Source organism: Taudactylus pleione, unplaced genomic scaffold, assembly GCF_031769625.1.
Source record: "Taudactylus pleione unplaced genomic scaffold, aTauple2 ptg000336l, whole genome shotgun sequence".
Classification (NCBI taxonomy): domain Eukaryota; kingdom Metazoa; phylum Chordata; class Amphibia; order Anura; family Myobatrachidae; genus Taudactylus; species Taudactylus pleione.
The window spans coordinates 282,954-427,132 of NW_028284737.1; the positions used below are offsets into that span (position 1 = coordinate 282,954).

The 144,179-nt window shown below is 44.3% G+C and overlaps 1 protein-coding gene across 1 annotated transcript; it reads left to right on the plus strand.

The window, feature by feature from the left end:
* Nucleotides 1-2,281: 2,281 nt before the first annotated feature.
* On the plus strand, nucleotides 2,282-66,825 carry SMDT1 (single-pass membrane protein with aspartate rich tail 1). The gene is made up of 3 exons (XM_088443901.1): nucleotides 2,282-2,636; nucleotides 44,360-44,500; nucleotides 63,302-66,825. The coding sequence occupies exons 1-2, from the start codon at nucleotides 2,481-2,483 to the stop codon at nucleotides 44,495-44,497; spliced, it is 294 nt and encodes a 97-aa protein (XP_088300027.1). The 5' UTR covers nucleotides 2,282-2,480; the 3' UTR covers nucleotides 44,498-44,500; nucleotides 63,302-66,825.
* Nucleotides 66,826-144,179: the final 77,354 nt, after the last annotated feature.

A 144,179-nucleotide genomic window follows, 5' to 3' on the forward strand; every position in this document is an offset into this window, starting at 1 on the left:
GCCACTGTAGTCCTCCTGTAGTGCCTGTTAATGCCCCTGTAGTGCCACACACACACAAAAAAAATACTTACCTTAACCCCGCTCCTGTGACCGCCGCCGTCAGGTCCGCCCGGCTGCTCTTCGGAACTATGTCATGACGTCTCTCCTATAGTGCCTGTGGGGAGAGCCGGAAGCTGGAGTTCAGGAGAGAACTCCAGCCTCCGGCTAACGCGGCGCTGCAGAGAAGGAGCCGGGCGCCCGCTGGTAATAACATCTCAGCGGGCGTCCGGCTTGGTGTCTTCCTGTGGCGCCGGGCTGGAGGTCACCGGCGCCGGGTGCAGCGGCACATCCGCTGCACGTGCACCTCCAGCCCCCCCCCCCTAGTTGCGGCCCTCGACTAATTAGCTCCACCTGTTTTAAAATGTGTCAGTGAGTAATAACTACACCTGTGCTCCTGCTGGCTGACCTGAAAAACATGACCTGTGTGAGATCCTGAGGACCGAGTTTGAGAGCCACTGATTTAGGTAATCCTCAGACACACCTGTTTTCAGTATAAACAACTAACTGGGTACATAAGACAGCCATACTGCCAACACGCTACTACATGTTTTTGAAGAAGTTGTGGGTTGTTTAAACAAGAGCAACTACATTGGATTCTTTAGGATTACCCTCAACACCCATCCATACCAGTCACACATGTGGACAGGGCCGCCGACAGCCGCTCCGGGCCCAGGTGACAAGGGGCGTGGCCTAATCGCGTTACAACCACGCCCCCTTAGAAATATATTTTTTTTGGAGCTGCGCGCTGGAGAGGAGGCCGCAGTGTGCCGTTCAGCCCGATGCACAGCCTATGCGTGACCGGTCCTCACATAGGCATAGGAGACTGCTCCTGCTGCTGCTTTAGCATTCGTACCCGCCCCCCCTCCTCTCAGCGCCCCTGCATGTGGATGTCCTATTTCAGCCGGCATTCACTGTCAGCCATCTACACTGACGGTACAGACTCATACTTCTCAACAAGCTGGTAACATTTACTGATGTCAATGGGCCTGTTTCAGCAAGGATCGCAATAGCAAAGCTGTACGCAGGCAGCTTTACAATTGCAATCCTTGCAGACAAGGCCAGCTCCAGGGGTCGGAGCACCCTGTGCCACCCTCACCAGTGTGCTCTATCTTCGCGCGTGGACGAAAATGGAGACATGGCCTAATTACCATAGGCCATGCCTCCTACATGACGTTATTAGGAGGCGTGCTCGTCTCCAAATAATGTCAGGCTGGGGGGAGCCTCACTAGCTGGGCTTGCCCCAGCCCCTCTCCAATCACTGAATGGGTGTTGCACGCAGCATCCATTCAGAGTCTCCAGGGTCCGGCACCGACGCACAGCTGCGGCGGTGGGGGTCCCCAACCTCCCGATTTGACCACCCGAGTGCCACTTCGGCCCACGGGTAGAACAGCGGTACTGTCCCGCTGAAATCGGGATGTTGCTGAGGTGTGCGCCCTCTATGAGTGGCGCCCCTGTGCGACCACACAGGTCGAACACCCCTAGAGCCGGCCCTGCTTGCAGATATGGTAATGAGATCCTGGTCTCTTCCCTCCACCCCAACGGCGGCGACATGCCTCCGTTTAGAAAAATGGAGGCCATTGCCGCCGACTCCCCACCCACAAACGGCAGCAGACTATCGTGCACTGCTGAATAAGGCCCAATATCCGGATAACTATTGCTTATGTACACATAATAGAATATTTATGGTATCTACAATGTTCATAGTTTATTGTCAATTATAAGAGGTATCACCTTTTTTTTATAAGTATCCATTTGGGCAATAATTACTATGTCCAGGTTATTTACTTTTTAACAATTATTTTTTCCTGTATTATCTAACATTTTATTTGTGTTTATGTCCCTTTTTTTTATTAAAGTGTATTTTATATTCAACCAATTAGGATTTTTTCTGATAATTGGTTTATTTAATGTTTTATTACCACACTAGCAGTGTTCACTAGTTTCTTTGTATCTGAGAGTGACACACTCCATTTTAACAGCTGCATCATTAATTTGGTCACCTTTCTGTACATTCTCTCTACAGGTTGTGCTTTAAAATTACACCTCTTTGCTCTGTTGAAAAGGGTGTGTCGAAATTTACTATACTGCATTTAAACACGGACAGACTCGGTCAAGTCACAGGCAGCAATTAGTACTGTAATTGCAGGTTGCAGCAAGTGGGGAGGAGACAAGGAAAACGCTTGGTGGGAAAGGCCGCTTCCTGTTAAGTCACCTGACTATGATGATGTCATCAAAACCTCCGCTTGATTAGGAAGGAATCAGCTGCCGACTGTTTGGTTACCATGACGCAGATATGTTAATGGCATTTGTGGAAGGGGACGACCGGAAGTATTAGTGTCACAGGGTTACCATTGAAAATCCGGAAGGTTCTACGGTAGTTTTGTCTGTGTTCCTTAGCTTGCAGCCACGCCTTGTTTTTGGCCTATGTCTGGCTGTACACAATGGCTGCTTCAGTTCTTTCACTGCTAAGAGTCCGGGCAGCAGCTGGGGCAAGAGGGTTCCTGAGAACGGCGGATAAGCCCTCAACAACCAACACTGGCCCCCGCCGGACTGCCATTACCTCTAGCACAGGCGCCATTTACCCTAAGCCGGAAAAAGTAAGCCTCGGATTTTTCCATAATAACACTCGCATGTCCGTATTATTGGCTATGACCGTGTCAATAGTAGCGATGCTTTTTTTCACTTATTTAGATGTCTGGTCTAAACTTTAGCAGAGGGTTGGCTCTTTATATAACTGATCCTGGGAAAAGACGTGTAACATACGTTGCAATGTCAAAACATGGCTGTCTCTGCGTATTCACGAGAGGTGCTATTACATAAGAACCCTGCTTTCTTGTCATTTTCAAAGACTCTACATTATCACTCCCTACTTTAACCATTTGCTGCAGGCGAGAAGCTTACTGATGAATTAATTTACAAAAAATGTTTTTCTTTGACAATGACCGATAAGAACAGTGGTGTGGATTTGATGTCTCTCCTGGATACAGTGGGTAGTAGAAATGCTTCTTATTTATAGGTTGTACTAAAAGGATGATCACAGGAAGGAATGATTGCCAGCAGTTCACCTCCAAGACATTAGATGACAGTATTTTTAACGAAAAAACACGGGATGTAGTTAATATACCGATGTTGGAATCCCGCTACTTGGGGAAAATGTCGACGCTGATATCCCGAAGAAGGGTTAGAACCCAGGTAAGTATTACAGTTTCCCTGGGGATGGTAGGGGTTCACTCCTGGGGGGAAATTATTGTTAGGTACCACTGGGGGGAGGTTAGGCACTATGCTTAACGCCACTGTCGGAATCTTCACTGATCGGGCTTCCGACGTCTGGATTTCAACCGTCAGCTGTTCAGTGGTTGGCATTTCATACCCAACCCAAAAATTATATATGACATCAAATTATATATGTGACTTATAATATCACATATTTATTATATATTAAACAATATATAACTATATAGTTTATATAGGGCTCTATTTATTAACATTATTTTTACTAAAAGAATGTGAAAAAGGGTGTTTTCACACCCTTTCCACATTATTTTAGTATCACCTACAGTTACTAAAGGGCAATTGGAGTAGAATTTGTAAAATTATCACTTATTTTTAGTAAGCAGATCACATTTCCCATTACAATTATGGGAAATGCGATCTGGCCAAAGTTACTAAAAATAAAATGTGAAAAAAATACCTGGGAAGGCCCTGTGATAATAACGCCACCTGGAGGTGGCTTTATCCAGGGACTCCCTCGGTTACCGGACTCCTGCTACGCTATAACGGGCAGAGCCCAGAGCCAGCCCCAGTAATCAGCTGTGTGGTCTAAACAGACCACACGCTGATTCACTGTAAAAAAAGACCCAAATTTACCTGAGTCCAGGGACCGGAGTTCGGGGCTCCGGTGATGTCCTCCCTCCGGTCAGCTGGTCTCCGATGGTGCACTGGGGCATGGTCGTCACCTGACAGGGTCCCAGTGAAGTATGGGATGTCAGCTGACCGGAGTGACAGAGTGACTGGAGGCCCGATAACTGCAGGTAAGTGTAATTAAGGAAGGGGGGGGGCTTAGCGACAGGGGCAGGGCTTGGGGGGTAGCAGCGGCCAGTCGGCGCATGCGCGGAGCACTTGTCACAGTATTTGTTGTGAAAATACCGTGGTAAGGCTCCGGAGACGATTCGCAGGGACAGCGCTTTATCGCAAGCTCTGTCCCTGCAAACGGTTTGTGGCAAATAGCTGTGATATTGCCTAAATTCGCAATGCAAATTCAGTCGGTAATATCGCACTACAATCTGCATTACAAATGTGGATTGTAGTAAATAGAGCCCATAGGGTGAAATAGAACACTGTAGTCATATATTCTGTTTTGGAAGTTGTATAAAAATCTATTTAAATTTTATGTTGGATGATCGTGTTTTAGGCACATTTATGTATACCTGGGACTGTTTTCTATATGTTTCCAGTGGTAAGATGGCTATAGACAGAATGTAATGGGGTCCAAGTTCTAAAGATTTCTGAGTTTAGCAGTAAACTCCCAAAGTTTCAGAATTCGGATAATGTAGAAAGAAGGCGAGACCGTGCTATATCACATGTTTCTGGCATTCCCACAACTCGCAATGGCATAACACGCATCCAGATGTTTTGCCATTGTGAACATACAACTCTCCCTATGTAATAGGGTCCAAGTTGTAAAGACTCACAAAATGTGTGCAGCAATACACAGAAAAAAATAGACCTGTTTCAGGCTAGTGAGTCTAGCCCAGTGGTTCCCAAACTGTGTGCCATGGCTCCCTGGGGTGCCTTAGAACACTTGCAGGGGTGCCTCAGGTTGGTGGTCCAGGACCAAACCAAATTTATTTATGGTTAATGTAAATTAAATATGTGGACAAACTGAAGCACAAACCTGTCCACCACCACATAACTGACCCTAAGGATGACGGGTAATCACAATTTACTTCATTTTTACTACAGTACTTTAAAAAAAAATTCTGAGTTTCAATAACAGACTTTTGGCTTAGGGGTGCCGCGAAAACAATTCTGATACTCTAGGGTGCCGTGGTTCAAAAAAGTTTGGGATCCACTGGTCTAGCCTGAGCAGGTGCATGCCTTCACAAAACAGTGTGATCCATGAAGGTTTCTGTTTGTAAAAGCAATTTAATAGTTTATAGAAAGGGGAAAAAAAAAGATGCGCCACCCCCTTACACACAAGTATAACCAGCCCTGGGCTCTGTTGAGCCTGTCCTGGTTCTTAAAATACAGGGGGGAAAATGCGTAGCGTTCCCCCTGTATTTTAAAAAACAGGTATAGATATTTACGCTTAAAATGTGATCATCCTACATAAATAAAAAATATATAGCCATCTTCCCTCTGGAAACATATAGAAAACAGTACCAGGTCCACATATGTGCGCCTAAAACATGATCATCCCACATAAATAAAAAAATACAGCCATCTTCCCACTGGAAACATAGAAATCAGTGCCTGGACTCAATATTGATATTAGGATACTGGTTTCCTTATTTAATTATATAGTCTTGTGGATATAAACCAGTGCTATATAAATGTTATAACTGTTTTACTTATAAATATGCTATTTAAAATCTTTGTGCTTGCTATAGTTCGTTAGTTCTCAGATGAAGTTAAAAAATATAGTGGCATCTAGAGCTGTGAATGAGAACTGCAGGCAATCATCCCGATAATCCCTTTTTGTGATTTCCTTTTTAGTACATCAATTTTTTTTTTTTTTTTATTTATTACCAGTTATTTATATAGCACACACATTCCACAGTGCTTTACAGAGAATATTTAGCCATTCCCATCAGTCCCTGCCCCAATGAAACTTAAAATCTATATTCCCTATCACATGCGCACACACACGCATTCACACACACGTTCATTTTGTTGGGAGCCAATTAACCTACCAATATATTTTTGATGTTTGTGGGAGGAAACCGGAGTACCCGGAGGAAACCCATGCAAGCACAAGGATCATATACAAACTCCACACAGTTAAGGCCGATAATGAGTTGAGTGTGATGGGGAGTCAGGTACTTGTATATTGTGATTAGGGTTAACTGAACCATGTATAGAAAATGCGAACAAAACACAAAGGGGGGGTGATTGAATAGTTTTTTTGTTTTTTTTTAGCCGCTGTAATTAATGGGCGCCCAATGTACCAATTCAATTGTTTATAGGCACCCATCAATTGTCACGCCCAATTTCATAGGGCTTACCCGAGTAAAACGGCTAAACCCGTCTAAAGTCCTGGTTAGAGCGCCCAAACTACGGACTTAATGCACATTTCTGCTGGCCACCTCAGGCAAATTCAAGCAGAAGTGACGGAACCAGAGACTATCATGCCCGAACAGAGCAACAATCTGATTGCTCAGACTCCCATCACTGACAGCCACCGGCGCAAACAATTTAATACTTCCTTACAATTTAATGAATATATTTTGATTACTTGCACCTCATAAATATTTATACATCTGCATGTGGTTTGTAGCCAGCCACTGTGACTACCTATGTAAGGTTTAAGTGACTGGACAAACTAAAAATAGTATGTTTCACATAGTGATCAATCATTATTGTGAAGTCCATTTAACCCCTATGCTTCTGAGTTTTCTCACCCTGTAGCTGCTATTTCAGTGTTTCACATTGCAACATCAGTGTCCCTGATTTTTATATATAGTATTTAACCACCACACTTATATCATTTGTGGTTTTAGCTGCGGCATTAATCCACATTTCTTCAGTCATTGTTTAGTAATCGCAATGACAATAACTACTAGGAGGTTACATCGTTAGAAAGAGGTGACTCTCCTTTTTCAAACAAAGGTGCTCAAGTTTGTGCCGGCATTCATGGGGGAAGGAAGGGTACACTGTGCCCTTCTTATCTATGGAAAATCTCATGTAGAGTTAATCAGACAATAGCTGCTAAAGGGCCAAATCACTTGAAAGAAGGGACACCCCTCTTTCAATGTGTGTGCACCCAAATGTGCAGGTCTCATTGTGGGGGAGATAGGGTACTATGGAAAACAGGTTTTCCGTAGTCCAAGGTAATATTGTCTGGTGAGGACCAGACTATAGGTGGTGACGGGGGATTTCGTTTGAAAGAATACTCCCCTTTTCCAATTGACACTGCCCAAACGTGTTTAGACAGGGCTTATAATGTGTATTCCCCCATCTATGAAAAACAAATGTTTTCTGCAGTGCCAGATAACCTATCTACTGGGGAACCACAGCATTTGAAAGCATTCTGATGTCCATTGATATCCCTGAATTTATGTGAGTCAGGTTGGAGAATATAATCACTAATTCCTGGACTCCTGTATTTTTCTTTAATGTACTGTTACTTTAAGAGACTCTCCTCTTTAAAACAAGGGTTGCCCCCCTCTTTCTAGTTGCCAGGTTTGGGGAGATGGAGAAAAAAATTATTAAATGACAGAATTTTAAGACCCTCTTTCATCCATTAAGGGACACTGGAGCTCAAGACACTGGGGTATATATAGATGGTGGTAGAGTAGAGCCTGGTACTTTAAATAAGGCAGAAATTTAACTGGCTCCTCCCCATCTATGTCCCATCAGCCCTCCATGTCCAAACAGCCCCAGTGTAGAAATTGTGCCCAAGGGAGCCGGTGCACAGTGGGGCTGTCTCCAAGCCCCTTAATTTTTTTTTAATTTATTTTTACTTTACAGAGCAGCCAAGTCTTCCTAGAATAGGGACCCTTCACCACCTCTGCAAAGGTTGGGGTCCGGGTCTGTGGCATCCTGACACAGTCAGACCTAACGGAGTGCACAGGGCTTCTTTTAAAAAGCCTCTGACAGCTCCCATACGCAGCTGCAAGAAGACACTCACTTACTATCTCTGTGAGGCCCGTCACAGCTGGAAAAGGCTTGTGTCAGAGTTCCTCACCAGCCCAGCATCTCTGTCGCAGCAGTATTGTAAGTGTACCACCGCTCCTCAGTAGCAAGAGCGGTGGAGTAAGACTGGTTTCAGTGACAGCGTGCTGTGATGTAGCTGTCACACAGGGTGACCACAGCTACCTCCCAATACATCCTTCCACTCTATAGTAACGGGTGGAAGAGTTAGTCGGTAAAGGATTGTTTAATAAGGTAGCTGGACTTGGCAGCCGGGTCCGTCACAATGGAAAGGTACATGTGGGGGGGAGGGGGGTTAGTTGATGATATCTTCCACTGTAAGCGGTTAAACTGGGGTTTTTTTTTGTGAAGTTTACTTTTACACTTTATGCCGGCTTTCCTCCTATTTATGAGAGGGAGACCCGCTGCTCCCACTCCTCCTAAGCAAAGATGGTGAATGACTCTAAGCAGCACAGGGTGTTACTGAGCGTGCTCTGTCCTACAGTGTGGCTCCACCATTTTGTAGATCCTGTTATCTAGAGGAGGGTAATGGCCCTGGCATACGCCTCCACCTCCCGAAATGTGCACTTACAACTTCTCCCTGTCTCCTCTGCCTTCCACGAACACTCGGCAGGGAGCCAAGTGTTTTTATAAGCGGGCCGGTGTGGCGCTGGTCTCTGATTCACCAACCCAGTAAGCTCCCTTACAAAGCAGCCCCACCATTTCCTTGTGTAGGGGGTCACTGCATGCTGACACGTAGCAGCGCTATTAGCTGGGATGAGAGATCCTTCTCGCCACTCTGAGCACTTATGGGGGAGGGGTCTCACTCCATAGAGCTCCCTAAGTGCTGGTCACCTTGACCTTTCCTATACATTGGCGCAGCATAGGCGTGCTCACATGTTTCACGCGGCCCACTGTATCTAGCTATCTGCAAAAGGGCATCTGGTATGTGTGATATATATATAATCACTGGTAAAGTGGTCTGTGACGGGGACATTTATCCCAGATTCCTGTCTTATGTGTTTTAAAATCCCCAGGAGAAAGTCTGCAGTGTAGCAGGCTTGAGTTTCGGCTTTTTGAAAAGCCGGTTTGGTTTGTGGGTGAGAGGAGAGGGAGGGCTCCACCCACGGCCACTCCAGGTTTTGGTTCTCTTAGCCTGGTAACAGGCTTGTTAGGGTTTCCACCTGAGAGTGGCCAATATAAGCCTAGTGTGTTGAGGGCTGATTGTCTCACCTGGGAGAGCAGACAGGGTGTTTGCTCAGAGACACTGGAAAAACCTAACTGAGTGTTGTGCTGTGCCTTGGTTGCTGGTGAGGGCATTAGGCCCTGCCAGGTTCTGGTAGTGAGGGAACTACCTGTAAAGTTAGTGCCCCGACAGGGCTAGGATTTATGTTTGTTTTCTTTGTTATTTCTGACATTGTACAATAAAGACTGGCGCCGACCAGCTTGTACTCGCATCCAGACTGGTGTGCTGCTGTGTGTGTGTGTGTGTGTAAGGAAGGAGTCCTCTACCCAGGAGAGGGACCTCCTAATCTGACTGTGTCACAAAAAAAAAAAATATATATATATTTATTGTGCTCTCTTCAGCAGCACATATACTAAATGGTATTATCCTATATTAGGAGTTTTGCATATCTCTTTGTATGTATAAATATTTATTATATGCTCTCTTGGCAGCACATACAATGATTATGGGAACGGGAGCTCCCCAAATGTGCTAGCCATCCCTTTTGCCCAGAATTAGAGGCTGGGACGCCCACAACTTTAGTGCTGTACTAAATTACAGTCAGCATAACCCTGCTTGGAGTGGAAGGGTGGGGGTCTTGTGCTGCGGAGCTCCCTGCTGGAAAGGTCCCTTTTATAAGATGGGACTCTCTGTCTGTCAGTATTTAGAAGCTTACAAATTCAGCGTTTTGTGCAGTTTACCCCACGCACAGTATTTTCAGAGTGCTATTAGTGTACACATACCTTTTTAGCGTACGATATTACAGCCTAGGGGCTAATAGATCAGACTTTATTAAAGCTAGATTTTAGGGAGCAGTACGTCTCCCATAAGAGTGTTTATTTTGGTACAACTTCTGCAGCGAGTGTATGTGTGTACACTACCGTTCAAAAGTTTGGGGTCACCCAGATCATTTCATGTTTCACATGAAAACTGACTCTTATTTATCAAATGAGTTGCAAAATTAATAGAACATATAGTCCAGGCATTGACAAGGTTAGAAATAATGATTTTTATTTTAAATAAAAATTTTGTCCTTCAAACTTTTGCTTTCATCAAAGAATGGTCCTTTTGCAGCAATTACAGCATTGCAGACCTTTGGCATTCTAGCTGTTAATTTGTTAAAGTAATCTGAAGAAATTTCACCGCACGGTTCCGGAAGCACCTCCCATAAGTTGGATTGGCTTGATGGGCACTTCTTGCGTACCATACGGTCAAGCTGCTCCCACAACAGCTCAATGGAGTTGAGATCTAGTGACTGCGCTGGCCACTCCATTACAGACAGAATACCAGCTGTCTGCTTCTTCCCTAAATAGTTCTTGCATCATTTGGAGATGTGCTTTGGGTCATTGTCCTGTTGGAGGTGGAAATTGGCTCCAATCAAGCGCTGTCCACAGGGTATGGCATGGCGTTGCAAAATGGAGTGATAGCCTTCTTTATTCAAAATCCTTGTACAAATCTCCCACTTTACCAGCACCAAAGCAGCTCCAGACCATCACATTACCTCCACCATGCTTGACAGATGGCGTCAAGCACTCTTCCAGCATCTTTTCACTTTTTTCTGCGTCTCACAAATGTTCTCCTGTTCACCTCAAACTTCGATTCGTCTGTCCATAACGCTTTTTTCCTATCTTCCTCTGTCCAATGTCTGTATTCTTTTGCCCATATATTGGCCAGTCTCAGATATGGCTTTTTCTTTGCCACTCTGCCTAGAAGGCCAGCATCCCGGAGTCTCCTCTTCACTGTAGACGTTGACACTGGCGTTTTGCGGGTACCATTTAATGAAACTGCCAGTTGAGGACTTGAGGCTTCTATTTTTCAAATTAGAGGCTCTAATGTACTTGTCGTCTTGCACAGTTGTGCATAGGGGCCTCCCACTTCTCTTTCTACTCTGGTTAGAGCCTGTTTGTGCTGTTCTCTTAAGGGAGTAGTGCACACCGTTGTAGGAAATGTTCAGTTTCTTGGCAAATTCTCGCATGGAATAGCCTTCATCTCTAAGAACAAGAATAGACTGTCGCGTTTCACATGAAAGTTCTCTTTCTGGCCATTTGGAGAGTATAATCGAACACTCAAATGTGATGCTTCAGATACTCAACTAGCTCAAAAGGCGGCCAGTTTTATAGCTTCTGTAACGAGCCAACCCCTTTTCAGCTGTGCTAATTACATAATTGCATAAGGGTTTTCTAATCATCCATTAGTCTTCAAACGCGCTTAGCAAACACAATGTACCATTAGAACATTGGAGTGATGGTTGCTATACACCTATGTAGATATTCCTTTAAAAACGAGAAGGAGATCGAGAGATCAGAATATTGAGAATCCAGGTTCTATTCAATCCTTAGGGATTAATTGGTTAAATTACAACAGACAGTTATAGCTACTATGTCTGAGGGCCACCCGCCAAGAGGTTAAGCAGGGTCAGGCCTGGGTAGTATTATATTGGTGGGCATCAAGTAAATCCTTGATCCTGCAGTTCAATTTTATTGTTTGTTTTCGATATCCCTCTAGTTGTGGCCACTATAAATGTCAAGGGTCACTGGTGGGGATCCATTGTGAAATATCTGATGACCGGTACAAGGTCTTAGTTGATATTTTATACTATCCTGTGATGCTGCCTCTTTGGCTGTATACGCACTTCACCCTTAAGTGTTAATATACTGATACTTACACTAGCAGAACATTTTTTGGGATATATGTATTTTTTTCTATATGAATACACAATGCTCTCCGGTAAAGTCATTAGATGTGGCCCTGTAGTATGGCCTACATGTCCCCACTAACAATTCTGCTAGTTTCTACAGATTGTCTCCTGCAACATCTCCTGGCTGTACCTGACAAGGTGGATTTCCTGTGAGATGGAAAAGTTCAGTGTGACACACTACATGGTGTCCAGAGGGCCTCTGGCCACTCACAGATAAGCGGGTTTACCCCACTAATGCCTCAGAAGCTGCTCCTGTCAATACAACCTGACATTACACAACTGTTCTTATCCCTTACGCATCCTTGTTACTTTCCTAGCAGACATTTGTCCTTTTATGGTACCTGTTCTTGTCAGTTGCCGCTACACCTTACGTGTGGGTTCATAATTTCAGTATCGAGATTGCGACTCTTTGACTAGAATCTGTTGGTTATGCTACTTTCTGGTCAGAAGTGCATTTATGAGCTAGAGCACATATTTACATTTAAGTGTGCAAGGTTCCAAGCAGGAGCCCTTGTTGGTTTAACTGATCAATATCTGTTGAGTCTTTCATTACACTGACAGGGATTTTCATGGTTATTCTATGCTTTAGCCTCATTGTATAGGATGCATCCCTGTGTTGGTAGCTTGCTATCCTGGGGTGGCTTTTACTTCCGTTATTCTTAACTGCTTGGGTATTCCGGTTGTTTCCATATTATATTCTGACCAATAGCTGGTACTGACTACTCACTTCCATCAGGTTGGGACGTCTTCTGTGTTTGGGGTTTTTATTTTCCGCTGTTATCAGAGATTGGTTGTTTTTTGTTTTGTTTTTTTTTCCAGGCGAGGTGGACACTGGCCTTCACCTGGGCTCGCTGAAGAGTTTCAATGGCTCTTATCTCTCTATTTCCAGACTGGGTTGTCCAGCTGTCTGATTCTTTGTACGGAGTTGTCTCAATACTCTCGAAGCCGCCTCTGCCTCATGCCCGGGGGGATCTCCGCTTGTAGGAGACTGTGCAGTGGTGTCCCCCCCAACCATTCACCACGTGGCGCCGTCACCCCCAGCCAATCGCTGTGCAGTGGGATCTTCCTAGCCAATCGCCCTGCCTTTTCAGTCCTAACACTTCTTTCCCTCCCAAGTGCGCTCTCTAGAGTCCAGACTTTTCAATCAGCAATGGGGGAGTAAATAGAGAAGTGGGGTAGCTAGCAGCAGAGAGGAGCGCGGTTCCTGCAGGCTGGGTAGGCAGTAGTAGAGGCAGATGGTGCAGGTCCCTGATGAAGTACAGTGGCATCACCTGCACAGAAGTCCGTGGGTGATTTTGTCTGCAGCAGCATTGTCGTTGGTGTCGGGACCCTCTAACAGCCGGCGCTCCTTCAGCCAGCTGAGCTGTACGCAGGAGGTGGACAGCGCATTGGGCAGAAGGGAGCTGCAGACGGACAACAGTGATCCGGCCAAGGGCTCCCAGCAGAAGCAAAAGAGGTAACCACTGCCCCAAGTTTTATCTACCCTAACCCCCTCCCTACCACCAGCACTGCCCCCGGTATTGCTTGCCCCCCCCAGTACTGCCCTAACTGCTGTCTACCTTACCCCCAGTACTGCCTGCCCTAACCTCTTTCTCTGCCCCAGCTGCTGTCTACACTTGCCCCCTCCCTACCCCCAGTGCTGCCCCAGCTCCTATCCTTACCGCCGACCTCCCCCAGCACTGCCCCTAACACTCCCCTTGCCCCCAGTACTGCTCCAGCTGTTATTTAGCCATGCCCCCTACCTACCCCCTGTACTGCCCCAGATGCTATCTACACTTGCCCCCCCTACCCTCAGTGCTGCCCCAGCTCCTATCCTGACCCTCTATCCCCAGCACTGCCCCTAACACCTCTTACCCCCCAGTATTGCCCTAGCTGCTGTCTACCCTTACCCCCTCGCTACCCCCAGTACTTCCTGCCCTTGACCCCCAGTACTGTTCCAGTTGCTATCTAACCTTGCCCCCTCTCTACCCGCAGCACTGCCTGCACCACGCCCCCTCCTTGCCCCCCAGCTCTGTCGCAACTGCTCTGTCCTCACCCCCCTTAATATGTGATCGGACTCGGAAACAGTTGACCCAAATATTTTAAAGTGAGGGGTCCCTGGGACCCACAATATTTTTACTGTCAGTGACTGTTGCATCTTCCGGTGCTAAACTCTGGTATGGTTTTTCTCGAGTTTTGTTTGTGTTGCTGCCCTTCGCCTATGGCTTCTTGTTGGGCTCTCTGCTACCAACAGTCTGGGTTGGTCTGATTTCAGATGATTTTATGTTGTCCTGACATTTCTCATCTGCTGTTGTCCGATCGATAGCTGTTTTTCCTGTACCAGTCTACTTCTGCTGTATGTTGTGGAATTTTTTTTTTTCTGTGACTGTTAAGCAAGGAGTTCTGATTATCTCCTGTGCTTTACGAAGATTGGTCCTCAGTTCTTGCTTTTCTATTGGGCCTATGGTTTTCTGGCGCGCCCTGTATGGCTTTAGCTGCAGGGTCGGCAGGTTCTCAGCGTTTCCCCCCCAGGAGGTTAACTTTGGGATGTCCCTAGTGTCTTGAGCTCCACTGTCCCCTAGTGGATGAAGGAGATAACAGGATTTTGGTACTTACCATTTCTCCGATTCCACAGAGGACACGGGAAAGCAGCGCTGGGCGGGCATCCAGTTGTTTTTTATTTGGTTCCTTATATGGTTGTGTGCCTGCATGTGTTGTCTGCTGTGGGTTCCTGTGATCATCTTCTCTTCATTTGCCTGTTGTCCTCCGTCTATTCTCTGGCTCAGTTTCTAAACTGGGGCTGTTGGGACATGGAGGTCTGTTGGGGCATAGAGGGGGCGGAGCCAGTCACACTTCTGAATTATTTAAAGTGCCAGGTTCTACTCTACCACCGTCTATACCCCAGTGTCTTGAGCTCCAGTGTCCCCTGTGGAAGCGGAGAAATGGATTTACCGGTAAGTAACAAAATTCTGTTTTCTTAAAAAAAATTGCTGACATCAACCCAGCTACTCAAATACTGTCCAGTCATAAAGACCAGTGGGAAAGGCAAATATTATTATTGTTGCTCCAGGCCCTCTTGGAAGCAGACTATGAATGGGTCCTGTTGTCTGCAGTGCTAATGTATATGCTAATGATGATTCCCACTCGTCACCCATAGTGAGTTGAACTGTATTAGGCTTTTAACTCCTGGCATAGCAGTAAATGGCAGTAACACTGCATGTAAGAGGCAATTGTGTTTGACTTTTGTTACTTTTGACCGCAAGTAAAATATTAGTTGGTTTTTAGCTGGTTTAGATTTTTAGTTTGTCAATAAATGCTCCATGAGTGAATGTGAAATCGCTTAAGATTATTTTAAGGAAAAATTATAATAGTTTGACCACTGTTAATATGTCATAACTGTAATTCAAAGGAGGGAATTCAATTTGGAATGATGTGCTCCCTTCACATCACAGAAGTGTTTGCCATTTATTTATAGTAGGTAATCTTAGCTAGTTTTCCCAAAGATCTCTATGGGATGCAGGAAAATGTAGTTAAGATACTAGTTATGAAGGCCATCGCAAGAAATTGAAAATGCAATGGGATTTTGGAATTAAATTGGAAATGCAATTTGTGGGGAAAACTTGCTGTGAAAACAGCTTGCAGTAACCAGCTCGCTCCTAACTGTCAAATTCAATGTTATTTGATACATTTTTAACGCTTGTTACTGGCCGATTAACAGTGATTAAAATTGAAATCTTAATAGGGTAGTATCCAGCAATTGCAATAAGTAAATGAGTAAAAATATTCAAAAAAGTTTGAGACCATATTGAGTTTTTGTTTTCTTTAACTACTTAACTTGCTAATATTTTTTCCAAAAACAGTTTAGAAATTGTCTTTTTATGATTCGATTAGGTCAATAACATCAAGGACCTTTTTATTAAAACTTAACCAACACGATTTTAACTCCAACAATCGATACAGAATATTTTGTAAAAGTCAGACACCGATGGACCATCGATGACCGGTCTATTGTGACCATCGCAGCTATGCATTGGGGATGCTAAGGGCTGCTCCTTCCTGCAGCAGATAGGCAGGCAGCGCTGGCTTCCCCGTCTGCTGCTGCTCTTTGCAGGCATCGGATATAGTAGGGACAGAGCTGTGTCTACCGGCGGCTGCTTCTCTCAGCAGCCGACTGCTATCTTCATGGGTACACCCTTCACCGGCAGCTGCTGATCTCTGCAGCCATCTGATAGCTTAAAGGGGGGCATGCTTCACAGACGGCTGCTGCTCTCTGGGTATAAATTGTTGGCAGATATGGATTTACGTCTGGGAATGGAGTGCCGCTGGGCTGCCCAGTCACTGCTGGCTACAGTGATTGAGACACACTAGGGATTGAGGATCCAAGGGTGCAGAGAGACCTGGAGATCTCTGAGAGGTGTCTAGTGGGCATTTCTGACATGGTCACATCGCACGTGACCAAGTCGGGTAAAGCCCAGTCTGGCATGCCAGGCAAGTGATTAAGACATGGCGTAGATAGATGTTTCTATCTGGATATTCCTCTATACTAGTGCTGATACATCAGAGCACTGTAGACAATCTGGTCAAAGATGTGGGTAAACTGGCTGCTGCTAGTTCAAACAGTTCAAACAGCTTAAACAACATACCTGCAGATACATGAAATTAATAGAATGAATATATTCACTGTGTATTACAGCTTAAAGAGGCTTAAGTAACATAATGGGGAACAGATCTTGCAGTTAGTAATGATTTGAGCCATTGGTCCCATTTTAGAGTAACTAACATCAGGTAGGTTAAAGCAGCAGGCCTGATGCGTTTCCGAAAGACAAATCATTTAAACAACGCTGAGTGTAGCTGTAGTGGAATCAGAGGTTAGGTCGAGAATCCCTAGGATCGGGTTTACGTTGGCTTGTAAGTGTTGGAAAGGCACTGCTTAATTTAAGCGTAAAATATTTTTAGTAAATTTAATGTGTTTCCAGAAATAAAGGCAGACTGTAACAAAAAAAAGAAAGGTACAAATACACTGAAATATATAGTAATCCCTGTAAATATCGAGGAGAGACCATATCAATGATTAGACCTTCAAAAAATTTAGAAACCTGTGTATCCCTTATTTTTTCATTGTAAATCGACTTATGTCATTTCTCCCCCCTCTATATAATAAGAAAAAGAACAAGTAAAAAGGGAGAGATCATTCCAAAGTCTATGGCATATGCTAGCGACGTCCAGTACCTGTATATTGAAATAGATGGGAACATTGTTATAATAGAGGTGTACTAATCAACACCCAGGTGGGCCGCACTCCCATGAAACCTGCGACGGCCCACCAATTTTCGTGGGGGGTGTGGGCAAGAATGCTTTTGAAGTCCGCAGAGTTCTTGAAGTCTATACAGCGAAACCAGGTATCTCCTGAAGGTCATATAGCCTCCATCAGCAGAATACAGTATATAATCCATTTCCATGAAAACATGTATCCTTTTAAACCAATCCAAAGTTGTCGGAGCAAAAGAGGAGCAACATCTTAAGGGGCCTATCCATTAGCAGATAAATAGAACGATATATCGTCCAATTTATCTGCTATGGTTAAGCCCTGAACGATGACAGATGCGCACTCCTGCGGCCGATAAATTGAATCTTTCATCTCTCCAACATGTTGGTCAATTATCGCATATCGCTGCCAGATTTTAGAAATATCTGGCAGTTTATATGCGGTAAACGACGAACGATATCGGCAGCAGCTACAGAGCGCTGCGGAGAAAAAATTCCACTCCCTGAATGTCATGTGATATCGTTTGACGTTTGCCAAAATCTGTCATGTAGATGACAGATATCGTTCAGCACAGCCACCGGAATTTTCAAGGGATATATTTTGTCTTTCATCGCTCAGAAAAACATCTGCTAATTGATAGGGCCCTTTACTGGAATCGCTGATTTAGCAGCATTAGTTAAATGGCATGGTAGGGATTTCTTCTGTTTTGACATGGGTCTGGAAGACAGGTGAAACAGTCAAAACATAGGGTCCAGTGGGACTGGTTCCCCTAACATTTTTGCAGCGGCTAAGCACCTCCTTCCATAAGGGTTGAAGTATAGGGCATTGCAACCAGATGTGGAAAAGGGGTGCCCAGGGCATTGGAACAGCGCCAACAAATGTTCAGCACACCGTTCCTCATCATAGAGGGACTATCTGGGCATCTGTGCCAACGGGACAATAACTTCGGTCTCTACCACACAGACACTAGAGGAGCAGGCATGAGCTAATTGGACATTTTCTACTACAGGGTCCTTTGGGTCCACAGGGATACCTTGGGGTATAGGTGGTTGGGGACCAACACGGGCGCCACGCAGTTAACTTTTGCCTCCCAGGATGCACTGGGCTCCCTTCCTATACCCCGCCCCCCGGCCAAGACACCTTCAGTTTCGTAGGTGCCCGGCCAGGAGTCGGGTGTCCACAACGCAGATTACAACTTAGAGCGGCAGTACGGACAATCCAGCAGACGTCCGCACCACCGCTCCGAGACCCCACTACTGATCTGGGGATCTCGGCGGGCTTCCGGAGTTCTCACTAGCAGGGACCCCGGAGCATCCCTGACTGTGGCTGGGCGTACAGGGACTTGGTAAGTAGCAGGCGTCCGCGGTGGACGTCCACAATCAGTCAGTATTCTTCCCCAGGGCTGGGGGCTCCCTGGGGAAGTGGCCTATGTGGAGGCAGGCACTGAGTCCTGCGCTACCACTAGACCACCAGGGACAGCGGGACCGGAGCTGGCAGCGGAATGGCTTCGGCATCCCTGGGGTTAAACAGGCCAGGGGAGGGCGCCTCACCTGGCAACAGCTGGCTCCTCTCCCTGCTGCAGAGCGCGCCATTCCTAGAGAGCGTGCTCAGCAAAAAAAATGGGGGTCTCAGGGACCCCTCACTTAAAAAATTTGGGGTCCTACGCCATGGTTTCTGGGTCCCATCACACATTATGGGGGATAAGGGCAGGCAGCACTTGGGATAGTGCTGGGATTAGGTAGCATTTGGGGTAGAGGGGTTAAGGGCAAACAGCAGTTGGGGTAGAGCTGGGGGTAAGTGCAGACAGCAGTTGGGAAAGTGCGGAGGGAACAAGTAGGGAGTGAGAGGCAGGTAGTACTGGGTGTAGGGAGGGGTTAAGGGTAGATAGCAGCTGGGGGCAAGGAGGGGTTAGCAGCAGGCACTGCTAGGGAAGGGGGTAAGGGTAGATAGCAGCTAGTGCAGTACTCGGGAGCAAGAAGGGGTTAGGGGCAGTGCTGGGGGTAGGGATGGGGTCAGGATAGAAGCTAGGGCAGTATTGGGGGTAGGGAGGGGGTCAAGGGTAGATAGCAGTTGGGGCAGCGATTACCTCCTTCCTCCTGCTGGGTCACAGTTGTCCGCTAGTTTGTCCCTCAGCAGCCATGTGTAGACCAGCTCCCTCCTGTTCTGGGCAGTGTCCACCTCCCTGACTCATGCATGGACAGCCACAGGTGGACTATAAGTTAGATGGTATCCCCTCACTATATCCCCGTTAGTTCATGGGACATCAATCAGAGGTAAGCAAACTATGTGGAAAGAACGTCATGCTGTTAATTCTGTGACCCGGGATTCAGCACATGATGGGAGGAGGGACACCATGCCGGCAGCCTGAAGCTTGTAGCAGTAGGCAGAGGCCTGTGACGCAGGGGCAGTAACATCACCTGCGCCGAAGTGCTGCTGACCCTGCGCGACCGGACACTGCAGGACCCATTACATGTAGCGGCAGGTCATACTGGATGAGTCCCATGGAGAGGCAGCGAGCCCTGCAGTAATCACCACCGCAGGCAGCCCACGATTATAAGATAGCTGCCTCCTGGGGTTAGGAGGTGGTCGGCAGGACTTGGGCGCCGATCCCAAGCTCTGCTGCCGACTGGGAGTAGTGCAAGTTAAGTGCCCATTGGTCGCACTGGTACAGCCCTGGAGCTGGCCCTGCGCGACCGGACACTGCAGGACAGATTACATGCAGCATCAGGTCACACTGGATGAGTCCCCTTGAGAGGCAACGAGCCCTGCTGCAGTTACCACCCGCAGACAGCCCACGATTATAACCTGGCGCCCGTCGTCGTTAGGAGGCAAAGGGGGAAGGGGGAGGTGGCCAGCAGGACTCGGGCAACGATTGGACAAGGAGGACTGCTGTGATTTGTTAGGGAGATGCTAAGGATGGTTATTGGCTGCTGCGGTGCACCACACAGGTAAGTGACTCACAGCTCGTCCTGCGGGACCCACACATTTTAAAAAAGTGAGTCCCTCACAGCTTGTAGTGCGTAAAAACGTGCTATAGCGCGTATTTTGCAAACACTGTGCAGCTGTCTGGCGCGCTGGCTAGGCTTCTCCTGGCTCCTCCCCGTTCCTGAGCACTGGCGACCATCTTCAAGACTGTCGTGGCGCCAGCAGTGCGCGGAGCCAGGTCCCCCATCATATACCTCTCCAAGATATCTAGGTCAGTGTATGTAGTGCTGGTCCTACCAGGCACAGAGCCTGGGTAGTTGACGGTAAGCGCTAGTAGAGCAGGCTGCTCTGCATTGTATGTGAATTATGGCTTGGATGGGTAAAGCTATGGGCCGCTGGGCAAACTCTTTGGAGGAAGGTCTCGCTTCTGGTGCACACAAGGGTGACTTGGTTACTATGGTTACACATGTGAGAGAGGCAGTTACAGATTCAGGAATTTTAGCTTCTAAAATTTCTTCAGTTGCAGCAAGAAGAGCGCTCTGACTGCACACCTGGAAGGTGGACACAGAATCTTAGAAAGCCCTGGAAGCCCTTCTCTATTCAGGTGATGTCTTGTTTGGTCCAGAACTGGACAAGATAGTGACTATGCTAGCAGCTTCTAGATCTGCTTTCTTACCATCGGTTACCACTCAACATCTCATTCCTTTCGTCCTCAAGGCAAGGCCAGAGGTCAGCCATTTCTCAGAAGCAAAGTTTCTGCTTCTAAAAGCTCCAAGCCCAGAGGTGGTGCACTAGACGTTCAGCTGCCAAGCAGCCAGACAAGCCTGTCGCATGATGGGGTGGGCCTCCTTCCAGGGAACCTCGGAGTGGGAGGCCGGCTTTTCGTTTTTAGTCATCTGTGTTGTGGATGCCGACTACAACACAGATGCTTGGATCAGAGGTGTTGTGTTTCAAGGCTACTCACCTTTTGACAGTGTCCGCCTTCCTGGTTCTTTTCCACCGGCCTGCCAGAAAAAGCAGAAGCTCTCAAGGTGTCTGTTCGCTCTCTTGGCCTTAGGGGTCATCATTTCAATTCCCCCATTCCAGAGAGGGGTAGGCCTTTACGACAATTTTTTTTCTGGTTCAGAAGCAGGACGACTTATCTAGACCCGTCCTCCATTTGAAACATCTGAACAAATTTCTTCGGATTACCAGATTCCACATGGAGTCTTTCCAGTCCATCATTCTAGCCTTGGAACTGAGATATACAGGATGCATATATGCATGTCCCTATATGAGCCAATTGCCAACAATTTCTCAGGTTTGCTATCCAAACCACTCTACCAGTTTCAAGTGTTGCCCTTTTGGTCGGTCCACGGCCCCTCGTGTGTTGACGAAGGTGATGGCAGCACATCTGCGCCGAAGGGGTATCAAAATTTTACCATATTTTGCATCTACTGGCGCAATCTTTGACTGTTCTCAAAGAGCAAATCCTTCTGACTGTAGAGCTCCTACAGTCTCACTGATGGATAATCAATTGAAAAAAGTCCACACTATCTCCATCCCTGGAGATGCTCCACCTACGAGCAATGTTTGATTCCAGACCTCCAGCAAGTATTCCTCCCATCGGAAAACATTTTATTATTTATTATTATTATTATTTATTATTATTTTTTACTTTGGACAGACCAGAATACGTAACTTTTGCAGTCGGGTGTCCGTCCATACACTCGGGCATGCAGTTTCTGGGATCGTCGGCAGTTCCACTCCCGTCCTTTCCAAGGTCTCATTTTGAAACGATGGATCAAATCTCACCCGAACCTCAAGGCTCAGACTCTACTTCTTCCTCAGGAGGTATGTTTCTTCCTGCTGTGGTGGCTCCTGCCATCGCATCTGAACAAGGGATGCCCATTTTGGTTCCAAGAATGGGTTCTTCTCACCACCGATGCCAGTCTTCGAGGGTGGGGTGTGGTAACTCGTCACCTAATGTTTCAGGGACATTGGACACATCGAGAGTTGGCTGTCTTATCAACATTCTGGAACTTTGTGCTGTGTACAGAGCCCTGTGTCAGGCACAACACCTTCTTCGGGGTTGTCCGGTGAAGGTTGTCAGACAATGCCACGGCGGTGGCCTACATAAACCACCAGGGTGGCAATCTAAGTCAGGGAGCCATGCAGGAAGTCTGCTGAATTCATCTTTTGGCAGAGTGTCATCTTCCAACGCTGTCTGCCGTCTTCATCCCTGGCGTTCAAAATTTGGAAGCTGACTTCCGAAGTCATCAGTACGTCCATGCTGGCAAGTGGGTGCTGCATCCACACGTCTTTCAACTATTGGTCAGTTGCTGGAGCCTACCAGACATAGACATGATGGCGTCTCTCTACAACCATCAACTTCCATGTTATTGCTCCTGCACCAGGGTGCCAAGGGCTCCTGGTGGATGCGCTACCGTTTCTTTAGACCCTCCCTCTGATGTTTTTCCCCGATCTCAATGATTCCTCGGGTCCTCCACAAATTCAAGCTGGAAGGAGTCGCTCTGATCCTGGTGGATCTGGATTGGCCTCGACTCGTGTGGTATGCAGATCTTCTGGGCCTCGCCGTAGACACCCCTCTACGACTTCCGCTGCAGCCAGATATGCTGTTTCAGGGTCCATGTTTCCATCCGGAACTGTCCAGGCTCTCTTTGTCGGGGTGGCTCTTAAGACATCCATCCCAAGAGCAAAAGGGATTCTCTTGAAGAGCTGTTGCGACCATGCTGCAGGCTGGAACGCTTTTTTCTGTGCGTGTTTATCACAGGATTCGCGTACCTACTTTTACTTAGTATTTGACCAGGGGTCTTAATCCTAGGTCTTTTCGTCTTTCCCAGATTCTTTTCGTTTCTACAGACTGGTGTGGACTTGGGCTTCTGGCTTTCGACCTTGAAGGTCCAGGTTTCGGCCTTGTCTGTCCACTTCCAAAGGCAGATTGCTCTTCTGCTGAAAGTAAGAACCTTTTTTTCAGGGCGTTCTCATTGTTGAGCCATAGTTTGTGGCTCCTTAGGACTTTTCTTTGGTTCTATGAGCTTTGCAGGCGGCTTCGTTTCAGAGTTAGTTGTGGAAGACTGTTTTTCTATTGCCCATCGCATTTGCCTGGCTGGTGTCTGATTTGAGCGCTCTTGTTGCTCCCAAGTTTTTGGTTTTCCATTCTGACACGGCTGGGCTATGTACTCGCCTGGGTTACATTCCTAAAGTGGTATACCGTTTCCACATTAATCAGGAGTTGTTCCTGCATTCCAGACTACAGATTCTTCTCAACCAGAAGTTTCTACTTCAGGGTCCATAGGGTATCCACAGGATACCTTGGGGGTATAGGTGTGATGTCAGTCATCGGGCACCATAGAGTTAAGCTTTCAGCCTCCCAGGATGCACTAGGGTCCCCCTCCTATACCCCGCCCCCGAGCCAAGGCATCTCAGTTTAGTTTGGTGCCCGGCCGGAGTCTGGTGCACCTTTTGGAGTGGGGGCTAAGAAGAGCCCCTGAAGTTTTCTTCATGCAGCTGTGGCTGCACATCTGGAAGTACAGCATAGACAGTTAGTCCTGACGTTCATGCTGTCTTCCCTACACCCCCGCCGGTACCAGAATGCCGGTACCGATCCGGGGATGCTGGTGAGCATCTGGGGTCACAGCTAGCGGTGACCCCAGATGTTCCGGACCATGGCCGGATTCAAGGGGGACAGCAAGGTAAGCAGCAGGGTCCCTCGGTGGGTCCCCGCTGTTACATGGTCCAGAGTCCCCAGGCAGGGGGCTCCCTGGGGACTGGCTGCAGCGTGGAGCCAGGTATATAACCTGCGCTTCCACTACCCCCCTGGGACAGCGGACTGCAGCAGAGCGGTAGCGCTGCTGCGTCCTGGGGGTTTAATGCATGCCAGGGGAGCGCGCCTTCCCTGTCTCACAGCCGGCGCCTCCCCCGCTGCACACAGCCCTCTCTGCAACACGCCGACTGGCCCTGTTGCAGCGCTCCTCCCCCAGGCCAGCCTCCTCTCTGCTCCTCGGTGGCCATCTTCAAGAACTCATGGTGAACGCTGCTGGAAGTCTGGACGGAGGCATCGTGGTCTGGGTCCCCCCGCATACCTCTCCTCCGCTGTGGTATGCAGCGCTGTGTCCTACCAGACTCTGTCTGTGTAGTTGATTTATCAGCGCTGTTAGTGCAGGAATTGAGTTTCTTTGCATTGTATGTGACTGTGCTAGCGCTGCTGCCTGTACTTTCCATTTCTGTCAGCCTTCTTACTGTCCCTGTTCTTGCTGCTAAAGCCCGTGCGGTGCTGCAGGGAGGTCTCTCGCCTTTTTTAAAAAATTGGTGAGAGGGGTCGCATACTTTCTACCGTCATGTCTGAAAGTGACTTTCCTCTCCAGCTGCAGTGTACTACGTGTAAAGTACCTTTAGCGGAGGGGGAGGGTAACACGGAGGGCCTCTGCCGGCAGTGTTTGTCGTTGGCGCGGCCTATTACGGTTACAGCACCGGTACAGGAGCCGCCCTGGGCTTGTTTCGCTCAGGCGCTTACAACCTTAGTGGGCCAGTTAGCTCTGCAGCCCACGTTTATGCAGATGGGTTTGTCCCAGCAATTAGTGGTGTCGTCACCCATGCAGGGTTTCCCAAGACAATTGGTACCCCGCAGTCTCCCTATTTCCCCTCTCCCGGTTTCTCAGGAGCCGGCGTGGGTTAACTCCCTGACGAGTTCTGTACAGCACTTGTCGGACGTGTTGCAAGGGGAGTCTGTGATGCGGCCACATAAACGGCCGGTGGCGTCTGTCTGCTCCTTATGAGGATGACGAAGGGACGTCTGATGATGGGGAGATTCTGGATCCTTACGATCAGGAACCTCTCCGTATTAAGGAAGTGGACTCCAGGTCCAAGGTGTATATTCCTGGACTTATTCGGGCAGTCCGCACAGCCTTGTTGATTGAGGACGAAGTTCCCCCAGCGGCTAAATCCAAGTATGCCTTTTTTTAAGGATGTGAAGGGTGACGCCACAGTCTTTCCTCTTTCGGGTCAGTTGGTGGACCATTTAGAGGAGGCGTGGAAACAGCCTGGCAAGCAATACCAGCCGCAGAGGCGTCTGGCGGTGGCTTATCTGTTCGCGGATAATTATTTTGCTAAGTGGGAATCCCCTCCACAGGTGGTTTCTCATGTGACACGTCTTGTCCGTAGTGCCACATTACCAATGCTATCCATGTCCTCCCTTAAGGATGCTACAGACCGCAAGCTGGAGATCTGCCTGAAGTCCGCTTATTCCCTTGCGGGGGGGAGCAGCGCGGCCGGCTATGGCCATTTGCTGGGTTGCCAGAGCTATGGAGCGCTGGGCGGATTCGTTGGAGGCGTCCTTCGATTCCGGCTGAGCAGGCGGAGTTGATTGGTAATCTCCGTGATTCGGCCACTTATATCAACGAGGCGGCCTTAGACATTAGTACCCTGGCGTCTCGAATTTCTTCAGCAGCGGTGGCTGCTCGTCGCACCTTGTGGTTGCGATCCTGGAAGGCGGACGCTGATTCCAAAAAGGGTTTGGAGGCGTTGCCCTTTAACGGAGAAGTTCTCTTCGGTCCAGATCTGGACAAGATTGTAGCCACACTGGCGGCAGCCAAATCGGCATGTCTCCCGTCGGCTGCTGTCCCTTCTGGTTCAGGACAATCGTCCTTTCGGTCTTATAGGGCCCAAACCACAGTTTTCCCCGACAGGCTGGCCCCAAACCACAGTCTTTTCCCCGACAGGCTGGCCCCTAGAAATCGGCCAAGCCCCGGAAGCAGACCTGGAGTACCAGACGTCTGCCCCTAAGCCAGATGACAAGCCTGCGGCCTGATTGTCCGAGCCTCCCTTTGGGGGATCCCAAAGTGGGAGGCCGCCTGCTGCAGTTCGCCCGGTGTTGGTCGGTCACCACGACAGACACTTGGGTTCTCGAGGTGGTCTTCCACGGGTATGCCCTCTCCTTCCAGCACTGACCCCCGGCTCGATTTTTCACCACTGGTTTACCATCAGACCAGAACAAGGCCACGGAGCTGCGGAAGGTCTTGCACACTATGCTCCAGGCTGGAGTTATAGTGCCTGTTCCATTCTCCCAGAGGGGCCAGGGTTTCTATTCCAATCTCTTTTTGGTGCAGAAACCCAATGGGTCGTATCGTCCGATTCTCAACCTCAGGGCTCTCAAGTCTTTGCGGGTGCCGAACTTTCGGATGGAGACCCTACGGTCCATCATTCTGGCGCTGGAACCTGGGGACTACATGGTGTCATTGGACATACAGGACGCTTACCTGCATGTCCCTATTCTTTTGCACCATCAGCAGTTCCTCAGGTTTGCAATCCGTAGCAACCACTTTCAGTTGCGGGCGTTACCTTTTGGCCTGGCAACAGCACCACGTGTTTTCACCAAGGTGATGGCGCTCATGGCAGCTTCCCTGCGGCTGCAGGGAGTCTGCATGTTGCCGTACTTGGACGACCTTCTCTTAGTGGCAGGATCTCCGGAGCTCCTTCTGCACCACTTGGACCTGACCATTGCGCTACTGCAACGGCACGGCTGGTTAATAAACTGGCAGAAGTCCACTCTAATCCCGTCTCAGCGGATTCTGCACCTCGGAGCCTTATTGGACTCGGGACAGCAAAGGATCTTTGTGACGGGGGAAAATATCTCTGCTTTACAGTCGAGGGTGCGCAGTTGTCTGCACAGCCGCCGGGTGTCTCTACACTCGGCAATGAGGTTACTGGGCTCCATGGTGTCGGTGTTCGACATGGTGGAATATGCCCAGTTTCACTCCAGACCTCTGCAGCACCTGATCCTGTCCAAGTGGAACGGGCTGCCTCCGTCTCTAAAATCCCAGACGATAGTGATCACCCTGGAGGTTCGCCTGTCCCTTGCCTGGTGGTTGCAGACGACCCATCTCAACAAGGGACGTCCGTTCTGGGTACCGAATTGGGTCCTGTTGACAACGGACGCCAGTCTTCGGGGCTGGGGAGCACTTTCGGGTCCACGCTTGTTCCAGGGCAGGTGGACTCCGACAGAAGCAGAGCTTCCAATAAACATCTTGGAACTCCGAGCGGTTTTCAATGCTCTCCAGCAGGCACATCGGATTCTCCAGGGTCGCCCAGTGCAGGTCCAGTCGGACAACGCTACCACCGTGGCCTACATAAACAGGCAAGGAGGAACCCGAAGTCGGGCGGCTCTCGTAGAGGTGTCACGGATCCTGGTATGGGCGGATCGCAATCTTCCGGCTATATCAGCTGTCTTCATCCCAGGAGTGCTAAATTGGGAGGCGGACTTTCTCAGTCGCCAGGACGTTCATCCGGGGGAATGGTCCCTGCACCCAGACGTTTTTCAACTTCTGGTGGACAAGTGGGGTCTTCCAGAGATCGACCTCATGGCGTCCTGGCACAACAACAAGTTGCCGGTGTACGGGTCTCGCACAAGAGACGAAAAGGCGTCTCTGGTGGATGCTCTGTCCGTCCGGTGTGCGTTCCGGTTCGCTTACCTGTTTCCTCCGGTTTCCCTTCTTCCACGGGTAATCCGGAAATTCAAACAGGAAGGAGGGACGCTCCTGTTGATAGCTCCCGCGTGGCCCAGACGGCACTGGTTCTCAGACCTTCAGGGTCTGTCCGTGGACAGTCCTCTGCGGTTGCCGCTATGACCGGACCTTCTGTCGCAGGGTCCTTGACTTCACCCGGACCTGACTCTGCTCTCTTTGACGGCGTGGCTGTTGAGACGGCCATGTTAAGGTCCAGGGCGTTTTTCAGCTCTGTATTGCATACCATGTTAAGAGCTCGGAAACTTATTTCCGCGAGGATATACCATCGCGTGTGGCATACGTTCTTCCAGTGGTGTCGACCGAGAGGTTATGCACCGCGGGAATTTCGTCTGTCTCGGATACTCGCCTTCCTACAAGCGGGACTAGACCATGGACTTCGCCTTGTTCTTTGAAGGTACAGGTTTCGGCCCTGTCTGTCTGGTTTCACCATAGGATTGCTACAATCCCTAATGTGCGCACCTTTTATGCAGGGCGTTCTGCGAATTCAGCCGCCTTTTGTGGCGCCTTGGGACTTGACTGTGGTCCTGAGGGCTCTCCAAGGACCGCCGTTTGAACCACTGGGCTCAGTGGATCTTAAATGGCTAACAACTAAGACTGTTTTCCTTCTGGCCATAGCTTCGGCCAGACGTGTTTCTGATTTAGGGGCTCTTTCTTGTAGACCCCCCTTTCTTGATTTTTCATGGGAACAGGGCAGTGTTACGCACTCGTCCTGAATTTCTTCCCAAAGTTGTTTCCCAGTTTCATGTTAACGAGGAAATAGTTGTTTCGGCTTTTAACTCATCTGGCCTTTCAGTGGGTGAGGCCACTTTGGATGTTGTGCGGGCCTTGAGGACTTATGTTGACTGCACTTCTTCGTTTAGGAAGTCGGACGCCTTGTTTGTCCTCTATGGCTTCCGTAAAAAGGGTTGGCCTGCTTCAACGCAAACTTTGGCAGCCAGGATCCGTATGGCTATTTCTGAAGCTTATCTTCATGAAGGTCTGCCAGTTCCTCCTTCTGGGAAGGCTCATTCCACTAGGTCTGTGGGTCCTTCGTGGGCAGCTCGACGTGGTGCCTCTGCAGTCCAGATCTGCAAGGCTGCTACGTGGTCCTCTGTCCATACCTTCGTGAGGTATTACAGGTTTGACACATTCGCCTCTCAGGATGCTTCCTTCGGGCGGCGGATTCTCCTTTCAGCACAGGAGCGTCCCCACCCTTGAAGGATACTGCTTTGGGACATCCCCAAGGTATCCTGTGGATACCCTATGGACCCTGAAGTAGAAAATATGATATGGTAAGAACTTACCTTTGTTATCTCTATTTCTACGAAGTCCATAGGGATCCACAGGACTCCCGCCCTGTCGCACCTGTGCTGCAGATGGGCTGTGCTCTGGTCACCGGTTTTTTCCGTCTCCCTCTGGTGAGAATGTGATTCTTGTGTGTATCCAGATCTTTTTTCTCTTCCTTCTCCTCCTCCGGCCTATGGCTTGGTACAAAACTGAGATGCCTTGGCTTGGGGGTGGGGTATAGGAGGGGGACCCTAGTGCATCCTGGGAGGCTGAAAGCTTAACTCTATGGTGCCCGATGACTGACATCACACCTATACCCCCAAGGTATCCTGTGGAACCCTATGGACTTCGTAGAAATAGAGATAACAAAGGTAAGTTCTTACCATATCTCATATTTTTGTTGCATGTGGTAAGGGCTCTCTGGATTTGTCAGAAGGACGAAGCAGATCCATAAGTTAGAAGCTTTGTTCAGTATGATGTTTTTAAGCAGAGCTGGCCAGCTTCTAAGCAAACCTTGCCCCGGTGGCTCCACCTTACCATTCACCATGCTTATTCCCTGGTGAACCGTCCTGCCGTGTTGAGTGCACATTCCACACTGTCAGTTGGAATTTCTTGGGCAGCACGCTGTGGGGCTTCTGTAGAGCTGGTCTGTAAGGCTGCCCCATGGTCATCTGCTCATACCTTCATCAGATTTTATGCATTTGATACTTTTGCGTCCCCGGATGCTGCCTTCGGGTATTCTGTGCTCACTGCAGCTCAGGACCGTCCCTGCTTATAGGTAACTGCTTTGGGATGTCCCAGAGTCATCCCTGTGTCCCCTAGTGGAGGAAGAAGAAAAGGAGACTTATATCTTACCTATTAAGTCTCTTTCCTTGACTCCATAGGGGGCACAGGGCGCCCACCCTGACACACCTGTCTGCCGGGTGCGTGTTTCCTTGCTGTCTGGTTGTACTCTCCATGGTATGGAAGGTTCTGTATGTATGCCAGCCTTCCTTCTCTTCTCTCCCCTCGCTCCTGTCGTGGGCTTGCTAACTAAAAACTGAAGGGCATCTGCCTGGGGGTGGGGTGTAGAGGAAAGGAGCCTGGGCTTTGTGGATATTTTGGATATAGCCTAGTGAGGAGAGTCTGGGCACCAAACCGCTAAATACAGAGTCATCCCTGTTTCCCCTTATGGAGTTGAAGAAAAAGACTTAATAGGTAAGACCTAAGTCTCCTCCTTTTTTCACATACATCATTAAAGGATACAATCCTGCCCCCACTCACCAGCTGTCCAACTCGGAAAAGTCCCACATCCAACCAAGATCGAAAGGCTCTAGGGTCAGTTCTAGGAGGGAATCAATCATTAAATAGAAACAACATGTAGGAGGAAGTTTAATAAGGATATTGAGGGAGACTTTCTAAAGGATTTACAGCAAGTTAGGGTAGGTCCTATAGTAGAGCTGGAGTTTTTTTGAGAAAGGTGGGGAGCCACGAAGCTATAGAAATAGGGATGGCTAGTGCTTGGTTCTCAATCTGTACCCACTGTTTGGTTGCATCTATTCTGGACCATTCTAAAATTCTGTTAAGGTGACAGGCCTGATGGTACCACTGAATATTAGGGAGTCTAAGCCCCCCTATGTTTTTGCCTGAACATTAGGTCTAGCTGCAAGCTGGGTCTATTACTCCCCATATAAAATCCCTGATTAAATACTGAACATCAAGAAACCATCTACAGTATGGGATATCCTAATAGGCAGGGTCTGCAACAAGTAACGAATCTTGGGAAGGGAGTTAATTTGAAGAATACCTAACCTACCAAACCACGGAAAGGGTCTAGCTCTGCAGGACTGTAGGTCCAAACGTATCTTGGCAAAAAGGGGAGGAAAATTAGCCTCAAATAGGCGAGACAGGTCCCTTGTGATAGCAACAAGAGATATGGTAAGAACTTACCTTTGTTATCTGTTTCTACGAAGTCCATAGAGTCCACAGGGTTGACCTTGGAGTATAGGTTGGGAACCAAATCCGGGCACCACGCAGTTAAAGCTTTTAGCTCCCAGGATGCACTTGGGTCCACTCTCCCTATAACCCCACCCCCAAGCCAGAGGCACCTCAGTTTGTAAGTAGCCAAAGGCCGAAGGAGGAGAGAAAAAGAGAGAGAAAAACTGGAACACTCAATAACCATACTCACAGAAATGGGAGACGGAAAACCGGTGACCAGCCACACAGCCCATATGAAGCCAGGTGCGTCAGGGCGGGCGCCCTGTGGACCCTATGGACTTTGTAGAAACAAATAACAAAGGTAAGTTCTTACCATAGCTCTTGTTTTCTACTTCAGGGTCCATAGGGGGTCCACAGGGTTGACCTTGGGGATGTCCCAAAGCAGTTCAACCAAGGGTGGGGACGCTCCTGTGCTGAGAGGAGAATCCGTCGCCAAAAAGGAAGCATTCTGAGAGGCAAAGGAAACCAATGCCTAGAACCTTAAAAGGTGTGGACAGAAGACCACATGGTCACCTAGTAAGGCAAAACAGCCGAGGCGCCACAGCGAGCCGCCCACGAGGGTTACATGGCCTGAGAAAAAACAAACCTCAACGACAGAAAGGCCTACCCATGGGTAGGCCCCTGAGGAAGACATACGAGGCCATCCAGCCAACATTTGGTTATAGGCCTGCCATCCTTTCCCGTGAAAACCAGAAATCGCAGACCACCAATAAGGAGTCCGATTTCCGTAAGGAACTTGAACGGATCACATGAATCCAAAGAGGCCGGACCACAGTCAATGAGACCACACCAGCCGCGAGGACTGGGGACTGAATGGCCGTACCATAAGTTCCAGAATAATATGGAACCTAAAAACCACTTTAAGAAGAAACACAGGGCGAGAGCTACTCACACCCTGACATGATGCCCTCCAGAAGAGGGAGCCACATGAGAACGCTACCAATTCAGACACTCTCCTGGTTTATATAAACACTCTGAGTGAAAGAGAGCCTAAGCAATAGACCATGTAATGGCTATCACCACCAGCGGTTCCATTTACTGTCCCCGGAGGAAACGAAGAACCACTACTAATTCCCAAGGAGTTCCTAGGGAGGACAAATGGAGGCATAATCCAGAAAAACACTCCAAAGGATGAACTGGATACCAGAGTGGAGCAATTACATATCTTAACCATACTGACAGTGTAGAGATCCGCACAGTCAGGAAGGCCAGGCCGAGGGTGAAACCCAAGCCAGCTGGAAAGATTGGCAGAATATCTGGAAATCCTGGACACCGGAGGATCGTATCGACAGGTACAATACCATAAGAATTATGGCTGCCACAGTTTGTGGTAGGTCCCAGCAAAAGCTGATTTATGTGCTCTAATCATTCCAACGATGACAAAGCCAGGGAAGCTGTAAGACCACTGTAGGGACGCAGTCAAAGACAAATGACCCAGGTCCAAGGCAAAACCAAGGACCCTGAGACAACAGATCCGGGCAGTGAAGCATCAGGAACGGAGTATCGATGGAGAGACTCCGAAAATCCAAGTACCCCTGACAACTGGGGCAATCAGGAGCCACCAGCAGGAAAGCATCTCCGTCTCGATTGAAACCCTTCCCTCGAGGAAGAAGGGAGACCGGAGAACACAGGTACGCAAAGTGGAAGGACCACTTCACCGACAGAGTCACTGAAGGTTGCTTCAGAATCCCCAGAGCTGGACTGTAACACCATAGTGTGATAAAGTCAGAAAGCCAGGAGGGTCACCTCAGGGGGGCCCCCCCCTGCTCACCAGGAGATGAAACCTCTCTTGGGGAAGAGACTAGTCCACGGGATGCGCGTCGTGATGGCTGCAGACTCCTGCTTCCCCATGGAGAGCTCCCGAAATGAACACTGCCGAGATGGTCGGGAGGAGACCCTCGGACTATGTCCGAATGTGTGACATACCTGTCATTGCCACCCAACGAACAGTGTTGCTAAAAAGGAAGCCACTGTCCTGACCCTGTTGGACTGAACTTTTTCAGGTCACCGGGAAACAAGGGCTATGCCAAAGTGAAGGCCCAAGACAGGCTAAAGTTCCAACAAGTTAATTGACAGGGTGGAATCGACAGACATCCAATTGCACTGAAATGGATGCGAACCAGACACTGTCCATAGCAAAGAATACCCTGGACGAGATGGCCATAGCCACCCGGAAAGGGACAGACTTGCCTCCGGAGAGAGCATCATCGTTTGAACAGTGATCCGACAGAAAAAACTCGTTCCATCTGGAGATAAGCCAATTATGGAAAGGTCTGGAATGGAACTGAGCCCATTCCACCCTTCCAAAGGCAGACACTGAATAGTTGACCATGCATCCCAGAGTGTAAAGACATATGTCGACTGTGTAGACATCCATGTACTCCTAATGGAAGAGTGGAGATTCCGTCTTACGCCAGAAGAATTCTCAGATTCTGAGAATCCAGCAGGGCTCCTAGATGAAGAATACCCAGATAGGGATGCAGGGAGGACTTTTTCCCCGTTGATTAAATGTCTGCACCCTGAAGAATGCACTGTCATCCTGACCTGGCTGTAAAGTACCCCGATGCTCCTGCTAAGAGCAGGAGGCCGTCCAGGTACAGGAGCATTGGGATATACTGAACAGGAGAACTGTCAGAAAATCCAAAACACTGGTAAACCCCTGTGGGGCTGAGGACAGTCCCAACAGGCAGAGCCCGAAAAATTGTAAGTGTTGCTGTGATACAGCAAACCTCAGTCCATGCTGAGGCAAGGTCTCTGTAAGTGCCCGTAGGCACGCGTCCTGTATATCCAGTGATACTATGTTTGGAACCTGGGGACTTTATGGTATGATGGAGCATAGGGATTGCCTCCTGAGCCCAAGTAGCTTTAGGAACTGGTTCAGGGAATTGAGACAGAGAATAGGCCAAAGAGGACCATTCAGCCACCGCACCAGAAAGAAAGCAGAACAACCAGTCCCTCGCTGAGAAAGTGGGGATGGCCTAATTAGCTCCGCTTATCGCAACAACTGTATAGCTTTCTGGATTTGAAAGGCTCTGTTCGGGTCTGAATAAGGGCCCGCGTACCATCACATGTAAAGAGGCCGCCTGAGCAAAGAGAGGGCGTACCCTCCTACCCACGTAGCCGCGGCAACTTGACACTAGTACCGGGCGAACTGAGAAAATCGCTATCTCCCAGTGCTAGGCCTGTCTCGTCAGGCTGAAGATATAGCCGTAGGTTCAGAAGCAGGATCAGCTGGCAGTCCAGGCCTGCTCGGTACTGGATATGCCGGCCCTTGTAGAGGCCGATAGTCTACGAAGAAACAGACCTTTAGGCTGACCCAGAGGACAAAAAGACTTAACAGACTCCGTCTTAGGCCTTGTAGTGGGCATAGCTGAAGGCGGTAAACTTGTCGTTAGTAATACTGCCAATGTAACTACAATCTTGTCAAGGTCAGGACCAAACAAGATCTACCCTATAGATGGTATCTGCACCTCTGCATTCCCAGAGCGCAGCCATAGAGGTATTACGGAGGATACAGTCGCAGCCGGAACTCTGAAAGATAGGAGACTGTTATCCAATATAGGCATTTCCACCTATGACAACTGCATATATTACGTGAGCGACCAAATACATTTGAACCCCAGATGTGTTGGAAGGGAAAAAACATTACAAATGCATCAGCTCAGTATGCAATAGTATTAACCAACCATGCTATAGCTATGGTAGGATGGGCAACAACCCCTGAAAGCGAGTATACTGACTTCAGGCAGAGTTACCACCTACGGATCCGAAGAATCCGACCACGCAGGAATGGGAGGCGTAGTAACGTCTGTAATCAGACGAGTAACACGCCCATCCACCCCAGGAGGGGCTCGTGATGACCCTCAGGGAATTTGGGACAGGAGGCCAAACACTGTTGTAATACCTCGTATCTGGCAACAGCCATGCGATCCACCCACTAGTCAGCAACAGGGAACCCGAAGGCACATAAGACTGAGGGTGTATGATACAGGTGCAGGTCAACATTCAGTCTAACCAGAATGGACCTGTTACCAGCCCTAAAGCAGGGATAATAATACCTGAAATAGGCTTCCCCCCCCGTGTAAGAGAGAAAGATCCCAAAACAGCATCCAGTTCACGGCAGAGCCAACTGGGAAGTAACCACAGGGAGTCTACCACGCCATTTTGTAGAAAAACCGACATCCACCCAGGGTGGCAGTTGTGGTAATCCCTGCAAGGGGAGTGACAAACCGTTGTGGCACCTGTAAGGAGCCATAGTCTGTGTCACAGGAGTAGAGTGAAAGGAACTGCAAGATACCCTGAGATGAAAAGGGCAGTATGGTGAAGTTACCCCAAGTGAGGTACAACAAATGGGCCCGCCCGGCGATCCGCAATCGAGAGGATCCCAAGAAACAAACCGCCCAAGGGGGTCGTGTAAGGGGCCCGGCACCAGATGGTGCCGCATACATAACCTTTTATGAGTCAAATCCTCCGCACTAACACCTGCAGCACATGACTTGCAGGATAGCAAAAATGGGTGCAGTATCGCGCTCTTTCCCCTTGTCAGACCTATCGGACCAAGGCGGAAATATCAAGCAAAAAAAATCTCCAATTTATTGCATACGAATTACATGCCATTAGTTGACGTTTCGGTCCCCGAAGGACCTTTGTCAAGAAAAGTGAACCACCACAAAGCTACCTTGACCAAAGAAGTGCATAGCCCAATGACCCTCCAATCACCTTAAATAGCCACCCCAATTGGTTAGGCACCACCCCCAACGTAATACCCGGAAGTAGAAACCTATACATAATATAACAAGTCAATTGTGGCTAATGCCAATACTTACAATCAAAAACTACATATTAGCCATCATGTTTAGTCAGTAGTAGCTCACTGACACATAGTATCCTCTCACTCATGTTGTCCCCACATGTAGTAAAACACGTGGTGCCGCGTACCGGAAGTGCCGTGCGTTCCACTGTGTGGAACGCACCCCAACCGGAAGAGACACGGCAAAACACACTTAACATCCAAACAGCATGTCAAAACTCAGTGGCAACCCGCAGGAGCGTCAACAGTAGCCACCCGGAGGAGTGTCAACAACAGCACTCTGGTACATAACTTGGAAGCCCGTTATGCACAGCGCCGCAACCCGGAAGTGTCGTGCGCTCCACAGCGTGGAACGCATCACAACCCGGAAATGACGCGGCTAGCCGTGCACAATTGCTAGGCAGCGCATCAAACAAACGCTGTTGATACATATCAGATGGCAACATCACAGCCACGAATCAGACTGTTGGACACAATACAAATCATAATGCTGATACTGACCCAGTAGGTGAAGCAGGACCAGGATATACCTACTAACGATAGCATACACTAAACGTAATGGTTGTAATAAATAAATAAATATTAACAATAAGGAAAAAATAATTAAATAACTGTGCCAGCATAGCTAAATATTCAATGTGCACACACATATCATAGTAATGCGTGTACATATCGTAAAAAACAAATATGCACGTACATGCCCACAAGGACACATGTACCCACATATACACGCTTTTCACCGCAAAAAAATATTATAGGGGTGATATTCATTTAGGCCTCTTGGTGCCACCGTGTCCAACTTGAATATCCATCTGGCCTCCATTTTCTTCAGGAGAAGCTCCCTATCAGCACCACGTCTCGGCGGTGGTACGTGATCTATTAGCATGCACTTCCGTGAAGCCGTAGAGTGGCCAAGTATCACAAAGTGCTTGGCTACTGTCTTATCAGAGTGCTTTGTTTGTAAAGCCGCCCGAATGGTCGATCGGTGGTTGGCCATACGGTCCCTAAATGGTCTTGTCGTCATCCCGACATAGTAGAGACCACATGGGCACATTAAAATATAAATAACGAAATCCAAAGTGCATATGACGAATATCTATATTTTTCCCACTGTGGGGATGGGAGAAATGAGTCCCCGTGGCCATGGATCGGCACGTAATACAGTCCGGACACCTATAGCAGCCGGGTCGGCGAGTAGATAACCAGTGTGTCTCTGCCACCTTCGGTTGTTGCATAGGGCGCATTAGTAATTGGCGCAAATTGGGACCACGGCGGTATGCCATCATAGGTGGTTGTTTGTTAATGCTCTTAAGAGCTGGATCGGTAGTAATAACGGACCAATGACATCTGATGGCCTTGTTCGTAGCCTTAGCAGCCAAGTCGTAGGTAGCAGGATATATCATTCTTGACGGATCAATATTTCTTTTGGTGGTAATGAGTAAATGGCGCTGGCGTGCCTTTGACAAACATCTGTTTACTACTGTTGGTGAGTACCCTCGTGCGAGGAATCTCTCGCATCTCCAACAATTGCATTTCGGCCATATCCTGGGATGTGTTATTTCTTAAGACACGTATAAATTGTGATATGGGGAGTGACTCCATCAAGTTGCTTACGTATTGGCTAGATGCATGCAGCAATGTATTACGGTCTGTAGATTTGCGATTTAAAGTTGAGCTCACCCCTGTACCATGACGTGAGATGGTCACGTCGAGGAAATTTATAGTATGTTTATTTAAATTAGCGGTGAAGCGTATGGGGCCATCGATTGCATTGAGGGCAGAAACCATCTAAAAAAAATTCAACATCGGTACCCCTCCAAATTAAAAACAGATCGTCAATATACCTTTTATAACAAACAATCTTTGGGCCAAAAGGACCCAAGATATTTCTCTTCATATTGCTGCATGTACAAATTGGCATACGATGGGGCCAAATTGGACTCCATCGCCGTGCCCGATACTTGAATGTAATAATCACCACAGTAGAAAAAATTATTAGACCCAAGTACGAGATCGATCAATTCACAAAGGAACTCAATGGGAGGTCCCACATGTGTACCACTACCCAGACTGGTTCTAACCGCCTCAATACCTTCCTGTTGTGGTGTCACTGTATAAAGGGATGATATATCCAGGGTGGCCAACCACATCTCATAAGTAAGATCATTCAATCCCAAAATTTTGTCAAGGAAATCAGTAGTATCACGTAAATAACTCTCCATTGTAACTACACACGGTTTGAGAAACCCATCAACAAAATTCGCAAGGGGCTGAAGCACAGAGCCTCTGGCGGATATAATGGGACGCCCTGGCGGCTCGACGAATGTCTTGTGTATTTTAGGTAGTAGGTAGATAATGGGGCATATAGGATGTGGAACTGTTAGGCCGCCACACTTTCATCAATCCACCTATTTTGCACTGCCCTACTAACTACCTGGTCAACCATAACTTTGATCTTATACATTGGATTGGTGGCCACCTTGGTGTAAGTATGTATATCACCCAATTGACGACGCACTTCCTGGTCATAGTCATACCAGTCCTGTACAACAACGGCACCACCCTTGTCTGCCTGGCGTATCACCAGTGACTCATCATGTATCAATCCATGTAATGCTTGTCTCTGTACAAAAGACAAGTTGTCATATCTTTTAGAAACATCAGAGCCAGACATATCATGTTCCACTAATCGTAGAAAAGTCTTGATGCTGGCGTTGCTTGACTGGGGATCAAACGAGCTCGGGTTTTTAAATTTACTAATGGTGTTCATTTCACTAGAGTTTGAGAAATATTCACGAAGACTTAATTTACGTCCAAATTTATAATGTTCTATAGACCAATTAAATTTATCGTGCTGTACCGTAGGTACAAAAGAAAGACCGAGTGAGAGAACCTCTGTTTCAGCCTGTGTAAGTGATCTACTAGAAAGATTATAAATGGTCTCTAATTCTTCTGTTGCTCCCTTCCCCATTTTCTTGTGTTTACCCCCACGCCTGCTTGGATATCGGGGGCCCGTCTGGAACCTAGGCCTTGGCCTCTGCCTAAAAAAGCTCCACTTGGAGGACGTTGATTGCTTGATTCACTTTCAGAATTTGATTGGGAAGATGACGTATCAAATCTAGCAGGAACCCTATATTTAGGGGTGCCACCTGGGCGTCGAAAAGTTATCGCCCCCTAAGCCACCGATAAACTTGGTGGTTAGTGTAGTCAGAATTGACAGTGGCTAATTTTTTACGTTTAAACGTAATGAGGTCCCTCTGGTAGCTATTGATCTGTTCTTGCAATTTCACCAACCAACACTCAGTTTTATAAGTTGGCAAGGTATCAAGATGGCTGCTATTGAACAATCTTATATCATCTCTGATTTTGGGCAATTCAGTCCCCACCTCTTCAATGACCAACAAGATAAGATCAAGTGAGCATTTGTTTAATACCCCACACCATTTGGTGCAAAACGCTAGATTATTGCACCCAATGGTGGGGGTATTGCTCCCTTGGAAGCCCCTAGATATTTTTTTATTTCGGTAGTAATCAGAGAGAAATTGACCATGCAAGGTCAAATCAATTTCTCTTTTCTTGAGTCTCAGTAATCTATGATATAGATCAACACTTGATTCATCTGGGAGTTTAGCAAACTCTGTATGATCAAATAAGACTTTGTCAGCATCATCGTCTGTAAGTGAGACAAATGTAGTCTGTAGTCTAATTCCCAAGCTGCGTCGTCTAATAGTTGTCCACTCTCATTAGCCATGTCAATCAACACCATTACCGAGCACAAAGGTGCAAATCAGCACACCATAGGCTATGTATTAGCTGTTAAACCAATTACCAATTACTGTAGTCACCTTTGTACATATCACAGTAATCACCTTGTAAATACCTAGCATATCACCAGGCCTAAAGTTAACTCCCCAATGCAATAGATAGCCCACTAGCACTGCTGGCACACAAAAAAAATACAAAAAATAAAAAAATCTAAATATTCCCAAAGAAACAAAAGGAAATTTAAATGGTCAGAAAAATTAATTAAAGGTAATCCAGAAACAGGGTGTCAAGACATTCCTGGGGTCCATTGTGAAAGATACAGAAAAAATGGTTCATTAGGATCCAACCGCATATATATATTTAACACAAGGGTGCTAGCTTAAGGGTATAGAGAACGCACCAATAACAGTCCAGTATGCTGCACTCACGATTAAGGATGTATCGTCCAGGGTGCTCCTCTACAGACCGCTTACGAATTACATGCTATTAGTCGACGTTTTGGTCCCCGAAGGACCTTTGTCAAGACAAGTGCACCACCACAAAGCTACCTTGACCAAAGAAGTCCATAGCCCAATGACCCTCCAATCACCTTAAATAGCCACCCCAATTGGTTAGGCACCACCCCCAACGTAATACCCGGAAGTAGAAACCTATACATAATATAACAAGTCAATTGTGGCTAATGCCAATACTTACAATCAAAAAATACCTATTAGCCATCAAGTTTAGTCGGCAGTAGCTCACTGACACATAGGGCCAAATGTAATAGGTAGTCTGTTTTTGTAACAGTACAAACTCGCACTTTTAAAAAGTGCGAGTTTGTACTGAAACTCGCAAATTCAATAGCCTGCGAACTTTTCAGCTCGAGGCTACTGCATTTGCGAGTTTAGGATTATGTAAACTGACACCTTTTTAATGCGAGTAGCATTAAAAGGTGCGAGTTTTAGAGAAGCCATCACAGATCAGTAAGATCCGTGATGGCGTGTGTGTGTGTGAAAAAAAAAAAAAAACCGTGCACCCCCTCCCCAAAAACATAACCAGCCCCGGGCTTTATAAAGCCTATTCTGGTTCTAAAAATACAGGGCCCCTGTATATTAAGAACCAGCACAGGGCTTTGTTGAGCTGGTTCTGGAAAATCAGGGGACAAAACGAGTAGGGGTCCCCTGCAAATTCCAGAACCAGCACCGAACTTTCTAGCGGGGGGATAATGCCACAGCCAGGGAAAACCTTTCACCGGTTTCCCCGGCCAAAGCATTACCCCTGACCGCTAGTCAGTCCAGGCCGGGGATCCCTGGGGAGTTGGGTACCCCCCAATAAAGGTGTACCCCTCTCCAGGGCACCCCAGGCCTAGACTGATAACCCGGGGCTATCCCCGGCACCGTAGGGCGGTGGGTGCCGGGTTGATGGTGTAAAGTGTAAAAATAAAGTTTGCATATTGTGGTTCTACAACTAAAGACAAGTACCTGCAAGCCTTCCCTGCATGCTGGTATTTGGAGAACCACAAATACCAGCATGCAGGGCATTATGGGCCTGCTGGCACTTGTAGTTCCACAACTAAAGAAATACGTAAATAAACAAACATACACCGTGAATGTAAAATTTTATTAAAACATACATGCACACTCACACATACTCACCTAGTATCCGAAGTAATCCATAGGGGTGTACCTGAAAAAAAAAATCCATACTCACCTCTCCTATGCGTAGATCACGTCCACTTGTCCAAGTAGGCAATCCAAGGGTTAAAATAAAAAATACGCCAAAAACCCGATCCATGCCGGACATAGCAAAGGTATGTGTGTACACATACCTTTGCTCCGCGTAAATGACCGGGGCACGTGTGCCCCGTCAGTGAAGGGGCCGCCAGCCAATCAGGGAGCATCTCCGTCGGAGCAGCTCCCTGTTTGGCTGTATGCGGCCAGCATGTGTGTCCCATAGACTTCTATGGTGAGAAATCCCCATAGACGTCTATGGTGGGAGCCGCTACATCGTAGCCGCAAGATTAACCTCAATCTTGCGGCTACGATGTAGCTGCAAGATTAACAAAAGACCAACAAAGCCCTGTGCTGGTTCTTAATATACAGGGGCCCTCAACAAATTTTGCCCCTGTATTTTTAGAACCAGAACAGGCTTTATAAAGCCCGGGGCTGGTTTTGCTTTTGGGGAGGGGGTGCACGTCATTTTTTTTTTTTTTTACATTTAAAAACATTTTACATAAGTACACACAGAAACATGTACATATCTCATGGATATGTGCATGTTTCTGTGTTAATCTGACCTGCTCAGGATGTACTCGCTAGCCTGAAGCAGGTCTATTATTTGGGGACTTTTGGTAATCTTTTTTTTTTTTTTTTCTGTTTGCGAGTCTGAAACAGACACTCTATTACATTGGGCGAGTTGATTGTTTTCAATGTGAAAACATCTGGATGCGAGTTTGAGAATGGAGAGTTTTAGTAACTCTGAAAAATGCGAGTTTTAGTGAACAGACACCCTATTACATTGGAGAGTTGTGAAAAATTGCGAGTTTAGCACCAAACTCGCAATTTACCAAAACAGACACCCTATTACACTCCAAAAATATACTGCTAGGTTAATTGACTCCTAACAAAATTACCCCTAGTGTGTATGTGTGTGAGCATGTGGTAGGGAATATAGATTGTAAGCTCCATTGGGGCAGGGATGGATGTGAATGGTAAGATATTCTCTGTAAAGCGCTGCGGAATATGTGCGCGCTATATAAATAACTGATAATAATAATAATAATAATTACATTTGGCCCATAGTATCCTCTCACTCATGTTGTCCCCACATATTGTAAAACACGTGGCGCCGCGTACCGGAAGTGCCATGCGTTCCACTGTGTGGAACGCACCCCAACCGGAAGAGACATGGCAAAACACACTAAACATCCAATCAGCATGTCAAAACTCACAGTAGCCACCCGCAGGAGCGTCAACAGTAGCCACCCGGAGGAGTGTCAACAACAGCACTCGGGTTCATAACAACTTGGAAGCCCGTTATGCACAGCGCCGCAACCCGGAAGTGTCATGCGCTCCACAGCGTGGAACGCATCACAACCGGAAATGACGCGGCTAGCCGTGCACAATTGCTAGGCTGCGCATCAAACAAACGCTGTTGATATATATCAGATGGCAACATCACAGTCACGGATCAGACTGTTGGACACAACACATCATAATGCTGATATTGACCCAATAGGTGAAGCAGGGCCAGGATATACCTACTAACGATAGCATGCACTAAACGTAATGGTTGTAATAAATAAATAAATATTAACAATAAGGAAAAAATAATTAAATAACTGTGCCAGCATAGCTAAATATTCAATGTGCACACACATATCATAGTAATGCGTGTACATATCGTAAAAAACAAATATGCACGTACATGCCCACAAGGACACATGTACCCACATATACACGCTTTTCACCGCAAAAAAATATTATAGGGGTGATATTCATTTAGGCCTCTTGGTGCCACAGTGTCCAACTTGAATATCCATCTGGCCTCCATTTTCTTCAGGAGGCCAGATGGATATTCAAGTTGGGACAGTTTTTCTACTGATTGGTGAGTGCCCATTTTTTGTTTTTAACCTGCGGTGGACCAACTGCCATTGTTCAGTGCCTGACGTGATTGCTAAAATAAAAATGTTAGACTTTTAATGTACTATGTGTCACCCCCTTTATTCCGTTTTTTATTTAATATATATCTATCTATCGGACCGGCACTCCAAAGTCCATATCACGTTGCCTGTGTGCCTTTGCTAAAAATTGAATACTTTGATAAACGTGTTCTCCCACCGGGGATGATAAAGAAGTTTGTAATGCCACAAAGTTTCGAGGTCTGTAACGAGGTTACGGACCTCGAAACGTTGTGGCATTACAAGCTTCTTTTTTGAAAGACCGGTAGTGCCGTGCAGTGCTCTTCATCCCTGGTGAGAGAACACTTTTATCAAAGTATTCAATTTTTAGCAAAGGCACACAGGCAATGTGATATGGACTTTGGAGTGCCGGTCCAGCAGAGAGAGAGACAGAGAGAGACAGAGAGAGACAGAGAGAGACAGAGAGAGACAGAGAGAGACAGAGAGAGACAGAGAGAGACAGAGAGAGACAGAGAGAGACAGAGAGAGACAGAGAGAGACAGAGAGAGACAGAGAGAGACAGAGAGAGACAGAGAGAGACAGAGATAGATAGATAGAGATATATATATATATATAGATATATAATGAATAAAGGGGGTGACACATAGTACATTAAAAGTCTAACATTTTTATTTTAGCAATCACGTCAGGCACTGAACAATGGCAGTTAGTTCACCGCAGGTTAAAAACTATAATGGATTTCTCCAGCAAAGCAGCAAGTTCCTCAACAGAGTCTCATAGACCAGGATAGTCACCAAGCCAAGCAGCGCTCCTACGCATTTTGTCACATGGACTTCATCAGAGGGCATGGCGTCATCCAGACACCTTATTTATAGGTCACAAGCAAATGTAACGTCCAATTGCAAATGTAATAATTAATCTCTGTGAACTAATCAACTGCTAGCCTGTTATCTCAATTAAATTAAATTGCATGAATAAAAAAGCAGTCGTAAAAAACTTGAGTACACGTAAAAAACAAGGAATGGCATCATTACATGGAGTATTATCAGCATATTACACAAGGTACAGTGACTTTCATCATGCTATAAGTAGAATAGTATTCGTTATCATAAAATGACTGAATACTTTTCTTATGCAATTTTATACAGAATCCTTAGATAATTAGGGATCTAACATACCTACATCATGTGGAAACACTCACATGTGTCGCCAAATTGCTAGAGACAAAGCAGTGAAAATTTATAGTTGCAATGTGGTTTTTTTTTTTTTTTTTATAACTGTAATTCTCCTTAAATTAACTGGGCAGCTTTATTGTTCTAAACTTTCTTTACTCAAGGAGCCATGTAAATTTACTTTGATACTTTGTCTTTTTTGTTATATCTGTGCAAATCTGATTTTCACTTTTCTTTCCAGGTAACCTTTGGCTTACTAAGGGTCTTCAGTGTTGTAATTCCCTTCTTGTACATAGGAACGCTTATCAGCAAGAACTTTGCTGCCCTTTTAGAAGAGCATGACATTTTTGTTCCAGAGGATGATGACGACGATGATTAGAAGGTATTTAGTCCTGCAATGTAATAACAGATACTACTTCAATAAACTTGATCATGGTAGCTGTTTAAGAACAGACACGTATGATTTAAACACATTATTTTCCCATAGGGCACATACTTGATTATTGGTTTGACCACAAGTCTCCAAAAGAAGCAGATTAGTATAATTTTGAAGGACTTTAAGATACACCCAATTTAGATGAAACAGTATTGAAATGAAAGTTTAAGACAGGGTCGTAACTAGGGTGGTGCAATGTCCCGTGGCACAGGGCACTGCAGGAGAGGGGGTGCTGTTTGGGCATGTCAATTTTCTGTTTATAATCATTCTCACTTGTAGCTTCCTCTTCTTTTATCCCTGGCATTTCTTGACTGTCCCTATATCCTCCCCCGCTTACTCCCACTTAGTTTGGCCACCTCCCCCAAGCACCTTCATCACACCCTCTTCTTTTATTTATTTATTTTTTTATTTACACATTTCAAAATACTGTCATACCTGGGACTCAAATCCATAACCTCTCACATGGCAGTCAGACACCTTTACACATGGAGCTATATGCCTCATAATTTTTGATTGCAGCCCATGAGGCTGCCATCAGAAATTGTGGAAATTTTGTGTTTGCGTCTACGTCCCTATTTGAGGGGGAAGGGGGGGGGGGGGGGCGCGCCAATGATTTTCTGGCCCAGTGCCCCAAAAAGTCTGGTTTAAGCTACTGAGAACTCTACGTTGTATTTTAAAGAAAAAAATAGTGTTGTATCTGAAATAAAACAACCAGTTGTTACATAAAAAATTAGCAAAGATAAATGCCATGAAAAAGACATTGCTGAAAGCCTGATTATACTAAAAGTATTATAATTTTAGCAAAGATAATCGGTTATCTTCATCCTCTAATTCTTCATTTGTCAAGCTATAGAATCTATATAATAATCTAAGGTCTGTCTTATCTCCAACATGCACTCTCCTGCTGCAGCAAGCACCTGGACAGACCTTAGCCTGGGGACTGCTCTGTGTCAGGAAGGGGGTAAGAATATACAGTGGGGGTGGGCAGAGAGGGATGTGGGGCGGTACAGAGCCCCCAGCTCTATCCTGACCCACATTCCTCTCAGCCTGGAGCAGAATTTTACAAACCAAATTTCACCTTCTAAAAAGAACCCTTTATCAGTCCACATTGATTTCCTACCCAGTTCCAACTTAAATCCGCCGTGGATTACAAGCACTGTATACGTCCCGTGTATGTTTTTTCATTAAAAACTATTTTATTTTTTTTTTAAATTCTGTGGGATCCCCCCCCCCAAAAATTGATAACCAATACTATGACTTGAAGCCTAGGCTGGTAGTGAAAAAAAACAGCCGAACATAGTGCCTGGGGGTCCCTCCATTAACCAGCACTAGACTAGTTGGTGACACAATCTAGAGGAAACCTGCAATGTGAAGATCCTTTACCATGATTCTAGGCAGGTCCCCAACACTCGCGCACCCCCCCCCCCCCCCCACCCACCCACCCAACACTGGGGCTCATCCTGTATCAGTGTAGCTGTGAGTATGGACTAACGGTGTAAAAAGAGTAATAAAATGAAATACACTGCTGTAAGAATGAAAGGGGGCACCAATTGGCTAGAGCAGGGCAATTCCCACGCTCTGACCAATCAGAGTTCTTCCATTCTTTCCGGTGGCAGTCCTAGGGACCTGTGCAGTACTTTAGACCAACCTGCCTGTCAGAGGCAGGTCATTTTGTTTGGCCTTGTTTGGTATGCCGCACCTTCTGAACCTGCCGCTTGGTTAGTTAGTGGTTTCTATTATTGCAATGGGGGAAAGATTGCATTCTCTGTTCTAAAGTGTGGCATCTCGGCGGTCCTAAATTGGATTCACTCCTGCCAGGATGTCACAACTGCCGCTTAGTGAATATACCCCAAACTGTAAGGCTCCAAGAGTATTTCAAATAAATCATAACAGTATGAACAGCACTCTCAAGTCAATTATGTAATAAAACTAGTATTAGAAATTCAAAGTTCCAGCCCACATATCTACATGTAGAAAAAGTGACTTTTTAGGTAGGACATCAGGGTCCATAGGGTATCCACAGGTTACCTTGGGGTATTGGTTATGATGCCAGGCATCGGACACCACAGAGTTAAATTTTCATCCTTCCAGGATGCACTGGGGTCCCTCTCCTATACCCCGCCCCCGAGCCAAGGTATCTCAGTTTCGTTGGTGTCCGGCCAGGAGTCTGATCACTTGCAAGCAGAGTGGGGCTATAATGGTCCCTGAAGTTTTCTACAAGCAGCTGTGGCTGCACAAATGAGCTGTACAGAATGGATAGTCAGTGCTGGCGTCCATGCTGCCGCTCCTACACCCCGCCGGTACTGATCTGGGGATGCTGGTAGGTATCTGGGGTCACAGCTAGCGGTAACCCCGGATTACCTGGACTGTGGCCGGATTCAAAGGGGCAGGTAAGCGGCGGGTACCCGCTGGTAACAGTCCTGTAGGTCAACAGGCAGGGGGATCCCTGTGGACAGGCTGCGTGTGGAGCCAGGTATTAACCTGCGCTTCCACTAGACCACCAGGTACAGCGGGCCGCAGCATGTGCGGTACAGCGTGGCATCCCAGGGGTTAATAGCATGCCTTCCCTGTCTAACAGCCGGCGCCTCCCCCGCTGCACAGTGCCTCACCACAGCGGTCTAGCGGGCTGTGTCAGCACTACTCCCCCGGGCCCGCCTCCTCTCTGCTCTTCGGCGGCCATTTTCTAATGAAGTGTGCAAACGCTGTTGGAAGCTGATACAGGTGGCATCGCAGTCCGGATCCCTCCGCATACCTCTTCAGAGTAAGGTCAGAGTATGCTGCACTGTTTCCTAATGGGCTCTGGGCCTGATTCAGACCTGCTCGCGAGCGCTGTGCGCTCGCAAGTGGGTCGATGGTGGCCCAGTGCGCATGCGCACGATGGAGCCGGCTCCGGCATGCGCGAGACCCGGATAGTGACGGGCAATCCGTCACTCCGGGTCTCGTACCTAAGGGGGCGTGCTGTCTATGTTGAGTGACAGCACACCCCCTTTGGTGGGCGGCCGGGGGCGTGGCTCCCAAACGGAGGCGTTCCCATGGGAACGCCTACCGTCTGGGGCCGGCCCCACTGACATCACAAGTGATGTCAGTGGGAGTGCTTTCAGCTCTGTTACAGCCGAAAGCACTCTGGGGCTTGCGGCAACTAGACCCAACCACAAGGGTCTCGTCGCAAGCCCGATGGTCACGATGGTCTTGACCATCGCGACCATCTTCCTGGCCGCTCGCTATAGCTGTGGGTGGTCACCCACAGCTATGCGAGTGGCCAGGAGGCCGCTCTGAAATACAAGAAGGACGGCCCTAGTTCAGAGCGATCGCTCTGTCAGAGCGTCCGGCTCTGAATCAGGGCCTCTGTGTCTGCATAGTTGATTTTAGTGCTGATAGTGCAGGGATTTTTTTCTGCATTGTATGTGACTTAATGCTAGCGCTGTCTGCCTGTACTCTCTCACTTCTGACTGTCAGCTATTTTACTATCCCTGCTCTTCTTTTGCAAAAGCCCTTGCGGTGCGGTGCTGCAGGGTATTCATTGCCTCACAGTAAAAATATTGTCTGAGGGGAGTCGCATACACTCCGTTACACTCATGTCTGAGAGTGAACGTGAATTTCCTCTCCAGCTAAAGTGTACCGCATGTACTGCACCAATAGCGGAGGGTGGGGGGCACACTGAAGGTTTAGCTGTCATGTAATATAATTTCACGCCCGATTTCTGTAACTGCGTCAGTGCAGGAACCGCCCTGGGCTTGTTTTGTTAAGGCACTTACAACCCTTGTGGGCCAGCTGGCGACGCCCCCTGCATTTCCCCAAATGGGGTAATGCAGCAGTCGGTAGGGTAGGGTCATCGCCCATGCTGTTCCCTAGACAGCTGATGCTACCCCAGTGTCTCCCACTTTCGCCCCCCCCAGGTCTCCCAGGAACCTGCGTGGGTAAACTCATTGTCCAATACGTTACAGCACCTGACGGATGTTTTACAGGGGGATTCATCATTGCGGCCTTTAATGTCTCAGACAGCTCATTATGATGAGGATGACATAACGTCTGATGACGGGGAGTTTTTTTACCCCCTCAGACCAGGAGCTCCCACCTACTAAGGAGGTGGAGTCCAAGTCTAAAATATTTATACCTGGCCTTATACGGGCAGTCCGTGCGGCCTTGGTTATTAGATGACGATCCCCCCTTGTGGCCAAATCTAAATATGCCTTCTTTATGGATATTAAGGGTGATTCCACTGTATTCCCTCTATCTGGTCAGTTTAGTGGATCATTTAGAGGAGGTGTGGAAAATCCAGATAGGCGGTACCAGCCTCAAAAACGTTTTGCTTTTGCATACCCCTTTTGCGGATAATTATTATTTCAAATGGGAAGCCCCTCTGCAGGTGGATTCTCATGTCACACGCCTAGTGAGGAGTGCTACATTGCCCATGTCCTCCTTAAAGGATGCTACGGATCGCAAGGTGGAAATATGCCTGAAATTCATTTATTCCCTTGCAGGGGGGGGCATCCAGACCGGCATTGGCCGTGTGCTGGGTTGCCAGAGCCATGGAGCATTGGGCTGATAGCTTGGAGATGTCTCTAGATGCTGACTCGTCACCTGAGCAGATGGAGTTAGTGGGTAACCTCAGAGACTCAGCTACGTACATGAGGCAGCCTTAGATATAGGGCTCCTTACTTCCAGAATCTCCTCAGCAACAGTGGCTGTGTGCCGCACTCTCTGGTTGCGTTCTTGGAAAGTAGATGCAGATTCCAAAAAGGAATTGGAATGTTTGCCTTTTAATGGAGAGCTCCTGTTTGGCCCTTATCTGGACAAAATTGTGGCCACTCTGGCAGCAGCTAAGTCTGCGTGTCTGCCATCGATGACAGTCCCATCAGGGTCTGGTACTTCGTCCTTTCGGCCCTATAGGGCCCAGGGTAAGTTCAAAGTGCAGTCCTTTCCTAGACAGGTAGGGGCCAAGAAATCTGCCAAGCCAAAGAAGCAGGCTTGGAGTACAAGACATCCAACTCCCAAATCCGACGATAAGCCCTCAGCCTGACTGGAAGGGCCTCCCCTTGGGGGACCCCAAAGTTGGAGGCCGGCTTCTTCAGTTCGCCCAGTGCTGGTGTCTCACAACCGTAGACACTTGGATAAGAGAAGTGGTCTCTCAGGTACGCCCTCTCCTTCCGGCGGAGGCCTCCCAGACAGTTTTTCACCACGGGCCTTCAGTTAGTCCAAGACCAGGCCTGGGTATTCCGGAAGGTGATCCACTCTATGCTCCAGGCTGGAGTTATAGTGCCGGTCCCGTTGTCCCAGAGAGGATCGGTGTATTACTCCAATGTTTTTCTGGTACAGAAACACAGAGGGTCTTACAGGCCCGTCCTCAACCTCAAATCACTCAAAAAATTCTTGAGGGGTCCTCTGTTGAGGATGGAGACCCTGCGTTCCATCATTTTGGCGATTGAGCCGGGGGATTTTATGGTGTCGCTAGATATTCAGGATGCTTACCTGCACATTCCCATTGTCTCAGCACACCAGCGTGTCCTCAGGTTTGCAGTAGGAGACATAATACTTTTAATTTCAGGCACTGCCCTTTGGTCTGGCCACAGCGCTTCGAGTGTTTACCAAAGTCATGGCAGCCCACCTGCGGATGCAGGGGGTCCGCTTGTTGCCCTATCTGGACAACCTTCTGCTGTTGGCACGGTCTCCGGAGATCCTTCAGCACCATCTGCAATTGACAGTCTCTGTGTTGCAGGCTCATGGCTGGCTGATAAACTGGAAGAAGTCATCCCTGGTGCAATCGCAGAGGATACTCCATCTCAGAGCCCTGTTGGACTCCCAACATCAGAGGATCTTTGACGGAGGAAAAGTTCTCTGCATGACAGGCAAAAGTACGCAGTTACCTGCAGAGTCGCCGGGTATCTATTCACTCGGCGATGAGGTTACTGGGTTTTAATGGTGTCTATGTTCGACATGGTGGAGTTTGCCCAGTTTCACTCCAGACCTCTGCAGAAGTTGATCCTCTCCAGATGGAATGGGTTGCCCCACCGGATAAAGACAGACAATGGTGTTGTCACCGGAGGTACGTCTGTCGTTAGCCTGGTGCCTGCAGACTACTGACCTGAACAGGGGGCGCCCCTTTGGATTGCGGACTGGGTCCTTCTGACGACGGACGCCAATCTTCGATGTTTGGGAGCAGTGTTGGGTCCACACTTCTTCCACACCGTGCAGGTGCAGTCTGACAATGCCACCACGGTGGCTTACATAAACCGCCAAGGAGGAACCTGCAGTCAGACTGCCCTGACAGAAGTGTCCTGCATTCTAGCGAGGGCGGAAGGCAATCTCCCTGTCATCTCTACAGTGTTCATACCAGGAGCCCTCAACTGGGAAGCAGACTTTCTCAGCCGTCAAGACATGCATCCAGTAGAGTGGTCTCTTCACCAGGTGGTGTTTCAGCTACTGGTGAACAAATGGGGCCTTCCAGAAATGGACTTCATGGCCTCCCAACACAACAACAAGCTTCCTGTGTACGGGTCAAGAACAAGAGACACAGAGGCACTTCTGGTAGATGCTCTGTCGGTCCGGTGGACCTTCCCGTTTGCGTACCTCTTCCCTCGTTCCCCCTTCTTCCTCAAGTGATTCGCAAATTCAAGCAAGAAGGCGGCACGCCCCTGCTGATAGCTCCAGCGTGGCCCAGACGGCACTGGTACTCAAATCTCAGGAGCCTGTCCATATATACGCTCCGATGCGGTTGCCTCTACGTCCGGACCTGTTGTCTCAAGGTCCTTGCCATCCCCCGGACCTGGGCCATCTGTCTTTTGATGGCGTGGCTGTTGAGACTGCCCTCTTGAGGTCCAGGCGTTTTTTCCAGCTTTGTTGTTAACACCATGCTCAGAGCTCGGAAGCCAGCTTCTGCAAGAATTTACCACAGAGTTTCTTTGGTGTCGACCTAAAGGCTATGATCCTCAGGTTTTTAGGATATCCAGGATCTTGGCTTTCCTACAAGCTGGCTTAGATCGCGGCCTTCGCCTTGCTTCACTGAAGGTGCAGGTTTCCGCCCTCTCAGTGTGGTTTCAGAATAGCTACACTTCCTGATGTCCACGCTTTTATGCAAGGTGTACTTTGCTTACAGCCTCCCTTTGTTCCACCTGTGGCTCCTTGGGACTTTGCTGTGGTCCTTTAAGGCTCTCCAAGGACCACCATTTGAACCACTGGGCTAAGTGGATTTAAAATGGCTCACAGCTAAGACTGTGTTTCTTCTGGCCATTGCCTCGGCCAGAAGAGTGTCGGATTTGGGGGCTCTTTCATGTCTCTCCCCCCCCCATTCCTAATTTTTCATAGGGACAGGGCAGTGCTGCACACTCTCCCTGGGTTCCTACCTAAGGTGGTATCTAGTTTCCACATCAATGAGAAAATTATAGTACCTGCCTTTAATTCCTCAGACCTATCTGCTGGTGAGGCCTCCTTGGATGTGGTACGGGCTCTTAGGATTTATGTTGACCATACCAGTTCATTTAGGAATGAAATTCTGTTAATGTATGGGAGCCAATGACAATCGACTATATGGTCTTAAACACTGGAAAATGGCCAAAAATTATTAACCAATTTGACCAATAATTTTTGGCCATTTTCCAGTGTTTAAGACCATATGGTCGATTGTCATTGGCTCCCATACATTACCAGATTTTTATTCCAACCAGACAGATATCTGACTGATGATTGTAGAGTGTATGCCCAGCATATGATGTATTGACCACATAATGTCTGCTTGATTATGGAAAAGGTGGTGGTCCAGCATACCTTTTATGGATTGCTATTGGGCAATCGTACATCTAGGGATGGGGGTCATTGTCATTCTAAAAGGCCACTTTACTGTTTGGACAAAAACGCTAAAACATTATTATTCTTAATTTATATGGTGCCACAAAGATTCTGCAGCACCTTACGAAGTACATAATCACCATTTTTTCTTGTGTGCTCATTTGTTTAACAGTACAGAACAATGTAGGACAAGGACATGGTTTATAAACCTTTTTGCATAACACTGAAATAAGAAGCAGGGTGTCGGCAACCAAGCATTAGGTGCCGTTTGGGGAATTAGGAGTAAATGATGGTATAAGTCGGGGGACAGAGAAGCATGTGAGGGGGAAGGGCCCTGGTCTGTGAGAGTTTACATTCTAAAGGGGCAGTACAGACGGTGTAATGGTTAGCTTTACTGCCTCACAGCACTGAGGTCATGGGTTCGATTCCCACTATGTCCCTAACTGTGCGGAGTTTGTATATTCTCCCTGTGCTTGCGTGGGTTTCCTCCGGGTACTCCGGTTTCCTCCCACACTCCAAAAATATACTGGTAGGTTAATTGGCTCTCCTCAAAATTGACCATAGTGTGTATGTTTGTGAGCATGTGGTAGAAAATATAGATTGTAAGCTCCACTGGGGCAGGGACAGATGTGAATGGTAAGATATTCTCCGTAAAGCGCTGCGGAATATGTGTGCGCTATATAAATAACTGGTAATAAATAAAATAATAAAATAAATAAAGGAGGGGGGCACAGAGACAGGGGCGACAGAGATCGGGTAGTTAGTGAGGAGGGAACAGTGGGTTAGGATGAGAGCTGGAAAGCTGAAATTAATCTCTATCTATATTCTAAGTATAATGCACACGTGTATGTGTGCATATATGTATATACTAGTCACGCGCACACACAAGGTGTGTGTGTGCATTGCACTGAGATATAATCTGTTTCTCTCTCGATCTCTTTCGAAAGTATTCACAGCGCCTTCACTTTTTCCATATGTTACATGGAATAAATTCATTTTTGTCCTCAAATTCTACACACAATACCCCATAATGACAATGTGTAAAAAATTTAATTTTTTTTGTTTTTAGATTTCTGCAAATTTAATTAAAAAAAGACAAAAAAAAAAAAAAGAAATCACATGTACATAAGTGCTCAATACTCTGATGCACCTTTGGCAGCAATTACAGCCTCAAGTCTTTCTGATTATGATGCCACAAGCTTGGCACACCTATCTTTGGGCAGTTTTGCCCATTCCTCTTTGCAGCACCTCTCAAGCTCCATCAGGTTGGATGGGAAGCGTCGGTGCACAGCCATTTTCAGATCTCTCCAGAGATGTTCAATTGGATTCAAGTCTGGGCTCTGGCTGGGCCACTCAAGGACATTCACAGAGTTGTCCTGAAACCACTCCTTTGATATCTTAGCTGTGTGCTTAGAGTCGTTGTCCTGTTGAAAGATGAACCATCGCCCCAGTCTGAGGTCAAGAGCGCTCTTGAGCAGGTTTTCATCCAGGATGTCTCTGTACATTGATGCATTCATCTTTCCCTCTATACTGACTGGTCTCCCAGTTCCTGCTACTGAAAAACATTCCCACAGCATGATGTTGCCACCACCATGCTTCACTGTAGGGATGGTATTGGCCTGGTGATGAGCGGTGCCTGGTTTCCTCCAAACATAATGCCTGGCATTGACGCCAAAGAGTTCAATCTTTGTCTCATCATGGTCTGAGAGTCCATCAGGTTTTGGTGAATTGCCGCAGAGATGCTGGTCCTTCTGGAAGGTTCTCCTCTCCACAGAGGAATGCTGTAGCTCTGACAGAGTGACCATCGGGTTCTTGGTCACCTCCCTGACTTAGGGCCCTTCTCGCCTGATCGCTCAGTTTGGCTGGCCGGCCAACTCTAGGAAGAGCCCTGGTGGTACCAAACTTCTTCCATTTACGGATGATGGAGGCCACTGTGCTCGTTGGGACCTTCAAAGCAGCAGATATTTTTCTGTACCCTTCCCCAGATTTGTGCCCCGAGACAATCCTGTCTCCGAGGTCTACAGACAATTCCTTGGACTTCATGCTTGGTTTGTGCTCTGGCATGCACTGTCAAGTGTGGGACTTTATATAGACTGGTGTATGCCTTTCAAAATCATGTCCAATCAACTGAATTTACCACAGGTGGACTCCAATTAAGCCGTAGGAACATCTCAAGGATGATCAGTGGAAACAGGATGCACCTGAGCTCAATTTTGAGCTTCATGGCAAAGGATGTGAATACTTATGTATAAGTGCTTTTTTAGTTTTTTTTTTTATTTTTTTTTTTTTTATTAAATTTGCAAAAATCTCAAAAACTTTTTACATGTTGTCATTATATAGAGTATTGTGTAGAATTTTGAGGACAAAAATTAATTTATTCCATTTTGGAATAAGGATGTAAAATAATGTTGAAAAAGTGAAGCGCTGTGAATACTTTCCGGATGTGTGTTTATGTATGTCAGTGTTGGCCAAAATTGCGGACACTTTTTGAAATTTGAATGTTTTTCAAGTTTGAATGCCTATAGAAACTGTTACACTTCATGCAGTGCAATGATTCTTATATCAAATGAAATTAAATTTTATGCTAAATTCAACAGAATAAACAGAGGTCAAATATTTGCATTACAAGGGAAGTTATGCAGTGAAAAAAACATTTAGGGTGAAAATCCCTGTGTACTTATGATGTTACTGTCCTATCCGTATTTCGTTGGGTATGCTTTATTTTCAAGACTGCAGCACAGCGACGTGGCATTGAACCAACCAATATTTGGAGTTCTTCCTTTAATATGTGGTGCCATGAGACAATTATAGCCTCAATTAATTGTCTTTAATTGGATGAACGCCTCAGATGTACCAGTTTTTTCAAACGGAACCACAAATGTTCTATGGGGTTCAGGTCTGGGCTGTTTCCTGGCCATTCCAGCACCTGTATGTCATTCTCCATGAATCACTGTTTGCGTATCTATGCAGTGTGGCAGGGAGCCGAATCCTACTGGAAAAAAAATGGGGCGTTATCTGGAAAAAGATCCCTGATAGAAGGTAGAGGTTTTGGTTGTAGGATGGTGTCAATGTTGTTTCTGATCATTGTGCCATCTATGACATAAACGAGGCCTACAGCATCTGCAGTCATACATGCCCAGATCATAACACTTGTAGGATTCTTGGTTGTCACTTGAATGCAATCTGGATGTACCTCTTCCTCGATGCGACTTCTCACATTTTCTCCCATCGCTACCAAACATTGATATCTTAGTTTTGTCACTCCATATCATTTGTTTCCACTGACCTGTCCATGCAAGGTGTTCTTTTGCCCACTGTAGTCGTTTCTGCCGCTGCTTTTTATTCAGCAGTTGCTTTTTTCGGGGAATCCTACCTTTTTAGGTCAACCTCCGTTGGTCTTCTCCGTACAGTTCTTGCACTGACAAAAACAAGTTGCACTCAGTTCACTGCTAATGGCCACAGATGACATCCATCTCATTTGTGTTTCCTGATAGCGTAAACAAAACTTTCGTACTCCTGATGTCACATTCCCACCAACTCTCAATTGCTGCATACGAAAGACCATTTTCACGTAACCCCACAAACCTGGATCTCTTCCTGGGTGACCAGTCGCCACTTTGCCTTGGACGACATTGTTGTATTTATTTTTTACACCGTCAATAGCACTAAATAATTCACACACACAAACATCCAACCGTAATTGCACTTCAGTAACCAACTTTATTCTGCAAAATGAAACAGCCAAACTGACCTCTCCCACCTTTGAACATGACCTTGCACCAGCTCATAAACAGCTGATTGGTCCTCAGAACGACTATTCCGATTGGCTGGTAGTAGCTGCTACTACAAACCGCTTTTTGAATCTCGCGCATCTGTGCTTCTTTGTCTGACTGAAAGTAGCATAACTTCCCTTGTTATGCAAATATTTCACCTCTGTTTATTGTGTTGAATTCAGCATTAAATTTCCATTCATTTGATACATGAATCATTGCACTGCATGAAGTGAAACCGTCTTTATAAGCATTCAAAGTTGAAAAACATTAAAATTTCAAGAGGTGTCCGCAAATAATAATAATAATAAAAAGGAAAAAAAAAAAATATATATATATATATATATATATATATATATATATATATAATAGTCAATAAATAGAACAAAGGGGGCGCTCCATAGTGCTTATAAAAGTTTTTTAATCAGAAAAACAACATAGACAAGCCTGTCTGTAACATGTACCAATCGTACCATAAATCGCACTGAGTGGGCTGATTACCACTTGGTTTCAAATGTAGGTATACCCGGCAACCAACGTCAGCCGTTCCTTGTCCTCCGGGAGTAAGCCACGTACCACCGCTCAACGGCTGCAGCGCCTCCTTCCACCTCAAGCTGGGGATCGGGCAATCTGACTAAGTGAATATGAAATGCGTTAGGGCGTGGCTTGATGACGCGACGAACACGTGTCCCGGTGCCCGATCCCCGGCTTGAGGTGAAAGGACGTGCTGCAGCCGTTGAGCGGTGGTGCGTGGCTTACCCCTGGAGGACAAAGAACGGCTGATGGTGGTTGCCTAGTATACCTAAATTTGAAACCAATTGGTAATCAGCCCACTCAGTGTGATTTATGGTACGATTGGTACATGTTAGACAGGCTTGTCTATGTTGTTTTTATGATTAAAACTTTTATAAGCACTATGGAGCGCCCCCTTTGTTATATTTATTGACAGATACTACACCCTGTGGAATTCCAGGAGACTATGGAAAGGGGAGCAGCGGCCTCAACATAGGAGCCTAGTGCAGATATCACATCCTACACTAGGATAAAGAGTGCTGGACTATTTATATTGTTTGCTCAATTTTATTGAATATATTACAAGCAAAGTGGTAAAGTGAGCACCTGCTTATGTTGTTTATATAGTGAATATATATATATATATATATATATATATATATAATATATATAAATTATTATTTTCAATGTCATTTACGTCCTGCACTCACACCTTAGAAAGTCCTTATTACTAGGGTGCTGCTCCTTTGGACCTAAGCCAAATATTCATACATCCATATGTGCTACATACCAAAGTGCATAGACACAAGGGCACTCACCAGATTTCTTCATAAACAGTGTTCAAGAATTTATTTCACATCAGTGCAAACAAATCATTCCAGGTTGCATTCAAATAACTCCCAACGTTTCGGTCTAGAAACGGACCTTTTTCAAGGCTTGCAATTCATGTTTAAATACATTAAACTCGCAAAAGATCAATTCAACCGTCCAATACAGCAACCATCACCAACTGCATTAGGCCAGGTCCAACACATAAATACCCAAATTCCATTCACAAATATCAGTAAGGCAGAAAACCCGGTCAGTAATGCGCTTCTTAATACCAACACATCCTGCACTTACTTCAAGCTAAGGTGCTGCATGCCACTCCGGTTTCCATCTGTCACCCTCATTTCTAAAAGAGCATCAGCTGCTATAATCAACCCAGCGCTTGCAACATCAGGGCCTGGTGCCGCATTCCTGCACCACCGGGCCCCGATTGCCACTCTAGCAACAGAGTCACACAATCCACGGCCGCTGCGCATGCGCAATAGCCAGGTGCACCATTCCTGGCTCGCTGACCAAACGTCATGCCCGCTGCAGTCCGTGCCTCATCGCTGCCGCGCATGCGCTGTGACCATAGGGACGCAGGCCACAGGACATGCGTGCGCAGCATACAACTAATCAGTACATTACAGCCGTCTTATGATAACACAGATGGGATACCCGGGGCTGCACACACCATCACCTAAAGCAACAGGAATATTAAATAAAAATAATAGTGATTGTATACTACTGGGATAATTTATGTCTTGGGACCCAGCCATAATTATACATCACAAATGTGCAATATGCCTTAGACATTAAAATAAACTAAATTAATGCACATATATCATATTCATATAGTAAGTGAACTGTACCTATTAATATCCATCAGGCACCTGTATGACATATAAAATTTAATCTACAAGATAAAATATTAAACCCACGAGTATGAACATATATTCCTATCTAAGGTAAAAAAAAACGAGAAGGGATTGAGTTCATTAAGACCTCTTGGTGAAACAGTGTCCAAACGACTAATCCATCTGCTTTCTAGTTGGTGCAGTTTCTTTAATCGATCACCGCCTCTTGTCAAGGGGGGTACCCAATCAATGATCCTACACTTTAGCGTTGATACCTGATGGTCCTTCTCAACAAAGTGTCGGGCAACTGGTTTATTGGTCACCCGTGATGTTAGGGCAGCCCGAATAGATGCCCTATGGTTTGCCATTCTCTCCCTAAATGGGCATGATGTTAACCCCACAAAGTGGAGACTGCATGGGCATACTAAAACATAAATAACATCATCCATCAGACAATGTAGGCGATATCTCATTTTAATATGTTTTCCCGTATGCGTATGTGGAAAAGATGATCCCTGTAGTAAACTCCTGCAAGTTATGCAGTTGCCACAACTGACACATCCCGGCTTCTCCTGTAATAGCCAATCAACCCCCCGCGGTGGATTCCGACTAGCCATTGGTCTTAACAGTAGCTGCTTTAAGTTAGGATTTCTCTTAAATGCCACCATTGGCGGTGGTACCTCTTTCATTCTTAACATGGTTTGAAAGAATAAAAAATGATTTTCAGCACTTGTCACTCTTATTCACCTTTATTTATAAGAGGTGTGTGGAGGATAATTATCTTGATATAGTATGGGTTATAAATTGGTATACCCTTTAATCAGATCCTTACAAAGTATAGGAGTGCTACCAATACCCCTCCAATAATAGCTACAATAAACAAAAAGTGGAGAAGAGAGGGGATTATTACTTAGTGCACTTATCCTCCACTAACAGGCAAATGGTTACTGCCAAATGATATTATTATCCACTTCGCTTTTATATTTTGCATACGTTTTTTGAAATCTAATTTTTCAAATTCTTTGAGTTTATTGCTTCATTTCTGGATGTCTTCATTATATTTGTCTAAAAGTTTAGTATCATGTTTTATAAGTATTTTAATAAGTTCTTTGGAGCAAGACAACAGGGTTTTTTCCCATTCTTCTTTTAGATCATCTAGATCAAAGGTAGGAAATAATTTGGGACGTAGGCCCCTTGGTACCATTTCATATTTTAAATAACTTTCGAATGTCACTTTTGCTGCTCAACATTATCAGTGTCAGTTGAAGAAGCTGCAGTGCTAGAGTCCACTGTGTCAAATCTTTTTTGATTAAATTTTAATCTTTTAGGTCTCCTTTTTGTATTATTTCTAACATCAGAATCACCCAACAGCCACCTATAAACTAGTTAGAAACCCTAAATGAAATGCCTCACCCGGTGAGGTTTACATCCACTGTGAACTTAACTGAGATACATTTCTTGGATATAACTATCTTTAAATCTGAAGGAAAACTATTAACGTTATTTTGAAAGCTAACGGATCGTAATACCATCCTACACGCACAAAGTTACCATCCCCCAGCACTAAAAAAATAGTCTCCCGTAGTCAGTTTCTTCGAGTACTTTGGAACAATTCAGACTGTAGGATTGCAGATAAACAACTTAGCGAGATGAGTGAGCGGTTTATGGAGCGGGGTTATACGCGGAATGAGTTCAAAAGTATTCTTGAAAGTGCCAGGACAGCCTTTGTCAACAGTCGCTCAGAGATCCGTGTAGGGTCGATCGGATGGACATATGATCTTCTCAACTAAATATAATGATAGAGCTAATCCACTGAGGAGGACATTGAAAGATAGGTGGCCTCTATTAACTACTGACACCATGTTAAGAATGAAAGAGGTACCACCGCCAATGGTGGTGTTTAAGAGAAATCCTAACTTAAAGCAGCTACTGTTAAGACCAATGGCTAGTCCGGATCCACCGCGGGTGGTTGATTGGCTATTACAGAAGAAGCCGGGATGTGTCAGTTGTGGCAACTGCATAACTTGCAGGAGTTTACTACAGGGATCATCTTTTCCACATTCGTATACGGGAAAACAGATTAAAATGAGATATCGCCTACATTGTCTGATGGATCATGTTATTTATGTTTTAGTATGCCCATGCAGTCTCCACTATGTGGGGTTAACATCACGCCCATTTAGGGAGAGAATGGCGATCCATAGGGCATCTTTTCGGGCTGCCCTAACGTCACGGGTGACCGATAAAGCAGTTGCCCGACACTTTGTTGAGAAGGACCATCAGGTATCAACGCTAAAGTGTAGGATCATTGATTGGGTACCCCCCTTGACAAGAGGCGGTGATCGTTTAAAGAAACTGCACCAACTAGAAAGTAGATGGATTAGTCGTTTGGATACTGTTTCACCAAGAGGTCTTAATGAACTCAATCCCCTCTCGGTTATTTTTACCTTAGATAGGAATATATGTTCATACTCGTGCATTTAATATTTTATCTTGTAGATGAAATTATATATGTCATACAGGTGCCTGATGGATACTGATAGGTACAGTACACTTACTATATGAATATGATATATGTGCATTAATTTAGTTTATTTTAATGACTAAGGTATATTGCACATTTGTGATGCATAATTATGGCTGGGTCCCAAGATATAAATTATCCCAGTAGTATACAATCACTATTATTTTTATTTAATATTCCTGTTGCTTTAGGTGATGGTCTGTGTTATCATGAGACGGCTGTAATGTACTGATTAGTTGTATGCTGTGCGTGTATGTCCTGTGGCCTGCGTCCCAGTAGTGGGACCTATGGTCACTGCGCATGCGCGGCAGCGATGAAACACTGACTGCAGCGGGCATGACGTTTGGTTAGCGCGCCAGGAATGGTGCGCCTGGCTATTGCGCATGCGCAGCGGCTATGGATTGTGTGACTCAGTTGCTAGAGTGGCAATCTGGGCCCGGTGGTTCAGGAATGCGGTGCCGGGCTCTGATGCTGCAAGCGCTAGGTTGATTATAGCAGCTGATTCTCTTTTAGGAATGAGGGTGACAGAGATGGGAACCGTAGTGGCATGCAGCACCTTAGCTTGAAGTAAGTGCAGGATGTGTTGGTATTAAGAAGCCGATTACTGACCGGGTTTTCTGCCTTACTGATATTTGTGATTGGAATTTGGGTATTTGTGTGGGACCTGGCCTAATGCAGTTGGTGATGGTTGCTGTATTGGACTGTTGAATTGATCTTTTGCGCGTTTAATGTATTTAAACATGGATTGCAAGCTTTGAAAAAGATCTGTTTCTAGACCGAAATGTTGGCGTTTATTTGAATGCAACCTGGAATGATTTGTTCGCACTGATGTGAAATAAATTCTTGAACACTGTTTATGAAGAAATCTGGCGAGTGCCCTTGTGTCTATGCACTTTGGTATGTAGCACATATGGATGTGTTATATATATATATATATATATATATATATATCACACACACACACACACACACACACACACTGCGGAATGTGTGTTTTAAAATGACCTGATATGTCAAAATTTAAGTTCTTCGTTCCTTGTTGCACTTTCATTGTTTCTGGCTGTTTCATTATAACATCTAATTATGTCCAGCTAAATATGCAGCTACTATGGGACACTCCCGCCATCCTAATAATGAATACTATGCCGTGGTCCTTTTTATGGGTGTGTCTAGCATGTGAGAAGCAGCCATGCCCAACATGCTGTGGCCACACCTCCTCCAGAAGGGCTCACGGGAAGTTACTGTACTGAGGCCCAAGATTTCCTTAGCAGCCCTGGAGGAGACGGGAGGGAGTGGATCTTGATGTTGGGGTAGCAAGGCCAAGGAGGGAGGGAGGTGGTTGAGAATGGAGGAACAGGAAAGGTGGTGGAGAGAAGCAGAGTGTTTATAAGGGAGACAGAAGCGGTAAGAAAGGGGGTACAGCAAGTGGAGGCGACTAGAGGGGCAAGATATTGGTGGAAAAAGTAGGTAAAGTAAAGGAATATGTGGATATTGAAATGATGATTACTCATTACTTAAATAGTGATTATCATTCTCCTTGCCTTATAATATGACTGCGCACAAACCATGCCAGAAATTTTACCACCAAAACCTTTTATTGTTGTAAAAAGCAATCGGAGCTGTAGTGTTCTTTTACCAAACAGTCTTCTGTCAAGCTCAAAGATCCCCTCTTGCAGCCATGATAATCATACTTACAGGTAAACATGCTGGGATGATTTTTTCTTAACACTTTTGATGCATTTTTTTTTATTTTATTTACCACTACATGCTGTAAGTGTAGTACAGTGGTTCCCAAACGTTTTTGATTCACTTCGTCTAATTGTTTCAGCATTTTTTTTTTCACTGCACCCCTAGGACAAAATTTTCTTTATTGAGAAATTCAGAAAAAAATATAAATAAGTAAATTGTTTGTCTGTCATCCTTATGTCCAGTTATGGGGTGGTTGACAGGGTTACGCTTCTGTTTGTCCATATATTTTATGATTGGCAGCCACCAGCACTGGTTTTGCCGATCACATGACATTGACCATATATTTAATTTTTTCTGGACCACCAACCTGTGGCCCTGCCATGGCACCCATTTTAGATATCACTGGCGTAGTAGATGTATTGGGATCGGATGTGGTCATAATCCCAACCGTGGGGATTCCGACACCTGTCAGAATCCTGGCGCTGGCATCCCGACCGCCGGAATCCCGAAGGTAAGTAGAGGGTTTCGGGGAAGGATTAGCGTTTGGGTTTGGCACGAAGAGTGGAGGTTAGGTTTAGGCACTAGGGGGGAGGTTAGGTTTAGCTACCAGGTAGGGTGAGGGTTAGGATACTGACAGAAAGGTGTGTATCCTAACCCTGTCAAGATGCCCGCGTCGGGATTCTGACTGCCGGGATCCTAGACCCAACCCCTTGGGATACTGCACTGATTGTTATACTGAATTATATAAAGTAATGCACAAAATCTTCTGTTTACTGGAATATTTTTCTGTGTTTTATTTCTACAGATACTACTAGATACTACTACAGATACTAGAGGAAGTCATGTCATACAGTTGGATCTTTTGGGGCTACATGGAAAAATTTGTGACATGAAGCTGCACTCTGCTGCATGTGTAATTTAGTATCTTGGAGCATTGTCATGCAATATTGTGGGATTGGGTTATAAAATGATTAATAAATATTATTATAAAGAAAACGCTTAATTATTTTACGTTTACAACCTAGAGCTAGCCAAAGAGTAGTTTCTTACAGGATGTTTGCACATTGATAATTAAGGTGACCATCTTGGGTCATATTCTCAGTGAATTTTAATCTGAGCAATGTCAAATTAAACTTCAAATGGACAGATCAGTCCTCATGTCTGTACCTTTTTTTTTTTTTTTATATCCTTTTTATGTCTCCATGTACATTTTTCATTCCTCCCCCCTTTTTTTTTTTTTTTTCCTGTATGGTTTGTTGTACGACTTGTCCCAGTACTTCAGAATTTTAGCGCCTAATCAACTATGATGGTGATCATAGTAAAGGAAATATAAATCTGATTTTTATGGGAAAGAATAGGGAATAGATATTTTCTTTCATCCCAAAGGATGAAAGAAACCAGTGTTCTTATTCACAGAAAGGAAGGTGGCTCAATAGCATGATTTAACACTTCCGAAACTAGACTAAGAGCTGCTGGTTTCAGCTCTCTGCCCACTGACATTTTTTTTGTCTGCTTCTCTGAGCGGTATTTAATTGTTTTAGTGCGCCCGATATCCCGTCTAAAGTGACGGGAGATCGCGGGGCGCTATTTAATTGATGCCCATTATCACGCTGATCGCATCCATAGAGGTCGGGTTTAGTTACGTAAAAGGGCTACCCCCGATCAAAGTGCTGGGCAAGATAGCGAAAAGTGCCATTTGGTCGCCCAAACGAGTCACTTTGCTAATTTCAGCTTGCACCCCCCTGGGGGTGCGAGCTGAAATGGTGCACCGGCAGCTGATCGCGCCCGACGGGAGCAACAATTTGAATAGCTCTGTGGGGAGCGAGGTGGCTGAAAAATTTAATTCCGCCCTCTGAATGCTATGGATGTTATTGTCCAATAATGAGTACTAAGGGGGCGAATCATTTTGTATTTTTAAGCCATGATAATTAATGGGCACCCAGTGTTGCAATTCAATTGTTCTGGGCGCTCGTTAATTATCACCCTCTTCTCCCTGGGTTTAGCATTGTAAAATGGCTAAACCCATCTAAAGTTCTGGTTAGGGCGCGCTTGCTGCGGTTAACACACCCTAACTAGGGGGTTTCTTGCACATTTCTACTCGCAACCTCCTGAGGGTGCAAGCAGTAATGCTTGTGCCAGCGGCTATCACGCCCTGACGGAGAAACAATTGAATTGCTCCAACTGGCGACGTAAAAAAAATAAATAAAAGCAACCAGCAAAACATTTGAATCTCCTCCTAAGTGTTCCAATATTTTATGTATTTCTGCATTGTAGTTGCCATGAACCTGTATTTTCTCAATGTCTGAATAAGGTAGATCTGATGTAGTAAAAACAACAATAACGTATTTATAGTCAGTGGACCTCTTCTGCCAACTAGTGATCGTATTAACCACAAGTGAAAATCCTGTGTTTAGTTTTCCAAAACACAACATAAAAGTGCACCCTACTTTTACCCTCCTAGTTATTTGGTCAAATGAGTAACAGGAAATCTTACATAAAGTTCAGCATGCTCTAAATTTGCTTAAAAAAGGAGCTGCAAAAGAAATTGCTTAATGCTATTCAAGGTAAGAGAAAACTATGTTTACACCACAAAAGGATATTATAATCTCAATTGTTTTGTTCACTGTGTGTTTTTTTGGGGGTCCGTAGGGTCCAGAGGAACTACCTTTTGAGTATGTGGTTGGAGAGATCCAGGCACCAAACACTCAAAGCTTTAGCTCCAAGAATGCACTGGTCCTCTTCCATTTATACCCCACTCCTCTTCCATTTATACCCCACTCCTCTTCCATTTATACCCCACTTCTAGCCACAGGCATTCAGTTTTTGTTTGGTGCTCAGCAGGAGTTCAAATGCACCTTTTGAATCGGGGACTGCTCTGGCAGTTCCAAGCCTTAATTTTATGATTTGTTTTAGTTTACTACTTTACCGGGTTAGCAGTGCTGAGCGTCCTAATAAGACGCATGCACTGCGATGACTCCTACCTCCACCGATGCCACAACACCAGTAACTTCTGGTGATTTTGATGGGTCACAGTGAAGGCTTAGCTAGCAGCGACGCTGGAGGTCGGGACTGCAATCTGATGCATGGAGATGTCCGGTAAGGCGATTCCTTGTTTACGGGGAATCACGCGCTGCAGTCCTTGCTTCTGGAGACTCATCGGAAGCTGCTGCAGTGAAGGCCTGGACGCTCCCCCGCGTCCTCGCTAGACCACTGAGGCCTTACCTCTATTGGCCATTATGATATGTCCGTCATTTGTATATAGAGACTTGTACAACAATGTCCAATTTTCTGTTCCTAAAGTTATACATTTATGTATAGGGTAATCTGTTCCCAGACCTTCTATATGTATCATATTTAGAAACCGCTAACTATAAACATCATATAGCGGGACATCAATGACTCATTGAACAACATAGGGACGGCATTTGGTCCCGCCCCTTCACTTCAGTCTCACTCTGATTGGCTTACAGAAAATGTCACTCATATGAACTTACCAATCATGTAGCTGCCGGGACTAGAATACCCGGCTTTTTCCTCACACTATGACAGCTTCCTTGAGAGAGCCCATTATTGGCGAAACAAGTGTCGGCTCGTCAGCTGGGGGATCCCAGTGCGCACTGGGACCCCTTCACCCTATACCCACTTGGAGACAAATTCTGTACAGGTATCACTATTGTTTTCTAAATTCCTGTTCTCATTAGTTGCCGGGGTTGTGAGTCTCTGCGCTGCCCAGAGCAACAGAGATCACACAATTAAAGCGGCACTAACAGCAGAAGCAGCCTGCACTTCTATGTGTGCCGTGTGACAGTGAAACTCATTCCACGTCCTCTGTATTTACAAGACGTGGAACAGCAGAACCTGATCTGTAAGAGAATACACTTTGCTCTTTATATCTATCTAGATACAACATTGATTCTTTATTCTCCAAACATAATAGAGGGACGCCTCGGCTTATTACATTCTAAAAACTCATCCTATTTTTATGTAGGTTTGGTGTACAGCTTTTTAAACATTGTTAAGTATTTTTGTTACACCGTTATGTTATATATGTTTGTTTTGTCATATTTTCGCCTTACTTATGAGGACTTATCCTCTATAAATATTGATAAATAGATTCATCATTTTTTCCAATGTGTAATTCATGTTATACTATATGTCATAGCGGTCATTAGGTCATTATTTTGCACACTCAAAGTATATGTGGAATATTCATATACCATTAACATGAAATTCGTCCATGTGATTGTTGCTATGTTGCTAGCAACAGTGGATAGACAGCTGACTCATAGATGTGATTTCAATTATTGATTAAATTTCAATTTCTGACTATCATTTTCTATGGTTTTTGTTTATGCCATATCTTTTGCCAAAATGTATTGAATATTATATTACTATTTCTTATTTCTATCTTCTGGATAAGGGATGTTGACATAACAATTGTGCATGACCATTCTGTGCTATGACCTAATAACTATATGCACAATCTATAAGTTGATTGTCCTTGATGCATGTTTTTGTACAGTGAATAGAATTGTCTATATCTGTAGATTTAATGCAGTTTTAATTATATTTGATATTTATTTTTTTCTACTGATTAGGTTTTGTGCTTGCCGGTCTATATTGAGCTTTTAACATGCATAATAATAGTTGTTGTTTTTTTTTAATCTCATATCCCTTACACTCATCCATTATTTTATTTTTTTTTCTATCATCCGGGGTGTGCTTCATTAAAGGAGTCTCTTTCTCTCTATATCCCTTGTGTTGGTATTTATGCGAATACCATATACTCCTGTGCTTTTGTTTTTTTCCTTCCCCCAGTTCCCCCCACTTTTCCCTATATACAATACTCCCCCTGGGGGCTCTCAGGGTGGGAGGCCGACTTCTCCAATTTTCCTATGCTTGACATCAGACAACAATGGATGCTTAGGTTCGAGAAGTGGTCTCCAGCATATGCCCTCACATTTCAGAGCCATCCCCCTCAGAAGTTCTTTTTGTACAAATCCTCTATCAAAGCCCTGGCCCTAGTCAAATGAAAAAGAAAAAGTATTCCTGATATGGGGCACTCATGGACTGATATTAATCAAAAATAAATTGTGTAGTGACCCATAATGAAATATAAAATATAACCTTTATTATGTCCTTAAAAATAAGGTCATCCAAATATTTTTTTCTAAAACTGTATATATGTAAATTAAAAGTAATGTTATCCACAAAAAATTGCTATTTAATTTCCTTCTTGGTGAAACATCAACATACATACCACGCTGATGAAAAATGTGATGACCTGAAATATTATGAATGTGGTCAAATCTTCAGAGTCTTACTATTGGTTAATAGACTTCCGTTATATTATTAGTGAATTATACTATTTGAGATCTATTGAATATGCGAGAGACTATGTCTACCTTATCTAACACACATCCATTAATTGGTATCTCAACTGGACCTTTTGTATTTTATTCAGAATAACAATTTCAGGTTAATCAGTAACACAATCTGACAAACATCAGCTCAGTATCATCCACAGTTAGAGCAAAATTTGTTTTACTTATATATATAATTATATATATATATATATTTATATATATATAACGGGTTAACTGATCCTAGAGTCTAAAGGTGGGTACACACCTGACATATCTGCAGCTGATTGTTGTTCATACACACTGAACGACCATCATCTGCTGCTGCAGCGAGTGGAGCTGCTTTCAGGATAAAAAAAAGAAACATACGCGGCGCTGGGGAGGGGGGCGCTGTGTGCCCCTTAGCCCGGAGCACAGCCAAAGGGGGCGTAATCAGCATGATTCCTCTCCCCCCCTTTGGCATTGGAGACTGCTCGGGCTGCGGTTACCGCACACCATTATTATCATTGTACACCCTCATCTTCAACATATGTCTCGGGTGTGGTGATGCGTCTATGACCTTCGGGTTGCACAAACCTATTTCCTGGTCTCCCTCGAATCATCCCTTGTAAATCCGATGGACAGTTTCCTGAACCAATGAGCTGCGGCTGTCAGTATCTTCATTGGCTCCAATGTTTCTATCGGAGAAATACGGGGAAGCCAGAGAGGGATTGAAATCATCCGTGTCTAGCTGAAATGATTGACAGGTTCAACAAACAATAAGCATCATTTACCGACACCCTAAAAGACCATTGTTATAAGTATTAGGAAAATAAGTTTATATAGAGTTGGTATTGACTGATCACAATAATATATTGACCAATTATATTTAGGCAGCATTCCAGTACACAATACTGTATTATTAGCCAAGTACTCCCTTTATATAATAAAGATTTATGAGAAACCAAGGGGTTAAGTTTTCTATATTGTGAAATATATTTTGTTAATCCCATATGAATCTGCCACATGTCTCTAGTGACCCTAATTGTGCATGTCTTCAAAAATATGAATATATATATATATATATATATATATATATATATATATATATACACACACGAATCCAATATAACCCACACTCCCTGCAGTACATGTCAGCCTGGAGGGGTGCAACGTCAATGAAACCGCATGGAGCATCCAGGGTCCATATGTATGTAGAAAAATAGCCATAGTCTTACGCAATTCAAGCCATAAGAGAGATCTCTCTTATGGCTTGAATTGCATATGGTTATGGATATACCTTGACAAAGGTCTCCTATGGGGACCGAAACGTCGGACTTGACTATAAAATGAAGCTGGTGGTATGTGACTAAACAGGTGTTTTTTTTTTTCTTTGCTAACATTGGTGAGTGCCCTCGCTACTTGTATTTTTCTATATATATATATATATATATATGTATGTGTAATTATTTATTAATTGGTATACAACTATAAAAATTAGAGTAGTGTTTATCAATATACTGTTAATTAACTCCTTGTATGTGTGGAAGAACATATACAGTGTATTATAATAGTGTTAGTGTATCCTAAAATAAAATTGTGTAATAAATATAATATAATTGTGACCCAATAGTGCAGATTCATGTGATTATATAATTGTGAATCAAAAAGAGAGATCTAGAATTTGACCACACAAATATAATAAACAATTCAATTAAATAAATTAAAAAATAAAACAATTCCACTCCGTGCCAATCCTATACTTCCACATTAATTCTAATTCATTTTTATTAATCCTTAATCACCACAAAACTACCATAGACAAGTGTTATTGTGATTAGTCCATGCCAACTCTATACAATAATCCACTAATATACTGACCAATTATATTCAGGCAGCCTCCCAGTACACACTACTGTATTACTAGGCAAGTACTCCCTTTATATAAAAAAGATTTATGAGAAACCAAGGGATTAAGTTAAGTATTCTATATTGTGAAATATTTTATTAATTGTGCATGTCTACAAAATATGAACACATAATTATATATAAATATTGATTAATCAGTATTCAACTATAAAAATTAGTCGTGTTTATCAGTATACTGTTAATTAACTCCCTGTATGTATGGAAGAACATATACAGTGTATTATAATAGTGTTAGTGTATCCTAAAATAAAATAATTGTGTAATAAATATAATATAATTGTGACCCAATAGTGCAGAATCATGTGATTATATAATTGTGAATCAAAAAGTGAAATTTAATAATTATAATATTGATAGCTAAAGTGTACCCATCCACATAAATATAATTAACAATGCAATTAAATAAATTAAAAAGAAAGAAAATCCACTCATTGCCAATCTTATACTTCCACCTTAATTAATATACTACTAATAAATTAATATGTATTAATCTTTAATCACCACAAAACTATCATAGACCTATGCGATAGTAGATTACTATACTGTTATGATGTTCATATTCACCTTAGGAATACTCCAGAATTGATATTATCATTGAGGCCACCCAACAAGAAAATCCAATAACTTTCCCTTTTAAGCAGTTCATGGGTGATGTTGCCCCCTCTAATTCCTAGGTGTAGTCTCACTACACCATGTACTCTCAGCTCTTTGGGGTCACCCTGATATTGATCATAAAAATGCCTTGCTACGGACGTTAGTTGTTTGAATTTCTCCAGATCCGTCCTTGAGTTTCTAACATTGCCCACATGTTCCAGTACCCTTTGTTTTAGGGGTCTCGTAGTCATCCCAACATATCGTTTTTCACAGGGGCATGTAATACAATAAAATACCCCAGATGTGTTACAGTTGATAAAATCACGTATCGTATGTTTCTTATTATATTTGTCCTTGAACTCTGGTACGAGACATATCATTGCAGGCCTTACAGCCTCCACATTTAAATGACCCCCTCACTGTAGGTTTCCTGCTCTTTCTATTACTGAAATGGCTATTGACCAGTTTATCTTTTAGATTAGCTGAATGTCTCCAAGTAATTGAGGCTCTTGGTCCAAGAGCCCTTGCTAAATCTGGATCCAATTGCAATACAGACCAATGTTTCTGTATTATTCATCAGGAGAGACACCAGGCAGCAGAGTCGATAAAATAATAATAAAAATAAATAGATAAATAAAACAGTTCTAATACTACAAAATGAGAGTCAAATCAGACCTGCAAGGGTCTTATTAAAGTAAGAATACCAGGAGGCCCACGCTTCATGAAATTTTACCATGAAGGAGGGCACTGATATATTCCATGGAAGCAGTGTACCAGATTCTATTGAGTAGTGCAGGAATGGGGGGTGAATAAATTTTTTTCCAGTTAATAGCAATCAAGATTTTAGCAGCATTAAATACATGACCACATAGTCTGTTATAGGGTATAGAAGTATCGGGGAATGGTTTACATAGTAAGACATGTAATGGATCCTTAATGGGTGTAGAGCTAAAGACACTACCTAACAGTGACATGACTTCATCCCAGTACAGTGAAATCAGTGGACAGTCCCACCATATGTGAAAGTAGGAGCCTTTCTGTCCACACTGACGCCAGCAAAGATCTGATGTCAATGGGTAGATGGAGTTAAGTTTTTCAGGGACCATATACCATCTAGTATAAAGTTTTTAAGCAGTTTCCATAAGGTTGGGGTTAATGGATGTCTTAGAGACCATCTGACGAATATCTGATCACTTCATCATCTAGATTCCTACATATGTCAGTCTCCCATGCTACTTCAAATGGTTATTTGAATTCAGGGGGGGATCCAGCTAATAGGCAATATATATATGGAAACAACACCTTTATGACCAGGGTCGTAAGTGCAGTGGGGCTCAAAACTGAATACCCTGAAGGAACGTGATTTACTGAGGGAATTGATGAAACTAGTGATCTGTAAATATGCAAAGCGGTATTTCGGTTGTGGGCCATATTTTTCACATAGTTCCTCAAAAGTTCGAGGGGCAAAGTCCCCAACAACATGTAAGTCTCTGATACCTACAGCTACCCAGGAGAGCGAATAAGGGCCCATACAAACCAAAAGGAACTGAGGTTATCTCCAAAGGGATGTCAAGGGGGATGGGTACGAGGCTAAGTCTCCATTTATTCACTCTGGGCCTGATTCAGAGCCGGCGCTCTGACCAGAGCGTTCGCTCTGAATCAGGGCTGGCCTGTCTAAATTTGGAGCGGCCTCCTGGCCGCAGACCACCCACAGCTTATGCGAGCGGCCAAAAAGATGGTCGCGATGGTCAAGACCATCGGGCTTGCGACGAGACCCTTGTGGTAGGGTCTTGTCTACCGCATGCCCGGAGTGCTTTTGGCTCTATCAGAGCCAAAAACACTCCCACTGACATCACTAGTGATGTCAGTGGGGCCAGACCCAGACGGTAGGCGTTCCCATGGGTACGCCTCCGTCTGGGCAGCCACGCCCACCAAATGGGGCGTGCTGTCAATCACCATTGACAGCACGCCCCCTTTGGTGCGAGACCCCGAGCGACGGCTTCCCCGTCGCTCGCCGGGTCTCGCGCATGCGCACGTTGGAGCAGCCTCCGTCGTGCGTATGCGCATTTGGGTAACAATGACCCGCTTGCGAGCGTACATCGCTCGCGAGCGGGTCTGAATGAGACCCTCTGTCTCAAATACTCAAAACATTTTAATAGAATTGATACATCCAGTTCAGGAAACAGGAGCGCATCTGGCCAAGTCCGCTTTAATGGATTGCAAAAGAGGGATATAGTTAACTGCATACAACTGGTCATACAGTTTTGTTATCTGGATACCAAGATAAAGAAGAGACTTTGGACTTCGGTCGCCAGAGGTAACCAAAGTTAAGTTCCAATAATTTGGAAGCGGAAGGGGAAAGGTGAAATACCAATGCCTCAGATTTTAACCCTCTTATTTTGTACCCCATACAAGGCTACCACAGCCTCCAGGTTGGGAAGTGAGGTCAGAGGAGAGGAAAGGTTCAGCAATACGTCGTCTGCAAATAGTGATAGTTTATAATCCTTATTTAAAATAGAGATACCTTTGATATCGGGGTTTTCTCGTATCTTGACCACCAGAGGGTCGATGTTTAAGGTATAGAGCAAAAGAGAGAGGGGGCAGCCCCATTATTTATTTTGAATGTCGGGGATGAGAGCCCAGTAGTGGATATTGCAGTTGGATTAAAATACAATGCTTGGACTGCCTGCAGGAAACCACCGCAAAAACCATACGCCTGTAACGCCTGAAACATAAATGGCCAGTATAGCCTGTCAAAGGCTTTCTCTGCATCCAATGACAACAATACTGCAGGTGTTTTAAGTCTATTAATGTATGTGATCAGATTAACTGTATGCTGAGTGTTGTCCAGAGCTTGTCTAGAAGGCACAAAGCCTACTTGGTCTACATCAATAAGCTGCTGAAGATACAAGTTTAGTCTATTGGCCATGTTAATCAATTAAAGTGGTCGATAATTAGCGCAACAGGAAGAGTCTTTTTGAGGTTTTGGAATTACAATAATAACTGATTTAAGGGTGTCTATGAAAACTTTCCCCCTGTAGTATCTTATTAAAAAGGGTGAGCAAATGGTACGACAATACGCCTGAAAAGGACTTGTAGTAAGAAGCAGGAATGCCATCTGGGCCATCGGCTTTAGAGGATTTCTGGCTATTCAAGGCAGCGACAAGTTCATCAACTGAGATTGGAGAGTTAATTTTAGATATAGAGGAACTATTCAGCTTGGGGAGGTTACAAGAATCCAAATAGGCCAGTAAACCAAGTGAATGTGGTATGGGTATAGAGCCACCATCTTGCAGGTTGTACAGAGATTTATAGAAAGAGTAGAAAGAATCATTAATAGTCACTGGATCATAGCTAAGAGTACCCTTTTTATTGTTAAGGGATGTTATGGTTTGGGATGCATGTTTAGCACGCAAGCGGGCTCCTAACAATGTATCAGATTTATTTCCTATTTTATAAAATCTCTGATTCAACCATCTAAGGGATCTCTCTGTTCGTTCAGCCAGCAAGGATTGGAGCTCCCCTCGTACAGCCTGGATCTGGAAGTATACAGAGCGAGAATGGGTGGATTTGTGAATATGCTCAAGCTGTTCTAACAGCATTAAGTTCAACAGTCTTTTCAGAGTTGTGTTTTTCTGTGGGAGGTATTTAATCACTGCACCTCTCACTACTGCTTTGTGCGCTTCCCACACTATGGGAAGACTTGCATCTGGGGTAATATTCAATTGAAAATAGTCCTCAATCTGAGCCCAAAGATACTCCTTAAATTTAGGGATACAGAGAAGTGCTTCATTCAGTCTCCATGAGGGACAGCTCCTAGGGGGCCACACATTAGAGATAAGATCTACATTAGTCAGAGTCTTTAATACTTCACTACAACCCATTAACATATCAATGCGAGAGTAGGAGTCATGAGGTTGCGAATAGAAAGTATAATCCCGAGAGGATGGATGAGGTGCCCACCATGTGTTGAAGAGACCAGACTCGGCCATGTGTCTACATAAAGCACCAGATTGATGATGCTGAGGAAAAATGCTATGTGGGCCTGATCTATCTAATTCTGGAGATAATATAGTGTTAAAGTCCCCCCCTAGGATTACCATACCTCTATGCATCCTTTGTAAATCAGAGAAGAGTGTATGGAAAAATCACGCTTGACCTGTGTTGGGCGCATAGAGATTGACTAAAGTCACAATGTGATAGCCAATTTGACCTACCAATATGACATAGCGTCCCTCAGTATCATTTTTAGTGGAGAAGGTATGAAAGGGAAGAGAGGAGCGATCCTGTATGGCTACCTCATTTCTTTTTAGCAGAGTATGAGGAATATTCAACAATTGGAAATCTACGAGATATTAATGAAGGATGAGAGCCATTTTTAAATTGAGTCTCTTGTAAAAATATAAAGTCCCCTCGATGAGCACTAATCGTTTTGTACAGAACGTTTTTGAGGAGTGTTGAGGCCCTTCACATTAAGCGAGAGCACAGTTAGAAGCATAATGGAATAAAACAAAAGGTCAACAGTGGACAACAAATAAAACAATCAAGGACAATGCTGCCTGGTGTCGAAGGGGAGGGGAAAGTTAGGGGAATGCGGACAGATCACTTCTCTGCAGGGAGATTAAGATTCGCAATATGAGAACCCGTAGGGAAAAAAAATGGAAAGATCTGTCTCGAGAGAAATGGATCCAATGAGCTCAAAGATTTGGGAGAGCAACTAACAAGGCTAAAATTGAATAAAGTAGGAGTAAAGGACTACGGATAAACTCTCACTACATACTGTCTACATACCGTCCTCCTGGAAAAATTAAAACAAATACGACCCACATAATAGGTCACTATACCTGTAATAAAAAGCATACACAAATAGTCCAGTAATAAAAACAAATATAAAGAATAAAAATACAATTAAATATACTTAGCAAAATATAGTGTAAGGTCAGAGTCTGCACCACTAACTCCAGCCTCTAGAGGTACAAAAGAAACCAAAATAGAGGAATCCAAGATACCGATATATGTATATATAATAAGAAAAAAAACAAAACCACAAAATTGAATAGGCATAGAATCAAACAGCGAATAGAAGTGTGGAGTCAGGGCATCCACCGTCAGCCGTAATCCCCATTAAATAACAAACAGTATAGGTGGAATCTAGGCTCAGGCAGCCCAGAAACCAAAACTTAATGGTAGAAAGCCCCAAGAAGGGCGATGCAAATGAAAAAAAACAGTGTTCTCATATGCATATGTGTACAGGTTTCAAGTAGGAGAGATATCTTGGCCACGAGAGAAGTGAGATAAAGCAGGAACAACAATCTTCAGCCTATGTAAAAGTTATTTACCCTCTTCAGGGTCTCACACCGACACCGAGCGGTCTCCGACATCCACAATCAGACAGAAGGGGAAGCCCCACTTGTATTTATAACCATTGTCCCGTAGGGCCTTGGTGACTTCCCAAAAGTCTCAGCATTTGAGAATGGTAGATGGTGCTAAGTCCTGAAAAATCTGCAGATGACAATTTATAAAAAAAATATGAGGCGACTGCCTACTAACAGCGACAATCATCTTCTTAGTTTTGAATGACAAAAACTTTAAAACGACAACTCTAGGTGGGTCACCATCTTTAGCTTTAGGACATAAGGCTCTGTGGGCTCTCTCAATGAGGAGAGACTGCTCTGTAAGGGTAGGAACCATCATCAGAAAAAGTCTATGCAAATAGGGTTCCAATTGTTGAGGGGAAACAGATTCAGGGATGTTACGAATCCTGAGATTGTTCCTCCGCTATCGGTTTTCCAAGTCTTCATTTTTATCACAAAGAATAGCAAGCTCCTTATATAGAAAATCCGTGTCCTGAGAGATTTCTCGCAGGCCTCTGGTGTTAGATTCAACTTTAGTTTCCACCTTAAGGGGCACATCCACTAGACGATCTACTACCTGTCCAATCTCTAAATGATTTTCCCTTGATTTTTTTCCCTTGAAATTTTTTCTTTCAGTCTGAACGATTTGCAAACGATCTTTAATAGATCAAGTGAAATTGACCTGGATGTTCGGTCGACTGACGAGACGATCAAACGACCATCGGGAGCGCGCATCGTTGATCGTTAACGACCAAACACTGCACGATTTATAAATGATTTTTAAATGATTGAACGATAACGACGTTGATATCGTTCAATCGCCTGCTAAAATCGTGTAATGGATGCCCCCCTTTAGAAATGCAACCGTTAAGTGTAGCAATTTCATTTTTAAGGTCCACAGTTGATGGAAATATGCGGTAAGAGATTTACTGAGGTCAGCAATCATAGTTTGGATGTCACTTTTAGTAGCAAAAGTGTGTCCAGGGGAGAGATTAGGGCCTTGAGAACCTACAGGGGAGGCTGGAGGAGATTCTGACGGTTGGTGGGAGTCAGAGCAGGATAGGTGTTGCATGATACCTTGTTGGGTACTTTTTTTTTACCACCTCCAGCCGAGGACCTATGCATGATATAGAGTAAAATCAATTAAAAACAATACAGGTATAGTGAGGTATATTCCAGGTGGACAGGAGATGAGTGAACTTGAACATAAGCATTAATACGAAAACAGCAAGAAAAAAATCCAGCATAGGAAAAAAAGATAGTTACGTCATAACAGGTGCATATAAAGTCCTGCAAATCCACTACATGGCAATATTACTTAAAAAAATATAGAAAGCAGGATCTATCTATCTATATATATATATATATATATATATATATTAGGGATGAGCGGGTTCGGATTTCTGAAATCCGAGCCCCCCCGATCCGAGTCGTATACAAGTCAGGCTCGACTTTTCCCGCCTGACTCGGATCTGGAATCGAGGCAAAACATCATCATCCCGCCTTTTGGATTTCGTGGGTTTTGGATTCTATAAAAGGTCCCCACGTTGGTGCCATTTCTCACTCCGGCTGTGGACAGTGAAGAGGGAGGGTGGGAGCTAGGGCTGGCTGGGTGTTGTGCTGCTGTTGTCCATAGGGGCTGTGACCACTCAGTCCATAGGGGCTGACTGGGCTGTGCTGTGCTGCTGTTGTCCATAGGGGTTGGCTGGGCTGTGTTGGGCTGCTGTCATAGGGGCTGGCTAGGCTGTGTTGTGCAGTCAGTTGCAGTCATAGGGGCTGTGTCCACTACAAAATTATACGGGCTGGCTGGAATGTGTTGTGCAGTGTCCCATAAAGGCTGTAGTCCTAGAGGGGTGCTGTAGTGTTGTCCAGGGGGTGATCTGTGCATCAGGGGTACTCCCCCAAAGTGCACTCCAAAAAAATAATTATTATTGTGAATTGTGTGCGAAGTAGCCGCACGTGCATCAACAAAGTAGCGTCAAGCGTGTGCCTGTGTCATAAGTAAAGGGCCAGCTGGCTTGACCGTTAAAGGGTGCTGTAACCCCCAAAGTGCACTCCAAACAAAATAAAAAATTATTTTCTTTGTGAATTGTGTGCACTGTGGCCCTACGTGCATCAACAAAGTAGCGCCAAGCGTGTGCCTGTGTCATAAGTAAAAGGCCGGCTGGCTTGACCTTTAAAGGGTGCTGTTACCCCCAAAGTGCACCCCAAACAAATTAAAAATTTATTTTCTGTGTTTGTGAATTGAGTGCACTGTGGCTGCACGTGCATTAACAAAGGAGTAGCGCCAAGCATGCGCCTGTGTCCCATAAGTAAAGGGCCGGCTGGCTTGTCCATTAAAGGGTGCTGTAACCCTCAAAGTGCATTCCAAAAAAAATTAAAATATATATTTTTATGTGTTTGTGAATTGTGTGCACAGTTACCACACGTGCATCAACAAAGTAGCGTCAAGCATGCGCCTGTGTCATAAGTAAAGGGCCGGCTGCCTTGACCGTTAAAGGGTGCGGTAACCCCCAAAGTGCGCTCCAAACAAAATAAAAAAATATTTCTGTGTTTGTGAATTGTGTGCACTCTGGCTGCACATGCATCAACAAAAGAGCAGCGCCAAGCGTGCGACTGTGTTATAAGTAAAGGGCCGGATTGCTTGTCCGTTAAAGGGTGCTATAACACCCAAAGTGAGCGCCAAAAAAATAAACAATTCTTTGTTTTTCTGTCTTTGTGAATTGTGTGGGCTGTGGCCGCACCTGCATCCTCAAAGCAGCAGCGACAAGCGTGCGTCTGTCTGTTTAATGGTGGTGTAACCATCAAAGTGCGCTCCACAAAAAAAAATATACATTTTTTTCTGTCTTTGTGAATTGTGTTGGCTGTAGCTGCACCTGCATCCTCAAAGCAGCAGCGACAAGCGTGCATCTTTCTGTTAAAGGGTGGTGTAACCCTCAAAGTGCGCTCCACAAAAAATAAAAAATTAGACTTTTTTTCTGTCTTTGTGAATTTTGTGGGCTGTAGCCGCACCTGCATCCTCAAAGCAGCAGCGACAAGCGTGCATCTGTCTGTTAATGGGTGGTGTAACCCCCAAAGTGCACTGTAACCAAAATAAAATAAGCTTCTTTTTTCCTATTTGTGTGTGAAATGTATGCGCAGTAGCTGCACCTGCATCCTCAAAGCAGCAGCGACAAGCGTGCTTTTAAATGGTGTTGTAACCCTCAAGGTGCACTCCACAAAAAATATATATATATTTTTTTCTTTGTGATTTGTGTGGGCTGTAGCATCCTCAAAGCAGCAGTGACAAGCGTGCGTCTATCTGTTAAAGCGTGGTGTAACCCTCAAAGTGCGCTCCACAATAAATAAAAAAATTCCTCTTTTTTTTCTGTCTTTGTGAATTGTGTGGGCTGTAGCTGCACCTGCATCCTCAAAGCAGCAGCGACAAGCGTGTGTGTATCTGTTAAAGCGTTGTGTAACCCTCAAAGTGCGCTCCACAATAAATAAAAAAATTCCTCTTTTTTTTCTGTCTTTGTGAATTGTGTGGGCTGTAGCTGCACCTGCATCCTCAAAGCAGCAATGACAAGTGTGCATCTATCTTTTAAAGTGTGGTGTAACCCTCAAAGTGCGCTCCACAAAAAATAAAAAAATCTTTTTTTTTCTGTCTTTGGGAATTGTGTGGGCTGTAGCCACACTTGCCTCCTCAAAACAGCAGCGACAAGCGTGCATCTGTCTGTTAAAGGGTAATGTAACCCCCAAAGTGCTCTCCAACCAAAATAAAATAATCTTTTTTTCTGTGTTTGTGTGTGAAATGTATGCGCAGTAGCCGCACCTGCATCCTCAAAGCTGCAGAGACAAGCATGCATCTATCTGTTATAGTGTGGTTAAACCCTCTAAGTGCACTCCACAAAAAATTAAAAAATCTTTTTTTTCTGTCTTTGTGAATTGTGTGGGCTGAAGCCGCACCTACATCCTCAAAGCAGCAGCGACAAGCAAGCGTCTGTCTGTTAAAGGGTGGTGTAACCCTCAAAGTGCGCTCCACAAAAAATAAAAATATTATTTTTTTTCTGTCTTTGTGAATTGTGTGGGCTGTAGTCGCACCTGCATCCTCAAAGCTGCAGCGACAAGCGTGCATCTGTCTGTTAAAGGGTGGTGTAACCCTCAAAGTGCGCTCCACAAAAAATAAATTTTTTTTCTTTTTTTCTATCTTTGTGAATTGTGTGGGCTGTAGTCGCACCTGCATCCTCAAAGCAGCAGCAACAAGTGTGCATCTGTCTGTTAAAGGGTGGTGTAACCCACAAAGTGCGCTAAACAAAAATTAAAAAAATCTTTTTTTTTGTGTGTGAATTGTATGGGCTGTAGCTGCACCTGCATCCTTAAAGCAGCAGTTACAAGCGTGTATCTATCTTTTAAAGGGTGGTGTAACCCTCAAAGTGCGCTCCACAAAAAATATATATATTTTTTTTTCTCCCTACAGGGGAGGCTGGAGGAGATTCTGACGGTTGGTGGGAGTCAGAGCAGGATAGGTGTTGCATGATACCTTGTTGGGTACTTTTTTTTTACCACCTCCAGCCGAGGACCTATGCATGATATAGAGTAAAATCAATTAAAAACAATACAGGTATAGTGAGGTATATTCCAGGTGGACAGGAGATGAGTGAACTTGAACATAAGCATTAATACGAAAACAGCAAGAAAAAAATCCAGCACAGGAAAAAAAGATAGTTACGTCATAACAGGTGCATATAAAGTCCTGCAAATCCACTACATGGCAATATTACTTAAAAAAATATAGAAAGCAGGATCTATCTATCTATCTATATATATATATATATATATATATTAGGGATGAGCGGGTTCGGATTTCTGAAATCCGAGCCCCCCCGATCCGAGTCGTATACAAGTCAGGCTCGACTTTTCCCGCCTGACTCGGATCTGGAATCGAGGCAAAACATCATCATCCCGCCTTTTGGATTTCGTGGGTTTTGGATTCTATAAAAGGTCCCCACGTTGGTGCCATTTCTCACTCCGGCTGTGGACAGTGAAGAGGGAGGGTGGGAGCTAGGGCTGGCTGGGTGTTGTGCTGCTGTTGTCCATAGGGGCTGTGACCACTCAGTCCATAGGGGCTGACTGGGCTGTGCTGTGCTGCTGTTGTCCATAGGGGTTGGCTGGGCTGTGTTGGGCTGCTGTCATAGGGGCTGGCTAGGCTGTGTTGTGCAGTCAGTTGCAGTCATAGGGGCTGTGTCCACTACAAAATTATACGGGCTGGCTGGAATGTGTTGTGCAGTGTCCCATAAAGGCTGTAGTCCTAGAGGGGTGCTGTAGTGTTGTCCAGGGGGTGATCTGTGCATCAGGGGTACTCCCCCAAAGTGCACTCCAAAAAAATAATTATTATTGTGAATTGTGTGCGAAGTAGCCGCACGTGCATCAACAAAGTAGCGTCAAGCGTGTGCCTGTGTCATAAGTAAAGGGCCAGCTGGCTTGACCGTTAAAGGGTGCTGTAACCCCCAAAGTGCACTCCAAACAAAATAAAAAATTATTTTCTTTGTTTGTGAATTGTGTGCACTGTGGCCCTACGTGCATCAACAAAGTAGCGCCAAGCGTGTGCCTGTGTCATAAGTAAAAGGCCGGCTGGCTTGACCTTTAAAGGGTGCTGTTACCCCCAAAGTGCACCCCAAACAAATTAAAAATTTATTTTCTGTGTTTGTGAATTGAGTGCACTGTGGCTGCACGTGCATTAACAAAGGAGTAGCGCCAAGCATGCGCCTGTGTCCCATAAGTAAAGGGCCGGCTGGCTTGTCCATTAAAGGGTGCTGTAACCCTCAAAGTGCATTCCAAAAAAAATTAAAATATATATTTTTATGTGTTTGTGAATTGTGTGCACAGTTACCACACGTGCATCAACAAAGTAGCGTCAAGCATGCGCCTGTGTCATAAGTAAAGGGCAGGCTGCCTTGACCGTTAAAGGGTGCGGTAACCCACAAAGTGCGCTCCAAACAAAATAAAAAAATATTTCTGTGTTTGTGAATTGTGTGCACTCTGGCTGCACATGCATCAACAAAAGAGCAGCGCCAAGCGTGCGACTGTGTTATAAGTAAAGGGCCGGATTGCTTGTCCGTTAAAGGGTGCTATAACACCCAAAGTGAGCGCCAAAAAAATAAACAATTCTTTGTTTTTCTGTCTTTGTGAATTGTGTGGGCTGTGGCCGCACCTGCATCCTCAAAGCAGCAGCGACAAGCGTGCGTCTGTCTGTTTAATGGTGGTGTAACCATCAAAGTGCGCTCCACAAAAAAAAATATACATTTTTTTCTGTCTTTGTGAATTGTGTGGGCTGTAGCCGCACCTGCATCCTCAAAGCAGCAGCGACAAGCATGTGTCTGTCTGTTAAAGGGTGGTGTAACCCTCAAAGTGCGCTCCACAAAAAATAAAAAATTCGACTTTTTTTTTCTGTCTTTGTGAATTGTGTGGGCTGTAGATGCACCTGCATCCTCAAAGCAGCAGCAACAAGCGTGCATCTGTCTGTTAAAGGGTGGTGTAACCCTCAAAGTGCACTCCTCAAAAAATAAAAAATTCTTTTTTTTATGTGCATTGTGTGGGCAGTAGCCTCACCTGCATCCTCAAAACAGCAGCAACAAGCGTGCATCTGTCTGTTAAAGCATGGTGTAACCCCCAAAGTGCGCTCCAAGCAAAATAAAATAATTATTTTTCTGTTTGTGTGTGAAATGTATGCGCAGTAGCCGCACCTGCATCCTCAAAGCAGCAGCAACAAACGTGCGTTTGTCTGTTAAAGGGTGGTGTAACACCCAAAGTGTGCTCCACAAAAAATAAAAAAATATTTTTTTGCTATCTTTGTGAATTGTGAGGGCTGAAGCCGCACCTGCATCCTCAAAACAGCAGCGACAAGCATGCATCTGTCTGTTAAAGGGTGGTGTAACCCCCAAAGTGCGCTCCACAAAAAAAAAATGCTTTTTTTTCTGTCTTTGTGAATTGTGTGTGCTGTAGCTGCACCTGCCTCCTCAAAGCAGCAGCGACAAGAGTGCATCTATATGTTGAAGCGTGGTGTAACCATCAGAGTGCGCTCCACAAAAAAAGAAATTCCTCTTTTTTTTCTGTCATTGTGAATTGTGTCAGCTGTAGCCGCACCTGCATCCTCAAAGCAGAAGTGACAAGTGTGCATCTGTCTGTTAAAGTGTGGTGTAACCCCCAAGTGCACTCTAACCAAAATAAAATAAGCTTCTTTTTTTCTGTTTGTGTGTGAAATCTATGTGCAGTAGCCGCACCTGCATCCTCAAAGTAGCAGTGACAAGCATGCATCTATCTGTTAAAGGGTGCTGTAACCCTCAAAGTGCGCTCCACAATAAATAAAAAATTCTACTTTTATTTTTGTGTGAATTGTGTGGGCTGTAGCCTCACCTGCATCTTCAAAGCAGCAGTGACAAGCGTGCATCCATCTGTTAAAGGGTGGTGTAACCCCCAAAGTGCGCTCCACAAAAAAAAAACTATTTTTTATCTGTCTTTGTGAATTGTGTGGTTTGTAGAAGCATCTGCATCCTCAAAGCAGCAGCGACAAGTGTGCGTCTATCTTATAAAGCGTGGTGTAACCCTCAAAGTGCGCTCCACAAAAAATAAAAAAATATTTTTTTGCTATCTTTGTGAATTGTGTAGGCTGATGCCGCACCTACATCCTCAAAGCAGCAGCAACAAGCATGCGTCTGTCGGTTAAAGGGTGGTGTAACCCTCATAGTACGCTCCACAAAAAATAAAAATTTCTTCTTTTTTTTCTGTCTTTGTGAATTGTGTGTTCTGTAGCTGCACCTGCATCCTCAAAGCAGCAGCAACAAGCGTGCGTCTGTCTGTTAAAGAGTGGTGTAACCCTCAAAGTGTGCTCCACAAAAAATAAAAGAATACATTTTTTCTGTCTTTGTGAATTGTGTGGGCTCTAGCCGCACCTGCATCCTCAAAGCAGCAGCGACAAGCGTGCATCTGTCTGTTAAAGGGTGGTGTAACCCTCAAAGTGCTCTCCACAAAAAAAAAAAAAAATGTTTCTGTCTTTGTGAATTGTGTGGGCTGTAGCCGCACCTGCATCCTCAAAGCAGCAGCGACAAGCATGTGTCTGTCTGTTAAAGGGTAGTGTAACCCTCAAAGTGCGCTCAACAAAAAATAAAAAGTTCTACTTTTTTTTTCTATCTTTGTGAATTGTGTGGGTTGTAGCTGCACCTGCATCCTCAAAGCATCAGCAACAAGCGTGCATCTGTCTGTTAAAGCGTGGTGTAACCCCCAAAGTGCGCTCCAAGCAAAATAAAATAATCTTTTTTTCTGTGTTTGTGTGTGAAATGTATGCCCAGTAGCCGCACGTGCATCCTCAAAGCAGCAGCGACAAGAGTGCGTCTATCTGTTATAGGGTGGTTAAACCCTTAAAGTGCCCTCCAAAAAAATAAAAAATTCTGTTTTTTTATTTCTTTGTGAATTGTGTGGGCTGTCGCCGCACTTGCCTCCACAAAACAGCAGCGACAAGCGCGAGTCTATCTTTTAATGCGTGGTGTAACCCTCAAAGTGCGCTCCACAAAAAATAAAAAACTATTTTTTTTCCTGTCTTTGTGAATTGTGTGGGCTGTAGCCGCACCTGCATCCTCAAAGCAGCAGCGACAAGCATGTGTCTGTCTGTTAAAGGGTGGTGTAACCCTCAAAGTGCGCTCCACAAAAAATAAAAAATTCGACTTTTTTTTTCTGTCTTTGTGAATTGTGTGGGCTGTAGATGCACCTGCATCCTCAAAGCAGCAGCAACAAGCGTGCATCTGTCTGTTAAAGGGTGGTGTAACCCTCAAAGTGCACTCCTCAAAAAATAAAAAATTCTTTTTTTTGTGTGCATTGTGTGGGCAGTAGCCTCACCTGCATCCTCAAAACAGCAGCAACAAGCTTGCATCTGTCTGTTAAAGCATGGTGTAACCCCCAAAGTGCGCTCCAAGCAAAATAAAATAATTATTTTTCTGTTTGTGTGTGAAATGTATGCGCAGTAGCCGCACCTGCATCCTCAAAGCAGCAGCAACAAACGTGCGTTTGTCTGTTAAAGGGTGGTGTAACACCCAAAGTGTGCTCCACAAAAAATAAAAAATTATTTTTTTGCTATCTTTGTGAATTGTGAGGGCTGAAGCCGCACCTGCATCCTCAAAACAGCAGCGACAAGCATGCATCTGTCTGTTAAAGGGTGGTGTAACCCCCAAAGTGCGCTCCACAAAAAAAAAAATGTTTTTTTTTCTGTCTTTGTGAATTGTGTGTGCTGTAGCTGCACCTGCCTCCTCAAAGCAGCAGCGACAAGAGTGCATCTATATGTTGAAGCGTGGTGTAACCATCAGAGTGCGCTCCACAAAAAAAGAAATTCCTCTTTTTTTTCTGTCATTGTGAATTGTGTCGGCTGTAGCTGCACCTGCATCCTCAAAGCAGAAGTGACAAGTGTGCATCTGTCTGTTAAAGTGTGGTGTAACCCTCAAAGTGCGCTCCACAAAAAATAAAAAATTCTTCTTTTTTTTTTGTGTGAATTGTGTGGGTTGTAGCTGCTCTTGCCTCCTCAAAGCAGCAGCGACAAGCGTGCGTCTATATGTTGAAGCGTGGTGTAACCCTCAGAGTGTGCTCCACAAGAAATAAAACATTATTTTTTTGCTATCTTTGTGAATTGTGAGGGCTGAAGCCGCACCTACATCCTCAAAGCAGCAGCAACAAGCGTGCGTCTGTCTGTTAAAGGGTGGTGTAACCCTCAAAGTGCGCTCCACAAAAAATAAAAAATTCTTCTTTTTTTTCTGTCTTTGTGAATTGTGTGGGCTGTAGCTCACCTGCATCCTCAAAGCAGCAGTGACAAGTGTGCATCTATCTTTTAAAGGGTGGTGTAACCCTCAAAGTGCGCTCCGCAAAAAATATGTATATATTTTTTTCTGTCTTTGTGAAATGAGTGGGCTGTAGCCGCACCTGCATCCTCAAAACAGCAGCGACAAGTGTGCGTCTGTCTGTTAAAGGGTGGTGTAACCCCAAACTGAGCTCCACAAAAAATAAAAAATTCTTTTTTTTCTGTCTTTGTGAATTGTGTGGGCTGAAGCCGCACCTACATCCTCAAAGCAGCAGCGACAAGCATGCGTCTGTCTGTTAAAGGTTGGTGTAACCATCAAAGTGCACTCCACAAAAAATATATATATTTTTTTTTCTGTCTTTGTGAATTGTGTGGGCTGTAGCCGCACCTGCATCCTCAAAGCAGCAGCAACAAGCGTGCGTCTGTCTGTTAAAGGGTGGTGTAACCCTCAAAGTGCGCTCCACAAAAAATAAAAAATTCTTCTTTTTTTTCTGTCTTTGTGAATTGTGTGGGCTGTAGCCGCACCTGCATACTCAAAGCAGCAGCGACAAGTGTGCATCTGCCTGTTAAAGGGTGGTGTAACCCTGAAAGTGCGCTCCACAAAAAATAATTTTTTTTTTTTTTTTGTGAATTGTGTGGGCTGTAGCTGCACCTGCATTCTCAAAGCAGCAGTGACAAGTGTGCATCTATCTTTTAAAGGGTGGTGTAACCCTCAAAGTGCGCTCCACAAAAAATATGTATATAATTTTTCTGTCTTTGTGAATTGAGTGGGCTGTAGCGCACCTGCATCCTCAAAACAGCAGCGACAAGTGTGCGTCTGTCTGTTTAAGGGTGGTGTAACCCCAAACCGCTCCACAAAAAATAAAAAATTCTTTTTTTTCAGTCTTTGTGAATTGTGTGGGCTGAAGCCGCACCTACATCCTCAAAGCAGCAGCGACAAGCATGCGTCTGTCTGTTAAAGGGTGGTGTAACCCTCAAAGTGCGCTCCACAAAAAATATATATATATTTTTTTCTGTCTTTGTGAATTGTGTGGGCTGTAGCCGCACCTGCATCCTCAAAGCAGCAGCAACAAGCGTGCGTCTGTCTGTTAAAGGGTGGTGTAACCCTCAAAGTGCGTTCCACAAAAAATAAAAAATTCTTCTTTTTTTCTGTCTTTGTGATTTGTGTGGGCTGTAGCTACACCTGCATCCTCAAAGCAGCAGCAACAAGCGTGCGTCTGTCTGTTAAAGGGCAGTGTAACCCTCAAAGTGCGCTCCACACAAAATATATATATATTTTTTTTCTGTCTTTGTGAATTGTGTGGGCTGTAGCCACACCTGCATCCTCAAAACAGCAGCAACAAGCGTGCGTCAGTCTGTTAATGGGTGGTGTAACCCCAAAGTGCACTCCACAAAAAAAAAATTCTACTTTTTTTTCTGTCTTTGTGAATTGTGTGGGCTGTAGCCGCACCTGCATCCTCAAAGCAGCAGCAATAAGCGTGCATCTGTCTGTTAAAGCGTGGTGTAACCCCCAAAGTGCGCTCCAAGCAAAATAAAATAATCTTTTTTCTGTTTGTGTGTGAAATGTATGCGCAGTAGCCGCACCTGCATCCTCAAAGCAGCAGCGACAAGCGTGTGTCTGTCTGTTAAAGGGTGGTTATACCCTTAAAGTGCTCTCCACAAAAAATAAAAAAATCTTTTTTTTCTGTATTTGTGAATTGTGTGGGCTGAATCCGCACCTACATCCTCAAAGCAGCAGCAACAAGCGTGCGTCTGTCTGTTAAAGGGTGGTGTAACCCTCAAAGTGCGCTCCACAAAAAATAAAAAAATATATTTTTTTCTGTCTTTGTGAATTGTGTGGGCTGTAGCCGCACCTGCATCCTAAAAGCAGCAGCAACAAGCGTGCGTCTGTCATTTAAAGGGTGGTGTAACCCTCAAAGTGCACTCCACACAAAATAAAAAATTCTTCTTTATTTCTGTCTTTGTGAATTGTGTGGGCTGTAGCCGCACCTGCATCCTCAAAGCAGCAGCGACAAGTATGCATCTGTCTATTAAAGGGTGATGTAACCCCCAAAGTGTGCTCCAACCAAAATAAAATAATCTTCTTTTTTTCTGTGTTTGTGTGTGAAATGTATGCGCAGTAGCCGCACCTGCATACTCAAAGCAGCAGCGACAAGTGTGCATCTGCCTGTTAAAGGGTGGTGCAACCCACAAAGTGTGCTCCACAAAAAATAAAAAATTCTTCTTTTTTTTTTGTGAATTGTGTGGGCTGTAGCTGCACCTGCATCCTCAAAGCAGCAGGGACAAGTGTGCATCTATCTTTTAAAGGGTGGTGTAACCCTCAAAGTGCGCTCCACAAAAAATATGTATATCTTTTTTTCTGTCTTTGTGAAATGAGTGGGCTGTAGCCGCACCTGCATCCTCAAAACAGCAGCGACAAGTGTGCGTCTATCTGTTAAAGGGTGGTGTAACCCCAAACTGCGCTCCACAAAAAATAAAAAATTCTTTTTTTTCTGTCTTTGTGAATTGTGTGGGCTGAAGCTGCACCTACATCCTCAAAGCAGCAGCGACAAGCATGCGTCTGCCTGTTAAAGGTTGGTGTAACCATCAAAGTGCGCTCCATAAAAAAAATATATATATTTTTTTCTGTCTTTGTGAATTGTGTGGGCTGTAGCCGCACCTGCATCCTCAAAGCAGCAGCAACAAGTGTGCGTCTGACTGTTAAAGGGTGGTGTAACCCTCAAAGTTGCTCTCCACAAAAAATAAAAAATTCTTCTTTTTTTTCTGTCTTTGTGAATTGTGTGGGCTGTAGCTACACCTGCATCCTCAAAGCAGCAGCAACAAGCGTGCGTCTGTCTGTTAAAGGGTGGTGTAACCCTCAAAGTGCGCTCCACACAAAATATATATATATCTTTTTTTCTGTCTTTGTGAATTGAGTGGGCTGTAGCCACACCTGCATCCTCAAAGCAGCAGCAACAAGCGTGCGTCAGTCTGTTAAAGTGTGGTGTAACCCCAAAGTGCGCTCCTCAAAAAAAAAATTCTACTTTTTTTTCTGTCTTTGTGAATTGTGTGGGCTGTAGCCGCACCTGCATCCTCAAAGCAGCAGCAATAAGCGTGCATCTGTCTGTTAAAGCGTGGTGTAACCCCCAAAGTGCGCTCCAAACAAAATAAAATTATCTTTTTTTCTGTTTGTGTGTGAAATGTATGCGCAGTAGCCGCACCTGCATCCTCAAAGCAGCAGCGACAAGCGTGTGTCTGTCTGTTAAAGGGTGGTTAAACCCTTAAAGTGCACTCCACAAAAAATAAAAAAATCTTTTTTTTCTGTATTTGTGAATTGTGTGGGCTGAATCCGCACCTACATCCTCAAAGCAGCAGCGACAAGCGTGCGTCTGTCTGTTAAAGGGTGGTGTAACCCTCAAAGTGCGCTCCACAAAAAATAAAAAAATATATTTTTTTCTGTCTTTGTGAATTGTGTGGGCTGTATCCGCACCTGCATCCTAAAAGCAGCAGCAACAAGCGTGCGTCTGTCTGTTTAAGGGTGGTGTAACCCTCAAAGTGCACTCCACAAAAAATAAAAAATTCTTCTTTATTTCTGTCTTTGTGAATTGTGTGGGCTGTAGCTGCACCTGCATCCTCAAAGCAGCAGCGACAAGTATGCATCTGTCTATTAAAGGGTGATGTAACCCCCAAAGTGCGCTCCAACCAAAATAAAATAATCTTCTTTTTTTCTGTGTTTGTGTGTGAAATGTATGCGCAGTAGCCGCACCTGCATACTCAAAGCAGCAGCGACAAGTGTGCATCTGCCTGTTAAAGGGTGGTGTAACCCTCAAAGTGCGCTCCACAAAAAATAAAAAATTCTTTTTTTTTTGTGAATTGTGTGGGCTGTAGCTGCACCTGCATCCTCAAAGCAGCAGTGACAAGTGTGCATCTATCTTTTAAAGGGTGGTGTAACCCTCAAAGTGCGCTCCACAAAAAATATGTATATATTTTTTTCTGTCTTTATGAAATGAGTGGGCTGTAGCGCACCTGGATCATCAAAACAGCAGCGACAAGTGTGCGTCTGTCTATTAAAGGGTGGTGTAACCCCAAACTGCGCTCTACAAAAAATAAAAAAATCTTTTTTTTCAGTCTTTGTGAATTGTGTGGGCTGAAGCCGCACCTACATCCTCAAAGCAGCAGCGACAAGCATGCGTCTGTCTGTTAAAGGTTGGTGTAACCCTCAAAGTGCGCTCCACAAAAAATATATATATATTTTATTCTGTCTTTGTGAATTGTGTGGGCTGTAGCCGCACCTGCATCCTCAAAGCAGCAGCAACAAGCGTGCGTCTGTCTGTTAATGGGTGGTGTAACCCTCAAAGTGCGCTCCACAAAAAATAAAAAATTCTTCTTTTTTTCTGTCTTTGTGAATTGTGTGGGCTGTAGCTACACCTGCATCCTCAAAGCAGCAGCAACAAGCGTGCGTCAGTCTGTTAAAGGGTGGTGTAACCCTCAAAGTGCGCTCCACAAAAAATAAAAAATTCTTCTTTTTTTTCTGTCTTTGTGAATTGTGTGGGCTGTAGCTACACCTGCATCCTCAAAGCAGCAGCAACAAGCGTGCGTCAGTCTGTTAAAGGGTGGTGTAACCCCAAAGTGCTCTCCACAAAAAAAAAATTCTACTTTTTTTTCTGTCTTTGTGAATTGTGTGGGCTGTAGCCGCACCTGCATCCTCAAAGCAGCAGCAATAAGCGTGCATCTGTCTGTTAAAGCATGGTGTAACCCCCAAAGTGCGCTCCAAACAAAATAAAATAATCTTTTTTCTGTTTGTGTGTGAAATGTATGCGCAGTAGCAGCACCTGCATCCTCAAAGCAGCAGCGACAAGCGTGTGTCTGTCTGTTAAAGGGTGGTTAAACCCTTAAAGTGCACTCCACAAAAAATAAAAAAATCTTTTTTTTCTGTATTTGTGAATTGTGTGGGCTGAATCCGCACCTACATCCTCAAAGCACCAGCGACAAGCGTGCGTCTGTCTGTTAAAGGGTGGTGTAACCCTCAAAGTGCGCTCCACAAAAAATACAAAAATATTTTTTTTTCTGTCTTTGTGAATTGTGTGGGCTGTAGCCGCACCTGCATCCTAAAAGCAGCAGCAAGAAGCGTGCGCCTGTCTGTTAAAAGGTGATGTAACCCTCAAAGTGCACTCCACAAAAAATAAAAAATTCTTCTTTATTTCTGTCTTTGTGAATTGTGTGGGCTGTAGCTGCACCTGCATCCTCAAAGCAGCAGCGACAAGTATGCATCTGTCTATTAAAGGGTGATGTAACCCCCAAAGTGCGCTCCAACCAAAATAAAATAATCTTCTTTTTTTCTGTGTTTGTGTGTGAAATGTATGCGCAGTAGCCGCACCTGCATACTCAAAGCAGCAGCGACAAGTGTGCATCTGCCTGTTAAAGGGTGGTGTAACCCTCAAAGTGCGCTCCACAAAAAATAAAAAATTCTTCTTTTTTTTTTGTGAATTGTGTGGGCTGTAGCTGCACCTGCATCCTCAAAGCAGCAGTGACAAGTGTGCATCTATCTTTTAAAGGGTGGTGTAACCCTCAAAGTGCGCTCCACAAAAAATATGTATATATTTTTTTCTGTCTTTGTGAAATGAGTGGGCTGTAGCGCACCTGCATCCTAAAAACAGCAGCGACAAGTGTGCGTCTGTCTGTTAAAGGGTGGTGTAACCCCAAACTGCGCTCCACAAAAAATAAAAAAATCTTTTTTTTCTGTCTTTGTGAATTGTGTGGGCTGAAGCCGCACCTACATCCTCAAAGCAGCAGCGACAAGCATGCGTCTGTCTGTTAAAGGTTGGTGTAACCCTCAAAGTGCGCTCCACAAAACATATATATATATTTTTTTCTGTCTTTGTGAATTGTGTGGGCTGTAGCCGCACCTGCATCATCAAAGCAGCAGCAACAAGCGTGCGTCTGTCTGTTAAAGGGTCGTGTAACCCTCAAAGTGCGCTCCACAAAAAATAAAAAATTCTTCTTTTTTTCTGTCTTTGTGAATTGTGTGGGCTGTAGCTACACCTGCATCCTCAAAGCAGCAGCAACAAGCGTGCGTCTGTCTGTTAAAGGGCGGTGTAACCCTCAAAGTGCGCTCCACACAAAATATATATATATATTTTTTTCTGTCTTTGTGAATTGTGTGGGCTGTAGCCACACCTGCATCCTCAAAACAGCAGCAAAAAGCGTGCGTCAGTCTGTTAATGGGTGGTGTTACCCCAAAGTGCGCTCCACAAAAAAAAAATTCTCCTTTTTTTTTTGTCTTTGTGAATTGTGTGGGCTGTAGCCGCACCTGCATCCTCAAAGCAGCAGCAATAAGCGTGCATCTGTCTGTTAAAGCGTGGTGTAACCCCCAAAGTGCGCTCCAAGCAAAATAAAATAATCTTTTTTCTGTTTGTGTGTGAAATGTATGCGCAGTAGCCGCACCTGCATCCTCAAAGCAGCAGCGACAAGCGTGTGTCTGTCTGTTAAAGGGTGGTGTAACCCCAAACTGCGCTCCACAAAAAATAAAAAATTCTTTTTTTTCTGTATTTGTGAATTGTGTGGGCTGTAGCCACACCTGCATCCTCAAAGCAGCAGCAACAAGCGTGCGTCAGACTGTTAAAGGGTGGTGTAACCCCAAAGTGCGCTCCACAAAGGAAAAAATTCTACTTTTTTTTCTGTCTTTGTGAATTGTGTGGGCTGTAGCCGCACCTGCATCCTCAAAGCAGCAGCAATAAGCGTGCATCTGTGTGTTAATGCGTGGTGTAACCCCCAAAGTGCGCTCCAAACAAAATAAAATAATCTTTTTTTCTGTTTGTGTGTGAAATGTATGCGCAGTAGCCGCACCTGCATCCTCAAAGCAGCAGCGACAAGCGTGTGTCTGTCTGTTAAAGGGTGGTTAAACCCTTAAAGTGCACTCCACAAAAAATAAAAAAATCTTTTTTTTCCTGTATTTGTGAATTGTGTGGGCTGAATCCGCACCTACATCCTCAAAGCACCAGCGACAAGCATGCGTCTGTCTGTTAAAGGGTGGTGTAACCCTCAAAGTGCGCTCCACAAAAAATAAAAAAATATATTTTTGTCTGTCTTTGTGAATTGTGTGGGCTGTAGCCGCACCTGCATCCTAAAAGCAGCAGCAACAAGCGTGCGTCTGTCTGTTTAAGGGTGGTGTAACCCTCAAAGTGCACTCCACAAAAAATAAAAAATTCTTCTTTATTTCTGTCTTTGTGAATTGTGTGGGCTGTAGCTGCACCTGCATCCTCAAAGCAGCAGTGACAAGTATGCATCTGTCTATTAAAGGGTGATGTAACCCCCAAAGTGCGCTCCAACCAAAATAAAATAATCTTCTTTTTTTCTGTGTTTGTGTGTGAAATGTATGCGCAGTTGCCGCACCCGCATACTCAAAGCAGCAGCGACAAGTGTGCATCTGCCTGTTAAAGGGTGGTGTAACCCTCAAAGTGCGCTCCACAAAAAATAAAAAATTCTTCTTTTTTTTTGAGAATTGTGTGGGCTGTAGCAGCACCTGCATCCTCAAAGCAGCAGTGACAAGTGTGCATCTATCTTTTAAAGGGTGGTGTAACCCTCAAAGTGCGCTCCACAAAAAATATGTATATATTTTTTTCTGTCTTTGAGAAATGAGTGGGCTGTAGCACACCTGCATCCTCAAAACAGCAGCGACAAGTGTGCGTCTGTCTGTTTAAGGGTGGTGTAACCCCAAACTGCGCTCCACAAAAAATAAAAAATTCTTTTTTTTCAGTTTTTGTGAATTGTGTGGGCTGAAGCCGCACCTACATCCTCAAAGCAGCAGCGACAAGCATGCGTCTGTCTGTTAAAGGTTGGTGTAACCCTCAAAGTGCGCTCCACAAAAAATATATATATATTTTTTTCTGTCTGTGTGAATTGTGTGGGCTGTAGCCGCACCTGCATCCTCAAAGCAGCAGCAACAAGCGTGCGTCTGTCTGTTAAAGGGTGGTGTAACCCTCAAAGTGCGCTCCACAAAAAATAAAAAATTCTTCTTTTTTTCTGTCTTTGTGAATTGTGTGGGCTGTAGCTACACCTGCATCCTCAAAGCAGCAGCAACAAGCGTGCGTCTGTCTGTTAAAGGGCGGTGTAACCCTCAAAGTGCGCTCCACACAAAATATATATATATTTTTTCTGTCTTTGTGATTTGTGTGGGCTGTAGCCACACCTGCATCCTCAAAACAGCAGCAACAAGCGTGCATCAGTCTGTTAATGGGTGGTGTAACCCCAAAGTGCGCTCCACAAAAAAAAAATTCTACTTTTTTTTCTGTCTTTGTGAATTGTGTGGGCTGTAGCCGCACCTGCATCCTCAAAGCAGCAGCAATAAGCGTGCATCTGTCTGTTAAAGCGTGGTGTAACCCCCAAAGTGCGGTCCAAGCAAAATAAAATAATCTTTTTTCTGTTTGTGTGTGAAATGTATGCGCAGTAGCCACACCTGCATCCTCAAAGCAGCAGCGACAAGCGTGTGTCTGTCTGTTAAAGGGTGGTTATACCCTTAAAGTGCTCTCCACAAAAAATAAAAAAATCTTTTTTTTCTGTATTTGTGAATTGTGTGGGCTGAATCCGCACCTACATCCTCAAAGCAGCAGCGACAAGCGTGCGTCTGTCTGTTAAAGGGTGGTGTAACCCTCAAAGTGCGCTCCACAAAAAATAAAAAAATATATTTTTTTCTGTCTTTGTGAATTGTGTGGGCTGTAGCCGCACCTGCATCCTAAAAGCAGCAGCAACAAGCGTGCGTCTGTCTGTTAAAGGGTGGTGTAACCCTCAAAGTGCACTCCACACAAAATAAAAAATTCTTCTTTATTTCTGTCTTTGTGAATTGTGTGGGCTGTAGCCGCACCTGCATCCTCAAAGCAGCAGCAACAAGTATGCATCTGTCTATTAAAGGGTGATGTAACCCCCAAAGTGTGCTCCAACCAAAATAAAATAATCTTCTTTTTTTCTGTGTTTGTGTGTGAAATGTATGCGCAGTAGCCGCACCTGCATACTCAAAGCAGCAGCGACAAGTGTGCATCTGCCTGTTAAAGGGTGGTGTAACCCTCAAAGTGCGCTCCACAAAAAATAAAAAATTCTTCTTTTTTTTTTGAGAATTGTGTGGGCTGTAGCTGCACCTGCATCCTCAAAGCAGCAGTGACAAGTGTGCATCTATCTTTTAAAGGGTGGTGTAACCCTCAAAGTGCGCTCCACAAAAAATATGTATATATTTTTTTCTGTCTTTGTGAAATGAGTGGGCTGTAGCGCACCTGCATCCTCAAAACAGCAGCGACAAGTGTGCATCTGTCTGTTTAAGGGTGGTGTAACCCCAAACTGCGCTCCACAAAAAATAAAAAATTCTTTTTTTTCAGTCTTTGTGAATTGTGTGGGCTGAAGCCGCACCTACATCCTCAAAGCAGCAGCGACAAGCATGCATCTGTCTGTTAAAGGTTGGTGTAACCCTCAAAGTGCGCTCCACAAAAAATATATATATTTTTTTTTCTGTCTGTGTGAATTGTGTGGGCTGTAGCCGCACCTGCATCCTCAAAGCAGCAGCAACAAGCGTGCGTCTGTCTGTTAAAGGGTGGTGTAACCCTCAAAGTGCGCTCCACAAAAAATAAAAAATTCTTCTTTTTTTCTGTCTTTGTGAATTGTGTGAGCTGTAGCTACACCCGCATCCTCAAAGCAGCAGCAACAAGCGTGCGTCTGTCTGTTAAAGGGCGGTGTAACCCTCAAAGTGCGCTCCACACAAAATATATATATATTTTTTCTGTCTTTGTGATTTGTGTGGGCTGTAGCCACACCTGCATCCTCAAAACAGCAGCAACAAGCGTGCATCAGTCTGTTAATGGGTGGTGTAACCCCAAAGTGCGCTCCACAAAGAAAAAATTCTACTTTTTTTTCTGTCTTTGTGAATTGTGTGGGCTGTAGCCGCACCTGCATCCTCAAAGCAGCAGCAATAAGCGTGCATCTGTCTGTTAAAGCGTGGTGTAACCCCCAAAGTGCGCTCCAAGCAAAATAAAATAATCTTTTTTCTGTTTGTGTGTGAAATGTATGCGCAGTAGCCACACCTGCATCCTCAAAGCAGCAGCGACAAGCGTGTGTCTGTCAGTTAAAGGGTGGTTATACCCTTAAAGTGCTCTCCACAAAAAATAAAAAAATCTTTTTTTTCTGTATTTGTGAATTGTGTGGGCTGAATCCGCACCTACATCCTCAAAGCAGCAGCGACAAGCGTGCGTCTGTCTGTTAAAGGGTGGTGTAACCCTCAAAGTGCGCTCCACAAAAAATAAAAAAATATATTTTTTTCTGTCTTTGTGAATTGTGTGGGCTGTAGCCGCACCTGCAATCCTCAAAGCAGCAGCGACAAGTATGCATCTGTCTATTAAAGGGTGATGTAACCCCCAAAGTGTGCTCCAACCAAAATAAAATAATCTTCTTTTTTTCTGTGTTTGTGTGTGAAATGTATGCGCAGTAGCCGCACCTGCATACTCAAAGCAGCAGCGACAAGTGTGCATCTGCCTGTTAAAGGGTGGTGCAACCCTCAAAGTGCGCTCCACAAAAAATAAAAAATTCTTCTTTTTTTTTGTGAATTGTGTGGGCTGTAGCTGCACCTGCATCCTCAAAGCAGCAGTGACAAGTGTGCATCTATCTTTTAAAGGGTGGTGTAACCCTCAAAGTGCGCTCCACAAAAAATATGTATATATTTTTTTCTGTCTTTGTGAAATGAGTGGGCTGTAGCCGCACCTGCATCCTCAAAACAGCAGCGACAAGTGTGCGTCTGTCTGTTAAAGGGTGGTGTAACCCCAAACTGCGCTCCACAAAAAATAAATAATTCTTTTTTTTCTGTCTTTGTGAATTGTGTGGGCTGAAGCCGCACCTACATCCTCAAAGCAGCAGCGACAAGCATGCGTCTGTCTGTTAAAGGTTGGTGTAACCATCAAAGTGCGCTCCACAAAAAATATATATATATTTTTTTCTGTCTTTGTGAATTGTGTGGGCTGTAGCCGCACCTGCATCCTCAAAGCAGCAGCAACAAGCGTGCGTCTGTCTGTTAAAGGGTGGTGTAACCCTCAAAGTGCGCTCCACAAAAAATAAAAAATTCTTTTTTTTCTGTCTTTGTGAATTGTGTGGGCTGTAGCTACACCTGCATCCTCAAAGCAGCAGCAACAAGCGTGCGTCTGTCTGTTAAAGGGTGGTGTAACCCTCAAAGTGCGCTCCACACAAAATATATATATATCTTTTTTTCTGTCTTTGTGAATTGTGTGGGCTGTAGCCACACCTGCATCCTCAAAGCAGCAGCAACAAGCATGCGTCAGTCTGTTAAAGGGTGGTGTAACCCCAAAGTGCGCTCCACAAAAAAAAAATTCTACTTTTTTTTCTGTCTTTGTGAATTGTGTGGGCTGTAGCCGCACCTGCATCCTCAAAGCAGCAGCAATAAGCGTGCATCTGTCTGTTAAAGCGTGGTGTAACCCCCAAAGTGCGCTCCAAACAAAATAAAATAATCTTTTTTTCTCTTTGTGTGTGAAATGTATGCGCAGTAGCCGCACCTGCATTCTCAAAGCAGCAGCGACAAGCGTGTGTCTGTCTGTTAAAGGGTGGTTAAACCCTTAAAGTGCACTCCACAAAAAAATAAAAAAATCTTTTTTTTCTGTATTTGTGAATTGTGTGGGCTGAATCCGCACCTACATCCTCAAAGCAGCAGCGACAAGCGTGCGTCTGTCTGTTAAAGGGTGGTGTAACCCTCAAAGTGCGCTCCACAAAAAATAAAAAAATATATTTTTTTCTGTCTTTGTGAATTGTGTGGGCTGTAGCCGCACCTGCATCCTAAAAGCAGCAGCAACAAGCGTGCGTCTGTCTGTTTAAGGGTGGTGTAACCCTCAAAGTGCACTCCACAAAAAATAAAAAATTCTTCTTTATTTCTGTCTTTGTGAATTGTGTGGGCTGTAGCTGCACCTGCATCCTCAAAGCAGCAGCGACAAGTATGCATCTGTCTATTAAAGGGTGATGTAACCCCCAAAGTGCGCTCCAACCAAAATAAAATAATCTTCTTTTTTTCTGTGTTTGTGTGTGAAATGTATGCGCAGTAGCTGCACCTGCATACTCAAAGCAGCAGCGACAAGTGTGCATCTGCCTGTTAAAGGGTGGTGTAACCCTCAAAGTGCTCTCCACAAAAAATAAAAAATTCTTTTTTTTTTGTGAATTGTGTGGGCTGTAGCTGCACCTGCATCCTCAAAGCAGCAATGACAAGTGTGCATCTATCTTTTAAAGGGTGGTGTAACCCTCAATGTGCGCTCCACAAAAAATATGTATATATTTTTTTCTGTCTTTGTGAAATGAGTGGGCTGTAGCGCACCTGCATCCTCAAAACAGCAGCGACAAGTGTGCGTCTGTCTGTTAAAGGGTGGTGTAAACCCAAACTGCGCTCCACAAAAAATAAAAAAAATATTTTTTTTCAGTCTTTGTGAATTGTGTGGGCTGAAGCCGCACCTACATCCTCAAAGCAGCAGCGACAAGCATGCGTCTGTCTGTTAAAGGTTGGTGTAACCCTCAAAGTGCGCTCCACAAAAAATATATATATATTTTATTCTGTCTTTGTGAATTGTGTGGGCTGTAGCCGCACCTGCATCCTCAAAGCAGCAGCAACAAGCGTGCGTCTGTCTGTTAAAGGGTGGTGTAACCCTCAAAGTGCGCTCCACAAAAAATAAAAAATTCTTCTTTTTTTCTGTCTTTGTGAAATGTGTTGGCTGTAGCTACACCTGCATCCTCAAAGCAGCAGCAACAAGCGTGCGTCTGTCTGTTAAAGGGTGGTGTAACCCTCAAAGTGCGCTCCACACAAAATATATATGTATTTTTTTCTGTCTTTGTGAATTGTGTGGGCTGTAGCCACACCTGCATCCTCAAAACAGCAGCAACAAGCGTGCGTCAGTCTGTTAAAGGGTGGTGGTGTAACCCCAAAGTGCGCTCCACAAAAAATAAAAAATTCTTCTTTTTTTTTGTGAATTGTGTGGGCTGTAGCTGCACCTGCATCCTCAAAGCAGCAGTGACAAGTGTGCATCTATCTTTTAAAGGTTGGTGTAACCCTCAAAGTGCGCTCCACAAAAAATATGTATATATTTTTTTCTGTCTTTGTGAAATGAGTGGGCTGTAGCGCACCTGCATCCTCAAAACAGCAGCGACAAGTGTGCGTCTGTCTGTTAAAGGGTGGTGTAACCCCAAACTGCGCTCCACAAAAAATAAAAAAATCTTTTTTTTCTGTCTTTGTGAATTGTGTGGGCTGAAGCCGCACCTACATCCTCAAAGCAGCAGCGACAAGCATGCGTCTGTCTGTTAAAGGTTGGTGTAACCCTCAAAGTGCGCTCCACAAAACATATATATATATATTTTTTTCTGTCTTTGTGAATTGTGTGGGCTGTAGCCACACCTGCATCCTCAAAGCAGCAGCAACAAGCGTGCGTCTGTCTGTTAAAGGGTGGTGTAACCCTCAAAGTGCGCTCCACAAAAAATAAGAAATTCTTCGTTTTTTCTGTCTTTGTGAATTGTGTGGGCTGTAGCTACACCTGCATCCTCAAAGCAGCAGCATCAAGCGTGCGTCTGTCTGTTAAAGGGCGGTGTAACCCTCAAAGTGCGCTCCACACAAAATATATATATATTTTTTTTTTCTGTCTTTGTGAAATGAGTGGGCTGTAGCGCACCTGCATCCTCAAAACAGCAGTGACAAGTGTGCTTCTGTCTGTTAAAGGGTGGTGTAACCCCAAACTGCGCTCCACAAAAAATAAAAAATTCTTTTTTTTCTGTCTTTGTGAATTGTGTGGGCTGTAGCTACACCTGCATCCTCAAAGCAGCAGCAACAAGCATGCGTCTGTCTGTTAAAGGGTGGTGTAACCCTCAAAGTGCGCTCCACACAAAATATATATAGATATTTTTTTCTGTCTTTGTGAATTGTGTGGGCTGTAGCCACACCTGCATCCTCAAAGCAGCAGCAACAAGCGTGCGTCAGTCTGTTAAAGGGTGGTGTAACCCCAAAGTGCGCTCCACAAAAAAAAAATTCTACTTTTTTTTCTGTCTTTGTGAATTGTGTGGGCTGTAGCCGCACCTGCATCCTCAAAGCAGCAGCAATAAGCGTGCATCTGTCTGTTAAAGCGTGGTGTAACCCCCAAAGTGCGCTCCAAACAAAATAAAATAATCTTTTTTTCTGTTTGTGTGTGAAATGTATGCGCAGTAGCCGCACCTGCATCCTCAAAGCAGCAGCGACAAGCGTGTGTCTGTCTGTTAAAGGGTGGTTAAACCCTTAAAGTGCACTCCACAAAAAATAAAAAAATCTTTTTTTTCTGTATTTGTGAATTGTGTGGGCTGAATCCGCACCTACATCCTCAAAGCACCAGCGACAAGCGTGCGTCTGTCTGTCAAAGGGTGGTGTAACCCTCAAAGTGCGCTCCACAAAAAAGAAAAAAATATTTTTTTTCCTGTCTTTGTGAATTGTGTGGGCTGTAGCCGCACCTGCATCCTAAAAGCAGCAGCAACAAGCGTGCGTCTGTCTGTTAAAGGGTGATGTAACCCTCAAAGTGCACTCCACAAAAAATAAAAAATTCTTCTTTATTTCTGTCTTTGTGAATTGTGTGGGCTGTAGCTGCACCTGCATCCTCAAAGCAGCAGCGACAAGTATGCATCTCTCTATTAAAGGGTGATGTAACCCCCAAAGTGCGCTCCAACCAAAATAAAATAATCTTCTTTTTTTCTGTGTTTGTGTGTGAAATGTATGCGCAGTAGCCGCACCTGCATACTCAAAGCAGCAGCGACAAGTGTGCATCTGCCTGTTAAAGGGTGGTGTAACCCTCAAAGTGCACTCCACAAAACATAAAAAATTCTTTTTTTTCAGACTTTGTGAATTGTGTGGGCTGAAGCCGCACCTACATCCTCAAAGCAGCAGCGACAAGCATGCGTCTGTCTGTTAAAGGGTGGTGTAACCCTCAAAGTGCGCTCCACAAAACATAAAAAATTCTTCTTCTTTTTTGTGAATTGTGTGGGCTGTAGCTGCACCTGCATCCTCAAAGCAGCAGTGACAAGTGTGCATCTATCTTTTAAAGGGTGGTGTAACCCTCAAAGTGCGCTCCACAAAAAATATGTATATATTTTTTTCTGTCTTTGTGAAATGAGTGGGCTGTAGCGCACCTGCATCCTCAAAACAGCAGCGACAAGTGTGCGTCTGTCTGTTTAAGGGTGGTGTAACCCCAAACTGCGCTCCACAAAAAATAAAAAATTCTTTTTTTTCTGTCTTTGTGAATTGTGTGTGCTGAAGCCGCACCTACATCCTCAAAGCAGCAGCGACAAGCATGCGTCTGTCTGTTAAAGGTTGGTGTAACCCTCAAAGTGCGCTCCACAAAAAATATATATATATTTTATTCTGTCTTTGTGAATTGTGTGGGCTGTAGCCACACCTGCATCCTCAAAGCAGCAGCAACAAGCGTGCATCTGTCTGTTAAAGGGTGGTGTAACCCCAAACTGCGCTCCACAAAAAATAAAAAATTCTTTTTTTTCTGTCTTTGTGAATTGTGTGGGCTGTAGCTACACCTGCATCCTAAAAGCAGCAGCAACAAGCATGCGTCTGTCTGTTAAAGGGTGGTGTAACCCTCAAAGTGCGCTCCACACAAAATAAAAAATTCTTCTTTATTTCTGTCTTTGTGAATTGTGTGGGCTGTAGCCGCACCTGCATCCTCAAAGCAGCAGCGACAAGTATGCATCTGTCTATTAAAGGGTGATGTAACCCCCAAAGTGTGCTCCAACCAAAATAAAATAATCTTCTTTTTTTCTGTGTTTGTGTGTGAAATGTATGCGCAGTAGCCGCACCTGCATACTCAAAGCAGCAGCGACAAGTGTGCATCTGCCTGTTAAAGGGTGGTGCAACCCTCAAAGTGCGCTCCACAAAAAATAAAAAATTCATCTTTTTTTTTTGTGAATTGTGTGGGCTGTAGCTGCACCTGCATCCTCAAAGCAGCAGTGACAAGTGTGCATCTATCTTTTAAAGGGTGGTGTAACACTCAAAGTGCGCTCCACAAAAAATATGTATATATTTTTTTCTGTCTTTGTGAAATGAGTGGGCTGTAGCCGCACCTGCATCCTCAAAACAGCAGCGACAAGTGTGCGTCTGTCTGTTAAAGGGTGGTGTAACCCCAAACTGCGCTCCACAAAAAATAAAAAATTCTTTTTTTTCTGTCTTTGTGAATTGTGTGGGCTGAAGCCGCACCTACATCCTCAAAGCAGCAGCGACAAGCGTGCGTCTGTCTGTTTAAGGGTGGTGTAACCCTCAAAGTGCACTCCACAAAAAATAAAAAATTCTTCTTTATTTCTGTCTTTGTGAATTGTGTGGGCTGTAGCTGCACCTGCATCCTCAAAGCAGCAGCGACAAGTATGCATCTGTCTATTAAAGGGTGATGTAACCCCCAAAGTGCGCTCCAACCAAAATAAAATAATCTTCTTTTTTTCTGTGTTTGTGTGTGAAATGTATGCGCAGTAGCCGCACCTGCATACTCAAAGCAGCAGCGACAAGTGTGCATCTGCCTGTTAAAGGGTGGTGTAACCCTCAAAGTGCGCTCCACAAAAAATAAAAAATTCTTTTTTTTTTGTGAATTGTGTGGGCTGTAGCTGCACCTGCATCCTCAAAGCAGCAGTGACAAGTGTGCATCTATCTTTTAAAGGGTGGTGTAACCCTCAAAGTGCGCTCCACAAAAAATATGTATATATTTTTTTCTGTCTTTGTGAAATGAGTGGGCTGTAGCGCACCTGCATCCTCAAAACAGCAGCGACAAGTGTGCGTCTGTCTGTTAAAGGGTGGTGTAAACCCAAACTGCGCTCCACAAAAAATAAAAAAAATATTTTTTTTCAGTCTTTGTGAATTGTGTGGGCTGAAGCCGCACCTACATCCTCAAAGCAGCAGCGACAAGCATGCGTCTGTCTGTTAAAGGTTGGTGTAACCCTCAAAGTGCGCTCCACAAAAAATATATATATATTTTATTCTGTCTTTGTGAATTGTGTGGGCTGTAGCCGCACCTGCATCCTCAAAGCAGCAGCAACAAGCGTGCGTCTGTCTGTTAAAGGGTGGTGTAACCCTCAAAGTGCGCTCCACAAAAAATAAAAAATTCTTCTTTTTTTCTGTCTTTGTGAAATGTGTTGGCTGTAGCTACACCTGCATCCTCAAAGCAGCAGCAACAAGCGTGCGTCTGTCTGTTAAAGGGTGGTGTAACCCTCAAAGTGCGCTCCACACAAAATATATATGTATTTTTTTCTGTCTTTGTGAATTGTGTGGGCTGTAGCCACACCTGCATCCTCAAAACAGCAGCAACAAGCGTGCGTCAGTCTGTTAAAGGGTGGTGGTGTAACCCCAAAGTGCGCTCCACAAAAAATAAAAAATTCTTCTTTTTTTTTGTGAATTGTGTGGGCTGTAGCTGCACCTGCATCCTCAAAGCAGCAGTGACAAGTGTGCATCTATCTTTTAAAGGTTGGTGTAACCCTCAAAGTGCGCTCCACAAAAAATATGTATATATTTTTTTCTGTCTTTGTGAAATGAGTGGGCTGTAGCGCACCTGCATCCTCAAAACAGCAGCGACAAGTGTGCGTCTGTCTGTTAAAGGGTGGTGTAACCCCAAACTGCGCTCCACAAAAAATAAAAAAATCTTTTTTTTCTGTCTTTGTGAATTGTGTGGGCTGAAGCCGCACCTACATCCTCAAAGCAGCAGCGACAAGCATGCGTCTGTCTGTTAAAGGTTGGTGTAACCCTCAAAGTGCGCTCCACAAAACATATATATATATATTTTTTTCTGTCTTTGTGAATTGTGTGGGCTGTAGCCGCACCTGCATCCTCAAAGCAGCAGCAACAAGCGTGCGTCTGTCTGTTAAAGGGTGGTGTAACCCTCAAAGTGCGCTCCACAAAAAATAAGAAATTCTTCGTTTTTTCTGTCTTTGTGAATTGTGTGGGCTGTAGCTACACCTGCATCCTCAAAGCAGCAGCATCAAGCGTGCGTCTGTCTGTTAAAGGGCGGTGTAACCCTCAAAGTGCGCTCCACACAAAATATATATATATTTTTTTTTCTGTCTTTGTGAAATGAGTGGGCTGTAGCGCACCTGCATCCTCAAAACAGCAGTGACAAGTGTGCGTCTGTCTGTTAAAGGGTGGTGTAACCCCAAACTGCGCTCCACAAAAAATAAAAAATTCTTTTTTTTCTGTCTTTGTGAATTGTGTGGGCTGTAGCTACACCTGCATCCTCAAAGCAGCAGCAACAAGCATGCGTCTGTCTGTTAAAGGGTGGTGTAACCCTCAAAGTGCGCTCCACACAAAATATATATAGATATTTTTTTCTGTCTTTGTGAATTGTGTGGGCTGTAGCCACACCTGCATCCTCAAAGCAGCAGTAACAAGCGTGCGTCAGTCTGTTAAAGGGTGGTGTAACCCCAAAGTGCGCTCCACAAAAAAAAAATTCTACTTTTTTTTCTGTCTTTGTGAATTGTGTGGGCTGTAGCCGCACCTGCATCCTCAAAGCAGCAGCAATAAGCGTGCATCTGTCTGTTAAAGCGTGGTGTAACCCCCAAATTGCGCTCCAAACAAAATAAAATAATCTTTTTTTCTGTTTGTGTGTGAAATGTATGCGCAGTAGCCGCACCTGCATCCTCAAAGCAGCAGCGACAAGCGTGTGTCTGTCTGTTAAAGGGTGGTTAAACCCTTAAAGTGCACTCCACAAAAAATAAAAAAATCTTTTTTTTCTGTATTTGTGAATTGTGTGGGCTGAATCCGCACCTACATCCTCAAAGCACCAGCGACAAGCGTGCGTCTGTCTGTCAAAGGGTGGTGTAACCCTCAAAGTGCGCTCCACAAAAAAGAAAAAAATATTTTTTTTCCTGTCTTTGTGAATTGTGTGGGCTGTAGCCGCACCTGCATCCTAAAAGCAGCAGCAACAAGCGTGCGTCTGTCTGTTAAAGGGTGTTGTAACCCTCAAAGTGCACTCCACAAAAAATAAAAAATTCTTCTTTATTTCTGTCTTTGTGAATTGTGTGGGCTGTAGCTGCACCTGCATCCTCAAAGCAGCAGCGACAAGTATGCATCTCTCTATTAAAGGGTGATGTAACCCCCAAAGTGCGCTCCAACCAAAATAAAATAATCTTCTTTTTTTCTGTGTTTGTGTGTGAAATGTATGCGCAGTAGCCGCACCTGCATACTCAAAGCAGCAGCGACAAGTGTGCATCTGCCTGTTAAAGGGTGGTGTAACCCTCAAAGTGCACTCCACAAAACATAAAAAATTCTTTTTTTTCAGACTTTGTGAATTGTGTGGGCTGAAGCCGCACCTACATCCTCAAAGCAGCAGCGACAAGCATGCGTCTGTCTGTTAAAGGGTGGTGTAACCCTCAAAGTGCGCTCCACAAAACATAAAAAATTCTTCTTCTTTTTTGTGAATTGTGTGGGCTGTAGCTGCACCTGCATCCTCAAAGCAGCAGTGACAAGTGTGCATCTATCTTTTAAAGGGTGGTGTAACCCTCAAAGTGCGCTCCACAAAAAATATGTATATATTTTTTTCTGTCTTTGTGAAATGAGTGGGCTGTAGCGCACCTGCATCCTCAAAACAGCAGCGACAAGTGTGCGTCTGTCTGTTTAAGGGTGGTGTAACCCCAAACTGCGCTCCACAAAAAATAAAAAATTCTTTTTTTTCTGTCTTTGTGAATTGTGTGTGCTGAAGCCGCACCTACATCCTCAAAGCAGCAGCGACAAGCATGCGTCTGTCTGTTAAAGGTTGGTGTAACCCTCAAAGTGCGCTCCACAAAAAATATATATATATTTTATTCTGTCTTTGTGAATTGTGTGGGCTGTAGCCGCACCTGCATCCTCAAAGCAGCAGCAACAAGCGTGCGTCTGTCTGTTAAAGGGTGGTGTAACCCCAAACTGCGCTCCACAAAAAATAAAAAATTCTTTTTTTTCTGTCTTTGTGAATTGTGTGGGCTGTAGCTACACCTGCATCCTAAAAGCAGCAGCAACAAGCATGCGCCTGTCTGTTAAAGGGTGGTGTAACCCTCAAAGTGCGCTCCACACAAAATAAAAAATTCTTCTTTATTTCTGTCTTTGTGAATTGTGTGGGCTGTAGCCGCACCTGCATCCTCAAAGCAGCAGCGACAAGTATGCATCTGTCTATTAAAGGGTGATGTAACCCCCAAAGTGTGCTCCAACCAAAATAAAATAATCTTCTTTTTTTCTGTGTTTGTGTGTGAAATGTATGCGCAGTAGCCGCACCTGCATACTCAAAGCAGCAGCGACAAGTGTGCATCTGCCTGTTAAAGGGTGGTGCAACCCTCAAAGTGCGCTCCACAAAAAATAAAAAATTCATCTTTTTTTTTTGTGAATTGTGTGGGCTGTAGCTGCACCTGCATCCTCAAAGCAGCAGTGACAAGTGTGCATCTATCTTTTAAAGGGTGGTGTAACACTCAAAGTGCGCTCCACAAAAAATATGTATATATTTTTTTCTGTCTTTGTGAAATGAGTGGGCTGTAGCCGCACCTGCATCCTCAAAACAGCAGCGACAAGTGTGCGTCTGTCTGTTAAAGGGTGGTGTAACCCCAAACTGCGCTCCACAAAAAATAAAAAATTCTTTTTTTTCTGTCTTTGTGAATTGTGTGGGCTGAAGCCGCACCTACATCCTCAAAGCAGCAGCGACAAGCGTGCGTCTGTCTGTTTAAGGGTGGTGTAACCCTCAAAGTGCACTCCACAAAAAATAAAAAATTCTTCTTTATTTCTGTCTTTGTGAATTGTGTGGGCTGTAGCTGCACCTGCATCCTCAAAGCAGCAGCGACAAGTATGCATCTGTCTATTAAAGGGTGATGTAACCCCCAAAGTGCGCTCCAACCAAAATAAAATAATCTTCTTTTTTTCTGTGTTTGTGTGTGAAATGTATGCGCAGTAGCCGCACCTGCATACTCAAAGCAGCAGCGACAAGTGTGCATCTGCCTGTTAAAGGGTGGTGTAACCCTCAAAGTGCGCTCCACAAAAAATAAAAAATTATTTTTTTTTTGTGAATTGTGTGGGCTGTAGCTGCACCTGCATCCTCAAAGCAGCAGTGACAAGTGTGCATCTATCTTTTAAAGGGTGGTGTAACCCTCAAAGTGCGCTCCACAAAAAATATGTATATATTTTTTTCTGTCTTTGTGAAATGAGTGGGCTGTAGCGCACCTGCATCCTCAAAACAGCAGCGACAAGTGTGCGTCTGTCTGTTAAAGGGTGGTGTAACCCCAAACTGCGCTCCACAAAAAATAAAAAATTCTTTTTTTTCAGACTTTGTGAATTGTGTGGGCTGAAGCCGCACCTACATCCTCAAAGCAGCAGCGACAAGCATGCGTCTGTCTGTTAAAGGTTGGTGTAACCCTCAAAGTGCACTCCACAAAAAATATATATATATTTTATTCTGTCTTTGTGAATTGTGTGGGCTGTAGCCGCACCTGCATCCTCAAAGCAGCAGCAACAAGCGTGCGTCTGTCTGTCAAAGGGTGGTGTAACCCTCAAAGTGCGCTCCACAAAAAATAAAAAATTCTTCTTTTTTTCTGTCTTTGTGAAATGTGTGGGCTGTAGCTACACCTGCATCCTCAAAGCAGCAGCAACAAGCGTGCGTCTGTCTGTTAAAGGGCGGTGTAACCCTCAAAGTGCGCTCCACACAAAATATATATATATTTTTTTCTGTCTTTGTGAATTGTGTGGGCTGTAGCCACACCTGCATCCTCAAAACAGCAGCAACAAGCGTGCGTCAGTCTGTTAAAGGGTGGTGGTGTAACCCCAAAGTGCGCTCCACAAAAAATAAAAAAATCTTCTTTTTTTTTGTGAATTGTGTGGGCTGTAGCTGCACCTGCATCCTCAAAGCAGCAGTGACAAGTGTGCATCTATCTTTTAAAGGGTGGTGTAACCCTCAAAGTGCGCTCCACAAAAAATATGTATATATTTTTTTCTGTCTTTGTGAAATGAGTGGGCTGTAGCGCACCTGCATCCTCAAAACAGCAGCGACAAGTGTGCGTCTGTCTGTTAAAGGGTGGTGTAACCCCAAACTGCGCTCCACAAAAAATAAAAAATTCTTTTTTTTCTGTCTTTGTGAATTGTGTGGGCTGAAGCCGCACCTTCATCCTCAAAGCAGCAGCGACAAGCATTAGTCTGTCTGTTAAAGGTTGGTGTAACCCTCAAAGTGCGCTCCACAAAACATATATATATATTTTTTTCTGTCTTTGTGAATTGTGTGGGCTGTAGCCGCACCTGCATCCTCAAAGCAGCAGCAACAAGCGTGCGTCTGTCTGTTAAAGGGTGGTGTAACCCTCAAAGTGCGCTCCACAAAAAATAAAAAATTCTTCTTTTTTTCTGTCTTTGTGAATTGTGTGGGCTGTAGCTACACCTGCATCCTCAAAACAGCAGCAACAAGCGTGCGTCTGTCTGTTAAAGGGCGGTGTAACCCTCAAAGTGCGCTCCACACAAAATATATATATATATTTTTTTCTGTCTTTGTGAATTGTGTGGGCTGTAGCCACACCTGCATCCTCAAAACAGCAGCAAAAAGCGTGCGTCAGTCTGTTAATGGGTGGTGTAACCCCAAAGTGCGCTCCACAAAAAAAAAATTCTACTTTTTTTTTTGTCTTTGTGAATTGTGTGGGCTGTAGCCGCACCTGCATCCTCAAAGCAGCAGCAATAAGCGTGCATCTGTCTGTTAAAGCGTGGTGTAACCCCCAAAGTGCGCTCCAAGCAAAATAAAATAATCTTTTTTCTGTTTGTGTGTGAAATGTATGCGCAGTAGCCGCACCTGCATCCTCAAAGCAGCAGCGACAAGCGTGTGTCTGTCTGTTAAAGGGTGGTGTAACCCCAAACTGCGCTCCACAAAAAATAAAAAATTCTTTTTTTTCTGTCTTTGTGAATTGTGTGGGCTGAAGCCGCACCTACATCCTCAAAGCAGCAGCGACAAGCATGCGTCTGTCTGTTAAAGGTTGGTGTAACCCTCAAAGTGCGCTCCACAAAAAATATATATATATTTTTTTCTGTCTTTGTGAATTGTGTGGGCTGTAGCCGCACCTGCATCCTCAAAGCAGCAGCAACAAGCGTGCGTCTGTCTGTTAAAGGGTGGTGTAACCCTCAAAGTGCGCTCCACAAAAAATAAAAAATTCTTCTTTTTTTTCTGTCTTTGTGAATTGTGTGGGCTGTAGCTACACCTGCATCCTCAAAGCAGCAGCAACAAGCAAGCGTCTGTCTGTTAAAGGGTGGTGTAACCCTCAAAGTGCGCTCCACACAAAATATATATATATATTTTTTTCTGTCTTTGTGAATTGTGTGGGCTGTAGCCACACCTGCATCCTCAAAGCAGCAGCAACAAGTGTGCGTCAGTCTGTTAAAGGGTGGTGTAACCCCAAAGTGTGCTCCACAAAGAAAAAATTCTACTTTTTTTTCTGTCTTTGTGAATTGTGTGGGCTGTAGCCGCACCTGCATCCTCAAAGCAGCAGCAATAAGCGTGCATCTGTCTGTTAATGCGTTGTGTAACCCCCAAAGTGCGCTCCAAACAAAAAATAAAATAATCTTTTTTTCTGTTTGTGTGTGAAATGTATGCGCAGTAGCCGCACCTGCATCCTCAAAGCAGCAGCGACAAGCGTGTGTCTGTCTGTTAAAGGGTGGTTAAACCCTTAAAGTGCACTCCACAAAAAATAAAAAAATCTTTTTTTTTCTGTATTTGTGAATTGTGTGGGCTGAATCCGCACCTACATCCTCAAAGCACCAGCGACAAGCATGCATCTGTCTGTTAAAGGGTGGTGTAACCCTCAAAGTGCGCTCCACAAAAAATAAAAAAATATATTTTTTTCTGTCTTTGTGAATTGTGTGGGCTGTAGCCGCACCTGCATCCTAAAAGCAGCAGCAACAAGCGTGCGTCTGTCTGTTTAAGGGTGGTGTAACCCTCAAAGTGCACTCCACAAAAAATAAAAAATTCTTCTTTATTTCTGTCTTTGTGAATTGTGTGGGCTGTAGCTGCACCTGCATCCTCAAAGCAGCAGTGACAAATATGCATCTGTCTATTAAAGGGTGATGTAACCCCCAAAGTGCGCTCCAACCAAAATAAAATAATCTTCTTTTTTTCTGTGTTTGTGTGGGAAATATATGCGCAGTAGCCGCACCTGCATACTCAAAGCAGCAGCGACAAGTGTGCATCTGCCTGTTAAAGGGTGGTGTAACCCTCAAAGTGCGCTCCACAAAAAATGAAAAATTCTTCTTTTTTTTTTGTGAATTGTGTGGGCTGTAGCTGCACCTGCATCCTCAAAGCAGCAGTGACAAGTGTGCATCTATCTTTTAAAGGGTGGTGTAACCCTCAAAGTGCGCTCCACAAAAAATATGTATATATTTTTTTCTGTCTTTGTGAAATGAGTGGGCTGTAGCGCACCTGCATCCTCAAAACAGCAGCGACAAGTGTGCGTCTGTCTGTTAAAGGGTGGTGTAACCCCAAACTGCGCTCCACAAAAAATAAAAAATTCTTTTTTTTCTGTCTATGTGAATTGTGTGGGCTGAAGCCGCACCTACATCCTCAAAGCAGCAGCGACAAGCATGCGTCTGTCTGTTAAAGGTTGGTGTAACCCTCAAAGTGCGCTCCACAAAAAATATATATATTTTTTTCTGTCTTTGTGAATTGTGTGGGCTGTAGCCGCACCTGCATCCTCAAAGCAGCAGAAACAAGCGTGCATCTATCTGTTAAAGGGTGGTGTAACCCTCAAAGTGCGCTCCACAAAAAATAAAAAATTCTTCTTTTTTTCTGTCTTTGTGAAATGTGTGGGCTGTAGCTACACCTGCATCCTCAAAGCAGCAGCAACAAGCGTGCGTCTGTCTGTTAAAGGGCGGTGTAACCCTCAAAGTGCGCTCCACACAAAATATATATATATATTTTTTTCTGTCTTTGTGAATTGTGTGGGCTGTAGCCACACCTGCATCCTCAAAACAGCAGCAACAAGCGTGCGTCAGTCTGTTAAAGGGTGGTGTAACCCCAAAGTGCGCTCCACAAAAAATAAAAAATTCTTCTTTTTTTTTGTGAATTGTGTGGGCTGTAGCTGCACCTGCATCCTCAAAGCAGCAGTGACAAGTGTGCATCTATCTTTTAAAGGGTGGTGTAACCCTCAAAGTGCGCTCCACAAAAAATATGTATATATTTTTTTCTGTCTTTGTGAAATGAGTGGGCTGTAGCGCACCTGCATCCTCAAAACAGCAGTGACAAGTGTGCGTCTGTCTGTTAAAGGGTGGTGTAACCCCAAACTGCGCTCCACAAAAAATAAAAAATTCTTTTTTTTCTGTCTTTGTGAATTGTGTGGGCTGTAGCTACACCTGCATCCTCAAAGCAGCAGCAAAAAGCATGCGTCTGTCTGTTAAAGGGTGGTGTAACCCTCAAAGTGCGCTCCACACAAAATATATATATATATTTTTTTCTGTCTTTGTGAATTGTGTGGGCTGTAGCCACACCTGCATCCTCAAAGCAGCAGCAACAAGCGTGCGTCAGTCTGTTAAAGGGTGGTGTAACCCCAAAGTGCGCTCCACAAAAAAAAAATTCTACTTTTTTTTCTGTCTTTGTGAATTGTGTGGGCTGTAGCCGCACCTGCATCCTCAAAGCAGCAGCAATAAGCGTGCATCTGTCTGTTAAAGCGTGGTGTAACCCCCAAAGTGCGCTCCAAACAAAATAAAATAATCTTTTTTTCTGTTTGTGTGTGAAATGTATGCGCAGTAGCCGCACCTGCATCCTCAAAGCAGCAGCGACAAGCGTGTGTCTGTCTGTTAAAGGGTGGTTAAACCCTTAAAGTGCACTCCACAAAAAATAAAAAAATCTTTTTTTTCTGTATTTGTGAATTGTGTGGGCTGAATCCGCACCTACATCCTCAAAGCACCAGCGACAAGCGTGCGTCTGTCTGTTAAAGGGTGGTGTAACCCTCAAAGTGCGCTCCACAAAAAAGAAAAAAATATTTTTTTTCCTGTCTTTGTGAATTGTGTGGGCTGTAGCCGCACCTGCATCCTAAAAGCAGCAGCAACAAGTATGCATCTCTCTATTAAAGGGTGATGTAACCCCCAAAGTGCACTCCAACCAAAATAAAATAATCTTCTTTTTTTCTGTGTTTGTGTGTGAAATGTATGCGCAGTAGCCGCACCTACATCCTCAAAGCACCAGCGACAAGCGTGTGTCTGTCTTTTAAAGGGTGATGTAACCCTCAAAGTGCACTCCACAAAAAATAAAAAATTCTTCTTTATTTCTGTCTTTGTGAATTGTGTGGGCTGTAGCTGCACCTGCATCCTCAAAGCAGCAGCGACAAGTATGCATCTCTCTATTAAAGGGTGATGTAACCCCCAAAGTGCGCTCCAACCAAAATAAAATAATCTTCTTTTTTTCTGTGTTTGTGTGTGAAATGTATGCGCAGTAGCCGCACCTGCATACTCAAAGCAGCAGCGACAAGTGTGCATCTGCCTGTTAAAGGGTGGTGTAACCCTCAAAGTGCGCTCCACAAAACATAAAAAATTCTTCTTTTTTTTTGTGAATTGTGTGGGCTGTAGCTGCACCTGCATCCTCAAAGCAGCAGTGACAAGTGTGCATCTATCTTTTAAAGGGTGGTGTAACCCTCAAAGTGCGCTCCACAAAAAATATGTATATATTTTTTTCTGTCTTTGTGAAATGAGTGGCCTGTAGCGCACCTGCATCCTCAAAACAGCAGCGACAAGTGTGCGTCTGTCTGTTTAAGGGTGGTGTAACCCCAAACTGCGCTCCACAAAAAATAAAAAATTCTTTTTTTTCAGTCTTTGTGAATTGTGTGTGCTGAAGCCGCACCTACATCCTCAAAGCAGCAGCGACAAGCATGCGTCTGTCTGTTAAAGGTTGGTGTAACCCTCAAAGTGCGCTCCACAAAAAATATATATATATTTTATTCTGTCTTTGTGAATTGTGTGGGCTGTAGCCGCACCTGCATCCTCAAAGCAGCAGCAACAAGCGTGCGTCTGTCTGTTAAAGGGTGGTGTAACCCTCAAAGTGCGCTCCACAAAAAATAAAAAATTCTTCTTTTTTTCTGTCTTTGTGAAATGTGTGGGCTGTAGCTACACCTGCATCCTCAAAGCAGCAGCAACAAGCGTGCGTCTGTCTGTTAAAGGGCGGTGTAACCCTCAAAGTGCGCTCCACACAAAATATATATATATATTTTTTTCTGCCTTTGTGAATTGTGTGGGCTGTAGCCACACCTGCATCCTCAAAACAGCAGCAACAAGCGTTCGTCAGTCTGTTAAAGGGTGGTGTAACCCCAAAGTGCGCTCCACAAAAAATAAAAAATTCTTCTTTTTTTTTTGTGAATTGTGTGGGCTGTAGCTGCACCTGCATCCTCAAAGCAGCAGTGACAAGTGTGCATCTATCTTTTAAAGGGTGGTGTAACCCTCAAAGTGCACTCCACAAAAAATAAGTATATATTTTTTTCTGTCTTTGTGAAATGAGTGGGCTGTAGCGCACCTCCATCCTCAAAACAGCAGCGACAAGTGTGCGTCTGTCTGTTAAAGGGTGGTGTAACCCCAAACTGTGCTCCACAAAAAATAAAAAATTCTTTTTTTTCTGTCTTTGTGATTTGTGTGGGCTGAAGCCGCACCTACATCCTCAAAGCAGCAGCGACAAGCATGCGTCTGTCTGTTAAAGGTTGGTGTAACCCTCAAAGTGCGCTCCACAAAAAATATATATATATTTTTTTCTGTCTTTGTGAATTGTGTGGGCTGTAGCCGCACCTGCATCCGCAAAGCAGCAGCAACAAGTGTGCGTCTGTCTGTTAAAGGGTGGTGTAACCCTCAAAGTGCGCTCCACTAAAAATAAAAAATTATTCTTTTTTTCTGTCTTTGTGAATTGTGTGGGCTGTAGCTACACCTGCATCCTCAAAGCAGCAGCAAAAAGCATGTGTCTGTCTGTTAAAGGGCGGTGTAACCCTCAAAGTGCGCTCCACACAAAATATATATATATATTTTTTTCTGTCTTTGTGAATTGTGTGGGCTGTAGCCACACCTGCATCCTCAAAACAGCAGCAACAAGCGTGCGTCAGTCTGTTAATGGGTGGTGTAACCCCAAAGTGCGCTCCACAAAAAAAAAATTCTACTTTTTTTTCTGTCTTTGTGAATTGTGTGGGCTGTAGCCACACCTGCATCCTCAAAGCAGCAGCAATAAGCGTGCATCTGTCTGTTAAAGCGTGGTGTAACCCCCAAAGTGCGCTCCAAGCAAAATAAAATAATCTTTTTTTTGTTTGTGTGTGAAATGTATGCGCAGTAGCTGCACCTGCATCCTCAAAGCAGCAGCGACAAGCGTGTGTCTGTCTGTTAAAGGGTGGTTATACCCTTAAATTGCTCTCCACAAAAAATAAAAAAATCTTTTTTTTCTGTATTTGTGAATTGTGTGGGCTGAATCCGCACCTACATCCTCAAAGCAGCAGCGACAAGCATGCGTCTGTCTGTTAAAGGGTGGTGTAACCCTCAAAGTGCGCTCCACAAAAAATAAAAAAATATATTTTTTTCTGTCTTTGTGAATTGTGTGGGCTGTAGCCGCACCTGCATCCTAAAAGCAGCAGGAACAAGCGTGCGTCTGTCTGTTTAAGGGTGGTGTAACCCTCAAAGTGCACTCCACAAAAAATAAAAAATTCTTCTTTATTTCTGTCTTTGTGAATTGTGTGGGCTGTAGCTGCACCTGCATCCTCAAAGCAGCAGTGACAAGTATGCATCTGTCTATTAAAGGGTGATGTAACCCCCAAAGTGCGCTCCAACCAAAATAAAATAATCTTCTTTTTTTCTGTGTTTGTGTGTGAAATGTATGCGCAGTAGCCGCACCTGCATACTCAAAGCAGCAGCGACAAGTGTGCATCTGCCTGTTAAAGGGTGGTGTAACCCTCAAAGTGCGCTCCACAAAAAATAAAAAATTCTTCTTTTTTTTTGTGAATTGTGTGGGCTGTAGCTGCACCTGCATCCTCAAAGCAGCAGTGACAAGTGTGCATCTATCTTTTAAAGGGTGGTGTAACCCTCAAAGTGCGCTCCACAAAAAATATGTATATATTTTTTTCTGTCTTTGTGAAATGAGTGGGCTGTAGCGCACCTGCATCCTCAAAACAGCAGCAACAAGTGTGCGTCTGTCTGTTAAAGGGTGGTGTAACCCCAAACTGCGCTCCACAAAAAATAAAAAATTCTTTTTTTTCAGTCTTTGTGAATTGTGTGTGCTGAAGCCGCACCTACATCCTCAAAGCAGCAGCGACAAGCATGCGTCTGTCTGTTAAAGGTTGGTGTAACCCTCAAAGTGCGCTCCACAAAAAATATATATATATTTTATTCTGTCTTTGTGAATTGTGTGGGCTGTAGCCGCACCTGCATCCTCAAAGCAGCAGCAACAAGCGTGCGTCTGTCTGTTAAAGGATGGTGTAACCCTCAAAGTGCGCTCCACAAAAAATAAAAAATTCTTCTTTATTTCTGTCTTTGTGAATTGTGTGGGCTGTAGCTGCACCTGCATCCTCAAAGCAGCAGTGACAAATATGCATCTGTCTATTAAAGGGTGATGTAACCCCCAAAGTGCGCTCCAACCAAAATAAAATAATCTTCTTTTTTTCTGTGTTTGTGTGTGAAATATATGCGCAGTAGCCGCACCTGCATACTCAAAGCAGCAGCGACAAGTGTGCATCTGCCTGTTAAAGGGTGGTGTAACCCTCAAAGTGCGCTCCACAAAAAATGAAAAATTCTTCTTTTTTTTTTGTGAATTGTGTGGGCTGTAGCTGCACCTGCATCCTCAAAGCAGCAGTGACAAGTGTGCATCTATCTTTTAAAGGGTGGTGTAACCCTCAAAATGCGCTCCACAAAAAATATGTATATATTTTTTTCTGTCTTTGTGAAATGAGTGGGCTGTAGCGCACCTGCATCCTCAAAACAGCAGCGACAAGTGTGCGTCTGTCTGTTAAAGGGTGGTGTAACCCCAAACTGCACTCCACAAAAAATAAAAAATTCTTTTTTTTCTGTCTTTGTGAATTGTGTGGGCTGAAGCCGCACCTACATCCTCAAAGCAGCAGCGACAAGCATGCGTCTGTCTGTTAAAGGTTGGTTTAACCCTCAAAGTGCGCTCCACAAAAAATATATATATTTTTTTCTGTCTTTGTGAATTGTATGGGCTGTAGCCGCACCTGCATCCTCAAAGCAGCAGAAACAAGCGTGCATCTATCTGTTAAAGGGTGGTGTAACCCTCAAAGTGCGCTCCACAAAAAATAAAAAATTCTTCTTTTTTTCTGTCTTTGTGAAATGTGTGGGCTGTAGCTACACCTGCATCCTCAAAGCAGCAGCAACAAGCGTGCGTCTGTCTGTTAAAGGGCGGTGTAACCCTCAAAGTGCGCTCCACACAAAATATATATATATATTTTTTTCTGTCTTTGTGAATTGTGTGGGCTGTAGCCACACCTGCATCCTCAAAACAGCAGCAACAAGCGTGCGTCAGTCTGTTAAAGGGTGGTGTAACCCCAAAGTGCGCTCCACAAAAAATAAAAAATTCTTCTTTTTTTTTGTGAATTGTGTGGGCTGTAGCTGCACCTGCATCCTCAAAGCAGCAGTGACAAGTGTGCATCTATCTTTTAAAGGGTGGTGTAACCCTCAAAGTGCGCTCCACAAAAAATATGTATATATTTTTTTCTGTCTTTGTGAAATGAGTGGGCTGTAGCGCACCTGCATCCTAAAAACAGCAGTGACAAGTGTGCGTCTGTCTGTTAAAGGGTGGTGTAACCCCAAACTGCGCTCCACAAAAAATAAAAAATTCTTTTTTTTCTGTCTTTGTGAATTGTGTGGGCTGTAGCTACACCTGCATCCTCAAAGCAGCAGCAACAAGCATGCGTCTGTCTGTTAAAGGGTGGTGTAACCCTCAAAGTGCGCTCCACACAAAATACATATATATATTTTTTTCTGTCTTTGTGAATTGTGTGGGCTGTAGCCACACCTGCATCCTCAAAGCAGCAGCAACAAGCGTGCGTCAGTCTGTTAAAGGGTGGTGTAACCCCAAAGTGCGCTCCACAAAAAAAAAATTCTACTTTTTTTTCTGTCTTTGTGAATTGTGTGGGCTGTAGCCGCACCTGCATCCTCAAAGCAGCAGCAATAAGCGTGCATCTGTCTGTTAAAGCGTGGTGTAACCCCCAAATTGCGCTCCAAACAAAATAAAATAATCTTTTTTTCTGTTTGTGTGTGAAATGTATGCGCAGTAGCCGCACCTGCATCCTCAAAGCAGCAGCGACAAGCGTGTGTCTGTCTGTTAAAGGGTGGTTAAACCCTTAAAGTGCACTCCACAAAAAATAAAAAAATCTTTTTTTTCTGTATTTGTGAATTGTGTGGGCTGAATCCGCACCTACATCCTCAAAGCACCAGCGACAAGCATGCGTCTGTCTGTTAAAGGGTGGTGTAACCCTCAAAGTGCGCTCCACAAAAAAGAAAAAAATATTTTTTTTCCTGTCTTTGTGAATTGTGTGGGCTGTAGCCGCACCTGCATCCTAAAAGCAGCAGCAACAAGCGTGCGTCTGTCTGTTAAAGGGTGATGTAACCCTCAAAGTGCACTCCACAAAAAATAAAAAATTCTTCTTTATTTCTGTCTTTGTGAATTGTGTGGGCTGTAGCTGCACCTGCATCCTCAAAGCAACAGCGACAAGTATGCATCTCTCTATTAAAGGGTGATGTAACCCCCAAAGTGTGCTCCAACCAAAATAAAATAATCTTCTTTTTTTCTGTGTTTGTGTGTGAAATGTATGCGCAGTAGCCGCACCTGCATACTCAAAGCAGCAGCGACAAGTGTGCATCTGCCTGTTAAAGGGTGGTGTAACCCTCAAAGTGCGCTCCACAAAACATAAAAAATTCTTCTTTTTTTTTGTGAATTGTGTGGGCTGTAGCTGCACCTGCATCCTCAAAGCAGCAGTGACAAGTGTGCATCTATCTTTTAAAGGGTGGTGTAACCCTCAAAGTGCGCTCCACAAAAAATATGTATATATTTTTTTCTGTCTTTGTGAAATGAGTGGGCTGTAGCACACCTGCATCCTCAAAACAGCAGCGACAAGTGTGCGTCTGTCTGTTTAAGGGTGGTGTAACCCCAAACTGCGCTCCACAAAAAATAAAAAATTCTTTTTTTTCAGTCTTTGTGAATTGTGTGTGCTGAAGCCGCACCTACATCCTCAAAGCAGCAGCGACAAGCATGCGTCTGTCTGTTAAAGGTTGGTTTAACCCTCAAAGTGCGCTCCACAAAAAATATATATATATTTTATTCTGTCTTTGTGAATTGTGTGGGCTGTAGCCGCACCTGCATCCTCAAACAGCAGCAACAAGCGTGCGTCTGTCTGTTAAAGGGTGGTGTAACCCTCAAAGTGCGCTCCACAAAAAATAAAAAATTCTTCTTTTTTTCTGTCTTTGTGAAATGTGTGGGCTGTAGCTACACCTGCATCCTCAAAGCAGCAGCAACAAGCGTGCATCTGTCTGTTAAGGGGCGGTGTAACCCTCAAAGTGCGCTCCACACAAAATATATATATATATTTTTTTCTGCCTTTGTGAATTGTGTGGGCTGTAGCCACACCTGCATCCTCAAAACAGCAGCAACAAGCGTGCGTCAGTCTGTTAAAGGGTGGTGTAACCCCAAAGTGCGCTCCACAAAAAATAAAAAATTCTTCTTTTTTTTTTGTGAATTGTGTGGGCTGTAGCTGCACCTGCATCCTCAAAGCAGCAGTGACAAGTGTGCATCTATCTTTTAAAGGGTGGTGTAACCCTCAAAGTGCACTCCACAAAAAATAAGTATATATTTTTTTCTGTCTTTGTGAAATGAGTGGGCTGTAGCGCACCTCCATCCTCAAAACAGCAGCAACAAGTGTGCGTCTGTCTGTTAAAGGGTGGTGTAACCCCAAACTGCGCTCCACAAAAAATAAAAAAATCTTTTTTTTCTGTCTTTGTGAATTGTGTGGGCTGAAGCCGCACCTACATCCTCAAAGCAGCAGCGACAAGCATGCGTCTGTCTGTTAAAGGTTGGTGTAACCCTCAAAGTGCGCTCCACAAAAAATATATATATATTTTTTTCTGTCTTTGTGAATTGTGTGGGCTGTAGCCGCACCTGCATCCTCAAAGCAGCAGCAACAAGTGTGCGTCTGTCTGTTAAAGGGTGGTGTAACCCTCAAAGTGCGCTCCACTAAAAATAAAAAATTATTCTTTTTTTCTGTCTTTGTGAATTGTGTGGGCTGTAGCTACACCTGCATCCTCAAAGCAGCAGCAAAAAGCATGTGTCTGTCTGTTAAAGGGCGGTGTAACCCTCAAAGTGCGCTCCACACAAAATATATATATATATTTTTTTCTGTCTTTGTGAATTGTGTGGGCTGTAGCCACACCTGCATCCTCAAAACAGCAGCAACAAGCGTGCGTCAGTCTGTTAATGGGTGGTGTAACCCCAAAGTGTGCTCCACCAAAAAAAAATTCTACTTTTTTTTCTGTCTTTGTGAATTGTGTGGGCTATAGCCGCACCTGCATCCTCAAAGCAGCAGCAATAAGCGTGCATCTGTCTGTTAAAGCGTGGTGTAACCCCCAAAGTGCGCTCCAAGCAAAATAAAATAATCTTATTTTTGTTTGTGTGTGAAATGTATGTGCAGTAGCTGCACCTGCATCCTCAAAGCAGCAGCGACAAGCGTGTGTCTGTCTGTTAAAGGGTGGTTATACCCTTAAATTGCTCTCCACAAAAAATAAAAAAATCTTTTTTTTCTGTATTTGTGAATTGTGTGGGCTGAATCCGCACCTACATCCTCAAAGCAGCAGCGACAAGCATGCGTCTGTCTGTTAAAGGGTGGTGTAACCCTCAAAGTGCGCTCCACAAAAAATAAAAAAATATATTTTTTTCTGTCTTTGTGAATTGTGTAGGCTGTAGCGGCACCTGCATCCTAAAAGCAGCAGGAACAAGCGTGCATCTGTCTGTTTAAGGGTGGTGTAACCCTCAAAGTGCACTCCACAAAAAATAAAAAATTCTTCTTTATTTCTGTCTTTGTGAATTGTGTGGGCTGTAGCTGCACCTGCATCCTCAAAGCAGCAGTGACAAGTATGCATCTGTCTATTAAAGGGTGATGTAACCCCCAAAGTGCGCTCCAACCAAAATAAAATAATCTTCTTTTTTTCTGTGTTTGTGTGTGAAATGTATGCGCAGTAGCCGCACCTGCATACTCAAAGCAGCAGCGACAAGTGTGCATCTGCCTGTTAAAGGGTGGTGTAACCCTCAAAGTGCGCTCCACAAAAAATAAAAAATTCTTCTTTTTTTTTTGTGAATTGTGTGGGCTGTAGCTGCACCTGCATCCTCAAAGCAGCAGTGACAAGTGTGCATCTATCTTTTAAAGGGTGGTGTAACCCTCAAAGTGCGCTCCACAAAAAATATGTATATATTTTTTTCTGTCTTTGTGAAATGAGTGGGCTGTAGCGCACCTGCATCCTCAAAACAGCAGCAACAAGTGTGCGTCTGTCTGTTAAAGGGTGGTGTAACCCCAAACTGCGCTCCACAAAAAATAATAAATTCTTTTTTTTCAGTCTTTGTGAATTGTGTGGGCTGAAGCCGCACCTACATCCTCAAAGCAGCAGCGACAAGCATGCGTCTGTCTGTTAAAGGTTGGTGTAACCCTCAAAGTGCGCTCCACAAAAAATATATATATATTTTATTCTGTCTTTGTGAATTGTGTGGGCTGTAGCCGCACCTGCATCCTCAAAGCAGCAGCAACAAGCGTGCGTCTGTCTGTTAAAGGGTGGTGTAACCCTCAAAGTGCGCTCCACAAAAAATAAAAAATTCTTCTTTTTTTCTGTCTTTGTGAAATGTGTGGGCTGTAGCTACACCTGCATCCTCAAAGCAGCAGCAACAAGCGTGCGTCTGTCTGTTAAAGGGCGGTGTAACCCTCAAAGTGCGCTCCACACAAAATATATATATATATTTTTTTCTGCATTTGTGAATTGTGTGGGCTGTAGCCACACCTGCATCCTCAAAACAGCAGCAACAAGCGTGCGTCAGTCTGTTAAAGGGTGGTGTAACCCCAAAGTGCGCTCCACAAAAAATAAAAAATTCTTTTTTTTTTGTGAATTGTGTGGGCTGTAGCTGCACCTGCATCCTCAAAGCAGCAGTGGCAAGTGTGCATCTATCTTTTAAAGGGTGGTGTAACCCTCAAAGTGCGCTCCACAAAAAATAAGTATATATTTTTTTCTGTCTTTGTGAAATGAGTGGGCTGTAGCGCACCTCCATCCTCAAAACAGCAGCGACAAGTGTGCGTCTGTCTGTTAAAGGGTGGTGTAACCCCAAACTGCACTCCACAAAAAATAAAAAATTCTTTTTTTTCTGTCTTTGTGAATTGTGTGGGCTGAAGCCGCACCTACATCCACAAAGCAGCAGCGACAAGCATGCGTCTGTCTGTTAAAGGTTGGTGTAACCCTCAAAGTGCGCTCCACAAAAAATATATATATATTTTTTTCTGTCTTTGTGAATTGTGTGGGCTGTAGCCGCACCTGCATCCTCAAAGCAGCAGCAACAAGCGTGCGTCTGTCTGCTAAAGGGTGGTGTAACCCTCAAAGTGCGCTCCACAAAAAATAAAAAATTCTTCTTTTTTTCTGTCTTTGTGAATTGTGTGGGCTGTAGCTACACCTGCATCCTCAAAGCAGCAGCAACAAGCATGCGTCTGTCTGTTAAAGGGCGGTGTAACCCTCAAAGTGCGCTCCACACAAAATATATATATATATTTTTTTCTGTCTTTTTGAATTGTGTGGGCTGTAGCCACACCTGCATCCTCAAAACAGCAGCAACAAGCGTGCGTCAGTCTGTTAATGGGTGGTGTAACCCCAAAGTGCGCTCCACAAAAAAAAAATTCTACTTTTTTTTCTGTCTTTGTGAATTGTGTGGGCTGTAGCCGCACCTGCATCCTCAAAGCAGCAGCAATAAGCGTGCATCTGTCTGTTAAAGCGTGGTGTAACCCCCAAAGTGCGCTCCAAGCAAAATAAAATAATCTTTTTTCTGTTTGTGTGTGAAATGTATGTGCAGTAGCTGCACCTGCATCCTCAAAGCAGCAGCGACAAGCGTGTGTCTGTCTGTTAAAGGGTGGTTATACCCTTAAATTGCTCTCCACAAAAAATAAAAAAATTTTTTTTTTCTGTATTTGTGAATTGTGTGGGCTGAATCCGCACCTACATCCTCAAAGCAGCAGCGACAAGCATGCGTCTGTCTGTTAAAGGGTGGTGTAACCCTCAAAGTGCGCTCCACAAAAAATAAAAAAATATATTTTTTTCTGTCTTTGTGAATTGTGTGGGCTGTAGCCGCACCTGCATCCTAAAAGCAGCAGCAACAAGCGTGCGTCTGTCTGTTTAAGGGTGGTGTAACCCTCAAAGTGCACTCCACAAAAAATAAAAAATTCTTCTTTATTTCTGTCTTTGTGAATTGTGTGGGCTGTAGCTGCACCTGCATCCTCAAAGCAGCAGTGACAAGTATGCATCTGTCTATTAAAGGGTGATGTAACCCCCAAAGTGCGCTCCAACCAAAATAAAATAATCTTCTTTTTTTCTGTGTTTGTGTGTGAAATGTATGCGCAGTAGCTGCACCTGCATACTCAAAGCAGCAGCGACAAGTGTGCATCTGCCTGTTAAAGGGTGGTGTAACCCTCAAAGTGCGCTCCACAAAAAATAAAAAATTCTTTTTTTTTTGTGAATTGTGTGGGCTGTAGCTGCACCTGCATCCTCAAAGCAGCAGTGACAAGTGTGCATCTATCTTTTAAAGGGTGGTGTAACCCTCAAAGTGCGCTCCACAAAAAATATGTATATATTTTTTTCTGTCTTTGTGAAATGAGTGGGCTGTAGCGCACCTGCATCCTCAAAACAGCAGCGACAAGTGTGCGTCTGTCTGTTAAAGGGTGGTGTAACCCCAAACTGCGCTCCACAAAAAATAAAAAATTCTTTTTTTTCTGTCTTTGTGAATTGTGTGGGCTGAAGCCGCACCTACATCCTCAAAGCAGCAGCGACAAGCATGCGTCTGTCTGTTAAAGGTTGGTGTAAACCTCAAAGTGCGCTCCACAAAAAATATATATATTTTTTTCTGTCTTTGTGAATTGTGTGGGCTGTAGCCGCACCTGCATCCTCAAAGCAGCAGCAACAAGCGTGCATCTGTCTGTTAAAGGGTGGTGTAACCATCAAAGTGCGCTCCACAAAAAATAAAAAATTCTTCTTTTTTTCTGTCTTTGTGAAATGTGTGGGCTGTAGCTACACCTGCATCCTCAAAGCAGCAGCAACAAGCGTGCGTCTGTCTGTTAAAGGGTGGTGTAACCCTCAAAGTGCGCTCCACACAAAATATATATATATATTTTTTTCTGTCTTTGTGAATTGTGTGGGCAGTAGCCACACCTGCATCCTCAAAACAGCAGCAACAAGCGTGCGTCAGTCTGTTAAAGGGTGGTGTAACCCCAAAGTGCGCTCCACAAAAAATAAAAAATTCTTCTTTTTTTTTGTGAATTGTGTGGGCTGTAGCTGCACCTGCATCCTCAAAGCAGCAGTGACAAGTGTGCATCTATCTTTTAAAGGGTGGTGTAACCCTCAAAGTGCGCTCCACAAAAAATATGTATATATTTTTTTCTGTTTTTGTGAAATGAGTGGGCTGTAGCGCACCTGCATCCTCAAAACAGCAGTGACAAGTGTGCGTCTGTCTGTGAAAGGGTGGTGTAACCCCAAACTGCGCTCCACAAAAAATAAAAAATTCTTTTTTTTCTGTCTTTGTGAATTGTGTCGGCTGTAGCTACACCTGCATCCTCAAAGCAGCAGCAACAAGCATGCGATTGTCTGTTAAAGGGTGGTGTAACCCTCAAAGTGCGCGCCACAAAAAATAAAAAAATATATTTTTTTCTGTCTTTGTGAATTGTGTGGGCTGTAGCCGCACCTGCATCCTAAAAGCAGCAGCAACAAGCATGCGTCTGTCTGTTAAAGGGTGATGCAACCCTCAAAGTGCACTCCACAAAAAATAAAAAATTCTTCTTTATTTCTGTCTTTGTGAATTGTGTGGGCTGTAGCTGCACCTGCATTCTCAAAGCAGCAGCGACAAGTATGCATCTGTCTATTAAAGGGTGATGTAACCCCCAAAGTGCGCTCCAACCAAAATAAAATAATCTTCTTTTTTTCTGTGTTTGTGTGTGAAATGTATGCGCAGTAGCCGCACCTGCATACTTAAAGCAGCAGCGACAAGTGTGCATCTGCCTGTTAAAGGGTGGTGTAACCCTCAAAGTGCGCTCCACAAAAAATAAAAAATTCTTTTTTTTTTGTGAATTGTGTGGGCTGTAGCCACACCTGCATCCTCAAAACAGCAGCAACAAGCGTGCGTCAGTCTGTTAAAGGGTGGTGTAACCCCAAAGTGCACTCCACAAAAAATAAAAAATTCTTCTTTTTTTTTTGTGAATTGTGTGGGCTGTAGCTGCACCTGCATCCTCAAAGCAGCAGTGACAAGTGAGCATCTATCTTTTAAAGGGTGGTGTAACCCTCAAAGTGCGCTCCACACAAAATATGTATATATTTTTTTCTGTCTTTGTGAAATGAGTGGGCTGTAGCGCACCTGCATCCTCAAAACAGCAGCGACAAGTGTGCGTCTGTCTGTTAAAGGGTGGTGTAACCCCAAACTGCGCTCCACAAAAAATAAAAAATTCTTTTTTTTCTGTCTTTGTGAATTGTGTGGGCTGAAGCCGCACCTACATCCACAAAGCAGCAGCGACAAGCAAGCGTCTGTCTGTTAAAGGTTGGTGTAACCCTCAAAGTGCGCTCCACAAAAAATATATATATATTTTTTTCTGTCTTTGTGAATTGTGTGGGCTGTAGCCGCACCTGCATCCTCAAAGCAGCAGCAACAAGCGTGCGTCTGTCTGTTAATGGGTGGTGTAACCCTCAAAGTGCGCTCCACAAAAAATAAAAAATTCTTTTTTTTTCTGTCTTTGTGAATTGTGTGGGCTGTAGCTACACCTGCATCCTCAAAGCAGCAGCAACAAGCGTGCGTTTGTCTGTTAAAGGGCGGTGTAACCCTCAAAGTGCGCTCCACACAAAATATATATATATATATTTTTCTGTCTTTGTGAATTGTGTGGGCTGTAGCCACACCTGCATCCTCAAAACAGCAGCAACAAGCGTGCGTCAGTCTGTTAATGGGTGGTGTAACCCCAAAGTGCGCTCCACAAAAAAAAAATTCTACTTTTTTTTCTGTCTTTGTGAATTGTGTGGGCTGTAGCCACACCTGCATCCTCAAAGCAGCAGCAATAAGCGTGCATCTGTCTGTTAAAGCGCGGTGTAACCCCCAAAGTGCGCTCCAAGCAAAATAAAATAATCTTTTTTCTGTTTGTGTGTGAAATGTATGCGCAGTAGCCGCACCTGCATCCTCAAAGCAGCAGCGACAAGCGTGTGTCTGTCTGTTAAAGGGTGGTTATACCCTTAAATTGCTCTCCACAAAAAATAAAAAAATCTTTTTTTTCTGTATTTGTGAATTGTGTGGGCTGAATCCGCACCTACATCCTCAAAGCAGCAGCGACAAGCGTGCGTCTGTCTGTTAAAGGGTGGTGTAACCCTCAAAGTGCGCTCCACAAAAAATAAAAAAATATATTTTTTTCTGTCTTTGTGAATTGTGTGGGCTGTAGCCGCACCTGCATCCTCAAAGCAGCAGCGACAAGTATGCATCTGTCTATTAAAGGGTGATGTAACCCCCAAAGTGTGCTCCAACCAAAATAAAATAATCTTCTTTTTTTCTGTGTTTGTGTGTGAAATGTATGCGCAGTAGCCGCACCTGCAAACTCAAAGCAGCAGCGACAAGTGTGCATCTGCCTGTTAAAGGGTGGTGCAACCCTCAAAGTGCACTCCACAAAAAATAAAAAATTCTTTTTTTTTGTGAATTGTGTGGGCTGTAGCTGCACCTGCATCCTCAAAGCAGCAGTGACAAGTGTGCATCTATCTTTTAAAGGGTGGTGTAACCCTCAAAGTGCGCTCCACAAAAAATATGTATATATTTTTTTCTGTCTTTGTGAAATGAGTGGGCTGTAGCCGCACCTGCATCCTCAAAACAGCAGCGACAAGTGTGCGTCTGTCTGTTAAAGGGTGGTGTAACCAGAAACTGCGCTCCACAAAAAAAAAAAATTCTTTTTTTTCTGTCTTTGTGAATTGTGTGGGCTGAAGCCGCACCTGCATCCTCAAAGCAGCAGCAACAAGCGTGCGTCAGTCTGTTAAAGGGTGGTGTAACCCCAAAGTGCGCTCCACAAAAAAAAAATTCTACTTTTTTTTCTGTCTTTGTGAATTGTGTGGGCTGTAGCCGCACCTGCATCCTCAAAGCAGCAGCAATAAGCGTGCATCTGTCTGTTAAAGCGTGGTGTAACCCCCAAAGTGCGCTCCAAACAAAATAAAATAATCTTTTTTTCTGTTTGTGTGTGAAATGTATGCGCAGTAGCCGCACCTGCATCCTCAAAGCAGCAGCGACAAGCGTGTGTCTGTCTGTTAAAGGGTGGTTAAACCCTTAAAGTGCACTCCACAAAAAATAAAAAAATCTTTTTTTTCTGTGTTTGTGAAATGTATGCGCAGTAGCCGCACCTGCATACTCAAAGCAGCAGTGACAAGTGTGCATCTGCCTGTTAAAGGGTGGTGTAACCCTCAAAGTGCGCTCCACAAAAAAAAAAAAATCTTTTTTTTTGTGAATTGTGTGGGCTGTAGCTGCACCTGCATCCTCAAAGCAGCAGTGACAAGTGTGCATCTATCTTTTAAAGGGTGGTGTAACCCTCAAAGTGCGCTCCACAAAAAATATGTATATATTTTTTTCTGTCTTTGTGAAATGAGTGGGCTGTAGCGCACCTGCATCCTCAAAACAGCAGCGACAAGTGTGCGTCTGTCTGTTAAAGGGTGGTGTAACCCCAAACTGCACTCCACAAAAAATAAAAAAATCTTTTTTTCTGTCTTTGTGAATTGTGTGGGCTGAAGCCACACCTACATCCTCAAAGCAGCAGCGACAAGCATGCGTCTGTCTGTTAAAGGTTGGTGTAACCCTCAAAGTGCGCTCCACAAAAAATATATATATATTTTTTTCTGTCTTTGTGAATTGTGTGGGCTGTAGCCGCACCTGCATCCTCAAAGCAGCAGCAACAAGCGTGCGTCTGTCTGTTAAAGGGTGGTGTAACCCTCAAAGTGCGCTCCACAAAAAATAAAAAATTCTTCTTTTTTTCTGTCTTTGTGAATTGTGTGGGCTGTAGCTACACCTGCATCCTCAAAGCAGCAGCAACAAGCGTGCGTCTGTCTGTTAAAGGGCGGTGTTACCCTCAAAGTGCGCTCCACACAAAATATATATATATTTTTTTCTGTCTTTGTGAATTGTGTGGGCTGTAGCCACACCTGCATCCTCAAAACAGCAGCAAAAAGCGTGCGTCAGTCTGTTAATGGGTGGTGTAACCCCAAAGTGCGCTCCACAAAAAAAAATTCTACTTTTTTTTTGTCTTTGTGAATTGTGTGGGCTGTAGCCGCACCTGCATCCTCAAAGCAGCAGCAATAAGCGTGCATCTGTCTGTTAAAGCGTGGTGTAACCCCCAAAGTGCTCTCCAAGCAAAATAAAATAATCTTTTTTCTGTTTGTGTGTGAAATGTATGCGCAGTAGCCGCACCTGCATCCTCAAAGCAGCAGCGACAAGCGTGTGTCTGTCTGTTAAAGGGTGGTTAAACCCTTAAAGTGCACTCCACAAAAATAAAAAAATCTTTTTTTTTCTGTATTTGTGAATTGTGTGGGCTGAATCCGCACCTACATCCTCAAAGCACCAGCGACAAGCATGCGTCTGTCTGTTAAAGGGTGGTGTAACCCTCAAAGTGCGCTCCACAAAAAATAAAAAAATATATTTTTTTCTGTCTTCGTGAATTGTGTGGGCTGTAGCCGCACCTGCATCCTAAAAGCAGCAGCAACAAGCGTGCGTCTGTCTGTTTAAGGGTGGTGTAACCCTCAAAGTGCACTCCACAAAAAATAAAAAATTCTTCTTTATTTCTGTCTTTGTGAATTGTGTGGGCTGTAGCTGCACCTGCATCCTCAAAGCAGCAGTGACAAGTATGCATCTGTCTATTAAAGGGTGATGTAACCCCCAAAGTGCGCTCCAACCAAAATAAAATAATCTTCTTTTTTTCTGTGTTTGTGTGTGAAATGTATGCGCAGTAGCCGCACCTGCATACTCAAAGCAGCAGCGACAAGTGTGCATCTGCCTGTTAAAGGGTGGTGTAACCCTCAAAGTGCGCTCCACAAAAAATAAAAAATTCTTCTTTTTTTTTTGTGAATTGTGTGGGCTGTAGCTGCACCTACATCCTAAAAGCAGCAGCGACAAGCATGCGTCTGTCTGTTAAAGGTTGGTGTAACCCTCAAAGTGCGCTCCACAAAAAATATATATATTTTTTTCTGTCTTTGTGAATTGTGTGGGCTGTAGCCGCACCTGCATCCTCAAAGCAGCAGCAACAAGCGTGCGTCTGTCTGTTAAAGGGTGGTGTAACCCTCAAAGTGCGCTCCACAAAAAATAAAAAATTCTTCTTTTTTTCTGTCTTTGTGAAATGTGTGGGCTGTAGCTACACCTGCATCCTCAAAGCAGCAGCAACAAGCGTGCGTCTGTCTGTTAAAGGGCGGTGTAACCCTCAAAGTGCGCTCCACACAAAATATATATATATATTTTTTTCTGTCTTTGTGAATTATGTGGGCTGTAGCCACACCTGCATCCTCAAAACAGCAGCAACAAGCGTGCGTCAGTTTGTTAAAGGGTGGTGTAACCCCAAAGTGCGCTCCACAAAAAATAAAAAATTCTTCTTTTTTTTGTGAATTGTGTGGGCTGTAGCTGCACCTGCATCCTCAAAGCAGCAGTGACAAGTGTGCATCTATCTTTTAAAGGGTGGTGTAACCCTCAAAGTGCGCTCCACAAAAAATATGTATATATTTTTTTCTGTCTTTGTGAAATGAGTGGGCTGTAGCGCACCTGCATCCTCAAAACAGCAGCGACAAGTGTGCGTCTGTCTGTTAAAGGGTGGTGTAACCCCAAACTGCGCTCCACAAAAAATAAAAAATTCTTCTTTATTTCTGTCTTTGTGAATTGTGTGGGCTGTAGCTGCACCTGCATCCTCAAAGCAGCAGTGACAAGTATGCATCTGTCTATTAAAGGGTGATGTAACCCCCAAAGTGCGCTCCAACCAAAATAAAATAATCTTCTTTTTTTCTGTGTTTGTGTGTGAAATGTATGCGCAGTAGCCGCACCTGCATACTCAAAGCAGCAGCGACAAGTGTGCATCTGCCTGTTAAAGGGTGGTGTAACCCTCAAAGTGCGCTCCACAAAAAATAAAAAATTCTTCTTTTTTTTTTGTGAATTGTGTGGGCTGTAGCTGCACCTACATCCTAAAAGCAGCAGCGACAAGCATGCGTCTGTCTGTTAAAGGGTGGTTATACCCTTAAATTGCTCTCCACAAAAAATAAAAAAATCTTTTTTTTCTGTATTTATGAATTGTGTGGGCTGAATCCGCACCTACATCCTCAAAGCAGCAGCGACAAGCATGCGTCTGTCTGTTAAAGGGTGGTGTAACCCTCAAAGTGCGCTCCACAAAAAATAAAAAAATATTTTTTTTTCTGTCTTTGTGAATTGTGTGGGCTGTAGCCGCACCTCCATAGTAAAAGCAGCAGCAACAAGCGTGCGTCTGTCTGTTTAAGGGTGGTGTAACCCTCAAAGTGCACTCCACAAAAAATAAAAAATTCTTCTTTATTTCTGTCTTTGTGAATTGTGTGGGCTGTAGCTGCACCTGCATCCTCAAAGCAGCAGTGACAAGTATGCATCTGTCTATTAAAGGGTGATGTAACCCCCAAAGTGCGCTCCAACCAAAATAAAATAATCTTCTTTTTTTCTGTGTTTGTGTGTGAAATGTATGCGCAGTAGCCGCACCTGCATACTCAAAGCAGCAGCGACAAGTGTGCATCTGCCTGTTAAAGGGTGGTGTAACCCTCAAAGTGCGCTCCACAAAAAATATGTATATATTTTTTTCTGTCTTTGTGAAATGAGTGGGCTGTAGCGCACCTGCATCCTCAAAACAGCAGCGACAAGTGTGCGTCTGTCTGTTAAAGGGTGGTGTAACCCCAAACTGCTCTCCACAAAAAATAAAAAATTCTTTTTTTTCTGTCTTTGTGAATTGTGTGGGCTGAAGCCGCACCTACATCCTCAATGCAGCAGCGACAAGCATGCGTCTGTCTGTTAAAGGTTGGTGTAAACCTCAAAGTGCGCTCCACAAAAAATATATATATTTTTTTCTGTCTTTGTGAATTGTGTGGGCTATAGCCGCACCTGCATCCTCAAAGCAGCAGCAACAAGCGTGCATCTGTCTATTAAAGGGTGGTGTAACCCTCAAAGTGCGCTCCACAAAAAATAAAAAATTCTTCTTTTTTTCTGTCTTTGTGAAATGTGTGGGCTGTAGCTACACCTGCATCCTCAAAGCAGCAGCAACAAGCGTGCGTCTGTCTGTTAAAGGGCGGGGTAACCCTCAAAGTGCGCTCCACACAAAATATATATATATATTTTTTTCTGTCTTTGTGAATTGTGTGGGCTGTAGCCACACCTGCATCCTCAAAACAGCAGCAACAAGCGTGCGTCAGTCTGTTAAAGGTGGTGTAACCCCAAAGTGCGCTCCACAAAAAATAAAAAATTCTTCTTTTTTTTTGTGAATTGTGTGGGCTGTAGCTGCACCTGCATCCTCAAAACAGCAGTGACAAGTGTGCGTCTGTCTGTTAAAGGGTGGTGTAACCCCAAACTGCGCTACACAAGAAATAAAAAATTCTTTTTTTTCTGTCTTTGTGAATTGTGTGGGCTGTAGCTACACCTGCATCCTCAAAGCAGCAGCAACAAGCATGCGTCTGTCTGTTAAAGGGTGGTGTAACCCTCAAAGTGCGCTCCACACAAAATATATATATATATTTTTTTCTGTCTTTATGAATTGTGTGGGCTGTAGCCACACCTGCATCCTCAAAGCAGCAGCAACAAGCATGCGTCAGTCTGTTAAAGGGTGGTGTAACCCCAAAGTGCGCTCCACAAAAAAAAAATTCTTCTTTTTTTTCTGTCTTTGTGAATTGTGTTGGCTGTAGCCGCACCTGCATCCTCAAAGCAGCAGCAATAAGCGTGCATCTGTCTTTTAAAGCGTGGTGTAACCCCCAAAGTGCGCTCCAAACAAAATAAAATAATCTTTTTTTCTGTTTGTGTGTGAAATGTATGCGCAGTAGCCGCACCTGCATCCTCAAAGCAGCAGCGACAAGCGTGTGTCTGTCTGTTAAAGGGTGGTTAAACCCTTAAAGTGCACTCCACAAAAAATAAAAAAATCTTTTTTTTCTGTATTTGTGAATTGTGTGGGCTGAATCCGCACCTACATCCTCAAAGCACCAGCGACAAGCGTGCGTCTGTCTGTTAAAGGGTGGTGTAACCCTCAAAGTGCGCTCCACAAAAAATAAAAAAATATTTTTTTTTCTGTCTTTGTGAATTGTGTGGGCTGTAGCCGCACCTGCATCCTAAAAGCAGCAGCAACAAGCATGCGTCTGTCTGTTAAAGGGTGATGTAACCCTCAAAGTGCACTCCACAAAAAATAAAAAATTCTTCTTTATTTCTGTCTTTGTGAATTGTGTGGGCTGTAGCTGCAGCTGCATCCTCAAAGCAGCAGCGACAAGTATGCATCTGTCTATTAAAGGGTGATGTAACCCCCAAAGTGCGCTCCAACCAAAATAAAATAATCTTCTTTTTTTCTGTGTTTGTGTGTGAAATGTATGCGCAGTAGCCGCACCTGCATACTGAAAGCAGCAGCGACAAGTGTGCATCTGCCTGTTAAAGGGTGTTGTAACCCTCAAAGTGCGCTCCACAAAAAATAAAAAATTCTTTTTTTTTTGTGAATTGTGTGGGCTGTAGCCACACCTGCATCCTCAAAACAGCAGCAACAAGCGTGCGTCAGTCTGTTAAAGGGTGGTGTAACCCCAAAGTGCGCTCCACAAAAAATAAAAACTTCTTCTTTTTTTTTGTGAATTGTGTGGGCTGTAGCTGCACCTGCATCCTCAAAGCAGCAGTGACAAGTGAGCATCTATCTTTTAAAGGGTGGTGTAACCCTCAAAGTGCGCTCCACAAAAAATATGTATATATTTTTTTCTGTCTTTGTGAAATGAGTGGGCTGTAGCGCACCTGCATCCTCAAAACAGCAGCGACAAGTGTGCGTCTGTCTGTTAAAGGGTGGTGTAACCCCAAACTGCGCTCCACAAAAAATAAAAAATTCTTTTTTTTCTGTCTTTGTGAATTGTGTGGGCTGAAGCCGCACCTACATCCACAAAGCAGCAGCGACAAGCATGCGTCTGTCTGTTAAAGGTTGGTGTAACCCTCAAAGTGCGCTCCACAAAAAATATATATATATTTTTTTCTGTCTTTGTGAATTGTGTGGGCTGTAGCCGCACCTGCATCCTCAAAGCAGCAGCAACAAGCGTGCGTCTGTCTGTTAATAAGTGGTGTAACCCTCAAAGTGCGCTCCACAAAAAATAAAAAATTCTTCTTTTTTTCTGTCTTTGTGAATTGTGTGGGCTGTAGCTACACCTGCATCCTCAAAGCAGCAGCAACAAGCATGCGTCTGTCTGTTAAAGGGCGGTGTAACCCTCAAAGTGCGCTCCACACAAAATATATATATATTTTTTTCTGTCTTTGTGAATTGTGTGGGCTGTAGCCACACCTGCATCCTCAAAACAGCAGCAACAAGCGTGCATCAGTCTGTTAATGGGTGGTGTAACCCCAAAGTGCGCTCCACAAAAAAAAAATTCTACTTTTTTTTCTGTCTTTGTGAATTGTGTGGGCTGTAGCCGCACCTGCATCCTCAAAGCAGCAGCAATAAGCGTGCATCTGTCTGTTAAAGCGTGGTGTAACCCCCAAAGTGCGCTCCAAGCAAAATAAAATAATCTTTTTTCTGTTTGTGTGTGAAATGTATGCGCAGTAGCCGCACCTGCATCCTCAAAGCAGCAGCGACAAGCGTGTGTCTGTCTGTTAAAGGGTGGTTATACCCTTAAATTGCTCTCCACAAAAAATAAAAAAATCTTTTTTTTCTGTATTTGTGAATTGTGTGGGCTGAATCCGCACCTACATCCTCAAAGCAGCAGCGACAAGCGTGCGTCTTTCTGTTAAAGGGTGGTGTAACCCTCAAAGTGCGCTCCACAAAAAATAAAAAAATATATTTTTTTCTGTCTTTGTGAATTGTGTGGGCTGTAGCCGCACCTGCATCCTCAAAGCAGCAGCGACAAGTATGCATCTGTCTATTAAAGGGTGATGTAACCCCCAAAGTGTGCTCCAACCAAAATAAAATAATCTTCTTTTTTTCTGTGTTTGTGTGTGAAATGTATGCGCAGTAGCCGCACCTGCATACTCAAAGCAGCAGCGACATGTGTGCATCTGCCTGTTAAAGGGTGGTGCAACCCTCAAAGTGCACTCCACAAAAAATAAAAAATTCTTCTTTTTTTTTTGTGAATTGTGTGGGCTGTAGCTGCACCTGCATCCTCAAAACAGCAGCAACAAGCGTGCGTCAGTCTGTTAATGGGTGGTGTAACCCCAAAGTGCGCTCCACAAAAAAAAATTCTACTTTTTTTTCTGTCTTTGTGAATTGTGTGGGCTGTAGCCGCACCTGCATCCTCAAAGCAGCAGCAATAAGCGTGCATCTGTCTGTTAAAGCATGGTGTAACCCCCAAAGTGCGCTCCAAGCAAAATAAAATAATCTTTTTTCTGTTTGTGTGTGAAATGTATGCGCAGTAGCCGCACCTGCATCCTCAAAGCAGCAGCGACAAGCGTGCGTCTGTCTGTTAAAGGGTGGTTATACCCTTAAATTGCTCTCCACAAAAAATAAAAAAATCTTTTTTTTCTGTATTTGTGAATTGTGTGGGCTGAATCCGCACCTGCATCCTCAAAGCAGCAGCGACAAGTATGCATCTGTCTATTAAAGGGTGATGTAACCCCCAAAGTGTGCTCTAACCAAAATAAAATAATCTTCTTTTTTTCTGTGTTTGTGTGTGAAATGTATGCGCAGTAGCCGCACCTGCATACTCAAAGCAGCAGCGACAAGCATGTGTCTGTCTGTTAAAGGTTGGTGTAACCATCAAAGTGCGCTCCACAAAAAATATATATATATTTTTTTCTGTCTTTGTGAATTGTGTGGGCTGTAGCTACACCTGCATCCTCAAAGCAGCAGCAACAAGCGTGAGTCTGTCTGTTAAAGGGTGGTGTAACCCTCAAAGAGCGCTCCACACAAAATATATATATATCTTTTTTTCTGTCTTTGTGAATTGTGTGGGCTGTAGCCACACCTGCATCCTCAAAGCAGCAGCAACAAGCGTGCGTCAGTCTGTTAAAGGGTGGTGTAACCCCAAAGTGCGCTCCACAAAAAAAAAATTCTACTTTTTTTTCTGTCTTTGTGAATTGTGTGGGCTGTAGCCGCACCTGCATCCTAAAAGCAGCAGCAACAAGCGTGCGTCTGTCTGTTTAAGGGTGGTGTAACCCTCAAAGTGCACTCCACAAAAAATAAAAAATTCTTCTTTATTTCTGTCTTTGTGAATTGTGTGGGCTGTAGCTGCACCTGCATCCTCAAAGCAGCAGCGACAAGTATGCATCTGTCTATTAAAGGGTGATGTAACCCCCAAAGTGCGCTCCAACCAAAATAAAATAATCTTCTTTTTTTCTGTGTTTGTGAAATGTATGCGCAGTAGCCGCACCTGCATAGTCAAAGCAGCAGTGACAAGTGTGCATCTGCCTGTTAAAGGGTGGTGTAACCCTCAAAGTGCGCTCCACAAAAAATAAAAAATTCTTTTTTTTTGTGAATTGTGTGGGCTGTAGCTGCACCTGCATCCTCAAAGCAGCAGTGACAAGTGTGCATCTATCTTTTAAAGGGTGGTGTAACCCTCAAAGTGCGCTCCACAAAAAATATGTATATATTTTTTTCTGTCTTTGTGAAATGAGTGGGCTGTAGCGCACCTGCATCCTCAAAACAGCAGCAACAAGCGTGCGTCTGTCTGTTAAAGGGTGGTGTAACCCTCAAAGTGTGCTCCACAAAAAATAAAAAATTCTTTTTTTCTGTCTTTGTGAAATGTGTGGGCTGTAGCTACACCTGCATCCTCAAAGCAGCAGCAACAAGCGTGCGTCTGTCTGTTAAAGGGCGGTGTAACCCTCAAAGTGCGATCCACACAAAATATATATATATTTTTTTCTGTCTTTGTGAATTGTGTGGGCTGTAGCCACACCTGTACCCTCAAAACAGCAGCAACAAGCGTGCATCAGTCTGTTAAAGGGTGGTGTAACCCCAAAGTGCGCTCCACAAAAAATAAAAAATTCTTCTTTTTTTTTGTGAATTGTGTGGGCTGTAGCTGCACCTGCATCCTCAAAGCAGCAGTGACAAGTGTGCATCTATCTTTTAAAGGGTGGTGTAACCCTCAAAGTGCGCTCCACAAAAAATATATATATATTTTTTTCTGTCTTTGTGAAATGAGTGGGCTGTAGCGCACCTGCATCCTCAAAACAGCAGCGACAAGTGTGCGTCTGTCTGTTAAAGGGTGGTGTAACCCCAAACTGCGCTCCACAAAAAATAAAAAATTCTTTTTTTTCTGTCTTTGTGAATTGTGTGGGCTGAAGCCGCACCTACATCCTCAAAGCAGCAGCGACAAGCATGCGTCTGTCTGTTAAAGGTTGGTGTAACCCTCAAAGTGCGCTCCACAAAAAATATATATATATTTTTTTCTGTCTTTGTGAATTGTGTGGGCTGTAGCCGCAACTGCATCCTCAAAGCAGCAGCAACAAGCGTGCGTCTGTCTGTTAAAGGGAGGTGTAACCCTCAAAGTGCGCTCCACAAAAAATAAAAAATTCTTCTTTTTTTCTGTCTTTGTGAATTGTGTGGGCTGTAGCTACACCTGCATCCTCAAAGCAGCAGCAACAAGCATGCGTCTGTCTGTTAAAGGGCGGTGTAACCCTCAAAGTGCGCTCCACACAAAATATATATATATATTTTTTTCTGTCTTTGTGAATTGTGTGGGCTGTAGCCACACCTGCATCCTCAAAACAGCAGCAACAAGCGTGCGTCAGTCTGTTAATGGGTGGTGTAACCCCAAAGTGCGCTCCACAAAAAAAAAATTCTACTTTTTTTTCTGTCTTTGTGAATTGTGTGGGCTGTAGCCGCACCTGCATCCTCAAAGCAGCAGCAATAAGCGTGCATCTGTCTGTTAAAGCGTGGTGTAACCCCCAAAGTGCGCTCCAAGCAAAATAAAATAATCTTTTTTCTGTTTGTGTGTGAAATGTATGCGCAGTAGCTGCACCTGCATCCTCAAAGCAGCAGCGACAAGCGTGTGTCTGTCTGTTAAAGGGTGGTTATACCCTTAAATTGCTCTCCACAAAAAATAAAAAATTCTTTTTTTTCTGTCTTTGTGAATTGTGTGGGCTGAAGCCGCACCTACATCCTCAAAGCAGCAGCGACAAGCATGCGTCTGTCTGTTAAAGGGTGGTGTAACCCTCAAAGTGCGCTCCACAAAAAATAAAAAAATATATTTTTTTCTGTCTTTGTGAATTGTGTGGGCTGTAGCCGCACCTGCATCCTAAAAGCAGCAGCAACAAGCGTGCGTCTGTCTGTTTAAGGGTGGTGTAACCCTCAAAGTGCACTCCACAAAAAATAAAAAATTCTTCTTTATTTCTGTCTTTGTGAATTGTGTGGGCTGTAGCTGCACCTGCATCCTCAAAGCAGCAGTGACAAGTATGCATCTGTCTATTAAAGGGTGATGTAAACCCCAAAGTGCGCTCCAACCAAAATAAAATAATCTTCTTTTTTTCTGTGTTTGTGTGTGATATGTATGCGCAGTAGCCGCACCTGCATACTCAAAGCAGCAGCGACAAGTGTGCATCTGCCTGTTAAAGGGTGGTGTAACCCTCAAAGTGCGCTCCACAAAAAATAAAAAATTCTTCTTTTTTTTTTGTGAATTGTGTGGGCTGTAGCTGCACCTGCATCCTCAAAGCAGCAGTGACAAGTGTGCATCTATCTTTTAAAGGGTGGTGTAACCCTCAAAGTGCGCTCCACAAAAAATATGTATATATTTTTTTCTGTCTTTGTGAAATGAGTGGGCTGTAGCGCACCTGCATCCTCAAAACAGCAGCGACAAGTGTGCGTCTGTCTGTTAAAGGGTGGTGTAACCCCAAACTGCACTCCACAAAAAATAAAAAATTCTTTTTTTTCTGTCTTTGTGAATTGTGTGGGCTGAAGCCGCACCTACATCCTCAAAGCAGCAGCGACAAGCATGCGTTTGTCTGTTAAAGGTTGGTGTAAACCTCAAAGTGCGCTCCACAAAAAATATATATATTTTTTTCTGTCTTTGTGAATTGTGTGGGCTGTAGCCGCACCTGCATCCTCAAAGCAGCAGCAACAAGCGTGCATCTGTCTGTTAAAGGGTGGTGTAACCCTCAAAGTGCGCTCCACAAAAAATAAAAAATTCTTCTTTTTTTCTGTCTTTGTGAAATGTGTGGGCTGTAGCTACACCTGCATCCTCAAAGCAGCAGCAACAAGCGTGCGTCTGTCTGTTAAAGGGCGGTGTAACCCTCAAAGTGCGCTCCACACAAAATATATATATATATTTTTTTCTGTCTTTGTGAATTGTGTGGGCTGTAGCCACACCTGCATCCTCAAAACAGCAGCAACAAGCGTGCGTCAGTCTGTTAAAGGGTGGTGTAACCCCAAAGTGCGCTCCACAAAAAATAAAAAATTCTTCTTTTTTTTTGTGAATTGTGTGGGCTGTAGCTGCACCTGCATCCTCAAAGCAGCAGTGACAAGTGTGCATCTATCTTTTAAAGGGTGGTGTAACCCTCAAAGTGCGCTCCACAAAAAATATGTATATATTTTTTTCTGTCTTTGTGAAATGAGTGGGCTGTAGCGCACCTGCATCCTCAAAACAGCAGTGACAAGTGTGCAACTGTCTGTTAAAGGGTGGTGTAACCCCAAACTGCGCTCCACAAAAAATAAAAAATTCTTTTTTTTCTGTCTTTGTGAATTGTGTGGGCTGTAGCTACACCTGCATCCTCAAAGCAGCAGCAACAAGCATGCGTCTGTCTGTTAAAGGGTGGTGTAACCCTCAAAGTGCGCTCCACACAAAATATATATATATATTTTTTTCTGTCTTTGTGAATTGTGTGGGCTGTAGCCACACCTGCATCCTCAAAGCAGCAGCAACAAGCGTGCGTCAGTCTGTTAAAGGGTGGTGTAACCCCAAAGTGCGCTCCACAAAAAATAAAAAATTCTTCATTTTTTTTGTGAATTGTGTGGGCTGTAGCTGCACCTGCATCCTCAAAACAGCAGCAACAAGCGTGCATCTGTCTATTAAAGGGTGGTGTAACCCTCAAAGTGCGCTCCACAAAAAATATGTATATATTTTTTTCTGTCTTTGTGAAATGAGTGGGCTGTAGCGCACCTGCATCCTCAAAACAGCAGTGACAAGTGTGCGTCTGTCTGTTAAAGGGTGGTGTAACCCCAAACTGCGCTCCACAAGAAATAAAAAATTCTTTTTTTTCTGTCTTTGTGAATTGTGTGGGCTGTAGCTACACCTGCATCCTCAAAGCAGCAGCAACAAGCATGCGTCTGTCTGTTAAAGGGTGGTGTAACCCTCAAAGTGCGCTCCACACAAAATATATATATATATTTTTTTCTGTCTTTATGAATTGTGTGGGCTGTAGCCACACCTGCATCCTCAAAGCAGCAGCAACAAGCATGCGTCAGTCTGTTAAAGGGTGGTGTAACCCCAAAGTGCGCTCCACAAAAAAAAAAATCTTCTTTTTTTTCTGTCTTTGTGAATTGTGTTGGCTGTAGCCGCACCTGCATCCTCAAAGCAGCAGCAATAAGCGCGCATCTGTCTTTTAAAGCGTGGTGTAACCCCCAAAGTGCGCTCCAAACAAAATAAAATAATCTTTTTTTCTGTTTGTGTGTGAAATGTATGCGCAGTAGCCGCACCTGCATCCTCAAAGCAGCAGCGACAAGCGTGTGTCTGTCTGTTAAAGGGTGGTTAAACCCTTAAAGTGCACTCCACAAAAAATAAAAAAATCTTTTTTTTCTGTATTTGTGAATTGTGTGGGCTGAATCCGCACCTACATCCTCAAAGCACCAGCGACAAGCGTGCGTCTGTCTGTTAAAGGGTGGTGTAACCCTCAAAGTGCGCTCCACAAAAAATAAAAAAATATTTTTTTTTCTGTCTTTGTGAATTGTGTGGGCTGTAGCCGCACCTGCATCCTAAAAGCAGCAGCAACAAGCATGCGTCTGTCTGTTAAAGGGTGATGTAACCCTCAAAGTGCACTCCACAAAAAATAAAAAATTCTTCTTTATTTCTGTCTTTGTGAATTGTGTGGGCTGTAGCTGCAGCTGCATCCTCAAAGCAGCAGCGACAAGTATGCATCTGTCTATTAAAGGGTGATGTAACCCCCAAAGTGCGCTCCAACCAAAATAAAATAATCTTCTTTTTTTCTGTGTTTGTGTGTGAAATGTATGCGCAGTAGCCGCACCTGCATACTGAAAGCAGCAGCGACAAGTGTGCATCTGCCTGTTAAAGGGTGGTGTAACCCTCAAAGTGCGCTCCACAAAAAATAAAAAATTATTTTTTTTTGTGAATTGTGTGGGCTGTAGCCACACCTGCATCCTCAAAACAGCAGCAACAAGCGTGCGTCAGTCTGTTAAAGGGTGGTGTAACCCCAAAGTGCGCTCCACAAAAAATAAAAACTTCTTCTTTTTTTTTTGTGAATTGTGTGGGCTGTAGCTGCACCTGCATCCTCAAAGCAGCAGTGACAAGTGAGCATCTATCTTTTAAAGGGTGGTGTAACCCTCAAAGTGCGCTCCACAAAAAATATGTATATATTTTTTTCTGTCTTTGTGAAATGAGTGGGCTGTAGCGCACCTGCATCCTCAAAACAGCAGCGACAAGTGTGCGTCTGTCTGTTAAAGGGTGGTGTAACCCCAAACTGCGCTCCACAAAAAATAAAAAATTCTTTTTTTTCTGTCTTTGTGAATTGTGTGGGCTGAAGCCGCACCTACATCCACAAAGCAGCAGCGACAAGCATGCGTCTGTCTGTTAAAGGTTGGTGTAACCCTCAAAGTGCGCTCCACAAAAAATATATATATATTTTTTTCTGTCTTTGTGAATTGTGTGGGCTGTAGCCGCACCTGCATCCTCAAAGCAGCAGCAACAAGCGTGCGTCTGTCTGTTAATAAGTGGTGTAACCCTCAAAGTGCGCTCCACAAAAAATAAAAAATTCTTCTTTTTTTCTGTCTTTGTGAATTGTGTGGGCTGTAGCTACACCTGCATCCTCAAAGCAGCAGCAACAAGCATGCGTCTGTCTGTTAAAGGGCGGTGTAACCCTCAAAGTGCACTCCACACAAAATATATATATATTTTTTTCTGTCTTTGTGAATTGTGTGGGCTGTAGCCACACCTGCATCCTCAAAACAGCAGCAACAAGCGTGCATCAGTCTGTTAATGGGTGGTGTAACCCCAAAGTGCGCTCCACAAAAAAAAAATTCTACTTTTTTTTCTGTCTTTGTGAATTGTGTGGGCTGTAGCCGCACCTGCATCCTCAAAGCAGCAGCAATAAGCGTGCATCTGTCTGTTAAAGCGTGGTGTAACCCCCAAAGTGCGCTCCAAGCAAAATAAAATAATCTTTTTTCTGTTTGTGTGTGAAATGTATGCGCAGTAGCCGCACCTGCATCCTCAAAGCAGCAGCGACAAGCGTGCGTCTTTCTGTTAAAGGGTGGTGTAACCCTCAAAGTGCGCTCCACAAAAAATAAAAAAATATATATTTTTCTGTCTTTGTGAATTGTGTGGGCTGTAGCCGCACCTGCATCCTCAAAGCAGCAGCGACAAGTATGCATCTGTCTATTAAAGGGTGATGTAACCCCCAAAGTGTGCTCCAACCAAAATAAAATAATCTTCTTTTTTTCTGTGTTTGTGTGTGAAATGTATGCGCAGTAGCCGCACCTGCATACTCAAAGCAGCAGCGACATGTGTGCATCTGCCTGTTAAAGGGTGGTGCAACCCTCAAAGTGCGCTCCACAAAAAATAAAAAATTCTTCTTTTTTTTTTGTGAATTGTGTGGGCTGTAGCTGCACCTGCATCCTCAAAACAGCAGCAACAAGCGTGCGTCAGTCTGTTAAAGGTTGGTGTAACCATCAAAGTGCGCTCCACAAAAAATATATATATATTTTTTTCTGTCTTTGTGAATTGTGTGGGCTGTAGCTACACCTGCATCCTCAAAGCAGCAGCAACAAGCGTGAGTCTGTCTGTTAAAGGGTGGTGTAACCCTCAAAGTGCGCTCCACACAAAATATATATATATCTTTTTTTCTGTCTTTGTGAATTGTGTGGGCTGTAGCCACACCTGCATCCTCAAAGCAGCAGCAACAAGCGTGCGTCAGTCTGTTAAAGGGTGGTGTAACCCCAAAGTGCGCTCCACAAAAAAAAAATTCTACTTTTTTTTCTGTCTTTGTGAATTGTGTGGGCTGTAGCCGCACCTGCATCCTCAAAGCAGCAGCAATAAGCGTGCATCTGTCTGTTAAAGCATGGTGTAACCCCCAAAGTGCGCTCCAAACAAAATAAAATAATCTTTTTTTCTGTTTGTGTGTGAAATGTATGCGCAGTAGCCGCACCTGCATCCTCAAAGCAGCAGCGACAAGCGTGTGTCTGTCTGTTAAAGGGTGGTTAAACCCTTAAAGTGCACTCCACACAAAATAAAAAAATCTTTTTTTTCTGTGTTTGTGAATTGTGTGGGCTGAATCCGCACCTACATCCTCAAAGCAGCAGCGACAAGCGTGCGTCTGTCTGTAAAAGGGTGGTGTAACCCTCAAAGTGCGCTCCACAAAAAATAAAAAAATATATTTTTTTCTGTCTTTGTGAATTGTGTGGGCTGTAGCCGCACCTGCATCCTAAAAGCAGCAGCATCAAGCGTGCGTCTGTCTGTTTAAGGGTGGTGTAACCCTCAAAGTGCACTCCACAAAAAATAAAAAATTCTTCTTTATTTCTGTCTTTGTGAATTGTGTGGGCTGTAGCTGCACCTGCATCCTCAAAGCAGCAGCGACAAGTATGCATCTGTCTATTAAAGGGTGATGTAACCCCCAAAGTGCGCTCCAACCAAAATAAAATAATCTTCTTTTTTTCTGTGTTTGTGAAATGTATGCGCAGTAGCCGCACCTGCATAGTCAAAGCAGCAGTGACAAGTGTGCATCTGCCTGTTAAAGGGTGGTGTAACCCTCAAAGTGCGCTCCACAAAAAATAAAAAATTCTTTTTTTTTGTGAATTGTGTGGGCTGTAGCTGCACCTGCATCCTCAAAGCAGCAGTGACAAGTGTGCATCTATCTTTTAAAGGGTGGTGTAACCCTCAAAGTGCGCTCCACAAAAAATATGTATATATTTTTTTCTGTCTTTGTGAAATGAGTGGGCTGTAGCGCACCTGCATCCTCAAAACAGCAGCAACAAGCGTGCGTCTGTCTGTTAAAGGGTGGTGTAACCCTCAAAGTGTGCTCCACAAAAAATAAAAAATTCTTTTTTTCTGTCTTTGTGAAATGTGTGGGCTGTAGCTACACCTGCATCCTCAAAGCAGCAGCAACAAGCGTGCGTCTGTCTGTTAAAGGGCGGTGTAACCCTCAAAGTGCGATCCACACAAAATATATATATATTTTTTTCTGTCTTTGTGAATTGTGTGGGCTGTAGCCACACCTGTACCCTCAAAACAGCAGCAACAAGCGTGCATCAGTCTGTTAAAGGGTGGTGTAACCCCAAAGTGCGCTCCACAAAAAATAAAAAATTCTTCTTTTTTTTTGTGAATTGTGTGGGCTGTAGCTGCACCTGCATCCTCAAAGCAGCAGTGACAAGTGTGCATCTATCTTTTAAAGGGTGGTGTAACCCTCAAAGTGCGCTCCACAAAAAATATATATATATTTTTTTCTGTCTTTGTGAAATGAGTGGGCTGTAGCGCACCTGCATCCTCAAAACAGCAGCGACAAGTGTGCATCTGTCTGTTAAAGGGTGGTGTAACCCCAAACTGCGCTCCACAAAAAATAAAAAATTCTTTTTTTTCTGTCTTTGTGAATTGTGTGGGCTGAAGCCGCACCTACATCCTCAAAGCAGCAGCGACAAGCATGCGTCTGTCTGTTAAAGGTTGGTGTAACCCTCAAAGTGTGCTCCACAAAAAATATATATATATTTTTTTCTGTCTTTGTGAATTGTGTGGGCTGTAGCCGCACCTGCATCCTCAAAGCAGCAGCAACAAGCGTGCGTCTGTCTGGTAAAGGGAGGTGTAACCCTCAAAGTGCGCTCCACAAAAAATAAAAAATATTTCTTTTTTTCTGTCTTTGTGAATTGTGTGGGCTGTAGCTACACCTGCATCCTCAAAGCAGCAGCAACAAGCATGCGTCTGTCTGTTAAAGGGCGGTGTAACCCTCAAAGTGCGCTCCACACAAAATATATATATATTTTTTTTTCTGTCTTTGTGAATTGTGTGGGCTGTAGCCACACCTGCATCCTCAAAACAGCAGCAACAAGCGTGCGTCAGTCTGTTAATGGGTGGTGTAACCCCAAAGTGCGCTCCACAAAAAAAAAATTCTACTTTTTTTTCTGTCTTTGTGAATTGTGTGGGCTGTAGCCGCACCTGCATCCTCAAAGCAGCAGCAATAAGCGTGCATCTATCTGTTAAAGCGTGGTGTAACCCCCAAAGTGCGCTCCAAGCAAAATAAAATAATCTTTTTTCTGTTTGTGTGTGAAATGTATGCGCAGTAGCTGCACCTGCATCCTCAAAGCAGCAGCGACAAGCGTGTGTCTGTCTGTTAAAGGGTGGTTATACCCTTAAATTGCTCTCCACAAAAAATAAAAAATTCTTTTTTTTCTGTCTTTGTGAATTGTGTGGGCTGAAGCCGCACCTACATCCTCAAAGCAGCAGCGACAAGCATGCGTCTGTCTGTTAAAGGGTGGTGTAACCCTCAAAGTGCGCTCCACAAAAAATAAAAAAATATATTTTTTTCTGTCTTTGTGAATTGTGTGGGCTGTAGCCGCACCTGCATCCTAAAAGCAGCAGCAACAAGCGTGCGTCTGTCTGTTTAAGGGTGGTGTAACCCTCAAAGTGCACTCCACAAAAAATAAAAAATTCTTCTTTATTTCTGTCTTTGTGAATTGTGTGGGCTGTAGCTGCACCTGCATCCTCAAAGCAGCAGTGACAAGTATGCATCTGTCTATTAAAGGGTGATGTAACCCCCAAAGTGCGCTCCAACCAAAATAAAATAATCTTCTTTTTTTCTGTGTTTGTGTGTGATATGTATGCGCAGTAGCCGCACCTGCATACTCAAAGCAGCAGCGACAAGTGTGCATCTGCCTGTTAAAGGGTGGTGTAACCCTCAAAGTGCGCTCCACAAAAAATAAAAAATTCTTCTTTTTTTTTTGTGAATTGTGTGGGCTGTAGCTGCACCTGCATCCTCAAAGCAGCAGTGACAAGTGTGCATCTATCTTTTAAAGGGTGGTGTAACCCTCAAAGTGCGCTCCACAAAAAATATGTATATATTTTTTTCTGTCTTTGTGAAATGAGTGGGCTGTAGCGCACCTGCATCCTCAAAACAGCAGCGACAAGTG

Excerpts from the sequence above, each read along its gene's own strand:
- SMDT1 (XM_088443901.1), top strand. The coding sequence starts at position 2,481 with ATGGCTGCTTCAGTTCTTTCACTGCTAAGAGTCCGGGCAGCAGCTGGG. Across the intron at positions 2,637-44,359 it reads TTTACCCTAAGCCGGAAAAA|GTAACCTTTGGCTTACTAAG; the intron begins GTAAGCCTCGGA and ends TTTTCTTTCCAG.